The sequence below is a fragment of the Salvelinus fontinalis genome, chromosome 12 (assembly GCF_029448725.1).
Source record: "Salvelinus fontinalis isolate EN_2023a chromosome 12, ASM2944872v1, whole genome shotgun sequence".
NCBI lineage: Eukaryota > Metazoa > Chordata > Actinopteri > Salmoniformes > Salmonidae > Salvelinus > Salvelinus fontinalis.
Window position 1 is genome coordinate 3538189 of NC_074676.1, and position 122500 is coordinate 3660688.

General features: G+C 43.6%; 4 protein-coding genes, 2 long non-coding RNA genes and 1 pseudogene across 10 annotated transcripts in view; 3 read left to right on the plus strand and 4 right to left on the minus strand.

The window, feature by feature from the left end:
* Positions 1-1685, minus strand: part of LOC129867673 (netrin-4-like) — an 8856-nt pseudogene extending 7171 nt beyond the window's left edge.
* Positions 1686-13318: 11633 nt separating this feature from the next.
* LOC129866642 (small nuclear ribonucleoprotein F-like) lies at positions 13319-14732 on the plus strand. The gene is made up of 4 exons (XM_055939416.1): positions 13319-13428; positions 13746-13871; positions 14100-14164; positions 14444-14732. Exons 1-4 carry the CDS (start codon positions 13426-13428, stop codon positions 14511-14513), a joined length of 264 nt encoding a protein of 87 aa, XP_055795391.1. The 5' UTR covers positions 13319-13425; the 3' UTR covers positions 14514-14732.
* Positions 14733-17621: 2889 nt separating this feature from the next.
* On the minus strand, positions 17622-19430 carry LOC129866648 (uncharacterized). The gene is made up of 3 exons (XR_008761512.1): positions 19366-19430; positions 18869-19165; positions 17622-18689 (listed from the first exon to the last, which is right to left on the minus strand). It is a non-coding gene; the product is annotated as an uncharacterized LOC129866648 (long non-coding RNA).
* LOC129866646 (uncharacterized) lies at positions 19431-28174 on the minus strand. 4 transcript variants are annotated; one of them, XR_008761508.1, is made up of 4 exons: positions 28085-28174; positions 27346-27513; positions 19677-20994; positions 19431-19580 (listed from the first exon to the last, which is right to left on the minus strand). It is a non-coding gene; the product is annotated as an uncharacterized LOC129866646 (long non-coding RNA). The 4 variants fall into 4 exon arrangements; XR_008761510.1 differs by having other exon boundaries at positions 27346-27446; positions 28085-28173; XR_008761509.1 differs by lacking the exon at positions 27346-27513 and having other exon boundaries at positions 28085-28173.
* Positions 28175-38673: 10499 nt separating this feature from the next.
* Positions 38674-52102, plus strand: LOC129866645 (ETS domain-containing protein Elk-3-like). Of its 2 annotated transcripts, none has more exons than XM_055939418.1 (5): positions 38674-38793; positions 45758-45966; positions 46750-47619; positions 49535-49657; positions 51133-52102. In XM_055939418.1, exons 1-5 carry the CDS (start codon positions 38775-38777, stop codon positions 51229-51231), a joined length of 1320 nt encoding a protein of 439 aa, XP_055795393.1. In that variant the 5' UTR covers positions 38674-38774; the 3' UTR covers positions 51232-52102. The 2 variants fall into 2 exon arrangements, with proteins under 2 accessions (XP_055795393.1, XP_055795394.1); XM_055939419.1 differs by lacking the exon at positions 38674-38793 and adding an exon at positions 39600-39837.
* An 801-nt stretch (positions 52103-52903) lies between these two features.
* Positions 52904-100654, minus strand: LOC129866643 (cyclin-dependent kinase 17-like). The gene is made up of 16 exons (XM_055939417.1): positions 100285-100654; positions 73504-73652; positions 69659-69835; positions 69210-69343; positions 60849-60974; positions 59926-59982; positions 58727-58936; positions 58288-58350; positions 57835-57958; positions 57437-57557; positions 57029-57126; positions 56320-56425; positions 55490-55532; positions 55265-55355; positions 54886-54963; positions 52904-54662 (listed from the first exon to the last, which is right to left on the minus strand). Exons 1-16 carry the CDS (start codon positions 100338-100340, stop codon positions 54625-54627), a joined length of 1671 nt encoding a protein of 556 aa, XP_055795392.1. The 5' UTR covers positions 100341-100654; the 3' UTR covers positions 52904-54624.
* Positions 100655-118533: 17879 nt separating this feature from the next.
* The window catches only part of LOC129866649 (unique cartilage matrix-associated protein-like), a 5754-nt gene continuing 1787 nt past the window's right edge, over positions 118534-122500 (plus strand). The window contains exons 1-4 of the mRNA XM_055939420.1: positions 118534-118615; positions 118866-118934; positions 119195-119290; positions 121846-121944. Coding sequence (XP_055795395.1) covers positions 118564-118615; positions 118866-118934; positions 119195-119290; positions 121846-121944 — 316 coding nt within the window. The 5' untranslated portion in view covers positions 118534-118563. The remainder of the gene's footprint in view (positions 118616-118865; positions 118935-119194; positions 119291-121845; positions 121945-122500) is intronic.

The following is a 122500-nucleotide window of genomic DNA, read 5'->3' on the forward strand; positions in this document are numbered from 1 at the left end:
TTTAGGTAATTGTCCTGTTGTCACATTTGTCGAAAGGAGCGGACCAAGGCGCAGCGTGCGTAGAGTTCCACATACTTTATTACAAAGTGAAACTTAACAAAAACAAAGAATAAACGAATGTCCAGTACAGAGCGCACTTAGGCACTAACTGAAAACAACATCCCACAACACAGGTGGGAACAATGGGCAACTTAAGTATGATCCCCAATTAGAGACAACGATAATCAGCTGCCTCTAATTGGGAACCATACAAATACCAACATAGAAATAGAAATGCTAGAAACCCCCCTAGTCACGCTCTGACCTATACACCATAGAGAACCCAGTGTTCTCTCTATGGTTAGGGCGTGACACCTGTTGACAGATGAATTTGTCTCCCAGTGTGTTGGAAAACAGACTGAACCAGGTTTGTCTCTATGGTTTTTCCTGGGCTTAGCTCTATTCCGTTTATTTTTATCCCCCAAAAAACTCCCTCCTTGCCGATGACAAGCATACCCATAACATGATGCAGACACCACGATGCTTGAAAATATGAAGAGTGGTACTCAGTGATGTGTTGTGTTGAATTTTCCACAAACATAATGCTTTGTATTCAGAACAGAAAGTTAATTTCTTTGCCACTCTGTCATTTAGGTGAGTATTGTGGAGTAACTACAATGTTGGTGACCAATCCTCAGTTCTCGTATTACAGCCATTAAACTTTGTAACTGTTTTAAAGTCACCATTGGCCTCATTGTGAAAGCCCTGTGTCACGTCGTGTATGTACGTGGCAGGGAAGTCAAGCGCAGGAGAATTAAACTTGGTATATTAGTATTTAATAACTTAAAACATAAACTCCAAAACCAAAGTCCATAATAAAATAAATGTGGGTGCAAGAACCCGTCGCACACCAATCCATAAAACATGAACATAACATTAAACAATCTCTGATAAGGACATGAGGGGAAACAGAGGGTTAAATACACAACATATAATGAATGGGATTGGAACCAAGTGTGTAAGAAGACCAGACAAAAATGGAAAATGAAACATAGATCAATGATGGCTAGAAGACCGGTGACGTCGATCGCCGAGCACCGCCCGAACAAAGAGAGGCATCGACTTCGGCAGAAGTCGTGACAGTACCCCCCCACACCCCCCCCCCCCACCCCCCCACCCCCCCCACCCCCCCCTGGCCTCGGGGACGACCCGGAGGACGAGGCGCAGGGCGATCCGGATGGAGACGGTGGAACTCTCGTAGCAGGGAAGGATCTAACACGTCCTCCACCGGAACCCAGCAGCTCTCCTCTGGACCCTACCCCTCCCAGTCCACGAGGTACTGAAGGCCCCTCGCCCGATGTATTCGAATCCAGGATGGATCGAACGGAGTACGCCGGGACCCCCTCAATATCCAGAAGGGGCGGAGGAACCTGCCGCACCTCAGCCTCCTGGAGCGGGCCAGCCACCACTGGCCTGAGGAGAGACACATGGAACGAGGGGTTAAAACGGTAATTGGGGGGAAGCTGTAACCTATAACATACCTCGTTCACTCTCCTCAGGACTTTAAATGGCCCCACAAACTGCGGACCCAGCTTCCGGCAGGGCAGGCAGAGGGGCAGGTTTCGGGTCGAGAGCCTCACTGCGGTGACGGTCTGCGCCAACTTTCTGGCGCAGTACAGCGCACTGAAGGTGGACGTGGGCGGCATCCCATGTTTCCTCCGCACGCTGGAACCAGTCGTCCACCGCAGGAGCCTCTGTCTGACTATGATGCCATGGAGCCAGAACCGGCTGATACCCCAATACACACTGAAATGGAGAAAGGTTAGTGGTGGAGTGGCGGAGCAAGTTCTGGGCCGCCCACTCCCCCGGCCGGTCCTGGCAATAAGACCTCAGAAACCTACCCACATCCTGGTTAACTCTCTCTACCTGCCCGTTACTCTCAGGGTGAAACCCTGAGGTAAGGCTGACCGAGACCCCTAGACGTTCCATGAACGCCTTCCAGGCCCTTGACGTAAATTGGGGACCCCGATCAGACACTATATCCTCAGGCACCCCGTAGTGCCCGGAAGATGTGTGTAAACAGGGCCTCCGCAGTCTGTAGGGCCGTAGGGAGACCGGGCAAAGGGAGGAGATGACAGGACTTAGAAAAATTATCCACAACAACCAGGATCGTGGTGTTTCCCTGTGAAGGTGGAAGATCGGTTATAAAATCCACAGACAGGTGCAACCACGGCCGTTGTGGAACGGGTAAGGGTTGTAACTTACCTCTGAGCAGGTGTCTAGGAGCCTTGCACTGGGCGCACACTGAGAAGGAGGAAACATAAACCCTTACGTCTCTTTCTAAAGTGGGCCACCAGTACCTCCAACTAAGACAGCGCACCGTCCGACCGATCCCAGGATGACCAGAGGACGGTGACGTGTGGGCCCAATAGATCAGCCGATCGCAGACAGCAGACGGAACGTACAGACGATCAGCTGGACACTGAGGGGGGAGCGGGCTCTGCACGTGACGCCCGCTCAATGTCCACGTCCAGCTTCCACACTAGCGGCGCCACCAAGCAAGAGGCTGGGAGTATATGGGAGTGGGATCCATGGACCGCTCCTCTGTGTCATACAGCCGGGACAGTGCGTCTGCCTTGACGTTCTGGGAGCCTGGTCTGTAAGAGAGGGTAAACACAAAACGGGTGAAAAACACGGCCCACCTTGCCTGACGAGGATTCATTCTCCTCGCTGCCCGGATGTACTCCAGATTGCGGTGGTCAGTCCAGATGAGAAAGGGGTGTTTAGCCCCCTCAAGCCAATGTCTCCAACATTCAAAGCTTTAACGACAGCCAACAGCTCCCGGTCCCCCACATCATAGTTTCGCTCCGCCAGGCTGAGCTTCTTAGAGAAGAAGGCACAGGGGCGGAGGTTTGGTGGCGTACCCGAGCGCTGAGAGAGCACAGCTCCTATCCCAGCCTCGGAGGCGTCCACCTCCACTATGAAGACCGAAAAGGGATCCGGATGCGCCAACACAGGAGCCGAGGTAAACAGAGCCTTGACGTGCCTAAAAGCCCCATCAACCCCAGCTGACCACTGCAAGCGCACTGGGCCCCCTTTCAACAGTGAGGTAATGGGAGCAGCTACCTGACCAAAACCCCGGATTACCCTCCGGTAGTAGTTGGCAAACCCTAAGAATTGCTTCACCTCCTTCACCGTGGTGGGAGTCGGCCAATTACACACGGCTGCAATGCGGTCACTCTCCATCTCCACTGCTGACGTGGAAATGCGATGCCCTAGGAAGGAGACGGACTGTTGACAGAACAATAATTTCTCAGCCTTGACATACAGGTCATGCTCCAACAGGCGACCAAGCACCTTGCGCACCAGGGACACATGCTCGGTGCGTGTAGCGGAGTATATCAGAATGTCATCGATATACACCACTACAACCTGCCCGTGCAGGTCCCTGAAAATCTTGTCTACAAAGGATTGGAAGACTGATGGAGCATTCATCAACCCGTACGGCATGACAAAGTACTCATAATGCCCTGAGGTGATACTAAATGCCGTCTTCCACTCGTCTCCCTCTCGGATACGCACCAGGTTGTACGCACTCCTGAGATCCAGTTTAGTGAAGAAGCGCGCCCCGTGCATTGACCCAATCGCCGTGGCGATAAGAGGTATCGGGTAACTGTACCTCACCGTGATTTGATTTAGACCTCGATAATCAATGCACGGGCGCAGACCTCCATCCTTCTTCACAAAAAAGAAACTCGAGGAGACGGGTGAAGTGGAGAACCGAATGTACCCCTGACGCAGGGATTTGGAGACATATGTCTCCATAGCCACCGTCTCCGCTTGCGACAGGGGATACACGTGACTCCTGGGAAGTGCAGCATCTACCAGGAGATCTATCGCACAATCCCCCCATCGATGGGGTGGTAATTGAGTCACCTTCTTTTTACAGAAGGCGAGAGCCAAATCGGCATATTCTGGGGGGATGCACACGGTGGAGACCTGGTCTGGACTTTCCACCTAGTAGCACCAACGGAAACGGGAAACAGATAATTGTATGTGTGGGGTACAGAGATGAGGTAGTCAGAAAAAAATCATTAACCTATTATTGCACACATAGTGAGTCCATGCAAGGTATTATGTGACTTGTTAAGCACATGTGTGACCCACCGGCTCAAATCGGTCTTATGTAGCAAAATTTGAAATTATGTTTTTTACATTGGATAAAAGTAGAGACCCAGAGCTACAAAATGGTAAATAATACACTGCATTTTTTAGGAACAATGGGAAAGTAATTCTGTTTTGAATGTTGATAAACTTGTAAACTCACTTTTGAGAAAATGGCCTTTAAATGTTTTGGTACCTAGTGAAGAGCAATTCTTTGTCTACACCCATTTAGCACCATTCACACCCTCTTAAGCTTTAGCCCCACCCCTCTCGGTTCGCTCTTGGAGCATTCAGAGCACACACTTGATGCTCTGGCCGATGATTTGTTTACCTCTGTATAACATGACAACAGCCTAACCAGCAACAATTTCATTATGCTTTTTACCAACATTTACTGACACCGGCCATATTGAACGGGTGTTGTGCGTTCGTAAATTCATTAGTTATTCTGCACTCTGGCATACTCAGACTGAATTTACGAACGCACCCGAAATGGTTTCTTGCATAGTGGAGTCTTTTGTTAAGACATATAGCTAAACAATGAACCTAGCTAAGTAAACAGCGTGTAAGACCATAAAATGTGTAAGATCATATGTTAGCTAGCGAGCCAGCCAGCTAACGTTAGCTAGTTAAAACCTGTTTGGGCTGCAAGCCCGAAATCGGAACGAAAATGACAACAGCTGCAGGGCGCGAAATTCAAAATCTATTTTTTAAAAATATTTAACTTTTACACATTAACAAGTCCAATACAGCATTTGAAAGATAAACATCTTGTCAATCCAGCCAACATGTCCGATTTTTTAAATGTTTTACAGAGAAAACACCACATATATTTATGTTAGCTCACCACCAAATACAAAAGTGGACAGACACGTATGAATATGATGATGATGTATGAATTATGATTCAAGTAGCATGCACAAGCCAACCGAAATAAACTAAAACCAACCTAAAGAACCCAGAAAAAACTACCTCAGATGACAGTCATATAACATGTTACACAATAAATCTATGTTTTGTTCATAAAAAGTGCATATTTTAGCTATAAATCAGTTTTACATTGATGCTACCATAAATGCTAACACATAGCTACAGTCTGAATCCAGACGGGAGTAGCCAGAGAAAATACATACACCAACGTCGGCTACTAATTACACCTCATAAAACATTTCAGAAAAACATATGGTGGATAGCTAATGAAAGACAGATATCGTGTGAATAAAGCCAACATTTCCGATTTTTGAAGTGTTTTACAGCGAAAACACAATATATCGTTATATTAGCTAACAACATAAGCTAGCATAAGGCAGCACTAGCATAAATCAAGCGCTAGCCTAGCACAGTTAGCCCAGTTAGCACAGCACAGTTCGACAGATATATGAAAAAGCATCCCAAATTGGGTCCTTATCTTTGTTGATATTCCATCAGAATGTTGTAACGGGGTCCAATGTCCAGTAGAGTCTTTAGTTGGGTTCCAGAACGAACTATTTCCTTCTTTGGTTAGCAAGCACAATAGCATTGCGGCGCTACTCTGTCTTTCTTCAAAAAATTCTTCCGTCGTATCACATCTAAAGTCCAGAATAAATTGCAATAATATAATTAAAGTATATTGAAAAAACATACTTTAGGATGATTTTGTGACATGTATCAAATAATATCGTAGTCAGAGATCATATTCACCGTTATCGACCTTCTTCCAGAAGCCGAGACCAAATTATGCTTCGCGCCCGGAATTTTTTTTAAACTGCGCAGGTCTCACAAGAAGGTGTGTTATTCAGTCCATGGACGAGATATTCGACAGCTTTCAATTCTCACTTCCGCATTACAGCCTGATGAAGGCGTGTGACGTGTTTCTACGGTCCTAAGTCTAATGGCCTTTTATAGACAAGGTCTTAAAGAGACACATCGCATTTTGGAAATCTCAATTCGGCTGGGAAAATGGCTGTAAAAATATTTCTGTTCGACTTAGAGAAACAATTCAAACCTTTTTAGAAACTATAGACTGCTATCTATCCAACAGTAGTAAATATATGCATATTGTAAAATAAAAAGTTTCTTAGGAGGCCGTTTGAAAATGTGCACATATTTTCCAGTTTTTTCAATATTCGCCCTGCAGCCATAACAGGTTATTAAACAACAACGAACACAGTACCAAATCATGTCGTTACTACCCTGCATGAATCTGCTGGGAATTAACAAACCAGGTTCAATGTTAGGCTCTAACTAGCAAAAAAAATGGCTCTAAGATACGAATAATAACATCATGCACGTAACGTTAGCTAGTGAGCCAGCCAACTAGCTAACATTAGGCTCTAACTAGCTAAGCAAACAGCTCTGGGATATGAATAATAACATCATACACGTAACGTTAGCTAGGGAGCCAGCCAGCTAGCTAGCTAACAGTACACTTTAGCTTGAAATGAAACCACTTTGTCAAAATTAGAAACATGTCATATCTGAAAATGTAGCTAGCTAGACTATCATGGATGCCATGTCATGGTTGCCCTTAGTTTGAAGATGAAATCCGGAGACAGGTGTTTTCTCCATCTCTTTAGCTATCATACTCTAATTCCACTGATTTCAAAACTCGATCCTCCAGAAAGTGGAGATCAACACTTATGCAGCTCCACTTCACGATACGTTTTTTTTTTTAAATGCAGCATTTGACAGGATTACCAACACAGACTGACCAGTTCAAATAGACAGAAGTCTTCTAAATGGCAGACCAATCTGAACTCTTCTCTCGGCATGTCCAGCCCAGTCATTATCTCAGCCAATCATGGCTAGTGGGAAGGTTGCTGACTTTTTCTGCTGCTTAACCAACTAGGCTCTAATTTAACAATTTTATTCGGATTTACAGATGGCATACAAGTGTGTAATTAAAGCACATGAACGTTCACGTGTTCCAGAAGGCATTTCTGCCAAAACACATTTTGATAAATCAAAAAGTTTATGTTCAAATGGCTCCTGTGAAGTATTGACCCAATACATATGCCTAGTTTCCTGAAACAAGTCACATTTTTACTTCTGAACTTATTTAGGCTTGCCATAACAAAGGAGTTGAATACTTATTGATTCAAGACATTTCAGCTTTTAAATTAATTAAATGTGTAAAAATTACTAAAACATAATTCCACTTTGACATTATGGGGTACTGTGTTTATGTCCGTGACAAAATCTCAATGTAATCAATTTTAAATTCAGGCTGTAACACAACAAAATGTGGAAAAAGTCAAGGGGTGTGAATACTTTCTGAAGGCACTGTAGATGATTGATGATGAGAGTGAGTCAGAGAGAGTGCGAAAGGACTGATGGGCTAAGATAAATAGGTGAGGGTGTCCGAGTTCAGGTCATGGCTGTAAATACATGAGGTCAGGAGTAATTGCTTCTCACTCTGAACACGATTCGCCACTGTCTCACTAAATCAATCTTTGTCGTGTGTAGTTAGTACACAGTGGTCAAACTCATTCCATGGAGGCCCGAGTGTCTGCGTGTTTTCCCTCCCGTGTACTTGATTGATGAATTAAGGTCACTAATTAGTAAGGAACTCCCCACGTCTGGTTGTCTAGGGCTTAATTGAAAGGAGAGAATAAGACCTGCAGACACTAGGGCCTCCATGGAATGAGTTTGACACCCCTGTGTGAGTACATATAATGTTGGAGGGAGGAGTGTGTGTGTGTGTGTGTGTGTGTGTATGTGTGTGAGTGCGTGAATCATTATTTCTTTGAGCCCGACCTGTCACTTGCTCACTGAATCATTCTCTTTCTGTTTTTCTTACTTTGGCCTGACTCGAGCGTGTGTGTAAAACTCGAGCGTGTGTGTAAAACAAAATAAGACTCGTCTCCATGCACAATTTGTTTTGTTACGCGTGTGTGCGTGCGTGTGTTTTGTGTTGGAGGTAGAAGAGAGAAGCGTTCTGTTTCCCCCCCAGGCATCCCAATCCTAGCGGAACAGGTTCAGGTTCTTGTCACTCTGACTGATGGGATTCTGCTTTATGTCTCTGGGGAACGGGGTTCATGTCTGCATGTTTACATTTTCATGGGCTATGTTCAGAGTCCTCAAATGATTAGATGGGTCAGGGCTGGGTTGATGCACCTTTAACCTTTGACTATGCATCAGCAACATGTTTTCAATCCACACAACAACAAAAAATCCCAAAGCATGGAAAACTGTTTCAGGAAGGATGTCTAATCTCCGTCTGTCTTTTTTGCTCTCCCTCATTGGCAGCAGGACGAAAGAAATACAGAACAAAGAGAAAGGCCTCTATTCTTGTTCATCCCTATTGTTTTTATATTCTGTTGTCCTTCTACTATGCTGAACTTGTGTATGTGTGAACGCGACAAAGGAAAACCCGAGCAAAAAGGTGAAGGCAGCTTCCTGGCGAAACGCTGGTGAATAGACAGACAGACGGAAGGACGGCGGGCAGACAGACACAGGCAGCCTGTTCCTCTACTACTGCTGTGCTTTATTTCTCGACTTTAAAAGGGTACTCCCTGCCTCTCTCTCCTCCCTACCCTCAGTACTTCCTGTCACCTAGTGACCCATGGAGAACTGGAGAGACCCTTGGATGGAATCCGTCTACGTCCATGTAAAAGTCAGACAATCAACCGGACATACTAGACAGCTAGTGTGAAATGTAACGCCTTGTATAATGCTATATGTGGAATGCTATAGGGCACTTGAAATGACCCCTTCTATATTCTCCTCTGTTAGAATAGGTAAGGTTAAAGCAGATTTCTAATGTAACACGGCGTATGTGGCCCGGCCTATTATGGCACAGTTCATTAGATTCCTGCCTCCGCACCTCAAGACCCACAGTCCAAGTCCAATTTTCAGCCACCTTCTTCCTCCCTAGACAGTGTCTGTAGTGTTTCTCAATGAGGAGAGAAATCATTACTAACATCATAGAAGGAGTACTGCAGGTTAAAGGGCAGTATTGATTGTTAATAAGGGAACTTGATGACAGGGTGGATGATATAGTGTCACTGTATTAAGAACCAATTACAAGGTGAAAGGGTCACATGATGAGAGACAAGATTGCAGATGGGCTGTGTCTGAAAACATTACTAGTCATCAAATCCTTGCTTCCTCCATCCTTGATAATTCCATTCCAACCAGGGTCTCCAATCAGGGTCTCTCCTGGACCTCCTCCTCCAAAGTTTAACAGCTAACATTTTCAGACATAGCCAGGATGTAGAAAAAGCAAAGTGCATGGGCTTTGTTTTCCTTGTGGCTTTCAGTAGCAGATATGTGCCCAGCACATATCTGCTACTGAAAGCCACAGTAGCAGTAGAAGATATGGGTGGATGTTGTCCCTGTTTCTACGGGTCAAGGCCATGCACAGCATAAGGATGTGATGGATACCACTAACCTCATGACCATGGTGTTGAAAGCATCACAAAGTCACGTTATTGACATAACCTGATATTATTTATGTAGTGATTGAATATTATTTGCAGCTGTCAGGTAATGGGAAAACAGTAGAATACCAGCAACCAAAAAATGGGTGTTTACTTAGATATTACATGGTAAAATGATAATTACACAATAATAACCTATGAGTTTGTTTCTTTGGGGTGGTGGGGTGGTGTTGAAGTGTTTTGTTGAAGTCTGTGGAAGTGACAGATGGATAACTCAAGCTGTTCTGAAGTAACTGTAGCCTGCTGTAGCTAGGTGAGGACATCTGTTTGTTTTATGGATGCTGTTCCCTCCCCCCTCTCTCCCCCCAGGGGGTAATCAGGGCCTCTCCTGGACCCTGCATGGAGCACGGAGCACTGAGGACCAAACAGGAGGATAATCTGGATGGAGGATAGGGAAGGGGCTAGGAGCTGGGATCAGTGCGTGCATTATGATCGGAATGTCTACCGCCCCAATGCAGCGACCCTGCTTTAGGCTCCATGTCTGTGTGAGAAAGTGTGTGTAAAGTAATGCCCGTGTGTGTGTTTGTTACTACACACACACACACACATGGGCATTACTTTACACACACTTTCTCACACAGACATGGAGCCTAAAGCAGGGTCACTGCATTGGGGCGGTAGACATTCCGATCATAATGTGTGTGTGTGTGTGTGTGTGTGTGTGTGTGTGTGTGTGTGTGTGTGTGTGTGCGTGCGTGCGTGCGTGCGTGCGTGCGTGCGTGCGTGCGTGCGTGTGTGTGTTGTAGTAACGGCCATGTGTAGCACTCAGACAAACAACATATTTTATTACAATGTTTTGACTGCTAATTACATGCTGGCCTTCTGTCAAGTGGGTCAAAATAAGGTCAATGCTGTATATCTTCATCATTGACACAACCACAATATCTGGTTAGTCAACACCTTCAGTACTGTTATGGAACCAACTAGACAGCCTACTTTTAACACTGTACTTGCTAAGTGTAGGGGTTCTAGGCTTGTAAATCTGGCTCAATGTCCTGTGTGTACCAGGCTGCCTCAGGCAGTGTCATATTCAGATGCTACCAGACTGTGCCAGTAGGGTAGTGTTATCCTAACAGATTGGTCACTCTCCATCAATGACAGGTGCAGATCAGGAATGGTTTTCATTATGTTGTTGTATCCTTGTTACATATCTCTTTAATGATACAGATCGTTTCTCAGGTTGTCCTCTCCCCTGGTAGATGATGCATGGACAATAGGATTACTGACCATGGTAGAAACATGTCCTGACAATTGGGATCAATGCCGCTGAGGCATATCCTGTGTCTGGGTGGGAATTAGACCTTCAAATATGTTATCTGTGATTTATTCATCGTGCCTGTTGCAACGGGAACCGTTAGAACAGTTCATAAAGTACAAACCCTGTCCACCTGTCACTCCAGGCAGGCTAAAGCATACGCTTTAATAAATGAACGATTTTTTAAGTGTTTGAATCCAGGTCTGGTAGGAATTGATGAGTCTCGCAGGACTGCAGCCAACTTTTTCTAGCTCTGATTTTGGGCACCCTAACTGAATCCATTGCTAAGAAATTCTGCAACATTGTCAATGTTTTTTTTGAGTCATCATTAGTAGACTAGGCTCTATCACTGTCATGGCTCAGGAGAAGACCCAGAGGCAGACAGTTTCGAAGTAACATGGTTTATTACAAAAACAGGGGGGCAGGCAAACGACAGGTCAAGGGCAGGCAGAGTTCAGTAGTCCAGTGCAGTCCGAAGGTACAGAACAGCCGACAGGCTCAGGGTCAGGGCAGGCAGAGGTCGATAATCCAGGGTGGTATAACAAGGTAAAAAATGACAGGCAGGCTCAGGGTCAAGACAGGCAGAATGGTCAAAACCCGGGAAAGCTAGAAAACAGGAACTAGAGGCGGACAGGAGCACGGGAAAAAACGTTGGTAGGCTTGACGAAACAAAACGAACTGGCAACAGACAAACAGAGAACACGGGAATAAGTACACTGGGGATAATTGGGAAGATGGGCGACACGTGGAGCGGGGTGGAGACAAGCACAAAGACAGGTGAAACAGATCAGGGTGTGACAGTACCCCCCCCCCCCCCCCCCCCCCCCCCCCTCCGCTCATACCTGGTTGACCAGGGTGCCGGCGTTGGAACTCAGCGATGAAGCCTGGGTCCAGGATGTCCCTGACGGGGAAACAGCACCTCTCCTCCAGGCCATAACCCTCCCAGTAAACCAGGTACTGGAATCCCCTGCCCCTCGGTCAAACCTTCAGCAGGCGCCTCACCGTGTACGCCGGTTGGCCGTCAATGAGACGGGGGAAGAGGGGTAGGCCTAGAAACAGAAGACAAAGGGCTGTGAGACATAGCTTTAATCCTAGACACATGAAAAGTGGGATGTATACGGAGGGTAGGGGGGGCCAGAAGACGAACAGCAGAGGGGCTAATAATCTTGGAGATGGGGAAAGGGCCGACCAATTCAATCATCAAGTTTGCAGACGACACAACAGTAGTAGGCCTGATTACCAAGCATGACGAGACAGTCTACAGGGAGGAGGTGAGGGCCCTGGGAGTGTGGTGCCAGGAAAATAACCTCTCACCCAACATAAACAAAACAAAGGAGCTGATCATGGACTTCAGGAAACAGCAGAGCACCCCCCCCCCCCCTATCCACATTGACAGGATTGCAGTGGAGAAGGTGAAAAGCTTCAAGTTCCCCGGCATACACATCACTGACAAACTGAAATGGTCCACCCACACAGACACTGTGGTGATGAAGGCGCAACAGCGCCTCTTCAACCTCAGGAGACTGAAGAAATTTGGCTTGGCACCTAAAACCCTCACAAACTTTTAGAGATGCACAATTGAGAGCATCCTGTCGTGCTGTATCACTGCCTGGTACGGCAACTGCACTACCCGCAATCGCAGGGCACTCCAGACGGTGGTGCGGTATGCACAACACATCACCTGGGGAAGACGACCTGCTCTCCAGGACACCTACAGCACCCGATGTCACAGGAAGGCCAAAAAGATAATTGAGGACAACCACCACCCGAGCCACTGCCTGTTCACCCCGCTATCATCCAGAAGGCGACGTCAGTACAGGTGCTTCAAAGCTGGGGCCGAGAGACTGAAAAACAGCTTCTATCTCAAGGCCATCAGACTGTTAAATAGCCATCACTGGCACCTTAGAGGCTGCTGCCCTAAATGCATAGACTTGAAATCACTGGCCACTAGTCACTTTAATAATGTTTACATATTTTGCACTACTCATCTCATATATATACTGTATTATATTCTATTCTACTGTATTTTATTATATGCCGCTACGACATTGCTCGTCCAAATATTTATATATGTGTATGTGACCAATACAATTTGATTTGATTTGAATAGTAGATCTTTGCCAGAAAAGAGGGATAGGCCAATGAGTGATATATGTTTCAGTTAGGTTGGCTTCTTAGTGTTCATAGAAATGGTTATCAACTGTACCGCAGAGATGGAACGTAAGTCACAGAAAATAGATGTTGTGGTGGCAGTTGCAGAAAAGTACTTGGGGGTACGAGATTTGACTTCAGAAAAGTTACAGGGTGCATTGAGTGGTAGTGTCCCGTCCTCTCAGGTCGTTGGCCTGGGGTTGGATCAGATAGAGAAGAAGAAGAAGAAGAAGAAGAAGAAGAAGAAGAAGAAGAAGAAGAAGAAGAAGAAGAAGAAGAAGAAGAAGAAGAAGAAGAAGAAGAAGAAGAAGAAGAAGAATGTACACTCCAGTCCAGTTGGTGGCAGTAGTGCGCCTTTTGGTTGCCAACCGCCATTAAAAAAAAACAAGCGTTCACCACTACTTCCTGCAACCAATAACAGCGTGTAGTTGTCGTTGGAGTTTATACAAAATCAAAATGGTAAATATAGACTATACTATGAGATGTTGGATGAGTATTGATAATATGTAGTGAAGGGCCAGGCTATCATAAATATAATTTGAGTAGCTATCATAAATTCGCATTGTGCGCTTGTGTTGGGATTATCCACATAGCTAGCTAGTTAGCAGCTAAGTTAGCTAGCTAACTTGTTAGCCGCTTTTGCTTTGCACTGTATGTGAAAGGCTAGTTTGACTAGCTATGAATCTAAGTAGCTAGCTGTGAGATGGAGCTAATGTGATCAAATGTACACTAATGCTAGCTAGTCTCAACAACACATGTGAACGATATCATTTCAGAGTTTACCGCTGAATCCCAAACCGTTCCTGAACGGTCTTACTGGCAAGCCCGTGATGGTGAAGCTGAAGTGGGGTATGGAATACAAGGGATACCTGGTGTCCGTGGACAGCTACATGAACATGCAGGTACGTGGACCAGGCAATGTCTAAAATGTGTGAACATTATTATCCTCAAATGGTCAAATGCACCAATGTACAGCATGTTCTGGAATGATTACCCAATGTGCACATAACTACATCCAGAGCCATACATAATGTACATGTCTGGTTTTGCATTGCCATCTGTAACATATCTATAATAACAGTCAATATCTATAAAGTCTAGCTATAAAATCTATTGTCTCTGATTTATAGTTGGCCAACACTGAAGAGTATGTAGATGGAGCGTTGGCTGGACACCTAGGAGAGGTGCTTGTCAGGTAAGTTCAGTGGAATGCTCATCGCTTTACTTGCACTTCACATAGCTTATGATTACACACACATTAGCCTGGTCCCAGATCTGTTTGTGCTGCCTTGTTCACTCCTATTATGGTCATCATAGTTTGGTGTGACAATGACCATAGGAGTTTCAAGACAACACAAACAGACCTGGGACCAGGCTACACGCATATCAACGGATTGTAGAATTAGCCCTTCTCTCTGTCATAGAACCAGCCTGCACTGAGCTAACAGTTTCCATGTGTTTCCCCTCCACACAGATGCAACAATGTCCTGTTCATAAGAGGAGTAGAAGAGGAGGAAGAGGATGGGGAAATGAAAGAAGCTTGAAAGCTGAATGCTTCAGCAGGCTTCTTCTACTTTCTTTAGTTTATATTTTTTTCCCATCCGGTCGCTAATCTTGTTCACTGAATTAGTCCTCATTTTTTAATGAAAAACATCTTGTTGTGAAAACAGTTATGTATTTTTTATATGATGATGATGAACCAAGCTGTTGTGCCCCTCACGGCACAAGGATAATAAAATTGTGCATATTGCACTTTTCAGGAACATCTTTTTATGGTATTATTTTGTGGTGAGGCAAGAATATTAAACAATTGAGTTATTTTATCAAAGTGTACAGGACATTTAATTATCGATCTAACAGACAATGGCACATTTACGAATAGTGCATTTTTGTAAATCATTTGGCTTAAGCTAGCTAAAATATAGACCTAACATAAAAGCTCATTTATAATCAGTAAATGTCCTCAGACACCAACCTTACGACAATTCGATCTGAACTGAAATTAGGAGCGGTCTGGCATGATCATTCAGAGTGTATGTCACTGTTTCTCATTTTTCACACAGGGTGGCATTCCTTAGCCTGGTGGGCTGTTTTGGGAAATGTTAGGTACAATTAAAAGTATACTTCAGGCACCACTATACCACTGAATACTCTCCCAAGTATTCAAATACTAATGTCTGTTCGGATATTCAAATAACCGTGCCCATCCTTATTTGTCAGCCCTGTACTTTCCAAAGGAGAAGATCCTGAACTTATGTTCCAGCTCAGAGGTCTTTTCCTCCTCCCTCAGAATGGTGTTTATCAGGATGTCTATCTGCTGCACCCGTATGCGGGTCTCACTCTTCCTGTATGTTACACAAGTAGATGGACACAGTGTTTGCAGTTAGACTGAGTGCCAGTCGGCTTTCATATGCCTACTCCAAATGTAGTTGTATTAAAAAGAAACTATCACATATACATAAGTATTCAGACCCTTTACTCAGTACTTTGAAGCACCCTTGGCAACGATTACAGCCTCGAGTCTTCTTGGGTATGACGCTGCAAGCTTTGCACACCTGTATTTGGTGAGTTTCTCCCGTTTGGGATGGGGAGCGTCGCTGCACGGCTATTTTAACGTCTTTCCAGAGATGTTCGATCGGCTTCAAGTCCGGGCTCTGGCTGGGCCACTCAAGGACATTCAGAGACTGCGTTGTCTTGGCTGTGTGATTAGGATCATTGTCCTGTTGGAAGGTGAACCTTCGCCCCAGTCTGAGGTCCTGAGTGCTCTGGAGCAGGTTTTTGAGGATCTCTGTACTTTGCTCTGTTCATCTTTCCCTCGATCCTGACATCTCCCAGTCCCTGCCGCTGAAAAACATCCACACAGCATGATTCTGCCACCACCATGCTTCACCGTAGGGATGGTGCCAGATTTCCTCCAGATGTGACGCTTGGCATTCAGGCCAGAGAATATTGTTTCTCATGGTCTGAGAGTCTTTAGGTGCCTTTTGGCAAACTCGCAAACGGGCTGTCGTGCCTTTTTTTTGGCTTCCGTCTGTCCACTCTACCATAAAGGCCTGATAGGTGGAGTGCTGCAGAGATGGTTGTCCTTCTGGAAGGTTCTCCCATCTCCATAGAGGAACCCTGGAGCTCTTTCAGAGTGCCAGCTTTAGGAAGAGTCTTGGTGGTTCCTAACTTCTTCCATTTAAGAATGATGGAGGCCACTGTGTTCTTGGGCACCTTCAATGCTGCAGAAATGTTTTAGTACCCTTCCCCAGATGTTAACCTCGACACAATCCTGTCTCGGATCTCTACGGCCAATTCCTTCGACCTCATGGCTTGGATTTTTCTCTGACATGCACTGTCAACTGCACTGTGCCCTTCCAAATCATCTTCAATCAATTTAATTTACCACAGGTGGACTCCAATGAAGTTGTAGAAAGATCTCAAGGATGATCAATGAAAACAGGATGCACCTGATCTCAATGTTGTCTCATAGCAAATGGTCTGAATACCTTATGTAAATAAGGTATTTCTGTTTTTTATTTTTAATACATTTGCAGACATTTATCAAAACCTGTTTTCGCTTTCTCATTGTGTATATTAATGATACTTCAAAAAAAAATGTAATCCATTTTAGAATAAGGCTTTAAAATAACAAATTGTGGAAAAAGTCAAAATGTTTGAATACTTTGGTATTGGTCGTGTTCATTAGACATGAAACGGAAGAAATGAGGGACTGCTTGGATTTGTCCAATACGAGTTGTATGCCCAACTGCCCTTCCTTACAATGTATTAATGTTCAGCACTCTCCTATTATGGAGACAATGCAGTCTAGTCTATCTCTAACTATATACAGTATTTAGCTGGTAGCCTATTTACACAGTGTACAAAACATTAAGAACACCTTCCTAATATTGAGTTGCATCCCCTTTTGCCCTCAGAACAGCCTCAGTTCATTGAGGCATGGACTTTACAAGATGTCGAAAACGTTCCACAGGGATGCTGGCCCATGTTGACTCCACTGCCTCCCACAGTTGTGTCAAGTTGGCTGGATGTCCTTTGGGTGGTGGAACATTCTTGATACACACGGAAAACTGTTGAGCGTGAAAAGCCCAGCAGCGTTGCAGTTCTTGATACACTCAAATAATTTCGCCTGGCACATGCCATGCCCTGACGCAGGAAAAAATGTGATTTAGTTTCGGTACCAGACTAACTTATGATTTTGTTTGAAGAGCATACAGACTGGCTGCTTACCGCCAGTTCACCCTATGTGCACACGGGATAATTGGATAAGGTGTACAGCAAATCCCTGTGTGCGTGTTCTCTTCCATAAGGCGCACATACCCAGAAGCAAGTGGCATCTACATAGGGTTTGAGTTTAAATAAAGCCAGTTAATTTAGTAAATCTAGCCTGCTGTACTTATTTCAAGACATAGATCTAATGCCGGCGCCTTGTGTAAAAAATGGTATTAGTTAGCTCGTCCACTATAACAAGTTCAAGTGGAACCAGAGAAACTTGCTTGGAAGGTACAACTACTTTCAATGTGCACATTACCCGCTGGCCCTGTTGCTAGTGGTGACTTAAACTAAACTAGCTTTGGCTGCCATCTATTGTCAAGGAATGGTAACTACACTGGGCAGCTTGTTGGCAGACTCAAAGAAGACTAATAATATTAGCAGATGCTTTTATCCAAAGCGGACTGGGTACATGGTGGTGGAAACAGATCACAGAAAGAGGATTACAATGCATAGTAAATTACAGGGTTATTACGTTGTTTTTACAAGTTCCAATATAACAAGAAGAGGATTCACAGGAAAGGCTGTGGTTGCAAGTCTTTGCCTGTATGCACAAGATCAATAGACACTACAACAGTAGCTTACCTAAAAGGAGCAAACAGCAATTTCTACATACATTTTTGCACTTATAAATTAATGAAATGTTCCCATTGACTCTTAAAGAATATGACTTATAAATGTCTCATGAGCTTAGTTCAACTGTCGTACCCCATCAGAACCCAAAATATAAGCTTGTTTTATTCCAACGTTTGTAAAAAATTAAAAAAACACATTTAAACAAACACAGTATAGCCCCAAAACATGGTTAAAACTATAACTTTGATATCATGGATAGCCAGTCCTTCCACAGATTGCTCTGTCTATGAATTTGAGACTGGTTAAATTTCTCCAGCCCCATCCCTGAGTTTTTCACCGAATCGGGCATGGAGAACACTTTGTTATTTTTTTCTGCTGCTTTAAGAAGTTAAGTTGCAGATTAAATACACACCAAAATATGTTAGATACTATAAAAATGTCCCATCACTCAGACAGTTAATACACAGCATGCAACACAGCAAGCAATCAATAAATCAAATGTATTTTACAAAGCCCTTTTTACATCAAACTAATAACAACCACAATGGTTATAGAGGGTGCGACAGTTCAACACCTCAGGAGCAAATGTCGTCTGGCTTTTCATAGCCGAGCATTCGGAGGTCGAGACAGCAGGTCCGGGAGAGAAAGTCGAAACAGCAGGTCCGAGACAAGGAAACACGTCTGTTTAACAGGTCCAAAAAAATCTGTGGAAAAGTAATTCCACTCCGACTCCCTCTATGGATGGGTGTATCTTTGAATTCGCTGTTGAATGTCCTGCTCCTTCTCCATTTTCGGAACACCAGTCCACTTCCCTAAGGTGACCGCCACTCTCTCTTTTTGGGCACTCAAGAGAGTCTGCTGGGATGGTCCTAGATATAAGTTACACAAATCATTTTAGGTCATTTCCTCTCAGCCAGCAGAGGAACTACCATCACAAACTGACTTGGCCATCTGTACTGTTGACAACAAGGCTATGTGCATAAACTTCTTTCACCCCATATTGTCAACTATTTTTATGTCTACATCTGACATAATATAGCACACTTACCATTGGCACAGCGGTCAACGATGCAGTCTAGAAGCTCAGACCTGAAACACCATGTCTTCTCCCCCTTGATGGTTTTCACCACAAATGCCCTGGCAGCCTTGGAGAACTCTTGCTTGAAACGGAGCACTCCCTCATTTGTTGTAGCCTGATGTCTGTCCACCGAATAATTGTGGTCTAAGGCAGCCACCTGGAGTCTTGCGGCATCCCCTGTAGGCCAAACTTGTTCCTCCTGGGCACGTATTTAGTGTACAGGGCATGTACACTCTCAAGTTCACCTATCTGAACACACTTCGTCACCTACAATAGAAAATGAATGTAACTAGAGATGAATAAGTAGGCTCCTACAATTATACTACAACCAATTGATAATCAATCAATTGGTTGTAGTTATTCACATAGGAATGCACAAATAACTAAAACAAGGTTTGAAAAACGTGCTTATCCATTTACTAAAAATGTTGCACTATATGTCCAGAAATAGTTTAGAGTTTATTTACCTTCGAAATCCTTCAACAATCTCGGGTTGAGGATGAGTGCCTTTTTCAGGTGCGAAGGGGGGGGGGGGGGGGGGGGGGTGCTCACAGCAGTTGAGTGGTGCTCATTCGTAACGTGGTGAACTGTGGTGATCCACTTTTCTTTTAGCACCTGGACACTCCCACCAGGCGGCACAGTACCGCAAGTGGTGTGTTAATGCCCTCGCCCATGGCAGTACCTGAGACAGACAGGGAGTAAATGAGACACCTGAGTCACTGACTTGAATCCTCATGATCATATAGTTCTGATCTTACTATCGAATACATGACAGTACCTCTGGCTTCCCGACGGCCACCGGCTTTTTCCTCACACCTTTGGCCATGTGCCAAAAGCTCATACTCATGCCAGATACTGTATGAGCATAGGAGTCCCTCAAGTGCACCCTCACATGTGGATGCCTGTCAGTGGCCAGGGTTTCAATACTGCATCCATGGGCCTGTTAGGAAAATAACAAAAGTATTATTACTAAAAGGGTACCTAAGTGCTCTTCATACATCCACCAAATACACACTTACAACCCTTAGGCTAGCTACAAAATATAGGTTAGGCTATAGCTTACCTCAAAATAATTTTAAAATAACTTTTATGTTTCAATATGCGATTGCTTTTCTTAAATATGTTTAATGGTGTGTATTATGTGTTTTACTATAGTGTGTTTTGTCGGGCTGTTGTGTTTTATTTATGTATTGCGTTTTATTTGTAAGCGTATACAGGGCTCTCTTGTAAAATAGTTTTATCTCAATGTTTACACATGAAGGTTCATTAAAAAAATGATGTGTTGCAGGCATCTCACTAATCCCTCTGTCCCTCTGTCCAACCAGTAGCCATTCTTCAATTGGGTCACATGCACATGCACACCTGATCCTGGGCAGGATCAGGTGGGAAGCAGAGTCCAGGATGGTGTAAGTGCCAAAGAAGGCACATTGGCCTGGCGAATCACGCCGTGCGTCTCCAGATACAATCAGTGGACTGTCACCAATTCTAGCCAGAATCGCCTCTGTGTGCTGGTTCCACATGTGTGTAACCTCTGGCACAATGTAGATGCGAGGTTGGTTTGCAAACTGTCGCAGTGACATGGACACCAGGCTGAGGAGGCAACATGTTTCCACAAATGTGGAGTGGGAGCCGCCAGTTAGGAAGACCGGTGATGGTACCAACAGATTCCCTGCAAACATTTCCCACTCTGGTCTGGGACTCCAACTTCCTCCTGTGGTCCACAACACACTCGGTCTCCATGGTGATGGAAAAAACATTTATTTTCAGGGATGAACTGATTAAATGTGCTCGACAGCCTGGCTCATGAACAACTCCTTCAGCATGCTGTTTCAGATCTTGCACACACTCGTTGATAGTATATCTTAGCTCGCACTGTGATGATTGTAATTCTGAGCTCTCGGTTTCATACAGCGGATCCTGGTCTTCCCTCATCTCACTCGTTCTCTCTGTCAGCTCCATCTGTGGCGGTGGTGAGCGCAGTCTAGCTAGGCCTCGAGCTCTTTAGTGATGGCCCCGGTGAACCTCTTCTCCACCGAGGCACAGGAACACTTTGACACCCAGGGGTCAGTTTGGCATGCTGTACTAATCATTATTTCCTGTTGGTAGAAAAAAATGAAGGCATCTGTTAGGCTATAGCTACATTCTTCACAAATCACTATTATGCAGACAATGCAACCTAGCCTATCTATAACTATATACAGTATTTTGTGTACAAGTATATTGTATATCCATTATTTTGTGTACAAGTATGTAAAACATTAGGAACAACACTTTAATATTAAGTTCTACCCACTTTTGCCCTCAGATCTGTCTCAATTTGTCAGGGCATGGACTCTACAGTACAAGGTGTCAAAAGCGTTCCACACGGATGCTGGCCCATGTTGACTCCAATGCTACCCACAGTTGTGTCAAGTTGGCTGGATGTCCTTTGGGTGGTGTATTCATGATACACACGTGAAACTGTTGAGCATGAAAAGCCCAGCTGCGTTGCAGTTGTTGAACCAGACTGGTGCACCTGGCACCTACTGACATAGCTGTTCCAAGCCACTTAAATCTTTTGTTATCGTAATAATTTTTTGAATATTCGACGATGGTTGTTGACGTCATCCGCCTATATTCAATGGAGAGAGACAATTTCGATATAAAGTGTTTTTCTCAACGTTGCCTGGATGTTACGTCTCCTACTTACTTCAGTACACTCATAACAACTTAAGCATTACGAACTTCTATTCGATCAAATAAACCTCGATCGAATAAACCTTAAAGCAAATAAGCGATCCATTTTTTTTTTATTGACCAAATTCGACAATCTCTCATTGGCCAAACAAAAACTCCTTGCTGGTGGGCGAAACAACAACAACAACAACAAAAAAAATACAGTTCAATTTCTTTTTGTAGGGAAAGAAAATGTGTTTTTTTGTTAGTAAATTTACATTTGTGTATATGAAATTTGGCCAAAAGAATAATGAAATTAATTACATAAAAATGTTTCAGCTTATTATCGTAGGTAAAGAATCCAAGCAGTACATCTCTCCACAATAGTGTAAAATCTTCATAAATGTGTTCAATTATAAACCTACTGATGTCTTGCCACAGTTTTCTTACATGTATACAATGCCAAAAAAGATGCAACACTGTTTCTGGGTGGTCATTACAAAAGGAGCAATTTGAGTTGATGTTTTCCTTAAACTTCTTCATATAGTGGTTGGCAGGGTAATATTTATGAATCATTTTAAAGGAAACCTCCTTAATTTTGTTAACCAGTAGGTATGTGTGTGGCAACATCCAAACTTTTTTTCCAACAGATATTATCAATAAATCCAGTCCAATAAGGCATGACATAAGGTATAGATACAACATCCTGCTGAAACAAGGTTCGTATCGCTCTGTTGTTGAATGGACCAAAAGAAACAAATCTTTCCTACTGATGAGTCAACAGTGTCAATAGAAGGTCGGCTCTGAGGGTCAAGCCTTGACACGTTCCTGAATAACAGAGCAACACCTGAGGGAATGGCGTCTAATACAATTGCAAAATCTTTAGGTGTTACGGGGACCTTGTACAGAGATAAGAATTCCTTATAACTGAGTAAAAGACCCTCTGCATTTACCAGTTGGCTCACCAATAGGATATTATTTCGGAACCAATATTCTAAAAACAAAGAAGTATTTTTATACAATATATCCCGATTATTCCATATATAATATCTGTGTGGAGAAAAATTGTGTTTATAAATTAAGGACCATGACAAGAAAACCTGCCGATGAAAAGCAGAAAGTTTCACTGGAATGTTGTCAATATTAAAATTGCACAACAACATGAAGTTAAGGCCACCAAAAGTAGAGAAAACATGATGAGGAATAAAATTCCAGATAGAAGTGGGTCTTCTTAGGAATTGTTTTATCCAATTGATCTTAAAAGTATTATTTAAAGTAGTAAAGTCCAGAAGTGTTCATTACAACAGTTTTCCTAATGTAATGGGGACGGTTTCTCCAAAGAAAGTTGAAAAGCATCTGGTCTATCTCCTTGCTTATTTTACTGTCAAGATATAAAGACAGAGCGCAATATGTTAGTCTAGAGATACCTTCAGCCGTGGTTATTAGTACTCTTCCTTTTAAAGATAAGTCCCTCTGTAGCCATTGATTTAGCTTCTTCTGGGGTTTTTTAATAAGAGGGTTAAAATTTAGTAAGCCTCTAGACTTCTGATCCTTTGTAATGGTTATGCCTAAATATGTAAGTTCTTCTTTTACTGGAATACCATAATATGAAGGTGTCACACAATCTTTGACAGCTATGAGTTCACATTTATTAATGTTAAGGTATAGACCAGACGCTTTGGAAAAGGATTGTATCACATTGATCGATATGGGAATTTGGTTAGCGTCTTTCAGAAAAAGTGTAGTATCATCAGCCAGCTGGCTTGTAATAATTTCTTTACCAGCTGTTAAGGCTGTCGCTTTCCTCATCCTCAGATGAGGTGAGGAGAGAAGGATCTTCAGACCAAAATGCGGAGTCAGGGAAATAAGCCATCTTTTATTTATAAATGATGAACTGATGGCAACACGAAACAAAACAAAATACTTTCAAAATTTACAAAATAACAAAACGACGTAGAACGAAACCTGAACATAAACTCACATTACATAACGTAAACTTACGGACAGGAACGTACATCAAAACACACGAACAGCCAAACAGTCCCGAAAGTGAAATACATCGACAGCGACGAAGACATAACAGAATCACCCACCTACAAACAGAGACCAAGCGGTATGGGAATGCTCGACGGAGCAACAAGAACTTCTGGACTTGGGAGGAGATCTTGAACGGTAGAGGACCTTGGGCTCAACCAGGGGAATATCGCCGTCCAAAGGAGGAATTGGAAGCAGCGAAGGCTGAGCGGCGCTGGTATGAGGAGGCAGCGAGACGACGCGGTTGGGAGCCCGTGAGTAAGACCAAAATATTTCTTGGGGGGGGGCACACGAGGAGTGTGGCAAAGCCGGGTAAGATACCCGAGCAAACTCCCCGTGCTTACCGTGGAGGTAGAAGGCGTCGTACTGGTAAGAGACCGTGTTATGCGGTAGAGCGCACGGTGTCCCCAGTACGCGTGCTTAGCCCAGTGCGGGCTATTCCACCTTGCCGCACTGGGAGGGCTAGGTTGGGCATCGAGCCGAGCATCGAGCCGAGTGCCATGAAGCCGGCCCAACGTATCTGGTCTCCAGTACGTCTCCTCGGGCCGGTGTACATGGCACCAGCCTTACAGGTGGTATCCCCGGTTCGCCTGCATAGCCCAGTGCGGGCTACTCCACCTCGCCGCACTGGCAGGGCTACGGGGTCCATTCAACCTGGTAGGGTTGGGGAGGCTCGGTGCTCAAGAGCACGTGTCCTCCTTCACGGTCCGGTAGACCCGGTGCCACCTCCATGTACCAGTCCTCCGGTGGCTGCCCCCCGTACCAGGCTGTCTCTCCGGGTTCTCTCTCCTGCTGTTTCCTCCTCTCCAGCGCAGCCGGTGCCTAGACCACGCACCAGGCTGTCTCTCCTTCTCCTCCCTACAGAGCTATCTGTCTCCCCAGCGCCATCTGAGCCATCCGTCTCCCCAGCGCCATCTGAGCCATCCGTCTCCCCAGCGCCATCTGAGCCATCCGTCTCCCCAGCGCCATCTGAGCCATCCGTCTCTCCAGCGCCATCTGAGCCATCCGTCTCCCCAGCGCCGTCTGAGCCATCCGTCTGCCATGAGCCTGCAAAGCCGCCCGTCTGCCATGAGCCTGCAAAGCCGCCCGTCTGCCATGAGCCTACAGAGCCATCCGCCAGACAGGAGCCGCTAGAGCCGTCAGCCAGACAGGAGCCGCTAGAGCCGTCAGCCAGACAGGATCTGCCAGAGCCGCCAACCAGACAGGATCTGCCAGAGCCGCCAACTAGACAGGATCTGCCAGAGCCGCCAACCAGACAGGATCTGCCAGAGCCGCCAACCAGACAGGATCTGCCAGAGCCGCCAACCAGACAGGATCTGCCAGAGCCGCCAGCGAGCCATGAGCAGCCAGAGCCGTCAGAGAGCCATGAGCAGCAAGAGCCGTCAGAGAGCCATGAGCAGCAAGAGCCGTCAGAGAGCCATGAGCAGCCAGAGCCGTCAGAGAGCTATGAGCAGCCAGAGCCGTCAGCCTGCCATGAGCGTCGAGAGCCGTCAGCCTGCCATGAGCGTCGAGAGCCGTCAGCCTGCCATGAGCGTCGAGAGCCGTCAGCCTGCCATGAGCGTAGAGAGCCGTCAGTCTGCCATGAGTGTCGAGAGCCGTCAGCCTGCATGGACCTGCCAGAGCCGTCCAGCCAGGACCTGCCAGAGCCGTCCAAACAGGACCTGCCAGAGTCCTTCAGCCGGGATTTGCCCCTTGTCCCGGTGTTGCCCCTTGTCCCGGTGCTGCCCCTTGTCCCGGTGCTGCCCCTTGTCCCGGTGCTGCCCCTTGTCCCGGTGCTGCCCCTTGTCCCGGTGCTGCCCCTTGTCCCGGTGCTGTCCCTTATTCCGGTGCTGGTCCTTATCCTGGTGCTGCCCCTTGTTCCGGTGCTGCCCCTTGTCCCGGTGCTACCCCTTGTCCCGGTGCTGCCCATTGTCCCGGTGCTGCCCCTTGTTCCGGTGCTGGCCGTTTATTTAGGGGAGGGTAGTGTTAGGGTGGTCATTAGAAGGGGTAGACAGAAGAGGGGAGTGACTATGTTGGTATGGGGACAGCGTCCTGAGCCGGAACCACCACCGTGGTCAACTGCCCACCCGGACCCTCCCCTGGACTTTGTGCTGGTGCGCCCGGCGTGCGCACCTTGAGGGGGGGGTACTGTAACAGTCCTGACCTGTTTTATGTTGTTTTTTATGTGTTTTGGTCAGGGCATGTGTTTTGGGTGGGCAGTCTATGTTATCTGTTTCTATGTTGGTTTTGTTTGCCTGGTATGGCTCTTGATTAGAGGCAGGTGGTTTGAGTTTGCCTCTAATTAAGAGTCATATTTAGGTAGGGCATTCTCACTGTTTGTGTGTGGGTGATTGTCTCCTGTGTCAGTATGTTTGTTCGTACCACACTAGACTGTAGCGTTTGTTTGTTTCATTTTCGTTTCGATGTCGTCTGTTTCCTGTACGTAAGTTTATGTTTAGTTATATAAGTTTATGTTCAGGTTTCGTCAACGTCGTTTTCTTATTTTGTAGTTTTGAAAGTGTTTTGTTTCGTTTCGTGTTTTGCCATCATCATTGTTAATAAAGATGGCTTATTTCCCTAAGCCTGCGTTTTGGTCTGAAGATCCTTCTCTCCTCACCTCATCCGAGGATGAGGAGAGCGTCACCCGTTACACCAGCTATGGAAATACCTTGTACAGGACTATTATTTAAAGAATTTGCAAGAAGTTGGGTGATCAATTAAAACAGATACGGGGAGATAGGACAACCTTGCCTAATTCCTCTCTTTAACTCAAATCTAGGTGAGGTGCCATATTTCAATTTGATAGAACTGTTACCATTTGCATAGAGAGTCTTAATAGCCTTACAGAAAAAATCCACAAAGCCAAGTCTCTCAAGGGAGTGGAAGAGAAACTGATACTCTACTGTGTCAAATGCCTTATAAAAATCTAAAAATAATATGAAGCTATCCTCAGTTATTAGGTCTGAGTAGTCAAGTATGTCTAATACTAGTCTGACATTGTTAGAAATATGTCTGTTCCTCATGAAGCCAGACTGTGTTTCATCAATGATTGCATCCAGGACTTCTTTCATTCTTTTTGCAAGTAGTAAGGCATCAATGAGTATCTTATAGTCATTATTAAGAAGACAAATTGGACGCCAGTTATCGATGAGCAGCACTTATTTTTTAGGCTTAGGTATCAGTGGTATTAACCCCTGACTCATTGTAGGAGGGAGAACATTGTTTTTAATACTCTCTAAAAAGACTTCAAATAGGAAGGGAGCTATTTGTTCAGAAAATAAATTTGTAAAATTCTGATGTAATTCTATCAACACCTGGTGATTTATTGTTCTTTAGATGTTTGATAGACTCTATAATCTCTTCAACTTTGATGGGTTCATCACACTGTTTAGATTCTATATCACTGATAGAGTGAACATTATTCAGTGAGTTAAAAAACATATCTGTGGATTCCTGACAGTACGTAGAGCTATACAATTTTCTGTAAAAATTGCTACAGTATTTAGGGATTATTTTTTGGTCATCTGTAATAACACCATCAATGTTTAATTTATGGATAGTGTTATTTTTAGAGTGAAATTTCTCAAGTCTAAAGAAATAGGATGAATTCTGTTCTCCCTCCTCAATCAATTTTTTCCTAGATCTAATAAAGGCTCCTTCTGCTTTTACTCTATATATATATTATCCAGTTTATTTTGTAACTCAATTAGTTCCATCTTGTCCTCCCCCGAGAGGCTGGCTGGGGACCTCTGAGAAAGGGAAGCTATCTTAATGATCACCTTTTCCTCCTCAGCTCGACATGTCACCCACGGATCACGTTTGGGATGCTATGGAACGACGTGTACGACAGCGTGTTCCAGTTCCCGCCAATATCCAGCAACTTCGCACAGCCATTGAAGAGGAGAAGGACGTCAATCCACAGGCCACAATCAACAGCTGGATTAACTCTATGCAAAGGAGATGTGTCACGCTACATAAGACAAATGGTGGTCACACCAGATACTGATTTTAGTTCAGTATAGTTTCGGTGACGACTAAGATTACAAATCTACTGTCTAGCCTAAATCAATGCAGGAGTTATCCGACAACTCCTTATTCAAAACTAATATAGAATAAATAATAATTATTGCAGTGGCTGGGGTTGCGGAAGGAAGAAAACATTTATCTGAAATACAGAGAGACAATACATTTAGACAAAGATGAATTTGATATGAATGATATTAACGATTATTTCACTCGAGTCGGACTCGTTTCCATGGTGATGAGAAGGCAGTAGGAGAGAAGGGGCGGGACTCAGCAACTCCATCTTATACTTATTAAGCAATAAGGCCCGAGGGGGTGTGGTAAAGGGCCAATATACCACGGCTAATGGCTGTTCTTATACAGACACAACGCGGAGTGCTAAGACACAGCCCGTAGCCGTGCTATATTGGCCATATATCACAAACCCCTGAGGTGCCTTATTGCAAATATAAACTGGTTACCAACATAATTAGAGCAGTAAAAATAAATGTATACCACGGCTTTCAGGCAATCAGCATTCAGGGCTCGAACCACTCAGTTTATACTGTAACTCTCAATGTATGGCTGAGCCATGTTCCACACCTGGAAAATGACATCAAATACACAAACCTGGTTAAAAGCGTTTTGCTTAATGACCGTATTTATATTTATTGAATAAATATAGGCTCAGAGTGACATCTATAATGACCACACACTTGCCTTCTGGTCTAGAAGAAGATGATGGACAGCATCAATGTCTGGTGACATGAACCTATACTTGATCCAGGGCCTGAGAAGAGGGGAGAGACATAGAGGGTGAGGAGACGATGTGGGAGACAGAGGGTGTATGAGAAGAGGGGGACGCAGAAAGGGGGAGCGAATCAAGGGAGTAGGAGGCAGAGAATGATGAGAAGAGGGGTCACAGGAAGAAGAGGGACATTGGATAAATATTAACCAATGTGCTCAATAATTTCAGGGGACTGAGATGTGTGTTACAGTGTGTACACACTAGCCCGATCTGTTTGACTTACTTTGGTTACACTGCGGTACAAGGTCATAGACCTTCTCCAATGGTGTTGTGGTAAGCAGGGGGTGGAAGAACTCGATGCCCTGGCAGGCAGCTAGCAGCTCCATAGCAAGAACTGTAGGGGGAGGTAGAGGGACGGGTTACGGACCATTCATCACAGAATAACACATCATTCACATTAAGATTTTTTTTTCTGATTGGATGAGTATCATCCGGAAGAGTATTATACAAGTTATTATACAGGATAAAATGTAATACAATTCTTATTTAATTTTGTATTTATGGTCAACGCACAGAAATATACCAAAATAGAGAACAAAAAAAAATATTTTTTTCTGTTTGTATGAATTCCGCTACTGCTGTTGTCAGAATCACTGTAAAGTTACATACTGAGAATATCCACTGTCAGTAGAAGTAAGCCTAGGACATTTTCAAAGTAACTGGATCAATGTTTTCCAATTCAGACTAAGCTTCAACTACGTAAACATCAGTATGAGCCTCATTAGCTTCCAGTTGTTTGCTGCTCACTATTTACATGACCATAATACTACTCATGATCAAAAGCAGATAACGTTTTGGTTTTGATGAGTGATCAATTTGATACTCACAGCTCGTGGCGGGAAAACTATTCAACAATTAATTGAAACCTTATGCAGACATGCCCCACCCCAGACTAGAACCAATGAAAATATTTCCTTATTTTTGCTGCTTGTATGTCACACCCTGATTTGTTTCACCTGTCTTTGTGCTTGTCTTCACCCCCTCCAGGTGTCGCCCATCTTCCCCAGTGTATTTATACCGGTGTTCTCTGTTTGTCTGTTGCCAGTTTGTTTTGTTCGTCAAGCCTACCAGCAGTTTTCCCATGTCTGTTACTGGTTTCCCGGTTTTGAGCATTCTGTCTTCTCTGACCCTGAGCCTGCCTGCTGTTCTGTATCTTGTCACATCACACTGGATTATTGACATCTGCCTACTCTGACCCTGAGACTGCCTGCCATTCTCTACCGCTTGGACTCTGCTCTGGATTACCAACCTCTGCCTGCCCTTGACCTGTTCTAGTAGTAAACATTTGTTACTGCATCTGGGTCTTCCCTAAAACGTGATAGTATCATTTCAAATCCAAAGTGCTGGAGGACAGAGCCAAAACAACAAAACATGTGTCACTGTCCTAATACTTTTGAAGCTAACTGTATTAATCTTAACTTTGGTAGCTGTGTGGTTAAAAAGAAAGGTATATACTACAATTGAAGTCAGCAGTTTACATACACCTTAGCCAAATACATTTAAACTCAGTTTTTCACAATTCCTGACATTTAATCCCTGTAAAAATTCCCTGTCTTAGGCATGTTAGGATCACCACTTTAGAGTATGAAGTATGATGGACTGTAAACCACAGAGGCCTCGATAAGATCTATGGCCACCACACTGCATAAGGCCAATGCACTTGGTAGAGGTGACATACCCGTCTTTAGATGGGGGATATTCACACTCCTCTCCTTTTGGGAAGTCTCCACTGGGATACAGCTCACAAATAGGGAGGGAGGGAGGGTCAGTCTGTCCCTTCACTGTGGCCCAGATAGGAGAGGGAAGGAGAGGAAGGAGGGAGGGGAGGACGAGAAGAGAGGAGGACAGGGGAAGAGAAGTAGAGAGAGGTTAGCCTCTGCAGATGTCCAACCCATTGTTGCTATTAGCAACACATGGTAACATATTGTCACAGCACATGCTACAGCAGGGTTCCCCAATAAGCAGCTAGCAGGTGATTTTATTTACCCCCACAAAAATTAGAGAGAGCCAAGATTTTCAAAATGTTCATAAATGACAAGCATGGTCAAATAATAATCAGGAATAAATGTCAGTTGGCTTTTCATAGCCGATCATTAAGAGTTGAAAGCAGCAGGTCTGGGACAGGTAGGGGTTCCATAACCGCAGGCAGAACAGTTGAAACTGGAACAGCAGCAAGGCCAGGTGGACTGGGGACAGCAAGGAGTCATCATGCCCGGTTTGCCGTGACGTATGGTCCTAGGGCTCAGGTTCTCAGAGAGAGAGAAAGAAAGAGAGAACGAGAGAATTAGAGAGAGCATACTTAAATTCACACAGGACACTGGATAAGACAGGAGAAGTACTCCAGGTATAACCAACTGACCCTAGCCCCCCGACACATAAACTACTGCAGCATAAATACTGGAGGCTGAGACAGGAGCGGTCAGGAGACACTGTGGCCCCATCCGAAGATACCCCCGGACAGGGCCAAACAGGAAGGAAAAACCCCACCCACTTTGCCAAAGCACAGCCCCCGCACCACTAGAGGGATATCTTCAACCACCAACTTACAATCCTGAGACAAGGCCGAGTATAGCCCACAAAGATCTCCAACACAGCACAAACCAAGGGGGGGCGCCAACACAGACAGGAAGAACACGTCAGTAACTCAACCCACTCAAGTGACGCACCCCTCCCAGGGACGGCATGAAAGAGCACCAGTAAGCCAGTGACTCAGCCCCTGTAATAGGGTTAGAGGCAGAGAATCCCAGTGGAGAGAGGGGAACCGGCCAGGCAGAGACAGCAAGGGCGGTTCGTTGCTCCAGAGCCTTTCCGTTCACCTTCACACTCCTGGGCCAGACTACACTCAATCATATGACCTACTGAAGAGATAAGTCTTCAGTAAAGACTTAAAGGTTGAGACCGAGTCTGCGTCTCTCACATGGGTAGGCAGACCGTTCCATAAAAATGGAGATCTATAGGAGAAAGCCCTGCCTCCCGCTGTTTGCTTAGAAATTCTAGGAACAATTAGGAGGCCTGCGTCTTGTGACCGTAGCGTACGTATGGGTATGTACGGCAGGACCAACTCGGAAAGATAGGTAGGAGCAAGCCCATGTAACGCTTTATAGGTTAACAGTAAAACCTTGAAATCAGCCCTTGCCTTAACAGGAAGCCAGTGTAGGGAAGCTAGCACTGGAGTAATATGATCAAATTTCTTGGTTCTAGTCAGGATTCTAGCAGCCGTATTTAGCACTAACTGAAGTTTATTTTGTGCTTTATCCGGGTAGCCGGAAAGTAGAGCATTGCAGTAGTCTAACCTAGAAGTAACAAATGCATGTATTAATTTTTCTGCATCATTTTTGGAGAGAAAATTTCTGATTTTTGCAATGTTACGTAGATGGAAAAAAGCTGTCCTTGAAACAGTCTTGATATGTTCGTCAAAAGAGAGATCAGGGTCAAGAGTAACGCCGAGGTCCTTAACAGTTTTATTTGACACGACTTTACAACCATCAAGATTAATTGTCAGATTTAACAGAAGATCTCTTTGTTTCTTGGGACCTAGAACAAGCATCTCTGTTTTGTCCAAGTTTAAGAGTAGAAAGTTTTCAGCCATCCACTTCCTTATGTCTGAAACACAGGCTTCTAGCGAGGGCAGTTTTGGGGCTTCACCATGTTTCATTGAAATGTACAGCTGTGTGTCATCCGCATAGCAGTGAAAGTTAACATTATGTTTTCGAATAACATCCCCAAGAGGTAAAATATATAGTGAAAACAATAGTGGTCCTAAAACGGAACCTTGAGGAACACCGAAATGTACAGTTGATTTGTCAGAGGACAAACCATTCACAGAGACAAACTGATATCTTTCCGACAGGTAAGATTTAAACCAGGCCAGAACTTGTCCGTGTAGACCAATTTGGGTTTCCAGTCTCTCCAAAAGAATGTGGTGATCGATGGTGTCAAAGGCAGCACTAAGGACTAGTAGCACGAGGACAGATGCAGAGCCTCGGTCTGACGCCATTAAAAGGTCATTTACCACCTTCACAAGTGCAGTCTCAGTGCTATGATGGGGTCTAAAACCAGACTGAAGCATTTCGTATACATTGTTTGTCTTCAGGAAGGTAGTGAGTTGCTGCGCAACAGCTTTTTCTAAAATTTTTGAGAGGAATGGAAGATTCGATATAGGCCGATAGTCCCTCCAGAGATGGTCTCCCCTCTCTCTGCAAACACTAGCTGATTCAGACATTAAGGATAAAACTAGCACTGAAGGTAAGAATTGTCAAATTTGGTTTGGGGAATAGTTGGTGAATAGTTCACACGCACAACACACAACACACACAGCGAAGGGCAGTAGCAGTGGCACTGTTGGCAGTGACGCTGTTGGCAGTGGCGCTGTTGATCTCTGTATTGAAAGTCTATTGTGTTGTTGGCAATACCATACTGGGAATACTGGGACGCAAGGAGAGAGTGGCGCTGTTGATCTCTGTATTGAAAGTCTATTGTGTTGTTGGCAATACCGTACTGGGAATACTGGGACGCAAGGAGAGAATACAGACAAGGCTGAGTGAGAATGGTTGAAACATTGAAATAGAATGGGATATGTCCATTCTAGTCATTCTATTTCTATTGGTTGAACTCTGACCCCCATATAAGTCACCTGAGGAGTATAGTGTAGGCATCCTGGACACCAGAGAAAGACAAAGAAAAATATGACTTTATTGTCCAATGACTACTTTATCCCAACTCCTCTAAAAGACACACACATGGACGCACACACACAAACACCAACACAAACACAAACACAGGCACACACACACACACACACACACACACACACACACACACACACACACACACACACACACACACACACACACACACACACACACACACACACACACACACACACACACACACACACACACACACACATTGGAGAGGTTGGAGCAGAGGGTCTTCAGTAGTAGAGCAACCTAATCCATTCACTCACCTGCGATCTCTGAGGGGTGGTGGTCTGAGTCCAGTAGGTTGCGGAACCTCCTGGCCACTTCTATCTGTCCTGGATGGGGCCACAGGGCGTGGATATCTGGAATGATGGAGGACTGAGTTAGCATAGCATAAGAACATCAGTCTCTATCATGATGTTTTAGATCGGCTGTTGTGGTTGTCAGTTGGTAAGAGCGTTAGAAATGCCAAAGTTGTGGGTTTATGTCCCGCAGTGATTACTTACACACACTAAGGGCTAGATTCTATAGATCCATGCTAACCGACATCCACATAGCGGTTGTTTTGGCGGTGTCGGAGGTGGAACTGCACTAGAGCTGTCAAATCCGCAATCCTTGCATTACCTTATCGCGGACACTGCTATTAGATGCAACAAAACAACACCCAACCTTATATCCAACAAATCCCATGCAGCCACGTCAGAATTTAATGCAGCCGCATTACAAGTTCCAAAATGTGTGATGTTCTATTGTCTCCACCTCGATTAGACTGATATATAAATCCTCCCATTATAATGAACATGGAAACATGCATTATTTAATCAACAGAGCCTACACTTTCTATTGACGTTTTGAACTTCTAACGAGGTAGGGATAATAAGGAATGGAGTGGTGACACACCAGAGCAGACTCTCAACGATTTCACAGCTCATACCACAGTGGCACCCTCAACACTGCCGAAACATACGCTATACGGATGTAGACCAACTTTGGTTCTGATTGATTCGTAGTCTAAAAGTGTATGCACTAGGGTTGAATGGCGGAAACCCGATTACCAATATTTACCACCTAAAACCACTCCTTTTTTCCCGGGGTAAGTAACTGTGAGAAACCAATAAATTATTTATATCAACAGCATGACATGAAATGGACGTGTTAAACGCAGTGTTTTTTAAAATCCAGTTGGATAAACACTCCAAACAGCCTACCCGACTGCTCAGAGGCGTCCGCATGGTCCTAAAGCACACCGTTGCCTTGTTTTGTATCACAATCAATATATATATATATATATGTCCTAGCCTACCTCTTTCAGGTAATACATTCAATGCAGTATTAGCCTTATAATTATCTAATGAATGATGGATTATGCATAATAAGCTTCTAACTTACAGTCTCTGTCTCTTGCGCAATACGCACGCACCTGTGAACGGCTGGCCTCTCTCTTTAAAAAAAAAAAATGCTCCTTAGCTCTTGGAGTCCCATGCAGGAAAAGCTAGACTAGAATAGCTTGCTGGACCTTGTTTTTTTTTAGCATTTCTTATACCAATAGATTATTCGAAAAGGGACACAAGCTCTTGTTTTCTGAATGTTAAATACAGCAGCCAACAGAACTCACGGGTAGTTTGAAAGAAGAGCGAACGCGTGATGGCGGTAGGCTATGGCAGTTATTTATTCAGACCCATTCAATCTTCGTGAAGAGAAGTGAAAGCCGTCTGCATCTAATTCTAGTCATATATTATTTCATGTCATTAGAATGATCAAGATAAGGACAACAAAACGTATTTCATTTAACTGTTGAAAGCGAGGACGGAATGAGCAACAATAGAGAGAGAAAGGAGGTAGGCCAATAGGCCCTATTTCAAATTAAAATCTAATTTGCTAGCCTAAACTTGTAACTTTGTAGGCCGCATGTGCTGCACCAGAATCACATGTTCTCTCAGCTTTATCAGGGTTTGAACAAGGTGCATAATTCCAGTCCATATAATACAGTATAATACAAACCATTACAGTTATACAGTTCACACTCAAAAAGATAAGATTAGCCTACTGGAGCTAGTTTCATTTATTTACCCAAGAGAGCATTGAGCTAGCTAAATTTTTTGGGCTTTTATGTTTTTCTATCGTGAGTAATGTGCAGTAGCCTATAAGGCTAGAATATAACACACAGTATGTATTGGATAAAGGCACAGTCACAGTTTGTGCTTTTTTGGGCTTGTGCTCATAACATGTCTTTAATGTAGGGCTCATAAAATGTATTTAATGCATCAGGCTCAGGTAGCATCATGCTTGAATGTCCGATCAAAGCTCTAATCAAATCCAGACATAGGTCTAATAATATGCTTTGGAATGACATTTCTGGTTTTGGCAGGAAATTCTGGGTTACCCAGGAGGAGAGTGATCTATTCTCGGGATGGAACATTTGTAAAACACATGGAAAATATTCAACCGTAGTATTCACTCACTGTACTCACTGGTCCGATTTAGCATCTCAGCAGGGCTAACTGTAACCCGTAACTCTAGATTTAACCCTAACCCTCCCTGCTCACCGCTGTCGAAGGCCTTAGAGGTACCCTTGAGCACTTCCAGGGTGATAGCAGCCATGATGTCCGCCTGCCTGGCGATGGCCAGCCAGTTTTGTGTTTCTTTGATTTCTCTTGTGTCACTACCCCTGTTCTGTAATGCCAATTGTGACAACTATATAATATACATTGTTTGTCATGTAATTTGTAATGTCTGTTATGACTATAATTCATTTTTTGTGGACCCCTAGTGGTCATAAGGCATCAGCTAATGGCGATCCAAAGAATAAAGAGGGATAGAGAGGAGTGGAGCCATAAGAAAGGAGCAGTGAGTGGACCACATAGCTCAATACAGAGTAACATGGGAATGTTGTAAAAACAATGGGAATGTTGTACAGAGTAACATGGGAATGGGTAGAGTTGACTTGAAGAGAGTACACTGATCCAACACAAGACACACTTGTGTACTATTGACAAGTCAAACATTGGTGTATTATCCCATCAACAAACCAAGCCGGAGTTGGAGACCCATGTTTGGGAGCATCAAAGACAGGGGAGGCTGGTGGGAGGAGCTATTGGAGGACGGGCTCATTGTAATGGCTGGAATGGAATAAATGGAACAGAGCCAAACAGAGACCGAAAAACAGCTTCTATCTCCGGGCCATCAGACTGTTAAATAGCCATCACTAGCACATTAGACTTGAAATCACTGGCCACTTTAATAAATGGAGCAGATCAAATTGTATTTGTCACATGCGCCGAATACAACAGATGTAGACCTTACAGTGAAATGCTTACTTACAAGCCCTTAACCAACAATGCCGTTTTAAGAAAATACAAACAAATAAAAAAGTAAGAGAAAAAAATAACAAATAATTAAAGAGCAGCAGTAAATAACAATAGCAGGGCTATATACAGGGGGTACCTGTACAGAGTCAATGTCAATGTGCGGGGGCACCGGTGCCGAGGTAATTGAGGTAATATGTACATGTAGGTAGAGTTATTAAAGTGACTATGCGTGCTTCCTGTTTTCATTTTTTCTTGTAAGCAGGAATCAGGAGGATAGAATTATGGTCAGATTTGCCAAATGGAGGGCGAAGGAGAGCTTTATATGCGTCTCTGTTTGTGGAGTAAAGGTGGTCTAGAGTTTCTTTCCCTCTGGTTGCGCATTTAACATGCTGATAGAAATTTGGCAAAACCGATTTAAGTTTCTCTGCATTAATGTCCCCGGCTATTAGGAGCGCCGCCTCTGGGTGAGTGTGTTTTTGTTGTTGGTTATGGTGGAATATGGCTCATTCATTGCTGTCTTAGTGCCGAAGGACAGGCAGGACACTACGAGGACAAACAATCAGAGATGTTAGAGACAGACCCCACTCAACAAAGTTTGTTTTATTCAAAGATCCTTCTCTGACCCATTTAATGGAAGCAATGGAACAAAAATAACTAACAGAACCAGTGGAACCAAAATAACTAAAGGAACCAACAGAACCAATGGAACCAATAGAACCAATGGAACCAATAGAGCCAATGAAACCAATGGAACCAAAATAACTAATAGAACCAATGTATTGAACCAATGGAACCAAAATAACTAATAAAACCAATGTATTGAACCAATGGAACCAAAATAACTAATAGAACCAATGGAACCAATAGAATCAATGGAACCAATGGAACCAAAATAATTAATGAAACCAATAGAACCAATGGAACCCAAATAACTAATGAAACAAACAGTACCAATGGAACCAATGGAACTAATGGAACCAAAAGAACTAATGGAACCAACAGAACCAATAAAACCAATGAAATGTAGGCTACCCCTGAGGTCAGACTGAGGTGAAAGTCAGGGTTAAGGAGTTTACCATTGAAGGCCTGGATCATTCTATGCAGGGTTTCTAGGGAGATCCCACTGTATCCTTTAGGAAGGACATTCATCCTCAGAGCCAACAACATCATGGTCCTCTCTGGGTTGCCCACACATAAACACCAGAGTGGAATGGGAAAGTTTAAAATCACTGATGTTCTGTCCATGGTATAGACCAGACCAGTGAAAATAAAAGTGAATACTGTATATAAGAATGGATATGTACATAGGGAATATACAAGAATTACAAAAATACATAATTTGCATGAATTGAAATCAGGTTTTTGAGGTATGTGCTTTCTTAGTGGAAAACTTGGACCAGTTAGATACCAATACATGTACTGTAGCTATGTTATATATTAGGTCACTAACCTGCAGAGTGTGATCGCACCAGATTCTCCTATAGCTCCCTATGGGAATACAACACATGGCCACATAGTAAGCAAACAATGCACCAATGTCATCATAAAATATTCAGTGAAAAAAGGAGAGAGTACTGTACTTGAGCTTGTGGACAGGAATGACAGTCCGAGTTAATTTGCCAAACTCTTTAGTGGTTCCATAGACAATCAGAGAGACAGAAAGATGGTTGCATATAAGTGAATTCTCGGATGACAGTGGAATTTGTTGCATTCTATTCCTCGGATAGCTTTAATCTTGTGGGGACGGGCGCTGGGAGACGAGAAGCAAGTACAGGGAGTGGATATTTAATGAATAACCGACAAGAAACAAACAAGGACAGCGTCTGGACAGGGGAAACATAGCGACATTAACGCTGACAAACGACTGTAATTGATACGCAACAAATTATTTGATACATTTTTTTAGTTGATTTACCAATTTTGATAAAGTCCTTGTCTTCGAGGACATATTTGATGGGGGGTGTCATCACCGTCCAACAGCCCCTGGCCTTGCACCTCCTCGCAAGGAAGCGAATGTCTTTCACCGCCTTCATGCCCCGGTTGCCCGGCATGTTCTTGGTGTAGCGTTTGAGCGCCTCATACCCCAGCCATTGGATGGTGAAGGGGGACTCGCCAGCCATTCGTCCCGAATGTGAACAGCATAGCGAGGCGCGTCACTTAGGATTCCGTTACTGTAGTGAAATGATTCCCTAGCGTCGCTATCCAAGGTACCAGGTTAAGGTTCATGGGGCAAAAAGCAACAGCAAATCACGCCTCATTGTTTACCTTTCTCCATGGTGCGGTGGAATTGACTGGATTCAAAGAAACGTTTGGCGTGCTGTATATTTTCCATAGATCCGTGGTAGCCTACTGCCAATGGCTGAAGCTTACATGTAATAACAAAAAACATCATGGTCATTTTATCAACAGGTCAGTTGAAATTGTGGGCATTGCAGCCATTTTTCTCGTCTAATATCCACCTATTTATTTTGTCAGTCAAGTTCTTGCTATATCATAGTTGAGGGTTATCTTCCGGTATTCTTTTTCTGCACATAGGTTCTGTTTGTGGGAGGAAAAAAAAGGCTTACAGGGAATATGTTATCAGGCTTTGACTCCAAACCCCATTAACCATGATTTCTTCAAATGTTGGCTATGGTTTTCAATAGGCTTGCTGTCACGTATTAAATCGATGTTTGTCACAGAGGATGACTAGACATTTGCCCAATGCACCCACTCTGGTCTAAGCTAGTTCCAAAATCAATGTATCTGCCCTGACAATTATGCACCATTACGCAGACAACATGGAGCAGCGGACATTGTGTTAACGTGTTACTTTTAAATCAGTGTCAATAGTAAAGAGTAAGGCCTAACTCAACAATCTATTCACTACAGACTATTCCATTTTGCCTCAGTAACTTTCTCTCTCGCACACTCATACGCTTTAGAATTGGCCATGACGTCACTTGAAATGTAGAGTAGTTGGAGAGTTACAATATTGCCATGTGTGTTATAATCGAAAGCTACTTGTTGGCCATCGGCGGGAAGATAGATAGAGAGAGAGAGAGAGAGAGAGAGAGAGAGAGAGAGAGAGAGAGAGAGAGAGAGAGAGAGAGAGAGAGAGAGAGAGAGAGAGAGAGAGAGAGAGACAGAGAGAGAGAGAGAGAGAGAGAGAGAGAGAGAGAGAGAGAGAGAGAGAGAGAGAGAGAGAGAGAGAGGAGGAGAGTAAAGCGTGTTTACACAGACGGTGAACCGCCTGGGGAATCGTAGGGGAGAGGAAGTCGGCCGGCTCTCTGTCTGCCTGCTCCAACTTCCTGCAAAAAAAAAAAAAAAAAAAAAAGCCTGGATCTTATTTCAGTCCAGCAGAGCTGTGTAGCCTAACTAGACGACAGTCAGCATGGAAAAACAAGGGATCATACCAATTTAATCATACAAGTTTTGTAAGGAGGGGAAGGAAAGGCAAGCAAGATATCGCAGGTAATGTGAAAACAAGGGATTTGCGTTTATTATTAGGTTATTATGTTTTTTTTAATGGATGGCTTTGATAGAGAAAATGGGACATATATTTGAATGTGAGTGGTTGAATTAGCTATTAGGTCTCTGTTATTGTAGATGATAGCCTATATTTGGTGTGAGCAGGAGAATGACATAGTTTGTTTGTAGCCTAACCAAAGTTCGACGGACATAAACTTGTACGTATTGTTGCTGTTTATTCACATTGCTGTGTATTCATATTTATTCAACTGTAAACCCAATGTGCCGGAGGAAAAGTTTCTGGTTTGTCTGGTACGGAGTACACCACATTTCTAAGAGCTTCCGGTTTGAATCTGTCTGGTAGTGAACATCTTGAAAACGAATCAGTAAGGTCGAAAAAGAAATAGACAGTCTTGGAGAGTCTGCTTATTTCTACTCCGTATAATCCTATCTCCCTTGTGAATTATATTTTAATAGTCTATTCTAAAGGAAGAGAACGAGACAGACAGACATATAAATAGATCATTAAAAAAAAGGGGGTACAACAGCGCTACCTAGATTCAACTGAACATACAGCAGCTTGTGCTTCACCTTCTGAAGCTATGCAAAGACTACGGCGCTGGCTCGCGATGTCTGGTTGGATTTTCCAGCGACGGACTGTGAATGTGAACAGGAAGAGAGCAGATTTAGTCATGGCTAAGTAATGTCTGCACACAGCACCTAATCACATTAGGAGTTTCCGTTCCCCAAACACTGGATGGCTTTGTACAGCGGCGCACCAGCAGTGTGACTTTTCAATCGTAGGCGACACTCTGAGCATCTGCAAAAGAGGCAAAGGATATTCACAACTCACAGCTTTGTGTGGGTGGCTAGGGGTGAAGTGACAGGGGCTGGCTGTCGCAATTGTCGCATCAGAGACGGGGGGAGAGAGAGACTGGGAGACCGGAGGGCGAGAGAGAGGAAGACAGAGAAAGAAAGGGAGGGGGGGACAGGGGCGTTTTTAGAACATGTCATTCATGTCAAAAGTGAAATAAAAGACGATTACTTTAGTACACAAGAACTCTGACTAACCAGCAAGAGCATGATTCTTATGACAAAGATGTCAGATGTGTTGTAATGAGTGCTGAGGTGATGTGGAAAGTACACCTCAAATAACCTTGAACATAGAACACTCTACCAAACAGTAATGTGTTGTCTCAGTACATGTCCCAGGGGTGGAGTGGGAGGACAGTTTGACTTGATCTCATGACCCAGGCAGAGTCGGAAGTGGAAGAGGATTGGGGAAATGCACCTCATTGTGCGGGATCCCCCACTCCCTACCATACATATGCCCTTGAAAGTAGAATAGGAGGAAGTCCTGACTTTGACAGTTTTGTGTGTTTCACATGGCAGATAGAAAACACTAGGGATCGATTGTGCCAGAAACGTGTTGAATCAGCTTTGACGGTGTGTGTGGGGGACGGTTTCAACCTGGTCTCAGAGCATTTCATATTACTCTGTATGTAAATCTGAGAAATGCCATTTAGTATGATATGTTGTGTTTCGTATGGTATGTATTCATTTGTGGATGTCCATCACCCATTTCGTATGATATGTTACGAATTGCAATTCGTATTATGTTGCAAATTTGCAAAATGCACAATATGTTACGAATTTGCGAAACATAAGATATGTTACGATTTTGCAAAACGTATGATATTTTACAAATTCTAGCTAGGTGGTAACTTTAGCTAAGCTAGGGGTTAGGATTAGGGGTTAGGGTTAATGTTAGGGTTTAATTTAAGCGTTAAGTTAAAGGGTTAAGGTTAGGGGAATGGTTAGCTAAAAGGGTTACGGTTAGGGTTAGGTGATGAGTTAGCTAAAATGGTTAGGGTTTGGAGAAACATGCTAAGTAGCTAAAAAGTAGTAAGTAATTAAAAAGTTGCTAATTAGCTCAAATGCAAAAGTTGTCCGTGATGAGATTCGAACTCACTAGACATTCGCGTTATATGCCCACCTATCCACCCCGACCAACCACCATACTTTCGTTTTTGGCCTTAAGTAACCATCTGTGTCTTATGTAACCATACGAAACGTAACATATTTACTAACTGGAGTGTCTCAGATTTACGTACAGAATAATACGAAATGCTTTGAGACCAGGTTGGGGTGTGTGTGTGGCTGTATGTATGTGTGTGTGTGTGTGTGTGTGTGTGTGTGTGTGTGTGTGTGTGTGTGTGTGTGTGTGTGTGTGTGTGTGTGTGTGTGTGTTGTACAGTGTCTTCAAAAGGCATTCAAAACCCTTGACCTTTTTCCACATTTTGTTGTGTTACTGCCTGAATTCAAAATGAATGAAACTGGCCAACACACAATACCCCATCATGTCAAAGTGGAGTAATGTTCTTCTATATTTTTACAAATTTATTAAAAATGAAAATCTAAACTGTCTTGAGTCAATTAGTATTCAAATCCTTTGTATGGCAAACCTAAATATGTTCAGGAGTAAAAATGTGAATACAAGACACATAATCATTTGTATAGACTCACTCTGTGTGCAGTAATAGTGTTTAACATGATTTTTGAATGACTGCCTCATCTCTGTACGATACACGTACAATTATCTGTAAGGTCCCTCAGTCAAGCAGTGAATTTCAAACAGATTCAACCAAGGTATTCCAATGCCTTGCAAAGAAGGGAACCTATTGGTAGATTGGTAAAAAAAAAAAAGCAGACATTGAATATCCCTTGAGCATGGTGAAGTTGTTCAGTACACTTTGAATGGTGTATTGATACACCCAGTCACTACAAAGATACAGACGTCCTTCCTAACACAGTTGTCAGAGAGGAAGGAAACCGCTAAGGGGTTTCACCATGATGCCAATGTTGACTTTAAAAGAATTACAGAGTTTAATGGCAGTGATAGAAGAAAACTGAGGATCGATCAACAACATTGTAGTTACTCTACAATACTAACCTAATTGACAGCGTGAAAAGAAGGAAGCTTGTACAGAATAAAAATATTCCCAAACATGCATCCTGTAAAGTAATACTGCAAAACATGTGGCAAAGCAATTCACTTTTTGTCCTGAATAAAAAGTGTTATGTTTGGGGCAAATCCAATACAACACATTACTGAGTACCACTCTCCATATTTTCAAACACAGTGGTGGCTGCATCATGTTATGGGTATGCTTGAAATCGTTAATGACTGGGGAGTTTTTCAGGATAAAAAAGAAACGGAATGGAGCTAAGCACAGGAAAAATCCTAGATGATATCCTGGTTCAGTCGGCTTTCCACCAGACATTGGGAGATGAATTCCCCTTTCAGCAGGACAAAAACCTAAAACACAAAGCCAAATCTACACTGGAGTTGCTTACCAAGAAGACAGTGAATGTTCCTGAGTGGCCGAGTTACAGTTTTGACTTAAATCTACTTGTAAATCTATGGCAAGACCTGAAAACGGTTGCCTAGCAATGATCAACAACCAATTTGTCAGAGCTTGAAGAATTTTGGAAATTATAATGGACAAATATTGTACAATCCAGGTGTTCACAGCTCTTAGAGACCTACCCAGAAAGACTCAGCTGTAATCGCTGCCAAAGGTGCTTTTACAAAGTATTGACTCAGGGGAGTGAATACTTAAGGAAATTAGATATTCAGTATTTCATTTTCATACATTTTCAAACATTTATAATAACAGTTTTCAGTTTGACATTATGGGGCATTGTGTGTAGACGGGTGACAAAAAAAATCTCTTTAATCCATTTTGAATTTAGGCTGTACACAATTTTTTGGGGAATAAGACAAGGGTATGAATATCAAATCAAATCAAATGTATTTATATAGCCCTTCGTACATCAGCTGATATCTCAAAGTGCTGTACAGAAACCCAGCCTAAAACCCCAAACAGCAAGCAATGCAGGTGTAGAAGCACGATGGCTAGGAAAAACTCCCTAGAAAGGCCAAAACCTAGGAAGAAACTTAGAGAGGAACCAGGCTGTGAGGGGTGGCCAGTCCTCTTCTGGCTGTGCCGGGTGGAGATTATAACAGAACATGGCCAAGATGTTCAAATCTTCATAAATGACCAGCATGGTCAAATAATAATAATCACAGTAGTTGTTGAGGCTGTAGCAAGTCAGCACCTCAGGAGTAAATGTCATGAATACTTTCGGAAGGCACTGTATGTACTATGAACGTGTGTATACGTGTGTGTACGTATGTGTGTGTGAGTAAGTGTGTGTGTGTACTATGTTCATGTGTATGTACGTTTGTTTGTACGTACGTGTGTCTGGGTGTGTATGTGTACGTGTGTGGTGTACAGTACGTGTGTCTGGGTGTGTATGTGTACGTGTGTGGTGTACAGTACGTGTGTGTGTAGTTGATAAGGCATTAATTGATCAGGGTCAATGACATTTCACTTTTCTCATCACAACAACAATCAGTGAGTTTGCCCGTCTCAGCTGTTGAAAGAGAGACAGACGAGAACAATTTCCCAGGGTCATGTCCAAAAAGGCACCCAATTCCCTATGAAGTGCACTACTTCTGATCAGACTAGTCTGTGTGCTAGTCTCGGTTCTACCAGGCAGACAGGGGCTCATAGGGATACACATTCCTTTACTAAACGACAAACCCACCCTGGTCTCTCTCTCTTTCTCTCTCTCTGGGCCCGTCATACTTCCTGTAGACTCAGCCAGGTTGGACCGCACATACTTCTGGTTTGAGCTGTTGTTCCTGCTTTTCTTCTTCTTTTTCTCTCTCTCATCTGCTAGTCTGTTACTTTACACTACACACTAATCAGTACTGTTATATTCCACACTATGGCTTTTCTTTACGTTACAAATATCACAGTACAGGCCACTACAATGTAATACCACAGATAGAACAATGAGCCAGATATTTCACCAGAGGTATAGATGTGAAGCATCCGCTTGGCGTTTACACTCACTACCAATTATGGTAGTGAGAGGAAGCCCAGTGCCCGGCAGTGGGAGAAGATGGAACGAGATGGATTTTGGCCGACGTTCTGGATATTTTTCTCATCGATGAAACATCTGATCTCAATACACCCTTCTGTTCCCAAAACTAGAATCTGTTATGAACAGAGTGGATTAAGTTATGTAGACTTTAGCCTTTGCCAAAAATCGCGTTGTTTAGAAGGAGTGCACAGGCGAATTGAGTTATTGCACACGCGGACCTCACAGAGGAGGTGTTCCCTAACGGAAATATACAGGCGCGTGTTATGATGCGCCAATAGGATCTCGCCAGCTCGTGCTTGGCTCTGCCCACTGTTCCCATTGGAAACAGCAGGTTATGGTCTATCTTGTTTGAGTCATAAAGAAATATGTGGTAATACTTTAGGTGTACAATACAGTAAATGCTTATTGATCCATTATAGAATCAACAGAAAATGGTATTTTATACATAGAATCCTTACAGTGGCTGGCCGTCACTCTCCGGTGGCTGGCCGGCTTATCTAACCTCCAGGCTACCGCCGCCCATGAACAGTACCGTAACCCTGGTCCCGTGTCGATGATGTCAGTTGTGTTTGAGAAAGGTCCCCACTGGCAGACAGTTCATGTCCCTCTAGGTGTGAACAGTGCCATCGCGTTGCGGCAGTCCTTGGAACTTGCCAACAATTGTTGATGTAGGTGATGTTGATGATGTTGATGTTGGTGATGTTGATGTTGGTGATGTTGATGATGTTGATGATGTTGATGTTGGTGATGTTGATGATGTTGATGTTGGTGATGTTGATGTTGGTGATGTTGATGTTGGTGATGTTGGTGATGTTGGTGATGTTGGTGATGTTGGTGATGTTGACGTTGATGTTGGTGATGTTGATGTTGGTGATGTTGATGTTGGTGATGTTGATGTTGTCGCAGTCCCATACTGAGGACGTCGGGTGTGTCCTTCTAACCACGGCCCTTATAACCCTTGCTGTAGGTATGGACAGCGCCATCACGTTGTGGCAGTTCCTGCTGCAACTTCTCCTGGACCAGAGTCACAAGCATCTGATCTGCTGGACGTCCACTGACGGAGAGTTCAAGCTGCTCAAGTCAGAGGAGGTGGCCAAGCTGTGGGGGCTCCGCAAGAACAAGACTAATATGAACTACGACAAGCTGAGCAGAGCCCTGAGATACTACTATGACAAGGTGCAATACACTCGCACTACACTTACACATAATAACACTACCCCGACACTACACTAACTGTACTACACGTACATAACACGACCGACGTGAACTATGAGAAACTAACCAGAGAGCTCATGTACTACTATGGCAAGGTAGAATACAATCATATCACAATGCATTCTTATTTAAAAAAAAAAGGATTCTCAAAAGGTTCGTTGGAGAGGTTCTTTCATCCAGATTATTTGTTTGGTTCTAAGTAGCACCTTTCTTTCAAACAGTGCACACACAAGTATCTATGATTTTTTTTTTTTTTTATATACACTTTTGGGTCGATGTGACCTTTCTCAAAACATTACTTGAGTGAGCCCATTTACATCAGTGTTAAACACTCTCACATGGGGGGACAATCTCACTTGGTTGTTCTTCTTTTTCAACCAAAGAGCCCCACCGGGAGATAGTTCCACTTCCTCTTCTCACCTTACCAACAGCACAGCCATATACAGTGGTGCGTCTCTCAAACACACGTACGGGCCATTTTGCAATCATTTTGGGTGGCTTTGCTAGAATATTTCGATGACAGAAATGTGGTGAAATCAAAATGGCCCCCGTCGACACTGAACATTCAGAGTTCTGTAATTCATTGACAACAGAAATTGAAATGTTGTTGTCGGCGTATAAATGTGTAACAGAGCTTTTGATTATTAACGAAGGAATAGGATGTATGAAGAAAATGCGAGGTAAATCAGGGGCTCATTTGAAGGTTCAACCTGCACACTAATCCCACCCTCCTCTCTGTTCCAGAACATCATCAAGAAAGTCATCGGACAGAAGTTTGTCTACAAGTTTGTCTCGTTCCCGGAGATCCTGAAGATGGACCCTGCGGCGGTAGAGATGGGCTTGACGTCCGGCATGGTGACCCTCCATGAGGATAACGTCCAGGACATAGACGTAGAGGAGGAAGAGGAGGAGGCACAGCAGCAGAGGAGAGCCGTGGGGGCAGCGTTGGGGGCGGCTGCTGCGGCTCAGCAGGCTGCGTGTCGTAACGACTACCTCCGCTCTGGTCTCTACTCCTCCTTTAGCGTCAGCTCCCTCCATCATCCTCCAGAGGAGCTGCTCAGAGCCTTGAGGGAGAGGCAGGAGAGACAGCAGGACGAAGCCCGGTCCGGAGTCATCCGCTTCGGGACTGGTACCACAGAGAGAACTCCACCATCACCCTCCCTCATCAAGCCTTCATCACAATCCTTCAGCATCCACAGCCCTTCTAAACCCTCCCCCCTCCACCACCATCACCACCGGCGCTCCCCGTCCTCCTCCCCACCCAGTCCTAACCCCCAGCCGGGACCAGGGCGAGGAGGCTGGAGCCCAGAGGCTGAAGAGGAGGAGGGGGAGGACTCTGACCAGGGGGCCCAGCCCTTGAATCTCTCCTCTGGGCACAGAGAGAGAGAGAGGGCCCTGCAGCCTCCGGAGAAGAGGACCAGTGGTGGTAGTAGGGGTAGTGGTAGTAGTCATGGAGACAGGGAACATGGATTCCCACCCAAAACAAAGAAGCCCAAAGCCCTAGAGATCCCTGCCCACTCCCTGCTCCTGACAGGAAGTGACATTGGCTCCATAGCTCTTAACAGTCCCGCCCTGCCGTCCGGGTCCCTCACCCCGGCCTTCTTCACTGCACAGGTGAATTCTACTGCTATTTAGCATATTATAGGCTACTTGGCAGAAGCTTTTATCTAAAGCGTATTGTGTTGCAGTGATTTTCTGTTTCCATCTCATCTGTACTGTTGCCTGCCTGGCTGTGGGGGGATGGGCATTATATTTTCTCAATTGTCAAAAAATAACTGAAAGAACTGACCAGGTAGAAGCCAGCCTACACTATTAGAAAAAAAGAGTTCCAAAAGGGTTCTTTGGCTGTTCCCATAGGATAATCCTTTTTGGTTCCAGGTATAACCATCATGGGTTCCAGGTAGAACCCTCTGTGGAAAGGGTTCTACATAGAACCCAAAAGGGGTTCTACCGGGAACCAAAAAGGGTTCTTCAAAGGATTTTCCTGTGGGGACAGCCGAAGAACCCTTTATAGGTTCTAGGGATCACCTTTTGTTCTAATAATGACTTTCCAATATTATTGTTTTCAGTCTTTTCCAATCAGTGTAGATTAAGGAAAGGAGACGAGGAGAGGACATATTTTTTTAGACAGAGGAGAAAGAGCCATGGATCTTATCCAGACCTGAGGTCATCAGTCTCCCTAAAGCCCAGCTAAAGTAGCAAGGCTCTGCCACTGGCCACAGTCTGGCTCTGGAAACACTTATAGATGATATGGGTCATGGAAGATCATGGGCCACTCTTCAGTACAATTTTATTGAGCGTACTCTCTGTTAAAAAGTTGCATTCCAACTCAAGCAGCATTGAAAATCCACACCACAAAGACGCATTTTTTTTTTTACAATGGTTTTTTTTTGTGAAAAAGTTATCAGTATCCCTGCTAGGCCACATTTGCATCATCATTACACCAGAACAGAAAACTTCTGCACACAGTGAGATACAGCCTATACAGCAGGGATCATCAACTAGACTCAGCCACGGGCCGATTTTCTCATGAACGGCTGGAGGGTGGGCCAGAACAATTACAAATAATTTGTAGGCTGCAAATTGAAGCCCAAACAGATATAATGTTTGACTAAAACGTAATAATTTCAAACCTTGCTAACATTTGTATACAATCGCGTGTCTCTTTATTATGTGGGGAATTCTTGGCAACCGATTTCTTAAATTAATGTCACTTGGAGATTATTTCCTGGTGTTTTTACAGTTTTTTTTGTCCAACAATGAACATTTTATTTGGGGGAATTGGGGGACAAATAAAAACAACCACGGGCCAAATTCGGGCCCACGTGCCGCCAATTGGGGAACCCTGCTACACAGCAACAACAGAGCTGAACAACACCAACAGTTTATTGGGGTGCAAAGTGAGATCAGAGGGAAAAACCCGAGATTTACACAAAGCCTGTCCTCATTAGAGAGAGAGGGAGCGAGAAAGAGAGAGAGAGAAAAATGAGAAAGACAGAGAAAGAGGGGAAGAGGCCCTAATTGATGCCATATGCTCCAATCATTCCATTAATAGTGAAGGAAAAAGGCAGGCAGACCAGGCAGGGTCCCTCTGCTCTGCTCCCCCAACAAAACAGGCTTATTTCTCTCTCTGGAGGTGAATTAATTCGAACATATGGTGCTCTCTAGCCTCTGCAAGCGTTCCAAGGAAGGGCTGTGATGCCTAAGGAGTGAAACCCTAATCCACAACAATCACCCCTCTCCCCACTACCTCGCCCCTGTATCAAAAGGAGAAACCACAGACATTTGTTTTTGCTGTTCATAATAACACCAAGCTGAGAGAAATTACCATTTTAAATTTCAGGATGTTTTCACATTGAGTCACCTTATAAAAAAGTGAATACTACTTTCAAAATGTATTATACCTCAAGTGATTTTTTTTTTTTTTTTTTTCAAACAGTTGTCATTGCAGTTACTACCACTGATCCAAATCTCACATACTCTTTACTATCTCTGCACCCCCCTCCCCCTCTTCCTTCTCCCTCCCTAGACTCCGTCTGGCCTGCTGCTGGCTCACAGCCCTCTGTTATCAGGCATCCACTTCTGGAGCAGTCTTAGTCCCATAGCCCCTCTGAGCCCTGCACGGCTCCAAGGACACGGATCTCTGTTCCAGGTAAGCAAGAGAAGGGAATGAGGGGAGAGGAGGGAGAGGGTAAGGAGGGAGAGCGATAAAGGAAGGGAGAGAGCAGTCTTAGTCCCATAGCCCCTCTGAGCCCTGCACGGCTCCATGGACACGGATCTCTGTTCCAGGTAAGCAAGAGAAGGGAAAGAGGGGAGAGGAGGAGGGAGAGGGTAAGGAGGGAGAGCGATAAAGGAAGGGAGAGAGAGCAGCCTATGTCCCGTAGCCACTCTGAGCCCTGGCACGGCTGCAAGGCCATTGATCACTGTTCCAGGTAAGCAAGAGAAGGAGCGAGGGAGGGAGACGTTAGGGGAAAGAAAAGAGAAGTGCTGAATGGACTGTTTGTTCGTTTACTGAAGCTTGTTTGTTTACTCCTGAAGACTTGTTCCTCTATCTGTTGACATTCTCCATCCAACAGCATAGTGTATGCAAATGTGTGTCAGGCAGAATAAATGTTAGCATTTCTCTCCATGTCTCCCTTTCTCAAAACCCTTGACCTGCCCTGGTAATATTAGCACGTAACGTTTTCCACGTCCCTCCTCATCCATTTGATCTCAAGTACACTTACCTGTAATTCCACATTCCAGGTCGTTTTAAGATGTTCTATTGTGGGGTACTTTAGTGTGTGAAGTAGACAACAAGATGAGGCGACATGAGCGGTCTTTGTTACTGACTGAGTTTGACTGCAGTAACAGAGTCTGCCCCGGCGAGGTGTGTTACTTTAGGAGAAGTTTTCTCGTCTCTCAAGTCAGTATACCTCCGTCCAGCGGTTCCGGAGGTGTCCAGTTTCAGGACTCTGCAAATGCAGAAAGGGAGAGGATATCCTGTGAATACTTCCTGTTTGAGCCCAAGGGAGCCGACAGTGTGGACAGGTTTCTGAGGGGGCGGATCCAAAATGGAACCCTATCCTCTATATATTATGCTACTTTTGAACAGAGCCCTATGGGCCAAAAGTAGCGCATTATGTCGGGAAGTGTGCCGTTTGGGAAGGTAGGCCTGCTCCTCATTTGCGCAGCTAGGCTGCTAGCTAGCTCCCTCTGCTCCCATCAACACACGCACACAAGCCTAAGTGGCCTCTTCATGTACAATGCACTCACTTCTCCCTCTATACAGCCTGTTGTGCTGGTAGAAACGATCAGAAAGGAGTGAGAAGGGAGGGAAGGAAGAGGCACACAGTACATAGAACAACAGGAAACCGGGAAACTGGACCAGTGACAACACGACAGTTCCTCTCGTGATAGGAGCATTGGCAGAGAGACCTGGCAAAGGCTTCTGTGAAGTGAAAACATTGTGAATTTGTTGGAAGGGATAAAGCACTCGAGGGCAGCATTAAATACAGTGTACAGGCCTCTTTTTTCTTCACCCACACTTCTGTTTGCCAAGCCCTAGTTTTAGAAAGTTTGGGATGTACAGCATACTGACACTTGAGTAGCATTGGCTGAACCCCCCCCTGCTCTCTCTCTCCACAGTTTCCCAGTCTAATGAATGGACACCTCCCGGTCCCCCTGCCAAACCTGGATGGGTCCCCCTCCCCCCTGCTCCTGTCCTCTGCCAATCACAAGTCCTGATTCAGACTCTCACAACCCAAACCAGCCTGTTGGCTCTACTTTGATCATCAAGCATCTCTTCTCAAAGGACTCATCATTAGTCTTCTGTTTATTTACAGGCAAACTTGCTTTTGATTTTGGGGGGGTCTCAAAAACTTCACATCATCCACCTCTATAAGTAGTAGTATTATCAGCATCTTCATCGTTAGCCTTCAGTTTCTGCAAAATTATTTTACGGTGTAAATACTCATGATTGACTCTGCATTACAATGGCATGTTGACCTCACTTTTTATTGCACTTAAGTTGGTTAAAGTTCCAGTTGCGTGGTTGAAAGCACTTGGTTAAAGCCATTACACCGTGAGGTCTGTGAGACCTCTGGCGTGTTATAATTAAGTACACTTCCACAGCAGGACCCTGTCCCAAGTGGACAATAGTTAGGGTTAGCCTGTCTCTAAGGGCTGTTTGTTCAAACAGGTCTAGGACCAGGCTAGTTAAGCATAGCTTAGCGATGTTTAACATGTAAGACAGGATCCACGTGTCAGCTACCAACTTCCCTCTCCAAGCACAGGGCTTGGTTGTTTTAATCTTGTAAAAAATGATATTTCTTTTTGTCTTTTTTATGATCTTCATAACAGAATGTGAAACATTGTTTCCATTGAATTGTATTATATGCAGTGTGCTTTTCAAATAGTACCGGCTGTGCCTTTTCAAAATGTTCGATTTTTCCTCCTTAAAAAAAAAAAAGTTCTATAAAGAGGAGATTCCAAATCAATGAAAAAGCTTTGTAACACTTTGTAATGTTTTTGTTATGCAGTATATATATTCTGTATCATTTTATATGGGTGAAAAGTGTTGTTGTTTTGAATAAACCTGAGGCATTGAATGCTGCAACTCTGTCTGTTCTGTTCTTTGTCTGTTCTGTTCTGTTCTTTGTCTGTCTGTTCTGTTCTTTGTCTGTCTGTTCTGTTCTGTTCTTTGTCTGTCTGTTCTGTTCTTTGTCTGTTCTGTTCTTTGTCTGTTCTGTTCTTTGTCTGTTCTGTTCTTTGTCTGTTCTGTTCTTTGTCTGTCTGTTCTTTGTCTGTCTGTTCTTTGTCTGTCTGTTCTTTGTCTGTCTGTCTGTTCTTTGTCTGTCTGTCTGTTCTTTGTCTGTCTGTCTGTTCTTTGTCTGTCTGTCTGTTCTTTGTCTGTCTGTCTGTTCTTTGTCTGTCTGTCTGTTCTTTGTCTGTCTGTCTGTTCTTTGTCTGTCTGTCTGTTCTTTGTCTGTCTGTCTGTTCTTTGTCTGTCTGTCTGTTCTTTGTCTGTCTGTCTGTCTGTTCTGTGTCTGTCTGTTCTGTGTCTGTCTGTTCTGTGTCTGTCTGTTCTGTGTCTGTCTGTTCTGTGTCTGTCTGTTCTGTGTCTGTTCTGTTCTTTGTCTGTTCTGTTCTTTGTCTGTTCTGTTCTTTGTCTGTTCTGTTCTTTGTCTGTCTGTTCTTTGTCTGTCTGTTCTTTGTCTGTCTGTTCTTTGTCTGTCTGTTCTTTGTCTGTCTGTTCTTTGTCTGTCTGTCTGTTCTTTGTCTGTCTGTCTGTTCTTTGTCTGTCTGTCTGTTCTTTGTCTGTCTGTCTGTCTGTCTGTGTCTGTCTGTCTGTGTCTGTCTGTGATAGAGGCTAGCTAGAGGAACAGATGGAGCAGAAGTAACACATCAGAAGTAGAAGTATTTTTCATCTTCAGTTTAATTGTATTTTCTCTGGAGAGAAAAACTCAAGCTCAAATAAAAAAAAGGCGGGCATCCCAACAACATGCCACACCAATAATAACAATGATCCACAAATAAACTTTATGTAATAGTATCATAAAAACGTAACAGGTAACACTGTTAAGTAGACCATATGCAAACTCAGTACTGTATTCACCTAGGGGAAAAACTAGGCCTGTATTCATAAAGCGTCTCCGGGTAGGAGTGCTGATCTAGGACCAGGTCCTCCCAGTCCATGTAATGTTACTCATAGTCTCTTCTCCGAGCCGCTGGAGCGCGCAGAGCCGAGTGCCCAGAGTCTTATTCATTCTGATCATAAAAGGTATAACTGATCCGAGATCAGCCCTCCTACTCTTGAAATGCTTCATAAATATGGGCCGTGGACTAGTACTAAGAGCACCCTGAATATAATTGGAAGGGTCCATCCGAAATAGCACCCTATACTCAACTACCTTTGACTAGAAGCCCATAGGCTCTGGTCAAAAGAAGTGCACTATACAAGGAGTAGGATGCTACTTCGGAAGCAACCGAGAAGTTCGGTGACTGTGTGTGTACTTCTTTTCCCCGTACAGAGCATGCATGCAACACAATTACGATGAAAGCAATCCAAAATAAGGAAACCATTTTACAGATGGATGAAGGAGGGTCGGAATGAATGAATGGATGGATGGATGGATGGATGGATGGATGGATGGATGGATGAATGGATGGATGGATGGATGGATGGATGGATGACAGTGGATGGACAGTAGAGTGGGATTTCAGCTCCGCTCACACACCCTTCATGACAGACACAGGAAGTTTGGTGCAAGAGAGAGAAGAGTTGTCATCATGTTGTGGTAAAATACGCGATGCAGGTCGCCTACTGTACACTGTCGTCACGTTGTGCAGGGTGTTAGATTGTCAGGTCATATTGATGTATTTACTGCAATTTTAAAAACACAGTACGGTGGAAGCTCCAGTTCTACATTGTTTATACCCACTAACAACGATGTGAACCTGTTTTCACCAAGCCAATCACTGCTCCCATATCTGCTATCCAAATGGAGGTACCGTATTTCAGGTTGACCGCAGGTGGATATGGCCAGGGCTGAACTGGCCTCAACAGTATCTTGTGAAATGAAAGGTCCAGAAATATGGATGATGTTTGAATACATCACCATGCACGTCAACAGATAAGAGAACATCCAAAACGTCAGACTGCAACAGCGAAGATGTCGGTCGGGTCAGGGTCGGTCGGGGTCTGTCTGTCTGTCTTACACACACACTTAGAGGAGTTTTGAGGTGGAAATAATAGGAATAAATGACAAAACCACAAAAAGAATAAAACACCACTTCAAAATAATGAAAAATCTATACACATTGCATGTTTTGTTTTTTAAAGTGACTGAGCCAGTTAGAATCTTCTAGACAGTAGTTGGATTTTTAGCAGCAAATTCTCTCTTCCCCAATAAATATAAATGTATAAATGTCTCTTTTATTGGGCCAGTTTCACTGGGCCAGAACCCCAGGGGCCAAACCGTACTGTAGATAGGGGACCCTGGCAGATGGAGGGGGGGGGGCACGTAGAGGGAGGAGGGATGGGGGGTTATCCTACCCCCCTGGCCCTTGTAGACATCCATCTCTGGGACTGAACTATCTCTGACTGTATGACTATACAGTTAGCTGTTGAACAGGAACCTAGAAGAGCATGCTCTGCCTTCTGTTCCTGCCGTTGCCTGAGGGATAAAACAAAAGCAAAGCACAAATTTATAATTTTAAGGGACTACTATGGTTTTATCATAAACCACTAGGTAAATGAAGACTATTAGGTGATAATAAATAAACACCTTTTTTCAGGGTATTAATGTATATTTAAATATTTTTTTATTATTGTTTTTCGTTTTTGAAAAACGGAAACATAATAGGTATTAATATTGATCCCTGGGGGACACCACTCACCTGACTCGGGATAGTTAGAGTTCCTATAGCCAGGATCTCTCTGCAGTTGGACCTCCTTCAGCGTAAATAGGGATATGCCTGAGACACACACACACACACACACACACACACACACACACACACACACACACACACACACACACACACACACACACACACACACACGCAAAAGAGAGAAAAGGAAAAAAGATAAGGAACCCACACCCCGCAGGACAGCGTTACCGTAGCCAGAACAATTAGATGTCCATATTTAGAACACTCAGAGCTTTGTTACACAGTTGCAGCTGACTACTTGAGTGTGCAGACTGCCGACTCATATCACTGGAACAGTAAGCAGAGCCTGCCAAGTCTCCAGCCCTGCTTCCATCTCATCACTCACTCTCTGGCAGTGTGTATGCGTGCGTCCCCAGGCTCTTGAAGTAGGGCTGTCTCATTGACTCGTCTGCAGACATCCGCTTCTTGGACTCGTACTGGAAAAGCAACGACAGAGAAACATTACAATGTGTGTGTGTGTGTGTGTGTGTGTGTGTGTGTGTGTGTGTGTGTGTGTGTGTGTGTGTTAATGAGTTTTTAAGCATCCCTATTCAAATATAGTGGAACTCACTTTTAGAACTGAAAGCAGGAGGTCGATGCCATCAGTGTCCAACCTGAGAACAGAGAATCACAGAGATAAAGAGAGAGAGAGAGCGCGAGAGAGTTAGAGAGAGAGAGGCAGAGAGAAATGGAGAGAGAGAGAGAAACAGGGAGAGAGAGAGTTAGAGAGAGAGAGGCAGAGAGAAACAGGGAGAGAGAGAGAGAGAGAAATACAGAGGGGGAAGAGACAAGGGAGAGAACAGAGGGATAGGAGAGAGAGAACAGAGGGAGAGAAAGACAGTGGGAGGGAAAGAGAGGCAGAGGGACACAGAGAGAGTGGGGGGGGGGGGGGGTAGAGAACAGAGGGAGGGGTGTTAGATCGGTGGGAGTGACTCATGGTGGTGTAGCAAACTACAGGAAGGAAGCAGAGTCGCCTATTCCACAGGATTTACTTCACAGGAAGTGAAGCACACACACGCAGAAAGCAGCACAGCACAAAAGCACACACACACTTTTGGAAAACTTTTCTCTCTTACAAAGTCCTTCTCTTACAAAGTCCTGAAAGCAGAACGGCCAAGGTACTTCACTAAAAAAGAAACACCTGGATTTTTACACATAAGCCATTTACTTTGGGAGCTGACAAGAGACATGTGGCGTAGCTACTTGTTCGTGGGAATCTGTGGAAAATCGCGAGGGAAAAGGCGCCTGATAAGGGGTGAAATCCTGACTTACATCCAAGTCAAATGGTCACTTAGTCATGCATTGGTGACAATTTGAGAACATCCGTGGATGTTGTTAGGGCCGTATTTGTTCATTATTAACCCCCTCAGCTCCAACCCCAGGCAGGCAACCCTTACATACCTGGGTGCATGGTTGATAAGGGGCTGTGTCTTGTACTTGGGGAACTTGTAGGACTTGAACTCGTCCATGGAAGAGATCCCAGGCCAGCTGTCCTCTGTGGGTGTGCCTGTTTCAGGGCGGTGGGGGGGGGGGGGGGGGGGATTTTCAGACATACAGGAGAGCTTAAAGACCCAGTGTAGTCGAAAACATGATTCTCCTGTGCTTTATATACATTCCAACACTATGAGGTTGGAGTAATACTGTGAAATTGGGAGAATTATGATAATGCCCTTTTAGTGTAAGAGCTGTTTGAAAAGACAGCCCGAGTTGGAAGTTCCAAACCTCTTTGCCAATAACAGCTAATTTTCTGTTTTCCTCTCCTCACAGTCCAAGACAGTCCGAGCTAAATTAAACAACCACAGTACGGTACTTAATTGTTACCCATAAATTATTTGATATTGAGATAAAAACGACTGCATTGGAGCTTTAATCATAAAAGATGACTGCCTATACAAAGACGTAGGTTAAAAACAGACTTGGATAAACTACTTTTCCAAAGACAATTGTATGTGTGGTGCTGTGACATATACAAGCAGACGGAAGTTATTAATAACACACAACAGTGCACAACATTCAATGACATATGCGAGAGAGAGAGCAGAGAGCGAATTGATATAATCGTAGCATGTCATGTCGTATTGCGCCCCTGCCACCAGATGGCAGCACTCACCCAGCAGTCTAAAGATGAGATGCAGTTCATCCTCCACAGTAGAACCAGGGAACAGAGGCCTCCCGGCAGACATCTCGTAGAAGATACACCCCACACCCCTGGGGTCAGATGGATTGGGTCAGGGTTCAAATAGATGTAGAACAAGTCTTTATTAGGGGAGTCTATACACCCCCTTTCACTGAACTTTTCCTGCCCTTCGCTGTAAATTAGGTGCATGGCTATTCTCATTATTCAGGGGTAACATAAGGACCGCCAAAAGTGTGATAGATATAGGGGTCAAGATGGCTTTCAGTTTTGCATATATCATTCAGATTAGATTAAAAGAGCATGGCTCATTATAACCCTCAAGCAACGCTCATGGTTCTATGTTGGTTCTCTCATGGTTCTAGATCACCTCAGCCCACTCACCACATGTCTATCTGTGTGGAGTACTCTGAGGAGCCCAGTAGAACGTCAGGAGGCCGGTACCAGAGCGTCACCACCTCGTTGGAATATGTCTTAGTGGGGACTGACTTGGCCCGGGCCAGACCTGGGACAAAATAACAATGAGGGACATTTCGGTCAGACTTTACTGAATAGACGGGCTCAATGTCAGCAATCATGCCAAACTGAGCCAAGCTGACCTGGACTGCGCTGGCCTGGTTCCGCCTCCACCGTAGTTGCTGGAACCAGACCACGTGAAAAGAAAATATCCGAGCCAGCTCAGTACGGTTCAGGTTAGCACGATCGTGTGCAAAGCGTATTTGAGGAACAACCAGCGTTTTCAACCCCTAGAACCCAGGGCAGAATGAGAACAGATCTCTCACCGAAGTCGGCCAGTTTGAGTTCTCCTCGGTCGTTGATGAGCAGGTTCTGAGGCTTCAGATCTCTGTGAAGAACCTTCCGCTTGTGACAGTACGCCAGCCCTCGCAAGATCTGGAACAAGAATATCTGAGCCAAAACAACAAAGATGGTCAGCTCTCTCAAGGTAGTCAGATACTCGCAACTGTGTAAACACCAGCAAAAGTATTATTATCCGAAGCTATGTGAGTGGGGGAAAAAAGGGTGTAGTAGTTTCCCTAAAATCTCCATTCGATAAGAATAACTTTATTTTTCCCAGAGAGAACTTCCATTTGTGGTGTGACACACTTCAATTCTTTGAGTTGACGTTGCGCTAGTCACCAGCAGAGAGAGGATGTTCTCTACTACAGAAGGAGCCTGGTCTCTGCGGAGACAGGGAGGCCTCGGCGGGCAGCCTGCAGTGTACTGTAGACACTCACCTTGACGTTCTGCATGCTCAGGATGTTCCCACAGTCGTCCATGTACTGCTTCAGGTCCTTGTCCTGCAGGAGAGAAGACAAGAGGAGTCACTGGATGCAGCAGCAACAGAGAAACACCACGACACAATTACCTCGTACCCTCCACATCGACTCGGTACAGGTAGAGCGTAGTCAAGTTATCGTTACTCCTTGTGTATTTATTCCTTGTCTTTCTATTCTTTTTTTTCTATTTTTTTCTCTCAGCATTGTCAGGAAGGGCCCGCAAGTAAGCAGTTCACTGTTAGTCTACACCTGTTGTTTACAAAGCATGTGAGAAAAGAGCGTTTGATTTGATTGATTTGACCAGGCTGTACTGTTCCCGAAACGATCACGCGCTGTCGCATCCTATTCGTCCCGTCTTCAGTGATATGCGGCGTCAGAAAGGGGATGCTGTTCTCACCAGGTACTCGAAGACGAGCGTCAGGGACTTGTCTGTGTGGATGATGTCGTGCAGGGTCACTATGTTGGCGTGCTTCAGGTCCTTCAGTAAGGACACCTCTCTGATTGCAGTGCAAGGTGCTCCCTCCTCGTGCTCCAGTCTGATCTCCTTCAGAGCCACCAGGTTGTCTGTCAGTTTACTCCGTCCTTTAAACACTGTGGCATACGTCCCCTGGGGAGAGAGAGGGATGAGAGAGAGGGATGAGAGAGGTTGTCTATCAGTTTACTCCCCCCCCTTAAACACTGCTAGCATACATCCCCTGGAGGGATAGAGAGATGGGTGAGAAACTTTAACTTTTGAGTGAGACCTCACTTACTTAGGGGTTAGGCTTAAACACCACGTTACACTCCGGCCCCCATAAAACCAGAGGGATGAGAGATTAGAGAGACAGAGAGGGAGAAGGATGACAGTGAGCGAGAGAGAGAGAGAGAGAGAGAAAGGGAGTGAGAGGGAAAGAGGGATGAAAGAACTAACAGATCCAATTGGACAGACAAGTGATTGTGCCCGTCTGAGATCAACTATATTACCTTCGGACTGCGCACAGTTACGGATCTACCAATCACCTTGCATCCTAATTAAAGGGGAAATGTGCCGTTCAAACAACAAGCTATTCTGGAAAACAGGTGAGGGACGGGGCTGGCAAAATGTACCCATTCAAATTCATAGACAGAGTTTATGAATGCAAAGACTGACCATCCATGATTTTAATTATTAGTATAATTTTTTTGCTATACAGAGTTTGTTTACAACACAATTACAATGTTTACCAACAGTGGAGTAAAACAACCATATATTGTAGATTCTGATGGGGAACGACAGTTGAACTGAGCTCATGAGCCATTTATAAGTTGTATTCTTCAAGAATCAATGGCTATATATAATTCATTTAAACGTCCAAAAATGGATGCAGCAGATTGCCCCTTTAACTAATCATTATGTGATCAAGATCATTTGAGATTCTGTCCTCTGCTCAAACTGATCCCCTCACACACTGATTTTCAGCTAAGAGTAGAGGTCAAGGTCTCTGTCCATTCAATGACCAGGTGAAGGTGCAATGACTGAGTGTCTAAGTCTGATTAATGACCATGGGAGACGAGCAGGTGTGGCCTTTAAGATAGCGGGAGATTTGGGAGATGACAAGAGTGGAAAACCACACACACCTCTCCTAATTTGTCCAGTTTGATGTAGGTCTCCAGCTTGCCGAATCCAATTTCTGACTAAGAGAGGAAAAAGAGAGGAGTAAACAATATTATTAATGAGACTTATGTCCTCGTTAGCAGTGACGGGTTCACACACACACAGACACACACACGCAGGCATGCACACACTTCACAAATCCTTCTAACGGCCTCACGTGTGTGTGAGAGAGAGAGAGCGTGAGTGAGTGCGTGCGTGCACATGTATGTGCATGCTCTATATGTTTCCATCCCATCCCTTCCTCCACTGACTGGGGCTAATTCCATCTAACACTGGATGGACCATTAGCATATGGCACGAGAGGAAGCAGAGGAGAGGCAGCTTGGTGCATGTGAGTGGAAGCATGTGATTCGCTCAACAGAACAGAGAACCGTACTGTTCCTCTATTCTCATCCTGACAGAGGCAAAAGCATTAACACATGCACTCACACACACACACGGAACACAATTATGCAGTGTGCTCGCTGACAGATGCCCGAAGCATAAACACGAACATGGAGTACAATTATGCAGCGGTGCTGACGCAGGTCACTCTGAGGCTAGATGTAAACAGATGACAACAGAAGAGACAGTCCAGGTGTGAGCCCTCTCTCATCTTCAGTCGCACTTTCTTTCGCTCTCCCCAAAAGTCTCTCTCGATCTGTTTTTCTCTGACCGACTTACAGTCTTCTCTCACACAGTTTTGATCTACATGTTGTCTGTCTATTTCTCTCGCTCTGTTTCTCTCCTAGAGGCGGCGTCTCAGTGGCTGGTTGAAGGAGGGGCTTATATATTATATATATATGATATAGATAGATATGTCTCTCCTTTCCCTCCATCTCCCCCATCCTTCCCATCTCCCCAGTGTGTGTGTGTGTGTGTGTGTGTGTGTGTGTGTGTCTCTCACCAGTGATGCTCTTCGGGAGCGGCGGCTGAGGGGCTGGTCAAAGGAGGGGCTCGTCAGCTGTAGTTTCTCCAGGTAACCGTCTGGGATACGGATGTCGGCAGGCAGGGACAGACGCTTGTTCAGATCCTACACACACAAAGAGAGAGACCAGAGAGAGACCAGAGAGAGAGACCAGAGAGAGAGAGAGAGATACCAGAGAGAGAGAGACCAGAGAGAGAGAGAGAGATACCAGAGAGAGAGAGACCAGAGAGAGAGAGAGAGAGAGACCAGAGAGAGAGACCAGAGAGAGAGAGAGACCAGAGAGAGAGAGAGAGAGACAGATCGACAGATCGACAGAGACAGACAGAAAAAACGACAGACACACAGAGAGAAAGAGACGGTGAAAACAGTGAGTAAACACGCGAGTGTAAATCCTGAACACACGGTGTTAAACCTTAGGTAAACAGAGCAAGCGCCAAACAAATACTGTGGACCTTTAACTAAATGGTGGAAGAGACCCTTGGACCAACACAGCCGCTGCTAGCCCCATGAACAACCTACTTTAGACTCCATTAGCCCAGGGTTTCTCAAACTCGGTCCTGGGGGCTCCCCTCTGGGTGCACATTTTGGGTTTTGCCCTAGGCACTACACAGCTGATTCAAATCATCAAAGCTTGATGATGAGTTGGTTATTTGAATCGGCTGTGCAGCGCTAGGGCAAAAAAACAAAACGTGCTCCCAAAGGGGGGCCCAGGACCGAGTTTGGGAAAATCTGTAGTAGTGTGTGTGTGTACATAATGAAGGGTGGCCCCTGAGGCTGTGTAACAGACATGGGATCATGTTATCCCCAGACGAGCCTTGTCCCAAAACATGAACCTGATGACGTGTTATATAAAAACTACTAAACACACACACACCCACCCACCCTGGATAACTTCCCATAATGCAATTCCTCTATTTGTTAGATTACTGAATGTTAATATCTTTGGCTGTGTTAAATCCACTCCCACCCCTTCTGAAGCAACACTGAAGTCACACCGGGACACTATAAATACTGAACTTTCAACAAATGACCAGTGTTGAGTCATATAAACCTAGTGTTGAGATAATCTACAATTTATTGGCGTCGACTCCTATATATACACTATTTAGACACTGACTGACTTGACCCTTTGTGTTTGTCTGACTGAATGTGACTATGACCTCATCTGCCCTTTGGTTGTATGTTGTAACTAGCGGGATTTTGATTTATACTCCATATGTTAATAGAATATCAGTATGTTTATGCCTTAGGTAAGTGTTATTGTGGCTATTCCTGGACTGTCATTCTATTTGTCTAAATGACAGAATGCTATTGGTTGAATTTGATCCCTCCAATGCCAGGATTGGCGATATTGTGGGAAGGGGGTGTTGACCTCTGAACCCCCCACCCTCTCCAGTCGTCCAATCAGCCGGTCCTAATCCTGTACAACGATGCCCATCTGGAACGCATTACAGTCTGTAATCCCAGGCAGTGATGTAATCCCCAAAACAGCCATGCTTCCTCCCTAGTCTAGCACTACAGGAGTTGGGTAAGAAATCCCGCTCAGCGCTCAAAGTCCTTTCCAACCGCTCTGTTAAAAACCGCTCCACGGTCACAGGGGAAGGAAAAAAAACTGCTGCTCCAAATTCACTCCATTCATTAAAAATCACAATTTAACCAACACCCATCTATTTTTTGCGACTACCTCGACCTACCATTTGGTTTCGAAGTACTGAAACTAAACCATATGATTTGAAAGAAAAACATTTGAGTTAAACATCAAAAGGTGAATGTAAGAAGTGTACATAATTTCAAATAGGCTACGTGTCATATTAAACAACATATAAACACTCTAAATAGGTCAGGAGCCAGACAGGGAGACTAAGAAGGAAGGCAAATGAATTATTTAGGATATATTATCTCAATTATTTCAAGGCTTTGGCCTACAAAGAAATACATTGTGAAGCATTTGCGAGTAGGAAGTCAGAGGTATTAAGTGCAACATTTTATTTGATTAAATCATTATAGTCTATAAATTGTGCATATAGGCTGTGACTTACTTAGAATGAAATTCAAATGAAACAAACAGTGCCTTTGAATGAATTGAGATTTAAAAAAAACGAGTTTTGCCAGAGTCTGTGGATTCAGGCTCATGCGATGGTGCCTGGAGATCAGACCAGCAGTGAAGAATATCCTCTCCACACTTGCAGAGCCACTGGGGATGCTAAACACCCTTTATGCCACTCTTGCCAGGCTGGGCAGGAATACAGAGTTCTTTTTTTAAAAAATATATATATATACTGTATGTAGCCATAAAGGTTTTTAGGCAAAATAACCACATCACAAGAAATGGCTCTTGGTTCTCATCTTTGTAGGTATTCTTTATTTTGCACCTGCGTGTTATCAGTTTCTTTATGAAAATATTTAGCGAGCTCCATGACAGTAGCTAAAGCAAGGGGCTATTGGCAGCAAACAAGTAGCCTACAAATGCATGCTGGGCCGGGCATGCCCTGAGCTCGTGAAGTGAGCGCTACCGGGGTGCTATTGGAGCAAAATTGCAGCAGCCAGGAAGGCCAACGTTCCAGCCTTTGGGATTCTCGCTCCGTGCTCCAGTCAAATTGGGCACGCTCCTCGCTCCGCTCCAGCTCCACTCACATACTCTGCCACAGACACAGTGGCGGCTCAGTCACGGAGAACAGGGAATCCCCTCCTGCTATTTGGACGCTGTGTGTTTCAAGTGTGTATGATGTATATGATCAGCCTGGGTACCAGTCTGTTAAAGTCATCATTCCACTCCGTGCCACTCCCTGGAGTGAAATGTTAGCAAAACAGTTTCTGCATTTCAGGCTAGTGTATGATGTTTTATACATTTCGTATGGTGGATAATACATTCTATTCGTCTCCTCTGTGCCTTACAGGCAACGTCACCCCGGCGTGCTGGTATGAGCTGTGTGATAGGCTCCAGGGAGGCTCCAAGGATCTGCTATTGATGGAGCAGTGGGAAAAGAAAGGCTCCTCGTGTGTGTATAGCTCCTTTCTCTCTCCCTGGTGACACTTTCGCCACTCACCAGGCATGGGATGTGTTGTGGTGCTCTGGGCTGAAGCTGTGCTGCCTGAAGGGAGCCAAATCGGACGGCTCAAACCAACACACAAGAAGCAGGACTCTGTGAGGAGAGTCAAACAGTCTCTCCTGTCTACAGGAGGCAGACAAGAGGTAGAGTTTGTGGTGTTTCACGTTACAGTGTAGCCCCCCTGAAATAAGCTGCTTACCATTTTTTGGGGGTTTGGTTGTTTTTAATATGGCCTGAACACTTGGCCCGCATCCCAAATGGCACCCTAATCCCTATGTTGTGCAGTACTTTTGACCAGGGCCCATATAGTGGACTTTATAGGGGAATAGGGTGCCATTTGGAATGCAGAGACAGGAGCCCCTGACAAATCTCCAGAGGTCCTGTGGTCAAAACAACCAATAAACAAAGCTGGAGTGGACTTCCAATCAGACGCTCCCCCTCGAACGTCTCCCTGGTGACGGCCCAGCAAGTCGTAAAGAACATGCGGTGGGTTTCCCTGTCTCAAGAGTTTAACCAGTGCACCGCACAACCAGACTCAAACCAGTCATATAGTACATTGACAGATAATACTCTCTCTCTCTCTCTCTGTACTGTCATACTACACTATTTTGAAATAAAAATCAAATAAATACGTAAATACTTATCAAAGTTTTCTCGTCGCTCACACAGATTTGCAGAAATGCTTGTGTTTCTAGTTCCAACAGTGCCGTAATACCTAGCAATAGAAAATAAATAAAACAAATAACACAATAACAAAATAAGTTATATAGGATGAGCCATGACTAGAATACAGCATATACACATATAAAGTGGGTGAAACAGTATGTAAACATTATTCAAGTGATCAGTGTTCTATGACTATGTACATAGGCCAGGAGTCTCTAAAGTGCAGGGTAGAGTCCCGTGTGGTGACTAAGGTTCAGGACAGGGTATTGGGCAGAGGCCGGCTAGTGGTGACTGTTCAACAGTCTGATGCGCCTTCTTCACCTCACCGTCTGTGTAAAGGGACCATTTCAGGTTGTCGCTGATGTGCACGCCAAGCAACTTGAAGCTTTTGACCCTCTCCACTGCGGCCCCGTCCATGTGAATGGGGCCGTGCTCTCTCTGCGGTCTTCTGTAGTCCACGATCAGCACCTTTGTTGTGTTGAGGGAGAGGTTATTTTCCTGGCACCACCCCGCCAGGGTTCTCACCTCCTCCATGTAGGCCGTCTCATCGTTGTTGGTAATCAGGCCTACCACCAATCAGGCCTCTGTCGTCAGCAAACATGATGATCGAGGTGTAAACGTGCTTGGCCACGAACAGGGAGTACAGGAGGGGGCTGAGCATGCACACCCGTGGGGCCACCGTGTTGAGGATCAGCGTGGCGGAGGTGTTGTTGCCTACCTTCACCACTTGGGGTCGGCCCGTCAGGAAGTCCAGGACCCAGTTGCACAGGGCGGGGTTCAGACCCAGGGCCCTGATCTTATTGATGAGCTTTGAGGGCACTACAGTGTTGAAGGCTGAGCTGTAGTCGATGAACAGCATTCATAGGTATTTTCTCTTATCCAGGTGGGATAGGGAAGTGTGCAGTGCAATGTCGATTGCGTTGTCCATGGATCTGTTGGGGCAATATGTGAATTGTAGTGGGTCTAGGGTGTCGGGTAAGGTGGAGGTGATATGGTACTACACCAACCTCTAGTTAAGGTGAGTGCTACGGGGCGATAGTCATTTAGTTCAGTTACTTTCTCTTTTCTGGGTATATGAACAATGATGGACATCTTGAAGCTAGTGGGGACAACAGACTGGGATATGGAGAGATTGAATATGTCCGTAAACACTCCAGCCAGCTGGTCTGCACATGCTCTGAGGACGCGGCTTGGAATGCCGTCTGGGCCGGAAGTCTTGCACACTTAAAAACACACTTAAATGACTTACTCACGTTGGCCACGGATGTTGTTTTCCTCGAAGCAGGCGAAGAAGGTGTTTAGCTCATCCAATTAATTAGGGCCGATTTCAAATTTTCATTGGCTAATCGGCCGATTACATTGCATTCCACGAGTAAACTGCGAGGCAGACTGACCACCTGTTACGCGAGTGCAGCAATGAGCCAAGGTAAGTTGCTAGCTAACATTAACCTTATCTTATAAAAAACAATAAATCTTCACATAATCACTCGTTAACTACACATGGTTGATGATATTACTTGGTTAACTAGCTTGTCCTGCGTTGCATGTAATCAATGCGGTGCCTGTATATTTATCATCGAATCACAGCCTACTTCTCCAAATGTGTGATGTTTTAACAAAAGTGCATTCGCAAAAAAAGCACAATCATTGCACGAATGTACCTAACCATAAACATCAATGCCTTTCTTAAAATCAATACACAGAATTATATATATTTTTAAACCTGCATATTTAGTTGAAAGAAATTCATGTTAGCAGGCAATATTAATTAGGGAAATTGTGTCCCTTCTCTTGCGTTCATTGCGCGCAGAGTCAGGATATATGCAACATTTTGGGCCGCCTGGCTCGTTGCGAACTAATTTGCCAGAATTTTACATAATTATGACATAACATTGAAGGTTGTGCAATGTAAAAGCAATATTTAGACTTAGGGTTGCCACCCGTTCGATAAAATACGTAACGGTTCCGTATTTCACTGAAAGAATAAACGTTTTGTTTTCGAAATGATAGTTTCTGGATTTTACCATATTAATGACCAAAGGCTCGTATTTCTGTGTTTATTTTATCATAATTAAGTCTATGATTTGATATTTGATAGAGCAGTCTGACGGCAGCAGCAGGCTCGTAAGCATTCATTCAAACTTTACTGCGTTTGCCAGCAGCTCTTAGCAGTGCCTGAATCACAGCGCTGTTTATGACTTCAAGCTTATCAACTCCTGAGATTAGGCTGGCAATACTAATGTGCCTATTAGAACATCCAATAGTCAAAGGTATATGAAATACAAATGGTATAGAGAGAAATAGTCGACGCGTCATAATTCCTAGAATAACTACAACCTAAAACTTCTTAACTGGGAATATTGAAGAACTGGGAATATTGAACCAGCAGCTTTCATATGTTCTGAGCAAGGAACTGAAACGTTAGCTTAATTACATGGCACATATTGCACTTTTACTGTGTTTTTGCATTATTTAAACCAAATTGAGCATGTTTCATTATTTATTTGAGACTAAATAGATTGTATTTATGTATTATATTAAGTTAAAATAAGTGTTCATTGTTCATTCAGTATTGTTGTAATTGTCATTATTACAAAAATATATCTTTTTTTTTAATTGAAAAAATTATTATTATCAGCTTTTTTTAGTCCTCCAATAATCGGTATCGAAAAATCATAATGGGTCGACCTCTAATATGCACACCTCTCCCCTCACACACATACACCCACCTGCACGCACACACACACACACACCCACCCATAAACATCCGACCACAAGCTCACTTGTTAATCAGTTGTTCCATCACCGAGCCCAGTTTAAGAATAAGACTTGCTGTGTGAATGTGTATACCGCTGTAGCTGTTCATGAGGAGTGCCAAACTGAGCAGGGATGAGAAGACTTGATTACCCAATGTCTAGTCCTGGCTCAAACCTCTTTGCATGCATACAGTACATCAATAGAGAATAAATGTGCTCTCTGTCAATATGCTACAGTATGAAAACCAATACATCATGTGTTGACGTCACGAGAATAATCAACAGAGGCTTTTGATGTTGTGTGAATGCCCATTGATTTTTCTCTTCAGTTTTTTGTTCGTTCCCAAGGCAGGTCTTGTTGCTATGTACTTGGCTGGAAAATCACCAGTCTCTTTTCCTAGCGGATATCCCTCAGCATACGCACTTTATAGTCTAATGTTTTTCAAAGCCAAACATCCATATGCAATAGGAAGACTTGAAACCACCCCGTGTTGAGCTGAGGTGAGAACATCTGGATAGTTTGATGTGGACATGCGTGTGGTGTCCCAGCAAACCATAATTGGTTTTGTAAAAGTTCCCAGAACATTCGTTAGGTCACGGCAAATGGTCTCATAATACAAAAACTGTCCAGACGTGCTGATGATAATAAAATGTTTGTATTAAAACATTCACCTGACGTTGCAAGAACGTTCCTAGAACACATTTCATTTCATGTCATTTCATGTATAAAGGTATACAAACATTGTATAATCATCAGCATGACTGGACAGTTTTTGTGTTATGAGACCATTTGATGCAACCTAAAAAATGTTCTGAGAACTTTCACAGAACAAATGTTGGTTTGCTGGGAAAACATTACCGGTACATTGTGTTATTATTTCCAAACTGAAATGGTCCAACCACACAGACAGCGTGGTGAAGAAGGCGCAGCAGCGCCTCTTCAACCTCAGGAGGCTGAAGAAATTCGGCTTGTCGCCAAAAAAACTCAAACTTTTACAGATGCACAATCGAGAGCATCCTGTCGGGCTGTATCACCGCCTGGTACGGCAACTGCTCCGCCCACAACCGTAAGGCTCTCCAGAGGGTAGTGAGGTCTGCACAACGCATCACCAGGGGCAAACTACCTGCCATCCAGGACACCTACACCACCCGATGTCACAGGAAGGCCAAAAAGATCATCAAGGACAAAAACCACCCGAGCCACTGCCTGTTCACCCCGCTATCATCCAGAAGGCGAGGTCAGTACAGGTGCATCAAAGCAGGGACCAAGAGATTGAAAAACAGCTTCTATCTCAAGGCCATCAGACTGTTAAACAGCCACCACTAACATTGAGTGGCTGCTGCCAACATACTGACTCAACTCCAGCCACTTTAATAATGGAAAAATGTGTGTAATAAATATATCACTATCCACTTTAAACAATGCCACTTTATATAATGTTTACATACCCTACATTACTCATCTCATATGTATATACTGTACTCTATACCATCTACTGCATCTTGCCTATGCCGTTCTGTACCATCACTCATTCATATATCTTTATGTACATATTCTTATTCATTCCTTTACACTTGTGTGTATAAGGTAGTTGTTGTGAAAGGGTTAGGTTAGATTACTTGTTAGATATTACTGCATGGTCGGAACTAGAAGTACAAGCATTTTGCTACACTCGCAAAATGGTTTCATCCTAATGATAGATAAAACAAAAAAATGATACTGTTAAAAACATTTGAAATGATTGAAAACCTGTCCTCCAAGAGTGTATGAATCGCTCCCAAACAGCACTTCCTTTCCTCCGTATGAGTTGGTGAAGCAGTGATGGAGGGATGTAGCGATGGAGGGATGAAGGGGGTGTCCGACTCACCTCTGCGGAAATGCGCCGGTTGCCCCTGTTCCTTAGACACACCCCTGTGGGAGACTGCACCTCGTCTGAGCTCGTCCCTGACGCCTGGTCGCTCTCTCCATCAGAACTCATCTTCATGTTCTCATGGACAATGTCTGAGAGAGGGGGAGAGAAGGGGAGGCGGGACAGAGACAGAGAGACCGAGATTTTTTACATGAAGTCAACATTTCAAAAATGCAAGTCCTGGATAACTGTATGAGTGAGGTTCTTCTTTCCATCGACTCAACTTGATGTCATCCACAGCTGCTGCTGCTGGGAACTATAGCAGCCACTCCCTGATTAGTTTCCACTGTCCTGCCCTCTCTCCTGACTCAAGTGACACTGTGTGTGCTTATGTGTCCATGCCCGTGTGTGTGTGTGTGTGTGTGTGTGTGTGTGTGTGTGTGTGTGTGTGTGTGTGTCTGTCTCACCGAGGCGGCTGCCGTTGCGGGGCATGGCCATGAGAGACCCTAGCCCTCCTCCTCCTCCTATGACACTCTGAGGTCTCCGTAGCGGGGGCTTCTTAAAGGGACCAGTGTACTGGTGCAGGAAGGAGTTAACACTGTGGGCTGAGGGGGGGCGACCATGACCGTTCCTCACCATGGGCTCTGTGGGGGGGGGGGGGGGGGGGGGGGGGGGTAGAGAGAACTATTTGACAACCAGTTCAGTTCAGTCCAGTACATACTACACAGACACCTTGGCTTTGGGCACCAGCTATCATACTGTAGGTAGGGTCGGGAGGCTACACCTTGTTTTAGTCAGGTCATTTGGTCGGACTGAAAAAACAGCTTCTTTCTTAAGGCCATCAGAATGTTAAACAGCCATCACTAACATAGAGAGGCTGCTGCTCAACATACAGACTCCACTCACTAGTCACTTGAAATAATGCCACTTTAATCATGTTTACATATCCTACATTACTCATCTCATATGTATATACTGTATTTTATACCATCTATTGCATCTTGCCTATGCCGCACGGCCATCGCGCATCTGTGTCCATATATTTATATGTACATATTCTTATTCCATCCCCTTACATTGTGTGAATAAGGTAGTCGTCGTGAATTTGTTAGATGACTTGTTAGATATTACTGCACTGTCGGAACTAGAAGCACAAGCATTTCGCTACACTCGCATTAACCATGTGTATGTGACCAATAGCATTTGATTTGACCTGTCAGGGGGATTGAATGTTTTGGCAAAGGAGAAATGCTCCCTAACAGCGACGTAAACAAATTTGTGCCCAAAATGTGTTTTTGTGCGTGTGGAATATTTCTGTGATCTTTAAATTTCAGCTCATGAAACATGGGACCAACACTTTACATGTTGTGTTTATATTTTTTGTTCAGTGTGTATTGTTTCTCAACAGGGAATCCATGTTCACTTGACAGAACACACAATCTTTTTGCTTAGGTTTTAGACACAATAAACTCAACTGAAAGAGTAGACTAGACAAATGTGTTTCTTGCTAGATTACTAATACGCCGCCTTTCCTCAAAGTCCCACCCACAGAGATTGATTGACAGGTCTGAAACTGTACCAACTCTGTGACTCACACACATTCTGCCCCCACACCTGACAATCCCACCCACAGTGATTGATTGACATAACTATTAAAGGGATAGTTCACTCAAATTACAAAATTACCCTAAGCGAACATAGTAGCCCAGCCGATAAAATACATCATTTGAAGAACAAACATCATTGTGGCAATTCATAACCTTAGAACTAAAACTGTAAATATGACTTCAATCTCAGGTGATATCTATAGTCCTGGTCATATAGGCCAATAACAATTAAAGATCAAAGATCGAGGAAGAACATTACATTAGAGAGGAAACAAACAATGTCCATCAACACAACAGATGACCACAAACAAACTCCCTCCCAGAGCTACTAGATAACACACGCACGCGCACACACAGGCACACACATTAAATCTCTTATCCCCCTACTACTGCTGTGTGCTGCTGTTATGTTGTTGTGTTACACAATCAGATCAAGGCTAAGATATTAGGATTCATCCCAATGGATGACACCATGGTGGGTTCATCTGATCTCATCTGGCCACTCCATTCTGTCTCCTCTCTCTCTCTCTGAGACTTGTACTGTCCCCACACACACTGCAGACTGCCCAACGCAATCCCTCTCCGCACAGAATACACAGGTGCGTACACCATGCTCGTGGGCAAACACAATCACACACACAAAAAGTGAACACACACACACACAAAACAACATCCTCTGGTAGGACAACAGGAGAGCGGAGCCAGGGAAAAGGAGAGGGAAGCTGAAGCTGTCGAAGAATTTAAGGAGGGGGGATCTGGGGAAAACCTTAAGAAAGCCGGGAGAGGAATAACGAGATAAAATGGAAGAGGAGGACGCCCGGCTGCTTTCACAGTCCTCCAAGTCGCTATGGCAATGTCATGGAAAGTCTAGAATGTTCCAGACCTTGAACAGGCGGCACCATAGCAACGTCATGGCAGCCACCGTCAACACCAGGCGCTAGACCATCCCAAGCTTAGAGATAACTAACCAGCTATGTCACCGTATCTTTGTTTTGACGCATCGCCGGCTACAACCTTCACTGGACTCTAACATGAAGAAGCAACACTGATCATGTGTGTGTTCCGGATGTAAGAGAGAAAAATAATCTGCTGTGTGCAGTCAAACGACACACAGACAGACAGTCTTATTCATTGACTTACAGTACATTCGCAAAGTATTCAGACCCCTTCACTTGTCCCACGTTGTTACGTCACAGCCTTATTCTAAAATGAATTCATATTATTCATGTTTATCTCATCGCTCTACACACAATACCCCATAATGACAACGCAAAAACAGGTTTTTAGACAAAGAAAACTGAAATAACTTATTTAATAACTCATTTGCTATGAGACTCAAAATGGATTGATTGCACGTGATTTGGAAAGGCACACACCTGTCTATATAAAGGTCCTTTAGTTGACAGTGCATGTCAGAGCAAAAACCAAGCCATGAGGTCAAAGGAATTATCAGTAGAGCTCCGAGACAGGATTGTGTCGAAGCACAGATCTGGGGAAGGGTACCAAAACATTTCTGCAGCATTGAAGGTCCCCAAGATCACAGTGGCCTCCATCATTCTTAAATGGAACAAGATTGGAACCATCAACACTCTTCCTAGAGCTGGCCGCCGGGCCAAACTGAGCAATCGGGGGAGAAGGGCCTTGGTCAGGGAGGTGACCAAGAACCCGATAGCCACTTTGACAGAGCTCCAGAGTTCCTCTGTGGAGATGGGAGAACCTTCCAGAAGGACAACCATCTCTGTAACACTCCACCAAATCAGGCCTTTATGGTACAGACGGAAGCCACTCCTCAGTAAATGGCACATGAAGGCCACTTGGAGTTTACCAAACGGCACCTAAAGAACTCTCAGACCATGAGAAACAAGATTCTCTGGTCTGATGAAACCAAGATTGAAGTCTTTGGACTGAATGCCAAGCATCACGTCTGGAGGAAACCAGGCACCGCTCATCACCTGGTCAATACCATCCCTACAGTGAAGCATGGTGGTGGCAGTATCATACTGTGGCAATGTTTTTCAGCGACAAGGACTGGGAGACTAGTCAGGATGAAGGGAAAGATGAACAGAGCAAAATACTTGATGAAAACCTGCTCCCCATCCAACCTGAAAGAGCTATAGAGGATGTGCAGAGAAGAAATGGGAGAAACTCCCCAAATACAGGTGTGCCAAGCTTATAGTGTCATACTCAAGAAGACTCACGGCTGTAATCACTGCCAAAGGTGCGAGTAAATGTCTGAATATTTGCAAAAATTTCTAAAAACCTGTTTTTGCTTTGTCGTTATGGGGTATTGTGTGTAGGCACAGCCAGAAGAGGACTGGCCACCCCTCATAGCCTGGTTCCTCTCTAGGTTTCTTCCTAGGTTCTGGTCTTTCTAGGGAGTTTTTCCTAGCCACCGTGCTTCTACACCTGCATTGCTTGCTGTTTGGGGTTTTAGGCTGGGTGTCTGTACAGCACTTTGAGATATCAGCTGATGTAAGAAGGGCTTTATAAAAATACATTTGATTGATAAGGAGAAAAAACGATTTCATCCATTTTAGAATAAGGCTGTAACGTAACAAAATGTGGAAAAAGTCAAGGGGTCTGAATACTTTCCAAATGCACTGTACATTACATCCACATAACCACACATACACTCTCTCCCTCACGCAACCCCCCCCCCCCCCACACCCCAGCCCACACACACACACACACACACACACACACACCGCTGTCTTTGGTGCCGTTCTCCTCTATAGTAATCTGTTCAGCCAGCTCAGACAGAGACTCATCGATGGTCTGACTCCCTCTCAGAGTCTGGGACAGCCTCCTTCTAAACCGCTTCATCTTCTCCATGGAGCTCTCGGGAAGGGGAGGCCTGGGGATGGAGAGAAGAGGGGACAGTCAGTTACACACACACACACACACACACACACCAGGCCTGTTAGATGGTCCCACAGTTTATTTTGTTGACTGGAATATTAACGCAGAGAGAGACGTAGGACACAGAGAGGCAGGGAAGAAAAGCTACTGAGGACACACTCTCAAAAAAAGAGGGACGATAAAGTATTAAAATACATATGGCTGGGAGTTCTTCTTGTTCAGCCCTGGAATATGATATAAGGCCTTCAAAAGCGAACCAGAGGGTAAACAGTGGGTCTTTCTTTGACAATAACTGCCAGTACTACTTGTGCTTGAGAAAGCTTGACAAATAGTGTATCTTGTAATACAAGGGTGCGTGTCAAAAGGTGTGCTCCTTTTGAAAAGCACTCTCTGAGCAGGCCCCGGCATGTTCCTGGGCAGGTCCCCTAATAAATATTGCTTTTAAAGATTTCACGGAGAATATAGCCATCAAACACACGTCAAGCTATACATACTAACTCCATATCGATAGTAAAATGAGTTCATTATAAAAAATAATAACCATCAAACTACCTCATGATAAATATCCTAGTAATCCCACATCTATACTTAAATGAAGACAAAAAGAAGACATTGCATGATACAAGATTTATAGCTACTGACTGGAGCGAACACAAGAGCCTATCAACACTCGAGGAAACAGGCCTAATTTATGAGTCAGTAATATAGAGCCTAATGAATTTCCCACACTGGAAAAACATTGTATTGGGAGAGATAATCATTCGTGTAGCTCCGGGACGGAACTAATCTAGTGTGAAGAAGAACCAAAACATACACACATCATTTAGACCAGTTATACACTGAGTGCACAAAACATTAGGAACACCTGCTCTTTCCATGACATAGACTGAATCCAGGTGAAAGCTATGATCCTTTATTGATGTCACCTGTTAAATCCACTTCAATCAGTGTAGGTGAAGGGGAGGAGACCGGTTAAAGGAGGATTTTTAAGCCTTGATACAATTGAGACATGAATTGTGTGTGTGTGCCGCTCAGAGGGTGAATGGGAAAGAAAGATATGTTAAGTGCCTTTTCCACGGGGGTATGGTAGTAGGTGCCTGGCGCACCAGTTTGAGTGTGTCAAGAACTGCAACGCACCAAAGGCCATCCATCCAACTTGACATCTGTGGCAAGCATTGGAGTCAACATGGGCCAGCATCCGTGTGGAACGCTATCGACAACTTGTGGAGTCCATGCCCTGGCGAATTGAGGCTGTTCTGAGGGCAAAAGGGGGTGCAACTCAATATTAGGAAGGTGTTCCTAGTGTTTTGTACACTAAGTGTTTAACAGTCCTGGTAACTTATTTTCAACAGTGGAAAAACATGATTATTATTATATTGGGAGAGATATATGTTTTATTCATAGGGGATGGAATTAATGTGAACTGGAGAGAACAAGAAAGAACCTATCAACATTCAGGGAAAAATACATCATTTTGACATTAGTCAAATAGACTAATGAATTTCCCACACTGGAAAAACGTGATGTATTTGAAGAGATGGATGGAGTGATGGCACAGTCCATGAACTGTGTTAGCAGATGGTAAAGCAGGGGATTTATGAGAGAATGGAGAACAGGACTAGCATCCAGTTCAAGTCACATTGCATCACCCTTCTGTCTGTCTGTCTGTCTGTCTGTCTGTCTGTGTCTGTCTGTGTCTGTCTGTGTCTGTCTGTGTCTGTCTGTGTCTGTCTGTGTCTGTCTGTGTCTGTCTGTGTCTGTCTGTCTGTGTCTGTCTGTGTCTGTCTGTCTGTGTCTGTCTGTCTGTGTCTGTCTGTGTCTGTCTGTGTCTGTCTGTGTCTGTCTGTGTCTGTCTGTGTCTGTCTGTCTGTGTCTGTCTGTGTCTGTCTGTCTGTGTCTGTCTGTCTGTGTCTGTCTGTCTGTGTCTGTCTGTCTGTGTCTGTCTGTCTGTGTCTGTCTGTCTGTGTCTGTCTGTCTGTGTCTGTCTGTCTGTGTCTGTCTGTCTGTGTCTGTCTGTCTGTGTCTGTCTGTCTGTGTCTGTCTGTCTGTCTGTCTGTCTGTCTGTCTGTCTATGAGGGAGAGAGAGACAGAGAGAGAGAGAGACAGAGACACAGAGAGAGAGACAGACAGTGAGAGAGAGAGACAGAGAGAGAGAGAGACAGAGACACAGAGAGAGAGACAGACAGCGAGAGAGAGAGAGACAGACAGACAGACAGACAGACAGACAGACAGACAGACAGACAGACAGACAGACAGACAGACAGACAGACGAGACAGACAGACAGACAGACAGACAGACAGACAGACAGACAGACAGACAGACAGACAGGACAGACAGACAGACAGAGAGAGAGAGAGAGAGAGAGAGAGGAAGAGAGAGAGAGGAGAGATGAGGAGAGGGAGAGAGAGAGAGAGAGGAGAGAGAGAGAGAGAGAGAGAGAGTGACAGCGAGACAGCGAGAGAGAGAGAGACAGAGAGAGAGAGAGAGAGAGAGAGAGAGAGAGAGAGAGAGAGAGAGAGAGAGAGAGAGAGAGAGAGAGAGAGAGAGAGAGAGAGAGAGAGAGAGAGAGAGAGAGAGAGAGAGAGAGAGAGTGACAGCGAGACAGCGAGAGAGAGAGAGACAGAGAGACAGAGAGAGAGGGAGAGGGAGAGAGGAAAGATGTCAAGTGTATTTGTGTGAGAGAAAGTGAAAGCAAAAGAGGTGAAGGGAAAACAATTGACAGAGAAGGGAGTGAAAAGAAAGGACATGCTGGTGCAAGAGAGGTGAGGGAGTAAGTCGCTCTGGATAAGAGCGTCTGCTAAATGACATAAATGTAATGTAAATGTAAAGTGAATGGGGTTGTTTTTCATCCTGCCGATTCAGAGATCTCCCTCCCTGCCAACGCTATCTGACCTTAGTGAGGGGGAGATTACAACGCTTTTACAGATATGGACATGTGTCTGTTTGTCTGTCTGTACAGGGGATGAGTAATAAGAGACATGAAGCCACATGAGTTAGGCCCTGAAGGTCTGTCTGTCTGACTAACACTCTCCATTACAAGCCTTTGTCTTCCCAAACATCACTCAGGAGCTGGAGAGAGATGTCAAATACAACACGGAGTAGGGCAGGGGGGGGGGGGGGGGGGGGGGGGGGTGGACGTTGTTTTGAAGGAAAAAGCAGAGCTACTAAATTAAGCTACCATCTATTCACTGTCTGACACATAGCTCCCCGTTCATTCACTGATCAGGGATAGGTGAAGATTCCTGCCCTTCTTTCGCATTCTATTGCTCCATGATTTAGCTCTGACAACTCTTCCAGAATGTTACAGCCAGCTCCTCCGGTCATAACACAAGGCCATTTTAGGACAGCGGAGATGAGATGAGGGAGTCAGTCGGACTCTGGAGTCATCGCTGCCAACGGAACAGCTCATAGCCTTCTCGTTTCTCATAGTTGAGGGTACAGCTCAGCCTCGGCGCACACTGTGTTCCATGGAGAATGAATGGATGGATGGATGGATGGAAGAATAAATGGCTGGATGAATTAATGAATTTCACCAGAGTAAATTAATGAATTTGACTAGAGTTTTGATGGCAGTTTCTAACCCATCCCGTCCTTGTTAGCGTCCCCCCATGCCATTCTGTCCCCTTTCCATGGCTTGGCTCCGTGATCTAGTCTGGAGCCCTGGAGAGTTGGATGTGATCCCTGCTCCCATGAGTAAGTAGGCCGTGCAGGGAACTGGGCTCCAGATCCACTGGGTTAAGGCTAAAGAATTAGACCCATTCAAGCACTAATTCGGATTTGTTGCCGTGGCAACATTCTTTACCCAATGTCTAAATGTTAAGTCCCTGCAGGAGACTAGGATGATATTCTATCTCTTTGTCTCTTTTTATCAAACCACCTGGCTTACGGTACACACACACACCCTACAGTCTGTGGTCATACACATAGTTAACCATGATTTTCCCAGATGGACAAACTGATAGTTCCAGCTGTATGCAAAATTGCATTTTACACATAAGTTTGTCTGGCATGGACATTGGGGATAGGAGGGGTTAGGGTAAAGACTAAGAAAAGCAGGGTAAAGGAGGGAGAGGAGGAAGAAGAGGATGTAAGCAGAGAGTAGAAGTAGGTTAAGCAGCTCATTAAGACCGGGCCTTATGCGACAAATATGTGGTACGTAAACTTGCCACTAGGCACACAACTATTATTTCACTGTGTCCCTTTCAGGAAATTTGTCTTGCACCTCCAACATAACAGCATCACCACATATAGTGCATGTCGGACAAATTCCAAAGTAACAGAGTGACGCGGAGGCTCACTTTAAAATGTATGACAAGCCAAAACCATTGACTGCAAAGTTTAACAAACCATACACCTATATGCAGAAGTCTACTTTTAACAATTTCCACTGGACATTTTACTAAAACATTAACTTGACGAACAGTGCAGATGCAAAGTTTAGTAACGGAATGACAGTAAAATCTCCCTACGTTTTTTACATGCCCATGTCTTCCAAAAACACTTACACACTTACACAGACTAAAATATGTCTGCAGAAGGAATGGTGTGTCAGCTATGATATGACCCTTTGAGTTGAAAAAAAAAATATATATTTTGGTTATTAAACTACAGTAAGTGAAGTGGATTAACACCCGGTAACAGAATGACATCATGGGTCCCTGATCTGTACAATACAGAAATGCATAATTATGAATGTCATTCTCTTCATGGTGATGCATCCTGAATAGGTACACAAAGGTAGGAAAATGTAATATCCTCTTTTGCATACTGGGGTATTATTCTAATGAGCTCCACCCCAAACAAGACCACATTTGGTTGGTCCAGACCAGAACAAATCTGTACCAATCATAGATGTCTATGTTTCACAAGTTTGGACATCACAATACAGTACAGTAGAGAAAAGTATAGTATAGTTCAGTACAGTAGACTACAAAGAAGAAGAGTATATTTCCATACAGTAGAATACAGTACAGAAAAGTCCAGTGGAGTAGTATTATATTGTACTTTATTCATGTGTACTCTATGTTACTGAACTATACACTACTTTTCTGTTCTCTACTGTACTGTGCTGTGCTCTACTGCAACAGTGGTTTGTGACTACTATGACTTCTCGATGTGGCCAACTCAATTGAAGTCCTTCTGTTGCTGATTTTTTTGGGAACTCTGTTACCGATGTGGTGGCAGAGCGACGCATTTTAATCACTTAATAATTCATAATGTAACCCAGGTCAACAAATGGGTCAACAAAAACCATGTGAAATGTGAGTGAAACGACCAATTAGAAAATCAGCCAATCAAAAGTGCACAAATTCTTTAGGTCCCGCCCTTGACAGTTCAATCGTTGCAATCTCGAGCAAGCCTTCTAGAGGAAGCGGCATTTTTATGACTAATCTTCTCCTGGTTGTGAAGTCAGGAAACTGCGCTAAAGTTAGAAATAAAACCTAGACATATCTTCAGAGAAACACTGACAATTGATGGTCCGTTCATCGCATCGTCTTGAGAAGCGGTTGAATGGGTTGATGGACCATTTACTTGGTGAGCTTTATTTTTTCATGAATGAAGCCACTGTATTAGCGCTGCGTTAGCAGGCCAATGCTAACTTTTCTATATGTTAGTGAATATAAATTGTGCCATTTATGCTAATTGCTAAGTCAATTTTTGTAGAAGTAAACATACAATATTGTTCACATGGAAAAAGTAACACTACAGATGCATTTCAAATCAGCTTATTTGTCACGTTGTTAGGATTTATGTTTATGCACTATAGCCCGCTACCATATTGTTTGAAGATGAATATTGTTTTGTTACACACACACACAAACAATACAGATGTGTGTGTGTGTAGGTGTGTAAAGACTGATCAACATAGTGACAGGCTATACAAGCTGTGGTCAATCTGGAGAGGGGAGGGGTGCATATCTCTAGGCCAACCAGGGAGGTTAGAGCACTGATCAATACCAAATAAGGAACTGTTTGAGTGTAGAATCGGGGGGAGACACAAGACATATCTACTCTACGCAACGACCAGATGTGGACAGATGTGAGCACCAAGGGACTGGGACCAGTCCGAGTGTCAGCATAGGCTGAGCAAAGTTTAAACCGCGCTCAGCCTCTACTGTGATAGGCCGACGGACGGGTTGGAACTAAAGCTGTCATAGTATAAAAACTGTTGTATGAGCACATTCCAGAGTTCTCTGTTTTACATTGCACGGTGACACGGTGAACCCGTATATACGAAAATTGCATTTACCATTTATCGCTTGAGTTTAAATAAAATACTTAAAGTATATTCGGTGACTCTGAATCACATTTTGTCCTGATACCAGATTTGAACTGACGCAAATCTCTTTCAACGTGCGCCGAATACAACAGGTGTAGATCTCACAGTGAAATGCTTACTTACAGGCTCTAACCAACAGTGCAAAAAAGGTATTATGTGAACAATAGGTAAGTAAAGAAATAAAAACAACAGTAAAAAGACAGTGAAAAATAACAGTAGCGAGGCTGCATACAGGCACCAGTTAGTTGGGCTGATAGTATGTACATGTAGATATGGTTAAAGTGACTATGCATATATGATGAACAGAGAGTAGCAGTAGCGTAAAAGAGGAGTTGGTGGGTGGTGGGACACAATGCAGATAGCCCGGTTAGTCAACGTGCGAGGGCACTGGTTGGTAAGGCCAATTGAGGTAGTGCGTACATGAATGTATAGTTAAAATGACCATGCATATATGATAAAAAGAGAGTTGCCATGCGATAGTAGAGAGAACAGTCTATGACTGGGGTGACTGGGGTCTTTGACAATTTTTAGGGCCTTCCTCTGACACTGCCTGGTGTAGAGGTCCTGGATGGCAGGCAGCTTAGCCCCAGTGATGTACTGGGCTGTACGCACTGCCCTCTGTAGTGCCTTGCAGTCGGAGGCCGAGCAATTGCCGTACCAGGCAGTGATGCAACCAGTCAGGATGCTCTCGATGTTGCAGCTGTAGAACCTTTTGAGGATCTGAGGACCCATGCCAAATCTTTTTAGTTTCCTGAGGGGGAATAGGCTTTGTCATGCCCTCTCCACAACTGTCTTGGTGTGTTTGGACCATGATAGTTTGTTGGTGATGTGGACACCAAGGAACTTGAAAAACTCTCAACCTGCTCCACTACAGCCCCGTCAATGAGAATGTAGGCGTGCTCGGTCCTCCTTTTCCTGTAGTCCACAACCATCTCCTTAGTCTTGGTTACGTTGAGGGATAGGCTGTTATTCTGGCACTACCCAGCCAGGTCTCTGACCTCCTCCCTATAGGCTGTCTCATCGTTGATCAGGCCTACCACTGTTGTGTCGTTTGCAAACTTAATGATGGTGTTGGAGTCGTGCCTAGTCGTGCAGTCGTGGGTGAACAGGGAGTACAGGAGGGGACTGAGCACGCACCCCTGGGGGGCTCCAGTGTTGAGGATCAGCGTGGCAGATGTGTTGCAGGTGGGAAAGGGCAGTGTGGAGTGCAATAGAGATTGCATCATCTGTAGATCTGTTTGGGCGGTATGCAAATTGGAGTGGGTCTAGGGTTTCTGGGATGATGGTGTTGATGTGAGCCATGACCAGCATTTCAAAGCATTTCATGGCTAGACGTGAGTGCTACGGGTCTGTAGTCATTTAGGCAGGATACCTTAGTGTTCTTGGGCACAGGGACTATGGTTGTCTGCTTGAAACATGTTTGTATTACAGACTCAATCAGGGACATGTTGAAAATGTCAGTGAAGACACCTGCCAGTTGGTCAGCACATACCCGGAGCACACGTCCTGGTAATCCGTCTGGCCCCGCAGCCTTGTGAATGTTGACCGGTTCAAAGGTCTTACTCACGTCGGCTACAGAGAGCGTGATCACACAGTCGTCCGGAACAGCTGATGCTCTCATGCATGTTTCAGTGTTGCTTGCCTCGAAGTGAGCATAGAAGTGATTTAGCTCGTCTGGTAGGCTTGTGTCACTGGGCAGCTCGCGGCTGTGCTTCCCTTTGTAGTCTGTAATAGTTTGCAAGCCCTGCCACATAAGACGAGCGTCAGAGCCGGTGTAGTATGATTCAATCTTAGCCCTGTATTGACGCTTTGCCTGTTTGAAGTTCGTCGCAGGGCATAGCAGGATTTCTTATAAGCTTCCGGGTTAGAGTCCCGCACCTTGAAAGCGGTGGTTCTACCCTTTAACTGCGAATGTTGCCTGTAATCCATGGCTTCTAGTTGGGGTATGTACGTACAGTCACTGTGGGGACGGTTCAAGTCCGGGCTCTGGCTTGGCCACTCAAGAACAATCAGAGACTTGTCCCGAAGCCACTCCTGCGTTGTCTTGGCTGTGTGCTTAGGGTCATTGTCCTGGTGGAAGGTGATCCGTCGCCCTAATCGGAAGTTATGAGCACTCTGGAGCAGGTTTTCATCAAGGATCTGTCTGTACTTTGGCCGCTCATCTTTCCCTCGATCCTGACTAATCTCCCAGTCCCTGCCTCTGAAAAACACCTCCACAGCATGATGCTGCCACCACCATGCTTCACCATAGGGATGGTGCCAGGTTTCCTCTAGACGTGACACTTGGCATTCAGATCAAAGAATTCAATCTTGGTTTTATCAGACCAAAGAATCTTGTTTCTCATGGTCTGAGAGTCTTTAGGTGCCTTTTGGCAAACTCCAAGCGACTGTCATGTGCCTTTTACCTTATATAGGCAGGTGTGTGCCTTTCCAAATCAGGTCCAATCAATTGAAATTTATCACAGGTGGACTCCAATCAAGTTGTCGGAAATCTCAGGGATGATCAATGGAAACAGAATGCAGCTGAGCTCAATTTCGAGTCTCATAACAAAGGGTCTGAATACAGTTTTTTTTATACATTTGCAAAAATGTCTAAAACCCAGTTTTTACTTTGTCATTATGGGGTATTGTATGTAGATTGATGAGGAAAAATAAATATTTAATCAATTTCAGAATAAGGCTGTAACGTAACAAAATGTGGAAAAAGGGAAGGGGTCTGAAAACTGAATGCACTCTAATGTATAAGTTTAATATTTCAGATATCTCCTATAAAAAAAATAGACAATGGTGTACAACAAATGTGCAATTTTTATGTTCTTACCTTTCGCTATTGGATAAGTTTTGGCCTGCTTATTCAACATCCAGGGCAGGTTATTGATGGAGTTTGAGTCTTCTTGGTTTTCAGAAGAAAGAAGACATCTGAAGACATGGGTTGGCAGGTAGCCTAGCAGATACGAGCATTTTGCCAGTAACCAAAAGGTCGCTGGTTCGAAACCCCAAGCCAACTATGTGAAAAATCTGTCAACGTGTCTGTCAACGTTATCTTGAGCAAGGCACTTAACCCTAATTGCTCTGGATAAGAGTGTCTGCTAAACAACAAAAACTTTTTTTATTTTTTATTATAAAATCTCTTCAAGAGGGCCTTTTCTTGAAGGACACTTAAATACACTATTCTCCACAGCTTTACTGTGTTTGTTGGGACTGATCACCCTCAACTGTGAAATATTGAATCTGTATTCGAATGTCACTTTGTTTTCTGAATTGAACTTTACTGGTGATAATTGATGCTATAGAAGGTAGAACTGATTTTACCTGAGGTATTGAAATAGATCCATAGATTGTGAACACTGAGCTTATTTACTGTGAAATACTATTATTGTGAATTTTATTTTGTTGTTGAGAAATACAATTTATTTTATTATAAAATAAACATGCCCGGCATTAGCACTATCTCTAAACTTTATATCTCGGTCTCTAGTCTAATCTTTCTATGCTAATCTCATTACTGTTCTTCCCGAATCTAGTCCCAGTGGTCAGTTGCGTTGTTGGTGTTCTATGCAAAGCACATGGTACAATAAACAAAACTGTTATGAATAAAAACGGTAACTAATTGGTAGGTCAACCTTAACTTCTTACTTCTGTGAACTTTCATTATCTGCAAAACTAAATAGAAATGTTCAACATGATTGTATTTTGATGCATTTATAATACCTTAATACTTTTTCCTAGGAGATGTTTTTTTTAACAACCCTTTTCCATCTGTGTGACCAGAAATCAAAGCCTTTGTTAATTCCACATTTTTAGGTTGGAAAATGGTTGAAAAATGTAGCAATGATTTCATTTCCCAAACATATAGACTCTTAGCTCTCATTTGACACCAAATGTGATATGCTCCTATAAACTTAACTTAGTGCTCATGGGTCCTTTTACATAGAAATGACTCGCTCCATATAAGCTAGTACATACACTGCATTACCAAAAGTATGTTGACACATGCTCGTCGAACATCTCATTCCAAAATCATGGGCATGAATATCCCCCCCCCCCCCCCCTCTTGCTGCTATAACAGCCTCCATTCTTCTGGGAAGGCTTTCCACTAGATGTTGGAACATCGCTGCGTGGACTTGCTTCCATTCAGCCACGAGCATTAGTGAGGTCGGGCTCGTAGTCAGTGTTCCAATTCATCTAAAAGGTGTTCGATGGGGTTGAGGTCAGGGCTCTGTGCAGGCCAGTCAAGTTCTTCAACATCAAGCTCGACGAACCATTTCTGTACGGACCTCTCTTTGTGCACAGAGGCATTGTCATGCTGAAATAGGAAAGGGCCTTCCCCAAACTGTTGCCACAAAGTTGGAAGCACAGAATTGTCTAGAATGTCATTGTATACTGTAATGTTAAGATTTACCTTCACTTGAACTAAGGGGTCTAGCCCGAACCATTAAAAACAGGCCCAGACCATTATTACTCCCCCACCAAACTTTACATTTGGCACTATGCATTGGAGCAGGTAGCATTCTCCTGGCATCCGCCAAACCCAGATTCATCTGTTGGACTTCCAGATGGTGAAGCGTGATTCATCATTCCAGAGAACGCGTTTCCACTGCTCCAGAGTTCAATGGCCGCAAGCTTTACACCACTCCAGCCGACGCTTGGCATTGCGCATGGTGACCTTAGGCTTGTGTGCAGCTGCTCGGCCATGGAAACCCATTTCATGAAGCTCCCGACGAACAGTTCTTGTGCTGACATTGCTTCCTGGGGCTTTTTGTTAGTGAGTGTTGCAACCGAGGACAGACAATTTTTATGCGCTACGCACTTTAGGGAGAGAGAGAGCAAGAGAGAGGGGGAGCGAGAGAGAAAGAGAAGAAGCGACAAAGCACGAGAGAGAGGGGGAGCGACAGAGCTGAGAGAGAGCGACAGATCTGAGAGAGAGCGACAGATCTGAGAGAAAGGTGAGGGTTATCAAGGAGCTTGACTGGAGTTGAACAACTTCTGTGTGTACTGCTACAGTGTCCCAATACTGAATGAGTTTCAGGGGACAATAAATACTATGTATGTTTATTGTACTTGATCTCTCGCTAGCGCTTTTCTGTGTTTTGTCTGTCGAGTCTTTCCCCTCTATTCTACTCTTCACCTCCCCTCCACACTGCTCCTCTCTGGCTCGATCGTCACCCGTGTCAGAGGATCTGAATGGAGCTGGCACTAAGCTTGCTGATGTTTTGGCAAAAATTGGATGACGGTAGGCACCTGACAGAGCATCCACGCGTGTATGGCCAGCAGGACAGATGATGACAGACAGGGTTCTATACGATCGTCAAACACAATAAGACTCAACGTTGATTTAACACCGCTGCCATGACAATGACCCCTTTGAGTGACAGCTAGGGTCGCCTGTCTGGACACAGACTGCTCTCTCTCTCTCTTCCTCGCTCTCAAGCCATCTTTTGTGACCTAGTAACCCCATCGGTCAGAGGGTCTTCAACCAGACCTCTGCTATCAGAGAGACACAGCTCCAGCAATAGCCATGGCCATGACAACACTGTCTGTAACCACCATAGCTGTCTTTGGACAGGCAGGTCCAAGATATGTAAAGACATCCTTTATACTGTGTTCTTCCCGCCAATTGACATCTCCGCACAAAACCGCATCCCCCCCCCCCCCCCAAATAAAAAAAATGTTCACGATACCATCGTATATCAACGCTGTTTGAACAGGACAACGGGACGATGTCATATCCAGACATCGCCCAACCCAAGTCGGGCATGGTACTAGTTTCTACATTAATTTTCCATTACATTCACCCCTGATGAAGTAAGCCTACATTGTATAAGATCAATACATGTGTTCATACTGTTACTTACACAGTAGCTAGATAATATATCTCCTCTCTGGTTGTCACCACAATCGGCTACACAATACCAGCGCTGTGTAGCCGGCACGGTTCTAGGTTCTACATTCTGCTCCATTACTACACGGAACCCCATGAGTCACTCTGAGAAGGGGATTCCAGATTCCACTAATAAACAAAGCACACTGACTTTGTCTTTGTATTATGTTATTACTAAGTACTTAGGCTTAATAACAAGTAATTACACCAAAGCATCCTAATATGACCAGCTATGCGGACTAATGTTTTTCATCATTTCTGACATTTAATCCTTGTAAAGATTCACTGTCTTAAATCAGTTAGGTCACCACTTTATTTTTAGTATGTGAAATGTCAGAATAATAGTAGAGATAATTATTTCTTTCAGCTTTTATTTCTTTCATCACATTCCCAGTGGGTCAGAATTTTACATTCACTAAATTAGTATTTGGTAGCATTGCCTTTAAATTGTTTAACTTGGGTCAAACGTTTTGGGTAGCCTTCCACAAGCTTCCCACAATAGTTGGGTGAATTTTGGCCCATTCCACCTGACAGAGCTGGTGTAACGGAGTCAGGTTTGTAGGCCTCCTTGCTCTCACACGCTTTTTCAGTTCCTCCCACAAATGTTTTATAGGATTGAGGTCAGGGCTTTGTGATGGCCACTCCAACATAGAGGTCGACCAATTATGATTTTGTAACGCTGATACCGATACCGATTATTGGAGGACCAAAAAAAGCTGATACATATAAAAATCGGCCGATTAATCGGTATGTAATAATGACAATTACCGGTACAACAATACTGAATGAACACTTTTATTTGAACTTAATATAATACATGAATAAAATCAATTTAGTCTCAAATAAATAATGAAACATGTTCAATTTGGTTTAAATAATGCAAAAACAAAGTGTTGGAGAAGAAAGTAAAAGTGCAATATGTGCCATGTAAGAAAGCTAACGTTTAAGTTCCTTGCTCAGAACATGAGAACATATGAAAGCTGGTGGTTCCTTTTAACAGGAGTCTTCAATATAAGAATAATAAGAATTTGTTCTTAACTGACTTGCCTAGTTAAATAAATAAAGGTCAAATATTCCCAGGTAAGAAGTTTTAGGTTGTAGTTATTATAGGACTATTTCTCTCTATACCATTTGTATTTCATATACCTTTGACTATTGGATGTTCTAATAGGTACTTTAGTATTGCCAGCCTAATCTCGGGAGTAGATAGGCTTGAAGTCATAAACAGCGCAATGCTTGAAGCATTGCGAATTTCTGCTTGCAAACGCAATAAAGTGCTGTTTGAATGAATGCTTACGAGCCTGCTGCTGCCTACCACCGCCCAGTCAGACTGCTCTATCAAATCATAGACTTAAATATAATATAATAACACACAGAAATACGAGCCTTAGGTAATTAATATGGTCAAATCCGGAAACTATCATTTCGAAAAACAAAACGTTTATTCTTTCAGTGAAATACAGAACCGTTCCGTATTTTATCTAACGGGTGGCATCCATAAGTCTAGATATTGTTTAGAGAGACGAAGGTCCCTTGTGCTGTGGTGGAGATCTTTGTGGGCTATACTCGGCCTTGTCTCAGGATTGTAAGTTGGTGGTTGAAGTTATCCCTCTAGTGGTGCGGGGGCTGTGCTTTGGCAAAGTGGGTGGGGTTATATCCTTCCTGTTTGGCCCTGTCCAGGGGTATCATCGAATGGGGCCACAGTGTCTCCTGACCCCTCCTGTCTCAGCCTCCAGTATTTATGCTGCAGTAGTTTGTGTCGGGGGGCTAGGGTCAGTTGGTTATATCTGGAGTACTTCTCCTGTCTTATCCAGTGTCCTGTGTGAATTTAAGTATGCTCTCTCTAATTCTCTCCTTCTCTCTTTCTTTCTCTCACTCGGAGAACCTGAGCCCTAGGACCATATGTCAGGACTACCGGGCATGATGACTCCTTGCTGTCCCCAGTCCACCTGGCCTTGCTGCTGTTCCAGTTTCAACTGTTCTGCCTGTGGTTATGAAACCCCTACCTGTCCCAGACCTGCTGCTTTCAACTCTTAATGATCGGCTATGAAAAGCCAACTGACATTTATTCCTGATTATTATTTGACCATGCTTGTCATTTATGAACATTTTGAAAATCTTGGCTCTCTCTAATTCTCTCCTCTCTTTCTTTCTCTCTCTCGGAGGACCTGAGCCCTAGGACCATACGTCAGGACTACCGGGCATGATGACTCCTTGCTGTCCCCAGTCCACCTGGCCTTGCTGCTATTCCAGTTTCAACTGTTCTGCCTGCAGTTATGGAACCCCTACCTGTCCCAGACCTGCTGTTTTCAACTCTTAATGATCGGCTATGAAAAGCCAACTGACATTTATTCCTGATTATTATTTGACCATGCTTGTCACTTATGAACATTTTGAACATCTTGGCCATGTTCTGTTATAATCTCCACCCGGCACAGCCAGAAGAGGACTGGCCACCTCTCATAGCCTGGTTCCTCTCTAGGTTTCTTCCTAGGTTTTGGCCTTTCTAGGGAGTTTTTCCTAGCCACCGTGTTTCTACACCTGCATTGCTTGCTGTTTGGGGTTTTAGGCTGGGTTTCTGTACAGCACTTCAAGATATTAGCTGATGTATAAAGGGCTATATAACATAAACTTGATTTGATTTGCGACCAAGCTTTAACTTCCTGACTGATGTCTTGAGATGTTGCTTCAATATATCCACATAATTTCCCCTCCTCATGATGCCATCTATTTTGTGAAGTGCACCAGTCCCTCCTGCAGCAAAGCATCCCCACAACATGATGCTGCCACCCCCATGCTTCACGGTTGGGATGGTGTTCTTCGGCTTGCAAGCCTCCCCCTTTTTCCTCCAAACATAACTATGGTCATTATGGCCAAACAGTTCTGTTTTTGTTTCCTCAGACAAGCGGACAATTCTCCAAAAAGTACGATCTTTGTCCCCATGTGCAGTTGCAAACCGTAGTCTGGCTCTTTTATGGTGGGTTTTGGAGCAGTGGCTTCTTCCTTGCTGAACAGCTTTTCAGATTATGTCGATATAGGACTCGTTCTACTGTGGATATAGATCATTTTGTACCTGTTTCCTCCAGCATCTTCACAAGGTCCTTTGCTGTTGTTCTGGGATTGTTTTGCACCTTTCGTACCAAAGTACGTTCATCTCTTGGAGACAGAACGCGTCTCCTTCCTGAGCGGTATGACGGCTGCATGGTTCCATGGTGTTTATACTTGCGTACTATTGTTTGTATAGACGAACGTGGTACCTTCAGGCATTTGGAAATTGCTCCCAAGGATGAACTAGACTTGTGGAGGTCTACAATTTTAGGTATTTCTTTTGATTGTCTCATGATGTCAAGCAAAGAGGCACTGAGTTTGAATGTAGGCCTTGAAATAGATCCACAGGTACACCTCCAATTGACTCAGGCTAATTGACATAATTTATCAGAAGCTTCTAAAGCCATGACATCATTTTCTGGAATTTCCCAAGCTGTTTAAAGGCACAGTCAACTTACTGTATGTAAACTTCTGACCCACTGGAATTGTGATAGTGAAATAATCTGTCTGTAAACAATTTTTGGAAAGATTACTTGTCATGCACAAAGTAAATGTCCTAACCGACTTGCCAAACTAGTTTGTTAACAAGAAATTTGTGGAGTGGTTGAAAAACGAGTTTTAATGACTCCAACCTAAGTGTATGTAAACTTCCGACTTCAACTGTATATATATATAGATATATATATATATGTCATACATCGCATGATCACTTAGTCTGTGTCCAAAATTTCACCCTATTCTCTATGTACATGTAGTGCACTACTTTTGACCAGGGCCCATAGGGATGTGGTAAAAGATAGTGCACTACATAGGGAATAGGGTGCCATTTGGGATGCATACTTAATTAATGCTTGTGCCAAAACAGTGGAAAGGCTAACACTGCACTCTTGTACCTGTGTAGTAACACTGTACTTACAATAGTGTCAACAATATTATATTAACCATAGACAATATCTATATTATTAACATGTAATAATACCTGAGAATCATTGAGTGTAATGTCTACATTCATCCATCTAACCAAATAGGGTCTTAACCAGCTGACACTCGGTGTAGGGTGTAGTTATCCTTAAAACGCTGATCTTGGGTCGGTTTTCCATTTCCCCCACTAATGCTTCGGCTGTGAATTGGCAAGAGGGAATGCTAATCCCAGATCTGTACTTAAGGGGAAACTTCACCCCGAAGCCGAACCCTCTGACTGCTGGGTGGCTACTGTATGCTGAGTGAGACTTTCACATTCAGCCTGACTGTAAAGTGAGAAGAAGAAGAAAAAAAAAAAAGAGTTCGGCGAGAGTTCGGGAGGCCACAAATTGTGCTTACACGAGCATGTGTTGTCTATCGCAACTGCATTTCAGGAGGGGCCGCTTTCGGAGCCTGACTGCCAGAATTCCTATGTTAATACCGTAGAGAAAGAGGAAGAGTTTGTATGAATGGCTATGTATAGACCAGAGTTACGGGACGGGGGAGTGTGTGGTGTGGATTCTGTGTGTGGTGTGGATTCTGTGTGTGTGTGTGTGTTTCATGGCAGCTGCTCAGTGAGGACTAGGGAGAGGCGGACACTAACCTTCAGCCAGCTGTCCTTGGCCTGGTCGCTTAAACATGAGCCCTGTCCACCACACACACCCCCCCCACGGTTATGTTCATACACAAACACGTATTTATGCTCACACACACACACACAGGAAGGCACTCAGACATACATTCACATAATGCATATATGCACTTACTGCTGGCATTTCAAACACACACACACACACACACACACACACACACACACACACACACACACCCCTAAAATAAAATGAGGTACCGAGCAAATTTCAGGTCTGCTGAGCGCAAACGTGAACATTGTGTGTTTACTATGAACACTGAGGATGTACCCGCTTTAAGTTACAGTTTTAACCGTGGCCAAATGGCTTCTGTGGCTACTTGATCATAATGTAGGCCTACTAGAGTGGCCTACCATAAAATAATCTGGAGAAAATGCATCCCATAACATTTTAACATGGAAATAGCTGTTCTATCATTCAGCCTACAGTAGCAGCCAATGTGTGGCGTTCAATGTAGGCCTACATTCCATGACACGTTTGAAAAAATATACAGGGCCTGACATTAACCTGTTTATCCACTTATCCTTCAGACAAGGAGGAGACTGAAAATGTTGTGTTGTTTGATGCAAAAAACACTTTACAAAATAAAATGCATTATTATTCCCATACCATTATTACAGAGAATCAGACAAATTATTCTACCCACTGCCTATTTAGCTTATTCAAGACTGTCTCAAAATACAACACTTCCCCTTTAAGACAAAAAAACAAAATCTCTTTACATGACTCGCTTTTCAAATATGTCAAGAAATGTGCACGTTTTGTGCTCTTGTAAGAAGCAATCTTTCCCCTATTGCTAAGTACAAATTATCTATAACTGGACTATTAACTCACTAACTAGCAAAGGATATTCACAAAATGTCTACACGTGGCTACATGCAGCTCTCGCTTTGATCTCAAAACAAGCACATTTGATCTCAAAACAAGCACATTCATTCTGTAAACACAGTCCAGTTCAACGTAAATGGCACAGCTCCACATATGGCAATGGTCTATTTACATACAGTGCATTCGGAAAGTATTCAGACCCCTTGACTTTTTCCACATTTTGTTACGTTACAGCCTTATTCTAAAATTGATTCAGAAATAATAATAATTCTCATCAATCTACACACAATACCCCATAATGACAAAGCAAAAACAGGTTCTTAGAAATGTTTGCTAATTTATAAACAAATACCTTATTACACAAGAACTCAGACCCTTTGCTATTAAATTTTAAATTGAGCTCAGATGCATCCTGTTTCCATAGTTCATCCTTGAGATGTTTCTACAATTTGATTGGAGTCCACCTGTGATGAATTCAATTGATTGGACATGATTTGGAAAGGCACAACTATCTATATTAAGGTCCCACAGAGCTTGCCGCCTGGCCAAACTGAACAATCGGGGGAGAAGGGCCTTGGTCATTCTCCAAACACCCGACAGGGCCAACATCCCTGTTATTTGCAAGAGGAAGCGACGCAGGTACATAGGACAAAGAGCAGGATGCCTGGTCAAGACCCGGAAAAGGCGAGTGGGAAAGCTGCCGTTACCTTTAATACTACTCGCCAACGTGCAATCATTGGACAATAAACTAGACGAGGTACGATCACGAATATCCTACCAACGAGACAGCAAAAACCAATCAAAATCAAAAATCCTATGTTTCACGGAATCGTGGCTGAATGACAACATGGATTTTCAGCTAACGGGATATACGCTGCACCGGCAAGATAGAACAGCACACTCCGGTAAGACGAGGGGGGGTGGTCTGTGTATACATGTAAACAACAGCTGGTGCACGAAATCTAAGGAAGTCTCTAGATTTTGCTCGCCTGAAGTAGAGTATATTGTTATAAATTGAAGGCCACACTACTTGCCTAGAGAGTTTTCAGCTATACTTTTCATGGATGTTTATTTACCACCACAGACAGATGCTGGCACTAAGACCGTACTCAGTCAGCATGTACCCTGTATAAGGAAATAAGCAAACAGGAAACCACTCACCCAGAGGCGGCACTCCTAGTGGCCAGAGACTTTAATGCAGGGAAACTTAAATCAGTTCTACCAAATTTCCATCAACATGTTAAATGTGCAACCAGATAGAAAAACATTTCTAGATCACCTGTACTCCACACACAGAGACGCGTACAAAGCTCTCCTTCTCCCTCAAACACCAGTGACACAGTCTATGAAGCAAATACTAAACTACAGGACTGTTTTGCTATCAGGCTGGAACATGTTCCGGGAATCTTCCGATGGCATTGAGGAGTACACCACATCAGTCACTGGCTTTATCAATAAGTGCATCGAGGACGTCGTCCCCACAGTGACTGTACATACATACCCCAACCAGAAGCCATGGATTACAGGCAACATTCACACTGAGCTAAAGGGCAGAGCTGCCGCTTTCAAGGTGCAGGACTCTAACCCAGAAGCTTACGAGAAATACTGCTATGCCCTGCGATGAACAATCAAACAGGAAAAGCGTCAATACAGGGCTAAGATTAAATCATACTACACCGGCTCCGACGCTTGTCTTATGTGGAAGGCCTTGCAAACTATTACAGACCACAAGGGGAAGCACAGCCATGAGCTGCCCAGTGACACGAGCCTACCAGACGAGCTAAATCACTTCTATGCTCGCTTCGAGGCAAGTAACACTGAGGCATGCATGAGAGCATCAGCTGTTCCGGACGACTGTGTGATCACGCTCTCCCTCTGCAACTGGATCCTGGACTTCCTGACGGGCCATCCCCAGGTGGTGAGGGTAGGTAGCAACACGTCTGCCACGCTGATCCTCAACACTTGGTGTCCACATCAACAAGAAACTAGAATGGTCCAAACACACCAAGACAGTCGTGAAGAGGGCACGACAAAGCCCATTCCCCCTCAGGAAACTAAAAAGATTTGGCATGGGTCCTGAGATCCTCAAAAAGGTTCTACAACTGCAACATCGAGAGCATCCTGACTGGTTGCATCACTGCCTGGTACGGAAATTGCTCGGCCTCTGACCGCAAGGCACTACAGAGGGTAGTGCGAACGGCCCAGTACATCACTGGTGCTGAGCTGCCTGCCATCCAGGACCTCTACACCAGGCAGTGTCAGAGGAAGGCCCTAAAAATTGTCAAAGACCCCAGACACCCCAGTCATAGACTGTTCTCTCTACTACCGCATGGCAAGCGGTACCGGAGTGCCAAGTCTAGGACAAAAAGGCTTCAACAGTTTTTACCCCTAAGCCATAAGACTCCTGAACAGGTAACCAAATGGCTATCCGGACTATTTGCAAATTGTGCCCCCCAACCCCTCTTTTGTGCGCTGCTGCTACTCTCCGTTTATCATATATGCATAATCACTTTAACTATACATTCATGTACATACTACCTCAATTGGGCCGAACCAACCAGTGCTCCCGCACATTGGCTAACCCGGACTATCTGCGTTGTGTCGCACCCACCACCCGCCAACCCCTCTTTTACACTACTGCTACTCTCTGTTCATCATATATGCATAGTAGAGGTCGACCGATTTATGATTTTTCAACGCCGATACTGATTTATTGGAGGACCAAAAAAGGCCGATACCGATTAATTGGCCGATTTCTTTTATATTTATTTATTTGTAATAATGACAATTACAACAATACTGAATGAACACTTATTTTAACTTAATATAATACATCAATAAAATCAATTTAGTCTCAAATAAATAATGAAACATGTTCAATTTGGTTTAAATAATGCAAAAACAAAGTGTTGGAGAAGAAAGTAAAAGTGCAATATGTACCATGTAAGAAAGCTAACGTTTAAGTTCCTTGCTCAGAACATGAGAACATATGAAAGCTGGTGGTTCCTTTTAACATGAGTCTTCAATATTCCCAGGTAAGAAGTTTTAGGTTGTAGTTATTATAGGAATTATAGGACTATTTCTCTCTATACGAGTTGTATTTCATATACCTTTGACTATTGGATGTTCTTATAGGCACTTTAGTATTGCCTGTGTAATAGTATAGCTTCCATCCCTCTCCTCGCCGCTACCTGGGCTCGAACCAGGAACACATCGACAACAGCCACCCTCGTTTCAGCATTACCCATGCAACAACTACTCCAAGTCTCAGAGCGAGTGACTTTGAAACGCTATTAGCGCGCACCATGCTAACTAGCTAGCCATTTCACATCGGTTACACCAGCCTAATCTCGGGAGTTGATGGGCTTGAAGTCAAAAACAGTGCAATGCTTGAAGCACAGCAAAGAGCTGCTGACAAAACGCACGAAAGTGCTGTTTGAATGAATGCTTACGAGCCTGCTGGTGCCTACCATCGCTCAGTCAGACTGCTCTATCAAATCATAGACTTAATTATAACATAATAACACACAGAAATACGAGCCTTAGGTCATTAATATGGTAGAATCCGGAAACTATCATCTCGAAAACAAGACATTTATTCTTTCAGTGAAATACGGAACCGTTCAGTATTTTATCTAACAGGTGGCATCCATAACTCTAAATATTCCTGTTACATTGCACAACCTTCAATGTTATGTCATAATTACGTTAAATTCTGGCAAATTAAGCGGCCCAAACTGTTGCATATACCCTGACTCTGCGTGCAATGAACGCAAGAGAAGTGACACAATTTCACCTGGTTAATATTGCCTGCTAACCTGGATTTCCTTTAGCTAAATATGCAGCTTTAAAAATATATACTTATGTGTATTGATTTGAAGAAAGCCATTGATGTTTATGGTTAGGTACACATTGGAGCAAGCACAGTCCTTTTTCGCGAATACGCACCGCATCGATTATATGCAACGCAGGACACGCTAGATAAACTAGTAATATCATCAACCATGTGTAGTTAACTAGTGATTATGATTGATTGATTGTTTTTTATAAGATAAGTTTAATGCTAGCTAGCAACTTACCTTGGCTTACTGCATTCACGTAACAGGCAGGCTCCTTGTGGAGTGCAATGAGAGGCAGGTGGTTAGAGCGTTGGACTAGTTAACTGTAAGGTTGCAAGATTGAATCCCCGAGCTGACAAGGTAAAAATCTGTCGTTCTGCCCCTGAACAAGGGGAACAACCATTCCTAGGCCGTCATTGAAAATAAGAATGTGTTCTTAACTAACTTGCCTAGTTAAATAAAGGTGTAAAAAAAATATATAAAAAATGTAATACAATTTTTAAATCGGCCAAATCGGTGTCCAAAAATACCGATTTCCAATTGTTATGAAAACTTGAAATCGGCCCTCGTTAATCGGCCCTTCCAATTAATCGATCGACCTCTAATTCATAGTCACTTTAACCATATCTACATACTACCTCAAATCAGCCTGACTAACCGGTGTCTGTATGTAGCCTCGCTACTTTTATAGCCTCGCTACTGTATATAGCCTGTCTTTTTACTGTTGTTTCATTTCTTTACCTAATACCTTTTTTGCACTATTGGTTAGAGCCTGTAAGTAAGCATTTCACTGTCAGGTCTACACCTGCTGCATTCGGCCCACGTGACAAATAAACTTTGATTTGGTCAGGGAGGTGACCAAGATCCCAATGGCACTCTGACAGAGCTCGAGAGCAGCCTACCACTGCTGTGTCGTCTGATGGGGGAACCTTCCAGAAACACACCATATCTGCAGCACTCCAACAATCAGACCTTTATGGTAGAGTGGCCAGATGGAAGCCACTCCTCACTAAAAGGAACATGACAGCCTGCTTGAAGTTTGCCAAAAAGCACCGAAAGGACACTCAGACCATAGGAAACAAGATTCTCTGGTCTGATGAAACCAAGATTGAACTCTTTGACATGAATGCCAAGCGTGACGTCTGGAGGAAACCTGGCACCATCTCTATGGTGAAGCATGGTGGTGGCAGTTTTGCAGCGGCAGGGGCTGGTCGACTAGTCAGGATTAGTGATGTACTGATATAACATTTTTGGCCGATACCCAAAATTTTCCCTTGCCAAAAAACCTGATACCGATATTAAACATAGCAAACAATGTTCTTCCCAAAGAAATAGCAAAACGACATAATCTGTTTCAGTAGATATAGTTAGCTAGCTAACTATATAGCTAGGTGTCATCATCTAAAACAAACCTAATCTATAAGACAGTTCTTTTTTTATTAATGGGGGTCCGACCCATCTATGTTAAGCTAGCCACAATAGTGGACTTTGTGGTTAGCCGTCAAATTAAAAGTAGGGCATAATCCTACTATTTGTGTTCATTTGCATCTCTGTCAATGACATACTTTTATTTTGAAGGCAAACTGCATATTCCACTATTGTGCCTAATACTTATTGTGGTTAGCTTCACAAGACATAACTCAGTCCGGTCGAGCGTCACTAGCCAGATGAAGCTTGCTGGCTGCTACTAACGTTAGCTTTTGGCAACAGGGTTAAGTAGCTGGTTAGCTATTTATTTTCATGAACTGAAGTTCAAGTTCAATAGGCGAACAACAAGTGGCAACCTTGCTAATACTTACTCACAAGGATTCCTAAATCATTGCTAAGAATAATGTAAATGACTGCAGTTTCTACTGATCATTGTTTTCAGGCTGGTTGTATTGGTGCTAGCTAGGTACCAAGCTTTAGCTACCCCAGAAGTTGCGGTCGAACAAATTATGCTGGGGTTTGCTTGTTTGCACACTTTTTTGTACAGCTTAGACGGTGCTATTGTACCTTTTTTGACACGCAAAGACCCAAACCGCGTTCCATAGTATGTATGTCGTGAAGCTAGTAGCAGTGACGCTATTACTGTGTATCTCCGGTAGGGCAACATCTGAAAAATAGCGCACTTGGTAGTGTGTACCAGTGCTCGACCAATCTGCAAAAGCTAACATCACCCACGACAGAGAACGGTTGATTGTCAAGGGCAATGAATTCCATTATCTTGGCTTTAATGGATTTCCCCTTTGAGTTGTCTCGCTGAAATGTTCTTACTCTTTCAAATGACTGCTCGACTTGTTGATTGCTCGATCCACACAGCAGACATTGTGTGGGCTAGGTTACGAATGCTGTGTTGCACGTGTAGCGCGAAATTTTACATGGTGTCATTACATCATGTACCTACGTTTATATAGGTATGCAAGGTTGCTTTGATATCGGTTTTTAACATTGGCATTAAACTAGACATTTTTAGCTAATATCGTCCGATATGTTCATCGATATATCATGCATCCCTAGTCAGGATCGATGGAAAGATGAACGAAGCAAAGTACAGAGGAGATCCTTGATGAAAACCTGCTCCAGAGCACTCGGAACCTCAGACTGGGGCGAAGGTTCACCTTCCAACAGGACAACGACCCTAAGCACACAGCCAAGACAATGCAGGAGGGCTTCGGGACAAGTCTCTGAATATCCTTCAGTGGTCCAGCCAGAGCCCGGACTTAAACCTAATCGAACATCTCTGGAGAGACCTGAAAAATAGCTGTGCAGCAACGCTCCCCATCCAACCTGACAGAGCTTCAGAGGATCTGCAGAGAAGAATGGGAGAAACTCCCAAAATACAGGTGTGCCAAGCTTGTAGCGTCATACCCAAGAAGACTGAAGACTGTAATCACTGCAAAAGGCGATTCAACAAAGTACTGAGTGAAGGGTCTGAAAACTTATGTAAATGTGATATTTCCTACTGCAGTTCTGACTGGTTATGTCACCGGTCTGCGTAGAGTACGGTCTGCGTAGAGTACGGTCTGCGTAGAGTACGGTCTGCGTAGAGTACGGTCTGCGTAGAGTACGGTCTGCGTAGAGTACGGTCTGCGTAGAGTACGGGCTGAATGAATGTCAATGCAATAGGGAGCGGCGAGACAGTCTCGGGAAACTGCGCACCCACGCACATGTGCAGCTTATAGAGACAAGTGTGATAGCATACACACCTTCCCAAGCCGTCCGCATACACACCCAACCACACACACACACACACCCTCAGAGAGCACAATCTGATATATCCTACCCATCCTACCCTGTGGGCATCAGTGGTGCGTGGCTACAGCTGTTTCACAGAAGCTCACGTTACCCTGCCTTACAATCCCACCACCATCCCAAATGTCTTCACCAAGGTAATACAACGACGTCAAACGCACGCACGCACGCACGCACGCACGCACGCACGCACGCACGCACGCACGCACACACAGAGGAAAGACTCAACTCCACCTTGGTGGCAACCATCTCCTTACAACCTCAGTGGGGCACCATGTAACACACATGGTTATTTACATACAAAAGCTTGACATTTCAAAAAGAAGAAACAGCCCCACAACCAGATCTAAACATGGGTTAACGTTTGAATCACAGGCTGACATGAGAGAAACTACAACTTCCACTGCAACCAACCATCGAGAAGGACTACAACTATATACACATAGGTTATTACAACTCTACAATGCCGGTAATCAATAACACTATAATGATCAACTCCAGGCTAAACTAAACGTGCAGCTAGTGGCTGCTCTGGGTCAGCAGTCTGTTCGTGTGTGTACTGTTCCTCTGTGAGCTCGCATTCAGAACAATGACGTCTTCCTTCAGGACATCCTGCCAACCCCCCCCCCACACACACACACACAGAGGGTCGTATAACCGGTTAAGCCCAGTCGAGCAGTAACCATTAAAGGAAGAGGAATCCCCAAAAAAAGGAAGGAATGCCATGAAAACAACTGACTACCACTTGCGTCACCCTTGAACCCACAGACACTTTCCTGTAGTCTACTGTAAACCTGCTCTACCGGGTTCTGTCTGCCAAATGGCAAGGCTCCACACATGCCAACAATGTATTGCCATGTATCTATCGTCACACAAACATAATTCAAAGGTTTTCAAGTCAAATGAATCACTACTATTTCAAATACTTATTTACAGGCCCTTCCCAACAATAAATATAGAAATAATAACACAAGGAATAAATACATGGATACAGGTTGCAATCCATTGAATACCACTGCGATAGCTTCCTGTGATATTTTAACTAGTAAATCCTTTTTGGGGGGGAATGGGGATATATACTATGGGTAAAATGTAATATTATTTCATTCAAAAATGCCCCCCCCCCCATTATGTAATTTAAAAATATTTCAAGCCTGGTTTACAGCAGAGATTACTTTGTGTTTTCCGAAACATTTATAGGACAAACATGTAGATGGATTTGAAATGTAGGTCAGTATATTAATTTGGGGTATCACTTTACAACAGGGAATACAAGCCAAGTCGATACAATCATGCATAAGCCTGCATACTGTAGTGTACAATAACTAGTAGGGACAATGTGGTGTTATAGGGGTGGTTTTTGCCAAATATATTTTCAATTAATAATTTCGTTTAGTTCCTCTTAAACCCGGTGGTTTCATCATTAAACGACAACATACAGTATTTCTGCGAATTCAGCACTTCCAAACAGCGCACGCTTAACTGTCCCATATTTTTAAAAACATGACAGCAGTGGCTTAGCTCCTGTCTGTGTATCTTTTAAATGTTTAATTATTCTGTGTGAAGAGTATCCAGTTTACCTTCCACAGCCTAATAGGCAGGACGGGATAACGCCAATTTGAATAGAAACAGCCTGTCCCCCACAATAGAAAGCTATTCACACACACACACACACACACATACACACATACACACATACATACATACATACATACATACATACATACATAGGGGAGCGCTGTGAAGTAAACAATGCAACATTGTTACCCCATTTTGTGACAACGCGGGGTGGAATGTGTCTTGTTGTGGCCGCCACAACTCGTTGCTATCATCAAGCCACTTGCACAGTAGGCATTTGCTGCAATTTCGTAAGGACCCATCAGAAAAATGTTACCATAGCCCTCACCAGAAACGATGTGCGTTGTTCCGACCGGTGTCCCCGTCCCCGGAGCTTCTGTTCATGCCGGATGCCGTCTTTCCACTCGATGTAAAAAGAGGAATGCTTTGTTGTCTCGATGTAGTAGTTTATTATCTCCAATAATGTCACCTAAATCCGCGAGGATGTCGCTCCCGCCATGGCTATCGAGGATTCGAAGTTAGAACCTTTGTGGGGGGGACAGTAGCGAGTGAACTGTTCCCTTTTCGGTTGGAGAACATACCAGCGTGAGAAACCGATGATGACGATGGATCGGTGTTGAGGGGTGTGTGCCTGCCTGACTACTGCTTGCTGACGGTGCCAACACCGCCGTGTCATCGAACGTATTTTTTCCAGACAGAAGAATTTCAACCCTGATCACTAGGGGAAATAGCGCCACCCACTTCGCTATGATCGCCAGTTCATTGTTAGAAACTTCATTAAATTACCGAACTGTTTAAAAAAAAATCTAGTTAAATAGTACCCGCAAAACACCAGTCTCAACGTCAACAGTGAAGAGGCGATGCTGGGCTTCTAGGCAGAGTTCCTCTGTCCAGTGTCTGTGTTCTTTTGCCCATGTTAATCTTATATTTTTATTGGCCAGTCTGAGATATGGCTTTTTCTTTGCAAATCTGCCTAGAAGGCCAGCATCCCGGAGTTGTCTCTTCACTGTTAACGTTGAGACTGGTGTTTGCGGGTACTATTTATTGAAGCTGCCAGTTGAGGACTTGTGACTCGTCTGTTATTCAAACTAGACACTCTAATGTACTTGTCCTCTTGTTCAGTTGTGCACCGGGCCTCCCACTCCTCTTTCTATTCTGGTTAGAGCCAATGTGTGCTGTTCTGTGAAAGGAGTAGTACACAGTGTTGTATGAGATCTTCAGTTTCTTGGCAATTTGTTGCATGTAATAGCCTTAATTTCTCAGAACAAGAATAGACTGATGAGTTTCAGAACAAAGTTCTTTGTTTCTGGCCATTTTGAGCCTGTTATCAAACCCACAAATGCTGATGCTCCAGATACTCAACTAGTCTAAAGAAGGCCAGTTTTATTGCTTTTTTAATCAGAACAACTGTTTTCAGCTGTGCTAACATAATTGCAAAGGGTTTTCTAATGATCAATTAGTCTTTTAAAATTATAAACTTGGATTAGCTAACACAACGTGTCTGATAATGGGCCTCTGTACGCCTATGTAGATATTCCATAAAAAATCTGCTGTTTCCAGCTGCAATAGTCATTTACAACTTTAACAATATCTACACTGTATTTCTGATCAAATTTATGTTATTTGAATGCTTTTCTTTCAAAAACAAGGACATTTCTAAGTGAGCCCAAACTTTTGAACAGTAATGTACGTCTCAAGAGAACATTCCTGGTCATCCCTACTGCCTCTGATCTGACAGACTAAATAAATGTAAACAATTAAAATGGTGCCGTCTAGTTTGCTTAACATAAAGAATGTGTGAAGTGATTTTTACTTTTGAGACTTAAGTATATTTGAGCAATTACATTTACTTTTGATACTTAAGTATATTTAAAACCAAATACTTGCAGACTTTTACTCAAGTAGTGAATTACTGGGTTACTTTAACCAGAGTCATTTTCTATTAAGGTATCTTTACTTTTACTCAAGAATAACAATTGGGTACTTTTTCCACCACTGGTCGTTAGATACTGGTAGCCTAGTGGTTAGAGTGTTGGACTAGTAACCGAAAGGTTGCAAGTTCAAATCCCCGAGCTGAAAAGGTACAAATCTGTCGTTCTGCCCCTGAACAGGCAGTTAACCCACTGTTTCTAGGCTGTCATTGAAAATAAGAATTTGTTCTTAACTGACTTGCCTAGTTAAATAAAAATACTTCTTTACTCTTCAATGTCACTTTTATTCACGGAAGACCTCCTCTGACTGTGACCGCAAATAACTTCAGAATGAAGTTGACCAAAAATACAAATTGTTACCAACAAGTGAATAATAAGACGCTTCCATTTAAAACCCAGATGACTGCATCTAAAGTTCAATGGGTTTCCATCGCATTTTCAAAAAAAAGCACTAATATAAGAAATAGACGGTACATGTTTGGTTTTTGGGCTAAATGTATGCAGTCGTGGCCAAAGGTTTTGAGAATGACACAAATATTAATTTTCACAAAGTTTGCTGCTTCAGTGTCTTTTCGATATTTTTGTCAGATGTTACTATGGAATACTGAAGTATAATTACAAGCATTTCATAAGTGTCAAAGGCTTTTATTGACAATTACATGAAGTTGATGCAGAGTCAATATTTGCAGTGTTGACCCTTCTTTTTCAAGACCTCTGCAATCCGCCCTGGCATGCTGTCAATTAACTTCTGGGCCACATCCTGACTGATGGCAGCCCATTCTTGCATAATCAATGCTTGGAGTTTGTCAGAATTTGAGGGGTTTTGTTTGTCCACCCGCCTCTTGAGGATTGACCACAATTTGGTACCATTCTTTATTCATGTCTGTGTTCTTAGGTAAAACAGCCTTGTCCTCGTCAACACTCACACCTGTGTTAACGAGAGAATCACTGACATGATGTCAGCTGGTCCTTTTGTGGCAGGGCTGAAATGTTTTGGGGGGGATTCAGTTCATTTGCATGGCAAAGAGGGACTTTGCAATTAATTGCAATTCATCTGATCACTCTTCATAACATTCTGGAGTATATGCAAATTGCCATCATACAAACTGAGGCAGCAGACTTTGTGAAAATGTATATTTGTCATTCTCAAAAACTTTAGGCCACGACTGTATATTATGATTTGCCTCTGAACTGAACCCCTCCACAATCTACTGCCACTAACCATTAAAAACTAGGACTTCATCTAGTCTGTCCCTATGCTATTTGCTCTCTTAAACTGATAGCACAAAGCCTACGTGAAAATTTGTTTTTTTACAAAAGATGACGAAAAAAAATATGAACTGTCCCAAATCAGCTCTACATAATTCAGCAGGGAGGTGTGCAACTACTACACATTATACCCATTATACCAGTGTAGAAACTACGTCGCCTACATAGGTATCACCATATCCCTTTCAATTCACATTCCTTGCAGAAATAACTATTTGCAAAACTTTTAAAACGTCCAGAAAGACAGTGGTTTGTTTAACACTTTTTTGGTTACTACATGATTTCTATTTCATAGTTTTTGATGTCTTCATTATTATTCTACAATGTAGAAAATAGTAAAAATAAAGAAAAAACCTTGAATAAGGAGGTGTTCAAAATTTTGACTGATACTGTATGTATATAATCTAATGAAGTTAGACCTATAAACTTCTTTATACAGTGAGGCAAAAAAGTATTTAGTCAGCCACCAATTGTGCAAGTTCTCCCACTTAAAAAGATGAGAGAGGCCTGTAATTTTCATCATAGGTACACTTCAACTATGACAGACAAAATGAGAAAAAAAATCCAGAAAATCACATTGTAGGATTTTTTATGAATTTATTTGCAAATTATGGTGGAAAATAAGTATTTGGTCACCTACAAACAAACAAGATTTCTGGCTCTCACAGACCTGTAACTTCTTCTTTAAGAGGCTCCTCTGTCCTCCACTCGTTACCTGTATTAATGGCACCTGTTTGAACTTGTTATCAGTATAAAAGACACCTGTCCACAACCTCAAACAGTCACACTCCAAACTCCACTATGGCCAAGACCAAAGAGCTGTCAAAGGACACCAGAAACAAAATTGTAGACCTGCACCAGGCTGGGAAGACTGAATCTGCAATAGGTAAGCAGCTTGGTTTGAAGAAATCAACTTTGGGAGCAATTATTAGGAAATGGAAGACATACAAGACCACTGATAATCTCCCTCGATCTGGGGCTCCACGCAAGATCTCACCCCGTGGGGTCAAAATGATAACACCAGAACCACACGGGGGGACCTAGTGAAGGACCTGCAGAGAGCTGGGACCAAAGTAACAAAGCCATCAATAACACACTACGCCGGCAGGGACTCAAATCCTGCAGTGCCAGACGTGTCCCCCTGCTTAAGCCAGTACATGTCCAAGCCCATCTGAAGTTTGCTAGAGAGCGTTTGGATGATCCAGAAGAAGATTGGGAGAATGTCATAAGGTCAGATGAAACCAAAATGTAACTTTTTGGTAAAAACTCAACTCGTCGTGTTTGGAGGACAAAGAATGCTGAGTTGCATCCAAAGAACACCATACCTACTGTGAAGCATGCATCATGCTTTGGGGCTGTTTTTCTGCAAAGGGACCAGGACGACTGATCCGTGTAAAGGAAAGAATGAATGGGGCCATGTATCGTGAGATTTTGAGTGAAAACCTCCTTCCATCAGCAAGGGCTTTGAAGATGAAACCTGGCTGGGTCTTTCAGCATGACAATGATCCCAAACACACCGCACGGGCAACGAAGGAGTGGCTTCGTAAGAAGCATTTCAAGGTTCTGGAGTGGCCTAGCCAGTCTCCAGATCTCAACCCCATAGAAAATCTTTGGAGGGAGTTGAAAGTCCGTGTTGCCCAGCAACAGCCTCAAAACATCACTGCTCTAGAGGAGATCTGCATGGAGGAATGGGCCAAAATACCAGCAACAGTGTGTGAAAACCTTGTGAAGACTTACAGAAAATGTTTGACCTCTGTCATTGCCAACAAAGGGTATATAACAAAGTATTGAGATAAACTTTTGTTATTGACCAAATACTTATTTTCCACCATATTTTGCAAATAAATTCATTAAAAATCCTACAATGTGATTTTCAGATTTTTTTTTCTTCTCATTTTGTCTGTCATAGTTGAAATGTACCTATGATGAAAATTACAGGCCTCTCTCATCTTTTTAAGTGGGAGAACTTGCACAATTGGCTGACAATTTTTTTTGCCTCACTGTATATACCATTATACCAGAACATTTCGAACCAGTTTTTAATAAAGTAGTACAATTTCAAGTGACTATGTTTACAGTTGTTTCTGATTAATAAACAATGACATGCTAGCTAGTGGGTGGTAACGTTCAAATAAAACCCAGCCCTGAAACAAAACGTTTGGCTGAAAAGAATATCATAAGAAAAGACACAATATTCACACAGATTTGGATTTGTCACTTCAAGCCCAAATATATCATACTTTGACTAAAACTATGACTTATTGACTTAAATAGTTGTGGAACATCATGGTTAAGCTCTAGCCATCATCTTTCATCTCGAAAATGTGGGAAAAAACAGAAACAAAACATGTATATTCCAAATGCTAAAATGAGAAATGAAATGTGTCATAAAATTGCTAATTTCTCTTCGCCCCATGTCAAAATGTGTATAGAATTGCAGAGTTGCTTTAAAGATCAAGATAAAACCCAACTAATCCTTTTGAAAACAGCCTACGTTTAATCGATATGAGTCATCAACATTTATTCTAATGTGAAAATTAACTACAAAGTGTGAATAGGATAATTTTGGTAATAAAGTTAGTCTTGTCTAAAACAGAGTTTGGAACCTGAGTGCATCACAACGGGTAAATTAAAGTTGAGTTTGGATTACATTATGTCAACAATTCATGCCTGGTTCCCACTGGACCATCTTCCAGTGGGAATACCCCATCCATGGTGCCGCAATGGACTACTCCTGGGCCTGGGTGAGTAATGCCAACCAGTCAGTACCATGCTGGCACATGCAGTTTTGAATCCAAAAATAGGTGACCTACGTGATTCGTGTGGATCCGAGGGGGGTTGGACCACTACTGGCTGTAAGAGAACGAGTGGTGAACGTTTGGAGCAATACTGACTGTATCCAAGGCTCAGCCAATCGTTGACATAACAACAGAGTGCAGCACACGACTGAAGAGAGACGAGACAATCAATTTTCTAGTTACCACATCAGCTTTGGAAAGACAGTAGACATTTTACAGCATCACGTCCCCTGAAGGAAAACGAAGAGGTAGGTGAGAAGCCTGACCACGGAGACGGGGCTGAGAAGGTGATGAAGCGTACTTCATGAGGTGTAACCCGAAAAACAATGGTCCATGAGGTGTAAGCGAAATTAAATAACGTTATCTTGCTTGCTGGATCGAATTATCCGTTAGTTAGCCAGAGAAATGTTGAGCAACATTAGCAAACTTAACTGATCAAATAATTGAGTTTATGGTGTGAAAACTAGTTGGCTAATAAAGTCAGACAGCTAACTTTAGCTAGCTAAAGTTACAACATCAGATGAGCTAACCTAACCAATTCGCTATAGTATTAACTGGTATAAGGTTACGACTCCTTGCCGTTCATAAGGTTAAAACTAGTTAACATTAACCGCTTCCCTGGCAATCTGTGTGAAATGTCGACTAGTTAACTAGCTAACGATCAAACTATTATCAGTGAACTAATGTTTTCCCTCTACAATATGTGGTTAATTTTCAGAATGAGAGAATTAGGTGAAAACGAGGCATTGCTTGTTAAACAAGTGGATTCAGGGATCAAGTGTAGCTGGAGCTGGATGCCACAATATAGTTGAAAGGAACACCACACACTTTCCCTCTTTCTCACTTTTTCAATACAGTGGATAAAAGGGGTATGCCAGGTGTACTCTCTGCCTGAAAGAGATCAATTATGCCAACAAAGGGTCTCGTACTATGCTGCTGGCACATTGTAGAACCGATGTCCACAGGCAGAAAGTGTACAATGTGATAACCTGCAGTGTAGCCCCAAAATATTGCATTTGTTGTGTTGAACTTGACAGGACCACTTGTGTGTGAGTGAGGGGGGATTATAATTGTTTTTACTTGGTGAACATTCTTTTTGCACACATATAGCCTTGTGCACTTGATCGATGTCTACTATAGTGGCCACTATAATAGAGCAAAAATAGAAGGCCTGTTTGTTTCATTCTACTTTAAGTGCAATATTTAGATGTTTGTGTGGCCACAAGCGTTCTATTATAAAGGCTGTCATGGCTAACTGCAATATTAGTGTATTGTTTTTTTCTCAAGACTTGAGTGTCATTTGCAGTAAAGTTTAGGCAACGAATAACATTGTTTGCTTTCTTTTCAATTTTTTAGCCGTGATTTAGGTTCACATTAACCACTTTTTATTTTGCACACACAGACTGAGCATGTAAACTCAGCAAAAAAAGAAACGTCCCCTCACTGTCAACTGCGTTTATTTTCAGCAAACTTAAAATGTGTAAATATTTGTATGAACACAACAAAATTCAACAAATGAGACATAAACTGAACAAGTTCCACAGACATGTGAGGGGGGGGGGGGGGGTGTCAAAATCAAAAGTATCAGTCAGTATGCTTCTACACCTGCATTGCTTGCTGTTTGGGGGTTTAGGCTGGGTTTCTGTACAGCACTTTGAGAAAACAGCTGATGTAAGAAGGGCTATATAAATACATTTGATTTGATTTGAGTATCTGGTGTGGCCACCAGCTGCATTAAGTACTGCAGTGCATCTCCTCCTCATGGACTGCACCAGATTTGCCAGTTCTTGCTGTGAGATGTTACCCCACTCTTCCACCAAGGCACCTGTAAGTTCCCGGACATTTGTGGGGGTAATGGCCCTAGCCCTCACCCTTCGATCCAACAAGTCCCAGACGTGCTCAATGGGATTGAGATCCGGGCTCTTCACTGGCCATGGCAGAACACTGACATTCCTGTCTTGCAGGAAATCACGCACAGAACGAGCAGTATGGCAGGTGGCATTGTCATGCTGGAGGGTCATGTCAGGATGAGCCTGCAGGAAGGGTACCACATGAGGGAGGAGGATGTCTTCCCTGTAACACACAGTGTTGAGATTGCCTGCAATGACAACAAGCTCAGTCCGATGATGTTGTGACACACCGCCCCAGACCGTGACGGACCCTCCACCTCCAAATCGATCCCGCTCCAGAGTACAGGCCTCGGTGTAACGCTCATTCCTTCGACGAGAAACGCAAATCTGACCATTACCTCTGGTGAGACAAAACCGCGACTTGTCAGTGAAGAGAACTTTTGCCAGTCCTGTCTGGTCCAGCGGCGGTGGGTTTGTGCCCATAGATGGCGTTGTTGTCGGTGATGTCTGGTGAGGATCTGCCTTACAACAGGCCTACAAGCCCTCAGTCCAGCCTCTCTCAGCCTATTGCGGACAGTATGAGCGCTGATGGAGGGATTGTGCGTTCCTGTTGTAACTTGGGCAGTTGTTGTTGCCATTCTGTACCTGTCCCGCTGGTGTGATGTTCGGATGTACCGATCCTGTGCAGGTGTTGTTACACGTGGTCTGCCACTGCGAGGACGATCAGCTGTCTCTCCTGTCTCCCTGTAGCGCTGTCTTAGGCGTCTCACAGTACGGACATTGCAATTTATTGCCCTGGCCTCATCTGCAGTCCTCATGCCTCCTTGCAGCAGGCCTAAGGCACGTTCACGCAGATGAGCAGGGACCCTGGGAATCTTTCTTTTGGTGTTTTTCAGAGTCAGTAGAAAGGCCTCTTTAGTGTCCTAAGTTTTCATAACTGACCTTAATTGCCTATCAGCTAAGCTGTTGGTGTCTTAACGACCGTTCCACAGGTGCATGTTAATGAATTGTTTATGGTTCATTGAACAAGCATGGGAAACAGTGTTAAACCCTTTACAATTATCTTTGAAAGACGGTTTAAATCACTTTTTGTTATTTATTTAGTTAAAACCTACATTTCCCCCTAGCAGGGATTATTTTAGCATGTTTTGGTGCAACAAAAAGAAATGTCACCTTTTGGGCCCTCACCAGTTTGCATCCCTTTTACATGTCCCTTGTGAATTAGCTGTGAATCATAATCTCTGATTGGTTATGTTAAACTGTGTATTTACTGTTGGCTTCCATGACTGTACGGTGACAGTCTTTCTCTCTCTCCCTCACTGTCGTTCTCTGTGATTGGAGCTGGGTTAGATCTGTAAATCAGGCTCCTTCATGACCAGTATTTGTGATGAGAGGAGCCTGGAGCTGATCTACTGGCACTGGCAAACACCTCAGAAGGGACAAATGTGATTACTAATAAGATAGGTCATCACAAGTGTTTAGTAATATCAGAATCACCTTTTTTTGCCAAATACATTTGCAGATACAGGAAAATAGTGCTGCCGCAATAAGCAGAATTTGCAGACGGACAATAAACTGAATATACGGACAAGATAACACCACCCTTTCAATACATGTGTCACTCATCAACTCCTGAATTGGGAAAGATCTTGTACTCAGCATAAAAATGATAAGAGACACATTATTAATGTTTATTGTATTTTGTTATTATTAAATCGAATGGTACTATCAATGGGGTGGGGACAGACATACCCCACAGGAAGGTATGACGACTGACATATTCGGCAAGGTGGCCCCAGCACCACCAGACAAAATGTTGATACAGTAGGTACAGTATCTGTATCGGCTGTTATTGACAATAAAATATGAAAGACAAGTGCAATATTTGCACGTTGTTATGTTAGCACACTGCTTCTACACTAGTAGATGATCATGGAGACTCTTGGAAGAATGTTCTACGGACATGATTTGAAAGTATAACATTTTGGACGACATGGATCCAATTCTGCCTGGTGAAAATCAAACACTGCATTCCCCAGTAATGCATTCCTCTGCATTCCGCCATTCCATACCCTGTGGACAGTGCTTAATTGCAGCCATTTTCCTCCTATAACAGGACAATGACCCAAGCACAGCTCCAAACGATGCAATAACTATTTAGGGAAGAAGCAGTCAGCTGGTATTCTGTCTATAATGGAGTGGCCAGCACAGTCACCGGATCTCAAACCTGAGCTGTTGTGGGAGCAGCTTGACCGTATGGTATGTAAGATGTGCCCATCAAGCCAATGCAATTTGTGGGAGGTGCTTCAGGAAGCATGGAATCTCTTCAGATTACCTCAACAAATTAACTAGAATGCCAAAGGTCTTCAAGGCAGTAATTGCTGCAAATGGAGGATTCTTTGACGAAGCAAAGTTTGAAGGACACAGTTGTATCCCTTTGAGCATGGTAAAGTTATAAATTACACTTTGGTTGGTGTATCAATACACCCAGTCACTACAAAGATACAGGCGTCCTTCCTAACTCAGTTGCCAGAGAGGAAGGAAATTGCCCAGGGATTTCCCCATGAGGCCAATGGTGACTTTAAAACATCTACAAAGTTTAATGGCTGTGATAGGAGAAAACTGAGGATGTTTTTTTATTTGTTTTATTTCACCTTTAGTTAACCAGGTAGGCCAGTTGAGAACACGTTTTCATTTACAACTGTGACCTGGCCAAGATAAACCAAAGCAGTGCGACACAAACAACACAGAGTTACAGATGGGATAAACAAACGTACAGTTAAAAACACAATAGAAAAATCTATATACAGTGTGTGCAAATGTAGTAAGATTAGGGAGGTAAGGCAATAAATAGGCCATAGTGGTGAAATAATTACAATATAGCATTAACACTGGAGTGATAGATGTGCAGAAGATGAATGTGCAAGTAGAGATACTGGGGTGCAAGTGAGCAAAACAATAAATAACAATATGGGGATGCGGTAGTTAGGTGGGCTATTTACAGATGGGCTGTGTACAGGTGCAATGGTTGGTAAGCTGCTCTGACAGCTGATGCTTAAAGTTAGTGAGGAAGATATGACTCCAGCTTCAGTGATTTTTGCAATTCGTTCCAGTCATTGGCAGCAGAGAACTGGAAGGAAAGGCGGCCAAATGAGGAGTTGGCTTTAGGGATGACCAGTGAAATATACCTGCTGGAGCGTGTGCTACGGGTGGGTGCTGCTATGGTGACCAGTGAGCTGAGATAAGGCGGGGCTTTACCTAGCAAAGACTTATAGATGACCTGGAGCCAGTGGGTTTGGCGACGCAAATGAAGCGAGGGCCAGCCATTGAGGGCATACAGGTCACAGTGGTGGGTAGCATATGGGGCTTTGGTGACAAAAAGGATGGCACTGTGATAAACTACATCCAATTTTCAGGATGATATCTATGAGGGTGCCGACGTTTATGTATCAACCACATTGTAGTTACTCCAAAATACTAACCTAATTGACAGAGTAAAAAGCCTGTACAGAATACAAAAACTGGAAGATGAATTCAACCCTTTTTGGGGCTATATAGATAATTATCAATAAAACATCACGATAAGGTGCAGAGCCTTGGATTTGCCTGCTGGGGGCAAGGAGACCCCCAGCTCCTCTAAAAACATTGACAACTATGTGCCATTTCCAATGGCTTGTTAAATAAATGGTAACTATTTGGTTGTAATATCATCACCTCTTGATGAGCATAGTCAGAACTATAAATGTCCGATTATTCCATACAAAACAATTGCACATTTCTAACTCTATTATCCAAGTAACTGCATACTTTAAATGATCAGTAAACATCAACCGATCATGTCATTTCAGATACGTGAGGATAGCCGACACACAATATATCTCAATATTGGCCACCATAAATTGGATATTTGAGTGATATAAAATAAAAGTGAACGATACCTCAGAAGTATGAGTGGTTTAGGTTCATTTCCCATCCTTTGTGGGCTCTGCCTGTCAAGAAGCCGAAGGGCGCATTTACCGATGTACAAGCCGATCATGTTTACTTAGCAAGATACCGGTAGAAACTTTGTACAGTTGACTAAACATAGTGGTAAGTAGACCTAATGTACTTTTTTCTCCAACTAACGTAGGCAATACCTTGCTAAGCTAGCTAATGTTATCCCCTTTTCTAAATAGTTTTTAAGAGTGTTTAATCACGATCGCTGCTGTCAGACATGATAGGCTACATTGATTGATTGACTAACAAGTTAGGTCAAATTGGCTAGCTGGCTAATAACAGATCACGTCAATATGGCTAGTTAGCAAGTTAACTTTCAGGGGATAAACAAATATTATTTGATTTGCTGGCCATCTATAGTGGTGATGACTAGTGCCTGTAATCTGTTTCAGGTTATTAAACTGCAGCTGGCCCAGAACAGAGCGGCACGTCTTCCTCGTCATTGTAATCAGAGGGCTAATATAAATACTATGCATGCCAGTCTCTCTTGGCTCAGAGTTGACGAGAGACTGACTTTATCACTTATTCTTTTATAAGAAACATTAATTTGTTGAAAATCCCAAATTGCTTACATAGTCAATTTACACACAGCTCTGACACACACACACTTACCCCGCCAGCCATGCCACCAGAGGTCTTTTCGCAGTCCCCAAATCCATAAGAAATGTAAGAAAGCGTAAAGTATTATATAGAGCCATTATTTAATGGAACTCCCTTCCAGCTGATATTGCTCAAGTGAACAGCAGACCTGGTTTCATAAAACAGATAAAGCAACATCTCATGGCACAACGCCTCTCACCTATTTGACCTAGATATGTTGTTTGTATGTATTGATATGTAAGCTAATTGTGCTGTTTTTTTAAATTTATGTAGTTCTGTACTTCAGCTGTTCTTGTTTATTAACTTTCTGTATTATGTCAAGTTTTATGTTTTGTGTGGACACCCAGGAAGAGTAGCTCCTGCTTTCGCAACAGCTAATGGGTTCCTAATAAAATGTCAAATACCAATGATAGTTGTCTGACTGGCAAGTCCTCATCCTGGTAAAGTTTCCAGTGTCAAACTCTTCCAGAAGCTAAATGACATATTGTTTTTTTTAGCTAGCTTCATGCCATATACCAAATGGATCGGCTACTGTCGCTTATCTGAAAATACATTTTAAATGGATGTTTAATGATCGTGAAAAGCATGCAGTTAGTTCCTGTATAACTCCGATAGAGCTAAATGTGTGCATGCGTTTTGCATGCAATAATCAGACATTTGTAGTTCTGACTATACTCTTCAAGAGCAGATGATATTATAAGTATTATTTTGTTACATTACAGCCTTATTCTAAAATGTGTTAAAGAAAACATTTTCCTCATCAATCCACACACAATAGCCCATAATGACAATGTGAAAACAGGTTTAATTTTTTTGCAAATGTATTAAAAATAAAAAATAGAAATAGCTTAACATTCAGACTTAAAATTGAGCTCGGGTGCATCCTGTCTCCATTGATCTTCCTTGAGATGTTTCTACAACTTGGAGTCCACCTGTGGTAAATTCAATTGATTGGAGATGATTTGGAAAGGCACACACCTGTCTATATAAGGTCCCCACAGTTGAGAGTGCATGTCAGAGCAAAAACCAAGCAATGGGGTCGAAGGAATTGTCGGAATTCTCCGAGACAGGATTGTGTCGAAGCACAGATCTGGTGAGGGGTACCAAAACGTTTCTGCAGCATTGAAGGTCCCCAAGAACACAATGGCCTCCATCATTGTTTAATGGAAGAAGTTTGAAACCAACAAGACTCTTCCTAGAGCTGGCTTCCCGGCCAAACTCGGGGGAGAAGGGCCTTGGTCAGGGAGGTGACCAAGAACCCTCTGACAGAGCTCCAGAGTTCCTCTGTGGAAATTGGAGAACCTTCCAGAAGGGTAACCATCTCTGCAGCACTCCACCAATCAGGCCTTTATGGAAGAGTGGCCAGACGGAAGCAACTCCTCAGTCAAAGGCACATGACAGCCTGCTTGGAGTTTGGCAAAAGGCACTTAAAGGATTCTCAGACCATGATAAACAAGATTCTCTGGCCTGAAGAAACCAAGATGGAACTCTTTGGCCTGAATGCCAAGTGTCACGTCAGGAGGAAACCTGGCACCATCCCTACGGTGAAGCATGGTGGTGGCAGCATCATTAGTCCATAGAAATGACATTAGTCCATAGAAATGCAATGAATAACAGATTCATACATGGAAAAACAGATAGTAAAAATAAGTTTGCTTTGAAGTGTCTGTCCTACATCTGAGAGATCTAAGAAAGATTTTTTCTTCACATATTTAACCGCTCTTTTAAGGCACTAAACTACTTCCATACAGTATATACTATACTTCCATTTTTTTCAACAGGTACCGGACTACCTTCAGACGAGTCTTGTGTGGCTTGTGGGCTTCCTAGAGCCAAACAACCTACATGTACAGTACGTGTTTGTGAGAGTTTTAGAGAGTAGCCCAAACTGTTCGGATGCTACAGACAGAAGTTGGCAGCTCGGTGGTACCCACATCGACTGATTCAGACACAGCCCATGAAAAAAACAGACAGACAGATTTATATGAAGATTTTTGTAGTACGCCAACTTGATTTCCACGGAGGCGCAGACATTGATTCTGATTGGTTTATTAACACATTAAATCAGGTGTGCTAGCTCTGGAACGGCTGAAGGTCCCCCGAGGAGAGAATCAAAAACCAATGACTGATTTAGTCAAACATTCTCAAATGACTCCCGGGCGTATGTGAGTCTTTCACAATACACCGTCACTGGCCATAGTCATATGTAACATGTCACAGCATAACGCAACAGATTAGATCAACTGGGATGACTCTCTGACTCACGGTTGCAGAAAAAGAGCTGTGCGTAAACCACGCCCCCAGAATATGCTCATGAGCCACTGCCCTTATTTGAATTACCACTAGAAGAGGAAAGAACCCTTTTTTGAACTGCAAAGAGCCATTGAAGGGCTCAAATGGTTCTTTGGGTCAATATGATTCACACATAGAAGCATCACCCTTCTCAAAGAACCCTTGAGGAACCCTTATTCTTTTGTGTGCATAGAGATGATATGGTGTTGTGTTTACTCTGCTAATGTGATATAATCCTAGCCACTTTTTAGCATAATACCCACTAGTTTGATTTACTGGTTTCTCATCTCTATTTATTTGGACAATATTTATTTATTCTGTCTATTTGGCACAACATCTACAGTGGGGCAAAAAAGTATTTAGTCAGCCACCAATTGTGCTAGTTCTCCCACTTAAGAAGATGAGAGAGGCCTGTAATTTTCATCATAGGTACACTTCAACTATGCCAGACAAAATTAGAAAAAAAATCCAGAAACCAGAAAATCACATTGTAGGATTTTTATTGAATTTATTTGCAAAATATGGTGGAAAATAAGTATTTGTATCAATAACAAAAGTTTCTCAATACTTTGTTATATACCCTTTGTTGGCAATGACAGAGGTCAAACGTTTTCTGTAAGTCTTCACAAGGTTTTCACACACTGTTGCTGGTATTTTGGCCCATTCCTCCATGCAGATCTCCTCTAGAGCAGTGATGTTTTGGGGCTGTTGCTGGGCAACACGGACTTTCAACTCCCTCCAAAGATTTTCTATGGGGTTGAGATCTGGAGACTGGCTAGGCCACTCCAGAACCTTGAAATGCTTCTTACGAAGCCACTCCTTCGTTGCCCGGGCGGTGTGTTTGGGATCATTGTCATGCTGAAAGACCCAGCCACGTTTCATCTTCAATGCCCTTGCTGATGGAAGGAGGTTTTCACTCAAAATCTCACGATACATGGCCCCATTCATTCTTTCCTTTACACGGATCAGTCGTCCTGGTCCCTTTGCAGAAAAACAGCCCCAAAGCATGATGTTTCCACCCCCATGCTTCACAGTAGGTATGGTGTTCTTTGGATGCAACTCAGCATTCTTTGTCCTCCAAACACGACGAGTTGAGTTTTTACCAGAAAGTTATATTTTGGTTTCATCTGACAGTCTCCCTGTCTTCTTCTGGATCATTCAAATGCTCTCTAGCAAACTTCAAACGGGCCTGGACATGTACTGGCTTAAACAGGGGGACACGTCTGGCACTGCAGGATTTGAGTCCCTGGCGGCGTAGTGTGTTACTGATGGTAGGCTTTGTTACTTTGGTCCCAGCTCTCTGCAAGTCATTCACTAGGTCCCCCCGTGTGGTTCTGGGATTTTTGCTCACCGTTCTTGTGATCATTTTGACCCCACGGGGTGAGATCTTGCGTGGAGCCCCAGATCGAGGGAGATTATCAGTGGTCTTGTATGTCTTCCATTTCCTAATAATTGCTCCCACAGTTGATTTCTTCAAACCAAGCTGCTTACCTATTGCAGATTCAGTCTTCCCAGCAGGTCTACAATTTTGTTTCTGGTGTCCTTTGACAGCTCTTTGGTCTTGGTCATAGTGGAGTTTGGAGTGTGACTGTTTGAGGTTGTGGACAGGTGTCTTTTATACTGATAACAAGTTCAAACAGGTGCCATTAATACAGGTAACGAGTGGAGGACAGAGGAGCCTCTTAAAGAAGAAGTTACAGGTCTGTGAGAGCCAGAAATCTTGCTTGTTTGTAGGTGACCAAATACTTATTTTCCACCATAATTTGCAAATAAATTCATAAAAAATCCTACAATGTGATTTTCTGGATTTCTTTTCTCATTTTGTCTGTCATAGTTGAAGTGTGCCTATGATGAAAATTACAGGCCTCTCTCATCTTTTTAAGTGGGAGAACTTGCACAATTGGTGGCTGACTAAATACTTTTTGCCCCACTGTATTTGGGGCTTCCTTGATAAGCTTTACAGTATAAGCAGAGAGTTGGGCACATGCTTTTCCTTATAAATCCCAACTTTGTAGGAAAATAGCAGTCCATCTGTGTGTGAGAGAGCACAAAAAACATCCCTCTCTATGTTGATGTACAGTGAGTCTGTACACCAGAATCTCCTTATCACTAGGTTGCTGTTCATTCTCACCACAGACAATACACACACACACACACAAACAAAACACACACACCCTCACACACACAGCTTAATTTTCATGACATTTCAGGACTTTTTAGGGAGTAAAAATGTTTGACCATTAAAAATGACTAACCCCAAAACCTTTAAGCTTCAAGTTGCATTTGAACAAATTCAGGGCATTAAAAAAGTCCTGCCTTTTCCAAAAAGTTCTTGTTTCCTACCTTGTCAGGACATTTAGGTTAATTGTTAGGGCACTGGAGTCCTGATAAGATAGGACAACAACTACACACACACGCACTATATCCTTCCTCCCTTTCCTCCAACTTACTTTGGACCCCTGGGAAATAATCCATAAAGTCCCTCCACCCTGGATAGCCTAGCATACTTCTCTCTCTCAACAATTTACACCTTCACTCCGACCTGTGTCGAGCCAGCTATTCAGGTGGGGGTAAACTCAAGCAAACAAAAGTCTACATACTTTCCTGATGGAGTTTCTGCTGAGCAAAGAAGGCGGCCTTGTTAAAGGGGCCAGCTCAGTTCCATCTGGATGGAGAGACCTGGCAGTGTGTGTGTGTGTGTGTCAAATCAAATTATTTGTCAAGTCAAGAGGTGTAGACTAACAGTGAAATGCTTACTTACGGGCCCTTTCAAACAACGCAGGGAGAAAAAAATTGAAAAATAATAGAAAGAGAATAACACGAGGAATAAATACACAATGAGTAACGATAACTTGGTTATGTACACAGGGTACCAGTACCAAGTCGATGTGCAGAGATATGAGGTAATTGAGGTAGATATATATTGAACATATGGTTTTGTCTGGATGGAGAGATTTGGCGGGAGGCAACACAGGCAAGTCGGTGCCCTCAAAATCACTTTTCTCATTGCTTTCCAGGACTGGGGAATTGCAGTGTTGTAATAGTTGCAAGTCATCCATTGCTTTCCTGTCTGATAGGTGTAAACATAAAAAATACACTGTACATGTCAGTAAATCTCTGGTGTACAGCTGTATCCTGGAGTCCTGCCCAGCAACGAGCCTCCACACGCGGCAGTTATGACAAAATAACACATTTGTCAACGTCAAACCCAATCAAAGCTCTCCCTTAAATATGTTATGGAGCCTTATGTTGAGTGGAATGATGTACAGCACAACCTCAGGTAAGACTTTGCTGCAGGTATACATTATGAAGCTGTAATATTGCAACGCAATACTTGTGGCATGAATGATCTCTCATTGAGTCCTTCCCATTTGAAATCTCTAAATGATGTCACAGGCAACTAAAAGGAGCCCCCAGAGCATGTGCTCATGAGCCTGTGCCACCTGAGACAAGGTGAAAGGTCATCTGGACCATTACCATATATTGTGTAAGTCCAGCTCCAAAGGTTAAGGGTCGGGGGTATATTACTTTTGAGGGTTTTCAGAGCAAACTGTTTAATTACTTGAAAAACTGAAATGATGTGGCTTATGTGAGGAAACCTTGACGTTTCTGTGCTTCTATGGTCCCCATGGATCCTCTCTTCCCCTCCCTGACCAACGGTTTGTCAAAGCCTCTGAAATTCCAACCAGCTGATCTTCTCCCCGGCCCCCCCTTCCAGGGTGCCATCTGCTCTCTTTTAACCTCTCTTTCTCTCTTGTTCTCTCTTACTCACTTCCTTCCTCTCTTACTCTCCTCCTTCCCCCCGCCCCCTCTCTCTCTCACCTCACTCACCTCTCTCCTATCCCTCAACAGCTCAGACGCAGCTCTCAAGATGTCCTGGCCGCATGCAACCTTCCTTGTCGCTGTGCTCCTGTCACTGTCCTGTGAGTGAGTCTGCCTGCAGGGGGGACTGTATTGTCAGGGAATAATATATATTTACGAGATGTGAATGAATACTTGAGGAGGATGGTGCATGTCATATTTTCAGGTGATATCGCTAGAGAAACTTAAGAGTGCAGTCTGAGGGCAGAGGGACTCTGTTACTAGTGATAGTGGTATGGGAACATTGTGATAGAGAGCTCAACGCTGATCTGATGTCTTGTCCTATCATCATGTACCTCTGAACCCATGCAGTATCTCAGGAGGTAGACAGTGCAGCTGTCCCCGATGATAAGGGCACTACCAAGGCAACCGACCCGAGAGGTAAGCAGCTCGATCTTCACCGAACCCTTCTTCGTCTTCTGCAGCACGTACAACCTCATTTCCTGGTGCGGGCTGGGACTTCAAACCTTACGGAACTCCCTTTTTTTTGCCTGCTGTTAAATCTACCCTCCTCTCGTCTCTTATGCGATTGTAACAGAATGGAAATGTGTTGTCTTTGTTTTCTGGGCGCGAACTCACCACCCTCTGCATACCAACACAATAGCTCTCAACTCTGTCTTTTCTTCCTCTCTTCTTCTCAGGTCCACTGAGGGAGATCTTCATGCCCGAGGCCGATGCAGCAAACTTCTTCAGACGCCGCAGCAGAAGAGCTGCCAAGTCTCAGGACGAAATTGACGGTGATTGAAGCTTTCTCTGTTTGGATCTCTTTTTAGGATCTCCTATATGTTGCTTGGATGTTTTTTTGGGGTTGTTTTCCACCAATGGTCGGTGGTGAACTTGCAGTGGATGGTGTAGTGTTGCGTGCCTCTGTCTGTGGATGCCTGAATGAAGCACAGCTTGTGTGTGTAGCATAGATGGATGGTTTGGTCCCACATCTCTAGATCGATCAATACTTCTTAAGGTCAGCTGAATGTTTTGGTTGCAGAGGTAGCCCACTACTGCACTATGAGTTTATATTGCTGCAATTGAATACAGCGATGGCTGAAGTCCCAGTGTTTTATCGGTCTTTGCAATGATTCGGTCCCGTGTGGCTCAGTTGGTAGAGCAACACCAGGGTTGTGGGTTCGATTCCCCTGTGGGACCAGTATGAAGAAATATGAAAATGTATGCACTCACTACTGTAAGTTGCTCTGGATAAGAGCGTCTGCTAAATGACAAAAATGTAAAATGATTCAGCTGAATAGGTAATGTCATGACACTGAGTGAATACTGTTATGGCTGGACTGAGCTGGAGAATAGTGTTTTTACTGTGAGAAGGCTAGCCGGCGACTGGCAGCTGCAAAGCCTAGAGCCCTGGACACCTCAGGTGCTATACCCTTGCCAGACCGCCTCAGACCAGAGTTGTGTTCAGTAGGGCACACTGTAGCAAAAATGTTTTGCAACAGAAAACCAAACCCAGTGTTCTCATTGGACAAGTTTAGATATGGTACCTCTCAGTTTCAAAAGTTCTCTCCCCACTGAACATGACCCAGCTATAAACGGTAGCATATTGGAGGCTGCTGCAGGAGCTACAGGGTAGCATGGAGCATTGAGCTTCTCTCCTTTTATCCGACTTCTTTTATCTCCACTTTCACAAGGTACATGTATTATGCAGGGAAAGGTGATACTGACTGCTGTAGTCAGTTGCAAAACTGAATGCATTTTCCCGCAACCCCTCTGAATCAGAGAGGTTGCGGGAAACTGCCTTAATTGACATCATCAAGGTCGGGGGAGAAGTTGTTGTGAGGGTTAACCGCCTTGTTCAAGGGCAGAACGGCAGATTTTTCCACTTTAGGGATTTGAACAAGCAACCTTTCAGATACTGTCCCAAAACGCTCTAACCGCTAGGACACGAGAGGAGACCTTGTGAAAGTTCCCAGAGGTGAGTTGTTTGATTGTTCTCTAACTACTCAGTTGACGGCCAGGTGAGAGTTTAGCTGGAGAGAGAGAGACGGTGAGAGGCGAGTTACGTAAGTACATAAACCCAAGACAAATTGAAGTGTTCGCTGAAAAGAGTTAGAGCGAGAGAAGAAAAAGAGAGAGAGAGTGAGATGGATTGATGTTTGTATCCAGTCTGGGTATGGAGAGAGCAGTTAGAAGTTGAGTGTGGAATGTGCCAACACTGACACAGTGGAGGGAGGGGGGTCAGAGAGATGGATAGAGTGAGAGAAAAATAAGTTTACTTTTTGAGAGCCACTTTGGCAGCCACATGTTGACACTACTAAACCACAGTAAGTCATATGAGAAAATGTGGATAAACCTATAGTGTGTGTGTGTGTGTACATCTACATTGCTTGCTGTTTGGGGTTTTAGGCTTGTGTTTCTGTATAAGCACATCTTTCTACATTTATTTGATTGATTGTGTGTGTGTGTTTTTACTATCCATGTTGGGATCAGAATTCCCCACTAAAATAGTAAAACATGGAAAATATAGTCAAGAGGGAACATTTCACCGGTCGCCACAAGGAAAAAGGCTGTTTTAAGCTTCAGGGTTAGAGGTCAGGTTAGGAGTTAAGGTCAGGGAAATTAGGATTTTGAATGGGAATCAATTGTTTGGTCCCCACAAGGATAGTATAACAAATGTGTGAGTTTGTGTTATCTGTGTGACCACTGAGTGGTTACAGTGAGGTTCAGCTCTGTTGCCAAGTAGGTATAATCAACATCAATGTGGCTTTCACCTGTGTTCAAATGGGTGAACCTGTTTGACTTTGGGCTTTTAGGTGGCGAGGTTATGCCAGGTAGAAGTGAGCGGGTGGGTCAAATACTTTATGACAGGAGTTAGGAGCATATCACTGATGTGTAAATAAGTGACTTGCATACAGTGCAGTATCCCAATGATTGACATAACCCTTGGTTGATGATATGGGTGGTTACCTTTTGAGTTTTATTTACACTGGGTCAGTAGTTCACAGCTCCCTGACCACCGACCTGCGAAGGAACGCTGCAAGCTTTCCCATTTCAACTGTTCATCTGATTGCTTCTCCATTTAGTTGTTATTTACAACTACCTGACTGACCTGAATTCCCCAAAATGAAATTCCAAAAGGGAGTCGTTATGCAGGCGAAGACCTGTCCCATGGAACAACAATGAAGAAAAGGTCAGAGGTTGGGTGTCAGGACTAGGAGAGGATTCCATGGCCCAAACCCAGCGTCTGCCTGTACTCTGCAGAGATTCAACTCTACGTAATGTTGTTGGTGCAGTTTGACCGCAAGTGATACAATTTAATCGACTTCCTTTTTCTCCTCCCCTATAGCTGAACAGAGGCAGGTGCTGGCTGCAGATAAGCGGAAGAGAGAGAACCATGAGGAACAGATGAATGAGTTTGAGAACTACGCTGAGGAGGAGCATGACGGTATAATAATACAGTGTACAAAACATTAGGAACACCTGCTCTTTCCATAATAATAATTTAATCAACTTCTTTTCAAAATCTCAAAGCGCTTCATACAAAAACAAGCAATACACCATCATGAGTAGCTTAACTATAGTTAGGTCAACCAATATAGGCCAAGTCTTTTGAGTTCATGCATCCTCCAAAGAGAGAGGCAGTTCATCGCAGCTTGAGAAGAGGAATGTGGTCAGGGAGATGGTTGGTGATGAAGGGTCTAGTGACGATCTTATAGAGGGTTGCTCTGGGAACTAGCCTCATTCATGTAGCTACTGGACTTCTCCTCCTTCTGTCACGTTCGTCGTAGTGATGAGACCAAGGCGCAGCGTGATGTGAATACATTCTTCTTTAATAAACGAAGAACACTAAACAAACTAACGTGAAGCTATATACAACTGAGTGCTGACATGCAACTACACATAGACAATAACCCACAAAACCTAAATGGAAAATGGCAACCTAAATAGGATCCCCAATCAGAGACAACGATAAACAGCTGCCTCTGATTGGGAACCAATTC

Excerpts from the sequence above, each read along its gene's own strand:
- LOC129866642 (XM_055939416.1), top strand. Across the intron at positions 13,872-14,099 it reads ACAGCTACATGAACATGCAG|TTGGCCAACACTGAAGAGTA; the intron begins GTACGTGGACCA and ends TCTGATTTATAG. Across the intron at positions 14,165-14,443 it reads CTAGGAGAGGTGCTTGTCAG|ATGCAACAATGTCCTGTTCA; the intron begins GTAAGTTCAGTG and ends CCCTCCACACAG.
- LOC129866645 (XM_055939418.1), top strand. Across the intron at positions 45,967-46,749 it reads TGAGATACTACTATGACAAG|AACATCATCAAGAAAGTCAT; the intron begins GTGCAATACACT and ends TCTCTGTTCCAG. Across the intron at positions 47,620-49,534 it reads CGGCCTTCTTCACTGCACAG|ACTCCGTCTGGCCTGCTGCT; the intron begins GTGAATTCTACT and ends CTCCCTCCCTAG.
- LOC129866643 (XM_055939417.1), bottom strand. The coding sequence starts at position 100,340 with ATGAACAGAAGCTCCGGGGACGGGGACACCGGTCGGAACAACGCACAT. Across the intron at positions 55,533-56,319 it reads CTTATCAACCATGCACCCAG|GTTGGACACTGATGGCATCG; the intron begins GTATGTAAGGGT and ends CTCTGTTCTCAG. Across the intron at positions 55,356-55,489 it reads TCCTGCTTTCAGTTCTAAAA|TACGAGTCCAAGAAGCGGAT; the intron begins GTGAGTTCCACT and ends TTGCTTTTCCAG.